This window comes from Pseudorca crassidens, chromosome 12 (assembly GCF_039906515.1).
Source record: "Pseudorca crassidens isolate mPseCra1 chromosome 12, mPseCra1.hap1, whole genome shotgun sequence".
Lineage (NCBI taxonomy): Eukaryota > Metazoa > Chordata > Mammalia > Artiodactyla > Delphinidae > Pseudorca > Pseudorca crassidens.
Genome location: NC_090307.1, coordinates 13,997,938 through 14,142,116, shown reverse-complemented (window position 1 = coordinate 14,142,116; position 144,179 = coordinate 13,997,938). Strand labels below are relative to the sequence as shown.

Genomic DNA, 144,179 nt, shown 5'->3' with positions numbered 1-144,179 from the left:
GCAGGGTGGCATGGAATCCCAGATCTGCCATTTGCTAACTGTGAGAATGTGGAGAAGTTTCTACATCTGCTTGAGTGTCATTTCCTCACCTGACAATTGGGATAATAAAAACTACCTGGGGATTTTGTAAAGGTTAAGTGTCCATTGCAGTCACTATCATATTGTGGCATTCAGGCACTCAATCAAAAAGAAAAAAAAAAAACTATTGACTATGTGCTGTATTCTAGCAACTTCCTACTGCTACAGGGCTGACAGCTGTCAGATTCTGTTACACACTTGGGATGAGTGGGAAGAAGGGTGGCCCAGAAGTGTTAAAAAATAAGGATCATTGTGGTAGAGTATATATCATCTAAATACCCATACAGAGCCACTCAGTGAGTATTCGTTCTTTCCTTTCTCATTGTCAGCTATGACTTTTTAGGGTCACAGAGTGGTGATTCATCAAAGACTCATGAGCACACAACAGCCCCATCTCAGCCTGCAATAATTCAGATCAAAATCTGGCCAGTCTCATAGAAATATTCATGAGAAGCTTCTCTAATCTATATGCTCATCACTTATTTAAATAATCTCAATGGTCTGTTAGAAGCAGTGGGGCAGTACAGCAAGGATCGGATGAGATCATGGGAGAATCCTTCTGTCAGAAGCAGGAAGACCAGCGTGGTACAGTGGGAAATGCATGGACCCTGGAAGCCAGAGACAAAGGTTCCTAATCCAGCCCAGTTGTTACTGGTGTTGTGACTATAGGCAAGTTCCTTAATTTTGCCTCAGCGTCTATCTCTGTAAAATGGGGCCATTAATGTATACTTTGCAAGGCTGCAGGGAGAATTAAATGAAATGAGGCTCATCGAGCCCCTGACCCATAAACATTTGTTTTTCTTCCTCTTGAATTCCTGTTATAATGGTATATCAGGTTTATGCCATATCATCAAAATTTAGCGTATTCCATTCATTATAATACAGGCTGACAATATGTATTCTTACTTACAGACAGTGTAGACCATTATACAGTAAGTAATTTGTCCAAAAGAAGTAATGAGATCTACAATGGTCTCAACTGCCCTTCTATGACATAAGCTTCTGAAGGGCATGGTAAATGTCTTACTTATCTTCAGATCCCCCAGAGTGTCAGACCCAGTGCTGGTCACGTAGCAGTGTTCAGTAAGTATTTGTGGAAACTGGTCAGTTTGTCTCAAAACATTAAGATGTTCCATTTTACTAACTCTACATGGCATCCCCCAAATAAATCAATATTTATAAGACACACATTCTTCAGTGGTTCCCACCGTGAGTTTTTCAGCTCTTGGGTTTCTGAAGGGATCTATGGAAGCAAGAAATTTGGGAATCATGATGTCATTTGTTCGTTCCTTTTATGCGTTCTTTTCTCCCCCATTGGGCAAGTCAGTGAGTAGAATCGCCAGATGGTATCGTGGGATCCCAGATCTGCCATTTTCTTTCTGTAGAACTGAGTGCATGCATCATCATCTCCTCCAACCTAGATTACTATCCTGCTCTTAACCAAACTTATTGAATTAAAACAAAATGGCTGGATCTATTATTCAGTGATAACTGCAGTTTCTGCTTCTGGTTGTACTCTGCCTGGCAGAACAATTTTCAAGCGTAGGTTAAAAAGGCAATGACTAGAGCTCTTTGAAGTGTTCCCTCCAACCCACCTCACAAAGGAATATTTCCTTATTCTCTCCAGCTAGCCTGGGATTCGAAATTCCCCTGCACAAAAGAGAGTCTCATCCTCTGAGGTTAAGGCATTTTCCATCTACCATCCTCTCAGTCAATGTCAACAGTCAGTCTCTTGGCTTTGAGTTTCCACAACCAAGCCATAGAGATCTTCCTTCAGGTCTTTGAAGGTACCAGGCACTTTGTGGTCTACCAGACTTTGAACTTCTTTCTCTCTACCTGGAAAACTATGTCCTGCCCATCCTAACTCCTGTCATCCCTCCCTTTTCACTTGCTAAATGACTCCTACTTCTTATCTTACAGGTCCCCTCAGCTCCAGAAATCCCTCCCTTCCTTCCTATGTGTTCTTATAGCGTGTTTCTTTCCCCATCGTAGTCAATTAACATGCAATGAAACAAGGGCTATTTATGACCATGCATGCTCCAATACACTACAAGGCTCATGTGACCAGGGACATATCTGTCTTATTAATCACTGTTTCTCCAGTGCCTGCCCCAATCCCACTTACCATCTATAGTACTCACCCCCATTCATGTTCCATTTTGAAAGGCAAACTGCAAATATTAAATGAAAACTTATTTTGTTTTTTGTATGTATTAATCACTGACATAAGTAAATGTATACCAACCTCTAATAAGTACAAATTAGGTTCCTTTGGTTATAAGTAATAGAAATTATGACTCTGGCCATGTATTGGCAGGATATCTGGTGGCTCAAATACTAGAGAACCAAGTCTAGAAATTTGGGTCTGGTGGGGATGGTGGGTCAGAGAGTTTAGATCACTATTTACAGTATTATCACAGTGCTACCTCTGTGAACAATGTCTTTTTTTCATTCTGATCAAAATTTAAATCCCAGGGTGGCTTGGGCCACTATCCCATCCCTTGGCTAGGGGAAAACTGGACAACATTAGTAACAGTCTCACCAAACTATATTAGATGGAGGAGAAATAATTTCCCACAAGGCACGTGAAGTACTATTACTAAAATATGTGCTGAATTCGAGAGTCAAAAGTATTCTTACTTCAATAAAATATGCAGTGTTACCACATCCAATCAATTAAGTTATAATCAGAAGCAAATAAATTTAACATTTTTGTTAGCCTGGATAAGATTATGATGAATAATTTTCTCAAAACAAAAATCTATTTTAACACACTTTAAATTTAGCTTTGAGAAGGAGAAACTCAATAAGATGGAAGCAGAAAACAGCTCTATTCTTCTTCCTCACTGTCTGTTTGAGCTCTTTCTGCCCGCATTCTCTTGGATGAACTCTTGGCTAGATCCCATGTCTTTGTCAGGCACCCTTTGATAAGAAAAAGTTCTCCAGCCACTTTTAGAAACAAGGACAGCCTCCATTCAGTAACTAAAACCCTCTCTTCAGTTTAACAAATAAAACTACAAACTTCATTAAAAGTTCCCGCCTCTGCAGATGAGCTTCATTTCTGCCTGGGAGTCTGCAGGGGGAAGGGGTGGCAGGGTTGACTACTTACTGGTTTCTCTGCCTTTCCCTTCTTCTCCCCTAGATGGGCAGCCTAGATTGCTGAATCCTTCAGGATTGTAGCTTGAAGGTGGGATTCAGGGGCCAGATGCTGGGGGGCCGTGGTGCTGAAGGGGCATGGGGGGGGGCGTGGTGGGGCATGGGGGGGGAGGCTGGAAAGAGCTTACTTGGCGGCTACTGTCAAGGTCTACTAACGTGTTCCGTGGGCAATTCCTTTGTTGACCCTCTCATGGGGCACCTAGTAGAAACATCCATTTGCAGCTCTCTTGACTGAAAATGTGAAGTCTCTCCTCCAGCTGTCTTCTTACGACATTCCGATCAGCTTCTGCGTCCAAAAGTGCACCTGGCAGGATGCCATTTCTCTGTGACCTATACTTAGTCTACAGTGTACCCCTGCCTTGCCACCAGCAGCTCAATCTTCTCCCAGGAGTGCCACGTTGGTGAAGGGGAAAATGCCAAAGCATGTCAACGACCACATCAAGGAAATTCTCTCGACATCTTCAACCTCAATCCTTTTCTATGCTTAAGGTCACAAGATAGGCTTATAGGAACCTCATCTGCAAGTCCAGCGTGAAGTGGTCTAGCACCCCACTTAGGAGCATGAGGGTACTTATCTCATTTTGCTCTGAGTCTTTGAAAGAGTCCCATTTCAAAACGTTGATGTGTAAAACCTAATATATTTTCCGAAAGTTGATCGTGCACCAGGCACTGCTAATCACTGGAAATCCAAACATGAATTAAGCTTCCTGCCCTCTAGAAGGCCATAAGAAACTTTTTAAGATAGGAAAAAGTATATTTTTAAAATTTATAGTAATCAAACATTCCTAGTAAGTATGATCTTGAAAAACAATTGGTCCTTTTCGATCCTTAGCTTCCTTACCTTTAAAAATAAGAGGCTGGTTCCTCAAAAGTTTAAACATAGAATCGCCGTATGATCCAGCAATTCTAATCCTAAGTATATACGTAAAAGAATGGAAAGCAGGGACTCAGATATCTGTGCACCAACATTCGTAACAGCATTTACAAGAGCCAAAAAATGGATCTTTTTTCTCTTGTAAATAATGTGTCCCTCAACAGATAAACAAAATGTGGTGGATATGCACCATGGAATATTATTTATCCATAAAAAGGAATGAAGTTCTGATGCATGCTACAAGATGGATAAACCTTGAAAACATGCTAAGTAAAATAAGTTAGGCACAGAAGGATTAAATTTCCTATGATTACACTTAATATGGTGTACCTGGAATAGTCAAGATCGTAGAGACAGAAAGTAGAATGGTAGTTACCAGGGACTGAGAGGGCCTGGAAATGGAGAGTTATTGCTTAATGGATACAGAGTTAATATATGGTATGATGAAAAGGTTCTAGAACTAGTTACTGGTGATGGCTGCAAAACATTGTAAATATACCTAATGTCACAGAATTTACACTTATAATGGTTGAAATGGTAAATTTTATGTATATTTTATCACAATAAAAAAAATGAGCTGGGCCTGAGAAACCCTCACAACTCCATTGGGTTCTAACTCTCTAATTTCTCTGAGTATGGTAATTGCTGCTATGATGAAATTATTTTTGCTTGATTAACTATAAATATTAATGTGCAAATTCTAATAGGAAAAAAAGGAAACTGTATCCACCCACCAAGTTGACCTCAGCCTTAAAGGGAAGAGTGTGAAAAGAGTCAGCTGACTGAGGCAAAATGATTCTTATTCTCAGAAACCACAGCTGGCAGGGAGCTCTTAATTTATTCATTTATTGACTGTGAAAACTATGGCTAAACATCTGAGGTGCAACTTCTCATCCAGGAAGTCCAATTATATGCTGTGAAGCAATGAATAAAGTGAAGCAATGCCTTTTGTTGGGGGGGGCGGGGACGGGGGAGACGGCGAGGAATGATAGTGAGGGAACCGAGTTTTAAATGGCTTCTGGGAAGTCAGCAGATCTTGGAGAATGAGACTCACAGACTGAAACACTAAGGATGCCACCAAACTGCCACCTCGGATCTAGGGAATGAAGTGGCTGTTTTATTTTGAAGGAAATTTTAGGAGACAGTAGAAATGAGGGCCCGGGAACCATAGCACCTGAGGTTTTTACCACCCAGATAATGTAGGCGACTAGCTCCTTGGAAGATTTATTTGACACTGAATATTTCACAAGTCTCATTTCAAAACCTAAGTGTGTTAAGGTCACGATTTTGGGAAATGTCACACCTCCCCTCCTCCGCTGAAAACAAGTTTAGAAGAGGCGGTTATTGGAAGTAAAATGGGCCACAGAGGGAGAGGAAAGTGGAAAATGCAAACTACTGACAACATTCCATACAGAGTAAGCCCTGCCCAAACGGAAAATCGTTTGCCAAATTTATAGTAAACACACCACATCAGAAATCTCTGCTTCTTGCCGGATGCTTATGCCCTAAATCACCTCTGCTAAATTGTTTTTATTCCAGCTCCCTATTGAAAGGTTAAATTCTAAGAAGAGGTTTTCTCCTAAATGAGTCATGTTAATTGGCCTGGTCTGAAAGTAAGGGGGACGCCTGCATTGATTAACAGCCTTATCTGTGGAGAGCAGCCTTTCAGGACAGCAGGCAGATTTGTCGTCTGTCTGTTTGCAGTGTCAGCTGGGTACACCTTTAATCGAGGTGTAAATTTATTTCCAATTCATCATTACACTCAGGACATAGCCCTTTGAGTCTCAGCTTTATGTATGGACCTCTAATCAAACACCCAATGGGTGGAACCCAGCTTTTGTCAAATGTCCCCACAAGGCTTTGAAAACCAAGTTCAAGTTCACTCAACAGGAAATGTTGAATCAGTGCTCCACCTACTTCTATAGGTTAAAGCTTCTACTTAGATTTTGAGTATTCCTTCTTCTTGCTAGCTCATTGATGCATTTGAAAATATTTTTTTAATAGTTTCAGAGGCAGAGTCATTATGGAACCAAGTCCAGTACACCGCCAGAAATGGGAAAGTTCCTTTAATTTTTACAGGTTTCCAAAGAAGTGGAATTAATTTGACAATGTTCACCCATGTATCTCATAAAATAATTTGTAAGACTTTGCCTTAGTAACTTCAGGCTGCTATAGCAGAATACCATAGGCTTGGTAGCTTAAACAACAGAAATTTATTTCTCACGATTCAGAAGGCTGGGAAGTCCAAGATCAAGGCAACAGCAGATTCTGTGTCTGGTGAGGGCCTGCTTCCTGGTTTGCAGATGGCCACTTCTTGCTGTGTCCTCCCTCACATGGCAGAAAGCAGAGAAAGATAACCTCTCCTATGTCTCTTCAATAAGAACACTAATCCCATTCATGAGGGCTCCATCCTCATGACCTAATAATCTCCCAAAGGCCCCACCTCCTAATACCATCACATTGGGGATTAGGGCTTCAATGGATGGACTTTGGGGGACATAAACATTTAGTCCATAGCAACCTTATTGTTTTCTCGTGACCTTTATATGGTTTGATCTCAAGCAGCTGCATGTGTAGCTCTAAATCAAGAAGATGCGAAAGGTGAAAGAGAGTTCAATTGTGCTTTCTTGTCATCTTGAGTAAACTTTTAATAAGACATCCCCCCTATTCCTCAGCCTCGCCCCCCATCCATCCCCACACAGAGGAACTATTAAGATATTTTCAGACATCCTAATGTAGATGGAATGACTTTGAATTTCATTGCTTTGTGAGAGATGAATCTATCTACGAAAATATAAAAAATACTAATCTAAACACCTTTTTTTCCCCTGCTTCCCAGCCCCACTAGTCTAAACATCTTTAGACAGCTTTTCAAGAAGCCTGGCTGACTAAATCATCCTCATAAAGCCCCTTTAGGTTATGGAATCATGGAGGTTTAGAGTTGGAGGTTGTTGCTTCAACATCTCATTCAATAGCTAAGGAAGTTGAGGTCCCAATACCTCAGCTGGGACTAAATCTACACCTTGTACATTGCCTTGCTCATAGGAAGCAACTTGGTTTGATTCAAGTGATCTGAACCCCAGTCCCAATCTCTTTCCTCCACACCCCACTGCGAATATTCATACAACCCAGGACTTGTCTCTGAAGCTATAAGGGCTTTGGAATACAAACATCCCCCAGAGAAACTTCTTGCCATAACCTAATAAGACACATAGAAATATTGTTAATTTATGCTTTAGAGTGAATTTCAGCTTCTGTTTTAGCTCACATCTCTGATTTGGCCACTCATCATTTTTATGTGCTATTTGCTTACTTTGTAGCCCATTGAGAGCCTGTTGTATAATGTGCACTGGGCATTTATGACCAATTCATAGGCATTACTATTTTAATTCATTGAAGAGGTTAATAGTTTTGTATATTTGATTTTATGGCACATATTTTGCATATCCATTATTTATTTGATAGTGCATTCTGGATCAGAGATGGAACCCCTAATTATAACGTGGTTCCCGAGGGAAAAGATAACTTGCTTTATGATAATTACTTTACGACAACAATTTCTAGAAATGAATTATGGTCTACATATAATTTGTAACATCAAGTTTATGAGTAATGGGATTAGAACCAGTGGCCTGTGTGCTATAATTTGAGAGGCAGTGTCAATAGCAGCAGGATCTTGACAATTTTCCATGGGATAACCAAGATTTTGTGATAATTTGGTGGAGGAGAGGGGATTGGTTGGAAATAAAGCATTTAAAGAAAGAGTGCATATTATTAACTAGTGTGATATAAAATTGTCTCATCCCACTAATAAAGAGCACTGAATTTGTTATTTTATAGCAGGCTATCTGTCTCCTAGGGAATACAATTATTGGTAATATTTTTAATGGGAGAAAGTAGAATGGTGTGGTTGCAGGAGCTAGAGGGAGGGGGAAGGAGGGTGTTATGGTTTAATAAGAAGAGTTTCAGTTTTGCAAGATGAAAAGAGTTCTGGACATGGATGGTGGTGACGGTTGCACAACAATGTGAATGTACTTACTGCCACTGAGCTGTATATTTAAAAATTGTTAAAATGGTAATTTTTATATTAAGTGTATTTCACTACAATTATTATTATTATTTTATTTTATTTATTTTTTATTTTTCTTTTTTGTGGTACGTGGGCCTCTCACTGTTGTGGCCTCTCCCATTGTGGAGCACAGGCTCCAGACACGCAGGCCCAGCAGCCATGGCTCATGGGCCCAGCCGCTCCACGGCATGTGGGATCTTCCCGGGCCGGGCCACGACCCCGTGTCCCCTGCACCGGCAGGCAGACTCTCAACCACTGCGCCTCCAGGGAAGCCTGTCACTACAATTATTTTTAAAGGGGGAAAAAAAAGATGATGTGACCTTAGTCCAAGGCTCTGAATCCTAACATCTCCAGTCTTCTCAGGACTTTAACTCCATTCATCATCCTGTCTCTTTCTCTCTGGGACTTTCAAGGGCTTTTTTTTTTTTCCTTCTCTCTCTCTGTCTCTCTGTCTCTCACCACTTTCCAACCAGTATTATTCAATATTATTCAAATAAGTATATTATTTGTGCACTTTGTAGAAGCTATTTTTTCATTCCCCAACCACTATCTTCAGACTTGCATCCTCTCCACTCAGTCAACAATCATCCCTTCTCCTAAAATGCAATGCATGCTTTTTAGTTCTTACCTGGCTGGACCACTGAGCAGCCATTTATCCTACCAATCTCCTCCTCTTCCTTTAAATTGTTTCCATCCCTCTTGTGTCACACCAGACTCATCTGCTACCTCAAGGTCTCACTCCCCTCCCGCCTCTTCAAGCTCCTTTGTAGCCATTCTTCCTGTATGCATAAGAGTCGGACCCCCGAACCCCAGTTCCATCCTGGGTACTTTTTTATTCTCACTTTGTACACTTTCTGAGTGATTGCATCCATGCTGGCCTTTCTCATCATATGCTGATGATGCCTAAGTCCACGTCTGCAGTAGAGATTTCACTCCAGAACTTTACACCCATAATTCCTGGCCGTCTGGACCTCTCCACTTGGATGTCCCATATACATTTCAAACTCAATGTTTTTAAATTTGAACTCATTTTGGCCCCTCTCCACCACACACATACAAATTCCTCCTCCAATATGCCATTGGTTGAAATGGCAGAATTACCATTAAATAACCCAACCAGAAAGTTCACATCATCTTTCACTTCTCTCGCTCTCTCATGTCCATTTCTCAACAGTTATAATCAGGTCCATTTCACCTATTCAGGGAAATTAGAAAATCCCCAGGTAGACTGGTGCCCCTGAGAAGAAACTTTATAATGCTCTGCCCATCTGGGAGGTCATTGATAAGTTTAATAGTGTGCCAGAAAGACATCTTTTAATGGTGGTCTGATCTGTGTATTTGGAGAAAGGATTTGAATCTTCAAATGAATTGACAATCATTGGTAATAGGTATTTCACAAGGATGTAGTAATCCCTGTGCCGAGGATGCTCTCTACAGTCTGCTTTTGAAGCATTTGAATTGTATTTGTTGTAAAAAGTGTGTATTCAGTATCGGCAAGCATGATAAGTTACTTTTAGAAGCCCTGGGAACAACAATCTCTTGCTAGATTATAAGGCATCAGTTCTAAAGCCCCAAGATCCTGACATGTAGAAAGGAGGCAGTCAGCTGACGTTTGCCAGGAAGGGCTGGTTGAGGAGTCCTTGGCTCCCCCTCTGAAGCCTGCTGGAGATTTTCAGAGCTCCTTCGAAGTTCAAACACTTGGCTCACTCACTTCCTGTGGGAAGTTGCATCATCCTACCTGTTAAGACCCTCCTTCCTACACTGCTTGGAGCGAAGAAGGCATCTAGGGGGTGATGGCAATAGAACTCATGAAAGTGAAACAACACTGTCGACTACTGAGTAATCTGTGCTGTGACTGAAACCTCTTAAAGGGTGTTGGAGATTGAATTGTTTCCCCCCAAAAGATGTGTTTCTAGGATCCATGCCTGTGAACGTAACCTGATTTGGAAATAGGTCTTCAAAGATGTCATCAAATTAAGATGAGGCCATTGCATTAGGTCCTAATCCAAGGACTGGTGTCCTGATAAGAAGAGAGAAATTTGGACACAGAGAGTCACAGGGAAGAAGGCCATGGGAAGACGGACGCAGAGATTGGAGTGATGTGTCTACAGGGAACGCCAGGGATTGCTGTCAGCCATCAGAAGCTAGAAGGGAAACAGGAAACAGATTCTTCCCTAAAACCTCAGAGGGAGTCTTGATTTCAGACTTCTAACCTCCAGAGCTGTGAGAGAATAAAGTTCTGTTGTTTTAAACCCCCAGTTTGTGGTACTTTGTAGCAGCAGGCTTAGGAAATGAAAACGCTGGGGAATCCCTGGATGGGACAGACACAGGCGCCAAAAGGGAGGCCTCCAAGACCTCCACCACAGGTGTAAATGGCAGCAGAACCAATACACAGTATGTTAAATAGCTCTCAGGTCCACCCACTTCTGTGAACTAGGCCATCATGCCCCCTTGGCTGGATTCCAGAATGGCCTCCTGACCAGTCTCCCTGCTCTATTCTTACACCAGTGCATCAGGGAAACCCTGACAGAATTGCTGCATTTATTGAGAACTGTGTCCTTGACAATGTCTGAAGAGTTCACATAGTGTGTGCAAGTGCAGGCAGAATCCTAATGAGGATCTTAATCCTCTATCATGTTAATCTTGATCACAGTCCTTTGTGATGTGTTGTACTATAAACCTCATTTGGGAGCGTGGGGACACTCCAGCCCAGGGAAGCTGAGTAATTAGCCTGAGGTCACACAGCTAGAAATTGAACTCAGGTCTAGCTGCCTCTTTATACTCTATACTGTATTGCCTGGGGGGAAACCACGGTTCAAGGCTCAAAGGAGCAAGCAGAGCCCCTAAAAAAGACAGAGCACCCACCTGGAACAGTCCTTTGAAACCGGGAAGAAGAGGCATCATCTTTTTCAGTGGAGACACTGAAATCTGAGATTTGCTTTAGGTTCCCGATGCAAGTCAGAACTTGGACCAGAAACACCAATTTCTACACTTTCTCTTCCCCCGCCAACCCCTGGCCTCCCCCCAGCCTCTCTTCACCCACCACCCCACTTCCATCCCCAGCCCCGCCCCGCCGCTTGCTGGCTCGATAACCCGCGTGTTATCAGTAACTTTCCCAAGAGTGCAGGGAGAGTTAATGTTTATAAAGTGCTCTGAAAGCCCCTGATAAAAGACGTTAAACGGTATTAACAGAACACATTCTACAGGCCCTGCGTTTCGCTCGGCTTGATTGATACGTGTCCCTCTTGCAGAAGGTGGACTCTGCTTCCGATGAACTGAGCTCATTAATTAGGATCCTGCCTGCAGTTTATTGTGAAGGATGCTTGGTTATTAACGTAATTAGGATCCTCAGCCACCACTATCTCACTGTACACATGTCAGGGGAGGGGGACTGTCTCCTTGAACCCATTGTGCTCATAGTTGCTAAATTCAAGCCCATTATCTTGTACCAACAGGCAGCTGAGACTCTAATATTATAAAAAAAGGAGATCGCTGATTTCAACCATGCTTTCCTTAGACGATTGGCATGTAAGCACAACAGTGATAAATGCATCACTTAATAGTGCTTCCCCATTTCCAGACATGAGCTCAATTCTGGACCTGTAACATCTCTCTACAGCATTTCCACTCAACATCTCATAGACATTTTAAAGCAAAATCAAGTTTCTTTACCCATTTGCGATCAAGGGACTCTTTGCATTAGCCAGAAAACTGCAGTACTTTTAAGGCAATTCCTTACAAAACTGGTCGCATGTTAGAAACCTCTAGGGAACTTTTAAAAACTCCAGGTACCCAGGCCCCAGCCTCAGAAATTCTGAATCATTTGGTCTGGGGACCACACATAAGTACATCAGTATTTGTGTGTGTGTGTGTGTGTTGTTTCTTTCTTTCTTTCAATCAATAGACTTTATTTTATTTATTTATTTTTTTGCGATACGCAGGCCTCTCACTGTTGTGGCCTCTCCCGTTGCAGAGCACAGTCTCCGGACGCGCAGGCTCAGCGGCCACCATGGCTCACGGGCCCAGCCGCTCCACGGCATGTGGGATCTTCCCGGACCGGGGCACGAACCCGTGTCCCCTGCATCGGCAGGCGGACTCTCAACCACTGCGCCACCAGGGAAGCCCTAGACTTTATTTTTTTAAGAGTAATTTTAGGTTTACAGAAAAACTGAGCAGAGTCCAGAGTCCCCATATACCCATACCCATAAACCATATAGAATGTTTTTCAATGCCAGGAGTGATGCAGATGTGCGGGCAGGGCTAAGGATTCAGTTGTAGTGCTATCATTGCCTACACAGCTGGAATTCAACAGCCTTTTAAAAACTAATTTCTGATTAAACCACAACCCAAACACTTCTGGGTTTTCTCAATACCTTTCCTTAATGTAACAGCCCAAGCTTGAGAATGTGCTTGGCATTCACGCAGATGAAAATGACTCCACTCATCACTGTGGTTTATGCTTTCAGATTGCATAACAAATGGCCTTATCAGTTATTACAGGTCTTGGAAGACTCTCTTCCTTGTTAGATTAAAAGAAATATAAAGAGATAATACAATAGAGATAACACAGTGGACAATCTAGAACTCTTTGAAAATGGTTGATGATTTGAAGAACTGAAGGAAAATTAACATATTACTTCTAAAAAGAAGTTATTTAAATATTTTAACATTAGTAGTCTTACTGGAAAGATAATTAAGTAGAGTGAAGGCAACAATCCATTTGATAGAGAATAAAAAATATGAAAAAATGTTTTACACTATCCAAAAGGCAGCTATGCACTTAATCAAGTCTTTTGGGTCCATATTCATTCATTCATCCATTCATTAAAGAAAAATTTATTGAGCACCTACTAAGTTCCAGGTTCTAGGTGCTGTGGATAAATAATGAACCAAACAGGAATAGAATTGCTGATGGCATATTAGAATATATACTCTTCCACTTGCAAAAGTATTGTTGAAAATGTCTAATTATCCAGCTGTTGGATACTTTTGGAAATGTGAAATATGTAAATTCTAAACATTATTAATATTGACATCACTATGGCCTTTAATCACACTAACATCAAGATACAAAGGAAACTCTAAATTATGAAATACGCTTGTTGAATTTTGACTTTAGAAAAAGCTACTATGCTTTGATATTGGTATGTTGTAATAATTGGATTGCTGAAGTATAAATCACAAATCATATAAAGTATAGAAAAGAAATAAATTCAAGTTCCTTCCATAAGGTTAACAGCTCATGCATGTGTTGGGTCTATTTAAGCTGATAGACATGTTTTTGAATCTTGTTAGGAGGAAATAGTATCTTTATTTATTGAAGGGGACTAGTATCTACCAGTTAGCTTATGCTGCATAACAAACTTCCCTGAAGTGAAGTAGCTTGAAACAACCACCATTTTATTTAGCTCACAATTCTGTGAGCCAGCTGGAAGTTTCTTCTTGGTTGGCTCAGCTGATCTTTGTTGGACATTCACATGTGCTGGGGTCAGCTGGGGAGAGGACCTCACTCACAAGACTGGTGGTTGGCAATCTGGTTTGTCTAGGGCCCTGCAGCTGGGATGGTGCATCTCTTCTCCATGTGGCTTCTCATCCTCCAATAGGCTAGCATGGACATCTTCACATGAAGGTCTCAGGGTTCCACAAAACATAGGGAACAAGTGCCAGTGTTAAACAACTTTTCGAGTCTGTGATTGTGTCCCATTGATCAAAACAACTCACATGTCCAAGCCCAGAGTCAGTGCGAGAGGGAATGACTCAAGGGAAGAGAAGGAAATTATTTGTGCAAACAACTACCCCAATATCCCATTACTGGGGTACAGGTTTTTAGGTGAGAATCCCCCAGAAATTGCTCTTTTATAAGAGAAGTTCCTCATTGGTCCTGAGCTCCACATACACTCAGATCTGACTGTTCCCAGTGAATGCAGTCCAGGGAAGATGGCATCTTGCTGCATCACTACCCATCATGCAGTTCTGGGACCTGGAGATGCACACTTCTTTCATCCTCTAGGCTGTCCTACGTACATTCTACCTCTGGGGGCTATGCTTTCCTATCTTAAAGTGGCCTCATAAATTTCATATATAACCCTAATCTCCATGGGGACCAAAGCCCTGCATCTTTAAGAGAAGAGAAAGATGTTTGTGATACTGTTGTGAATCTCTCTCTCCCAGGACTCAAACCCACACTATCTTCCTCTTCCTTAGGCCAAAAGTATGAGTGAATCATTGTTAGAACCAGTTGTAGGGGATTGCAGGCCTGGGACTCATGGGGCCAGGTCAAAAAAGAGGTTCAGGAAAAAGAGAACAATATACCTCCCGGGCCAACTCAGATTAGAGCTCTTCCCTCAGAGATGAGAGCAAGTGTAACAAGGTGGAAAACCAAAGAATCTCTTTTAGCATCTACATCTCTTAATTTGGAAAAGTCATTTAAAATTTTGTTTCATCTGGGCTTTGCTATTGAGTTTGAATATAATTTTCATGAGTAACTCTCTGTCCTTGGGCAGGAGGAGAATAGCCTACTCATTAGGAGGGCAGACTTCCCTGGAGTCCTGCTTCTACCAATTACTACTTATCACCTGTGTAACCTTGAACAAGTTAGTCCATGTAAGCCTCAGTTTCTCCAGCTGTATTAGATATGAATATAGGTATAGATACAGATATTTTAGAGAAAGAGAGAGAGATTTTGAGGAATTGGCTCACACCACTGTGGGAGCTGGCAAGTCTGAAATCTGTAGGACAGGCTGGCAGGCAGGATTCTGATGAGTCAATGTTGCAGTCTTGAGTCAGAGCTCCCCAGGGCAGCAGGCTGGAAACTCAAGCAAGCTTTCTATGTTGCACTCTTGAGTATAATTTCTTCTTCGAGGGTGACCTCAGTTTCTGCTCTTAAGGCTTTCAACTGATTGGATGAGGCCCACTCAAATTATGGAGAAAACCCCACTTTACTCACAGTCTACTGGTTTAAATGTCTAAAAAAGTAAATGTCTAAAAAAGAGCAATAGCTAGACTAGCGTTTGACCAAACAACTGGGCACTATGGCTTAGCCAAGTTGACACATAAAATTAACTATCACATCACCCATCAAAAGGAAGAAAAATAGTACATACACCATAGAATTGTGATGCAAAGAAGCATACAAAGCAGGGAGAACGACTCCTAGCATTAACCTTGGTCGTCACTGTCCTTGCCCATATCCTATGGATACAGTAAAGGCTGGTCATTCATGTAAGTCAGGGCTCTCTAGTTTGAGGAAGGGGTGAGCACAAGGTTTGGTGGATTTATGACAGGTTGTTTTATTCCTTACAGAACCAGAGCAGGGCCTTTGAGGTTAGTTTTCTGTGTTTATCTTTTGCTGTTGTTGTTGTTGTTTTTAATAAATTTATTTATGTATTTATTTATTTTTGGCTACGTTGGGTCTTTGTTGCTGTGTGCGGGCTTTCTCTGGTTGCGGCGAGTGGGGGCTACTCTTCGTTGTGGTGCACGGGCTTCTCATTGCGGTGGCTTCTCTTGTTGCAGAGCACGGGCTCTAGGTGCGCGGGCTTCAGTAGTTGTGGCACGCGGGCTCAGTAGTTGTGGCTTGTGGGCTCTAGAGCACAAGCTCAGTCGTTGTGGCGCACGGGCTTTGTTGCTCCATGGCATGTGGGATCTTCCTGGACCAGGGCTCGAACCCGTGTCCCCTGCACTGGCAGGCGGATTCTTAACCACTGTGCCACCAGGGAAGTCCTGGGGTTAGTTTTAAATTGATGTTTATTTTCAAAAGAAAAGGAATTTAAAAAGAGCTCTGATCCTTTAAGACTGAGCTATTGCTTTAGAGACCCATCACCTAGCAACAAGAAGGTAATACTTCTCTCCTCCAACAGGTAAACCTCTGGCTTATCTAATTGAAATTTCAGGTTTCCTGCCTCACTCCTAAAAAACTATCACTTTAAAGGGATCAAACCGTACAAGCCAAACAAAGTCAAATTTAAATGCACTACTTTTCAAATGGCAGGCTAATGAGATTTTCATTGGGAGAAGAGATTTGAAGCTTTGCAGCTCATAATTTAAGTAGCTTTGTTCCACTGGCATTTGCTGAATTTCACAAAAAGAGTCTGCAGTAAAATTCCTTTTTTGACTCCTGTCTGGCGATCAAAGATAAGTGTTAAAAGAAGAAACAAAGTATAAATTTTAAGAAAATAAAGAATTATCTAGACTTTTCACCAGGTTGAGTTATCTTTTATCCTTCCCTCCCGATCCCCTCCCCGTCCCTCCCATATTCATTGCAAATGCTATCCATTCTGCTCCTAAAATGACAGCTCCTTTCATGCTTTTCCATTCCACTGACACTGCCATTGTCAAGGCTCCTAACCCATCTTCCTGACCAGACTGTCCCAATCTCATCTAATCTTCACATAGCTGGCTGGTTTATTTTGTTTAAGACACAGCCTTTCCTCTTTCTACTTTGCTCAAAAGTTTCAATAGCTACTATTGCTTTTTTCAACAAATTCAAACTCTTTTGCCTGGCATTTAAGAACTTCTGTGATCTGACCTCAAATTCTCTTTCCAAGTTTGTTTCTATTCAGCAATTCTAGCCAAATACAAATGTCTTGTCCTCCCCAGACGTGGCCTATGCCTCTTTGACTCCACACCTGTTTATACTATACTAGAACTTCCTCAAATGCCTCTCCTTGAATCCTAGTGCAGTTGACCCTTGAATAACATGGGTTTCAACTGCATGGGTCCACTTATATCTGGATTTTTTTTCAAGTAAATGCTACAACACTACACAGTTCACAGCTGGTTGAATCCACGGATGTGGAGGAACCTCAGATACGCAAGGCTGACTATAAATTATATGCATTTTCACCCCCATGTTTTTCAAAGGTTGACTGTAAGTCATCTAGGCCTTGGTCAAATGCCACTCCCTCCAAGAAGCTTTCCTTGATTTCCCTTCTCCTAAGTAGTAGGCTCACCTTTTAGTTACAACTCTGTTGTGATATTATAACATTTAGAGAAGTCAACAGGGCACAGTGGTTAAGAGCATAACCTTGGAGGCAGAGAACTGGGTTTGAGCCCCAGCTCTGCTGCTTCCTAGCTGTGTTACCTCGGACAAATCGTTTACCTTCTCTGAGTCACACCACCTATGTTTGTCTTTTTGAAAACTGAGGTAGCCCGTGATTGTGAAAGTTGAATAAGTTAAATCATAGAAAGTGCTTAGCACAAAGCCTGGCACGTGGCTGATAGCAAACATTAACTCCTATTTTATAAAAATCACATTTAACCTTGTTTATAGTCCATATATTCTCCATCTCTTTCCTCCATTGTAAAATTTGGGGGGAGTACAATCGATATCATAATCCCACCCTGTCCCACTTCCCACAGCATCTGCCATGTACTAGAACTCAAAATATTTTTATTCAAAATCTTGGTTCTTGGGGCCTTCCCTAGGCACCCTACCCCACACGCCAGCCACACTATCTTTTCAGTGGGCCTTAATTTCCCCATGACACTAATTATCACCTGAAGTTATAGTATATACCTATTGTTTTTGTGATTTGTTAATTTTATTGTCTATCTTCCCCACAAAAATGCACTTTCAAGAGCCTCTTCTGTGTGTTTTGATTATTGCTGAATCCCAGCACCTAGACTTCTTCACCAGGACTGAGGGATGGATTTGCACGAGTCCATGATACTTTCTGCCCTTTGCGCAAGAACAGATAATTGGCCAGAAGATGAGACATGATCCATGACCACAGGTTATGGCAAAGGGATTGACCTGCCAAACGATGAAGTCCATGTCCTTTGCTACAAGAGCATGATACTTTAACCAGCTGAACTCATGAGTCATCCTTAAAGACATTCCCAAACCTATTGATTCATAATTGACACCAATCCAACCCATCCTTGGTGTTAGAAAAATCAAATGTTTTAAGGTGTAGTCTATGTACTTGAGGGTCTTACAGTCTAGTTGGGGTCCAAGCGACTGTGTCTTCTGAAGCAGAAATAAAGAGAGAATTGTGCAAAATAATTTTCTGTTTCAGAAAGTCTGGAACTTTCTGTCATGTCAGTATTACATTATAAAAGGTAACACATGATAATCCAAGAGTAGTGTGGACACAGTAAGGGGCACAGAAATGAAAAGCTGCCAAAGGAGAGACTGTGCAAAATTTTATCGAGGAGGAGAGAGAAAGGAAAACTAAGACTCAGATGTCCACAGGGCCAAGCAGAGAATGTGAGCTGAGTGACACTAGCACAGGAGAGAAATATTAATTCCACATGTCCACCTGCTGCGTGGGAGTGCGGGGCCCGGGTTACTGGACCTTCAGATTATTCAAGAAAAGGTAGAAATCCAGATATTTGTAAGAAATACCAGATTTTTAAAATATTGACAACTAAGATAAACGGGGTTGCAGGTCAAATAAAACGGTTTCTGAGGACTTCCCTGGCGGTCCGGTGCACAGGACTCGGCGATTCCGCTGCAGGGGGCATGGGTTCAATCCCTGGTCGGGGAATTATGATCCCACATGCCACACGATAAGAACAGTTTCTGGCTGACCTGGATGACTGCTGTGCGCTCTGACCCAGTCAGCGAGGCGGGCAGCTTGGGAAATTTCTTTCTTCTCCTGTCCCCCGAGCCTCTGCATTTCAAGTGACTCATTTTACTCTCTGCAGAATATATTTAGCCCTGATTAAATTGATACTAGATGTAGTGCGCTGACTTTGCATAATTCCTTAATTTTGAAGAGGACATTTAAGATACGCATTCCCCGCCCCGCCATGATTTTGCTCTGTCAACAGTAATCGTCCTGAGCCACCACACCCACCGGTCAGAGCCATGGAAGAGGGGTTGGCTGTGATTAATTAAACTCTGTTTGCTGAGAGCAAATGGCAGGCGCCCTCAATCACGCTTAGTGCCTCTTCAGCTGCCTCCAGAGGAAGCTTTTGCCCAGGATTATAAAACTGTTATGGCATTCCTCCCCATTTACTTTTTAAAAAATTAATTAATTTTATTTATTTATTTTTGGCTGTGTTGGGTCTTCATTGCTGAGCGCGGGCTTCCTCTAGTTGTGGCGAGCAGGGGCTACTCTGCGTTGCGGTGCACAGGCTTCTCATTGCGGTGGATTCTCTTGTTGCAGAGCCTGGGCTCTAGGTGCACAGGCTTCAGTAGCTGTGGCTCGCGGGCTCAGTAGTTGTGGCGTGCAGGCTCTAGAGCGCAGGCTCAGTAGTTGTGGTGCACGGGCTTAGTTGCTCCGCAGCACGTGGGATCTTCCCGGACCAGGGCTCGAACCCGTGTCCCAGGCATTGGCAGGCAGATTCTTAACCACTGCGCCACCAGGGTAGCCCCCCATTTACTTCTTATTTTATTTTTTTATTGTGGTAAAATATACACACTATTTACCACTTTAACCATTTTAAGGTGCACCGTTCAGTGGCATTTAGCACATTCGCAGTGTGGTGCAACCGTCACCAGCGTCCACTTCCGGAACCTTCTCATCATCCCAAATGGAAACCAAGTACCCATTAAACAGTAACTCCCATTCCTCCCTCCCCCTACGCCCTGGTAATCTCTATTCAACTTCCCATTCCTCCCTCCCCCTACTCCCTGGTAATCTCTATTCAACTTCCTGTCTCTATAACCCTGACTGCTCTGGGCCCCTTATGTGAGTGGAATCAGACAATATCCGTTCTTCTGTGTCTGGCCTATTACACTAAGCAAAAGGGTTTCAGATCCATCTGTGCTGTAGCAAATAGCCCATCTACTTTTTACTTTGTTCCTTTCCTCATGCTTCCTTCACCCCTTTTCATATTTTAGTGGTAAATATTTACAAAAAGGATAATGCTTTAGCATAAAAACCACCAAGGATAAAACATTCAACATTTTAATTCTCTTAAAGAGAAAGGATCCTGATTTATCCAAATCTATGGCTTTCAGACTGCCTGGATTTGAACCCTGGCACTACCATTAACTACTCATGGGGCTCCAGGAATGTTATTTGACCTTCCTGTTCCTTAGAATCCTCATCTGAAAAACCAGGATAGTAATAATTCGTACATACACTAATATCTAATGTTACATATAACATGAGTATACATGAACACAGTAGCACCCATTTATTCAGAAAACTTTTAGTAATTTAATTTTCTTGAAACATAACTAGGACTGGTTATGTATATACATCATATGTATATTCTAAATAATTTTAAAATAATCTAAATAATTTCTTTAAATAAGTCCTTGTTAGTAAATACTATTTACTAACCAGGGACTGACAGGTGAACCAGGGCTACTAGAAGTAGAGGAAGAGCCCAGGCACATCTCCCTCTGAGATAGACGGAAGGTTGGAAGCAGAGGATACAGTACACAACAAGACCACAGTGACAACTCTCAGTAAGAAAGTCAAAAGTAATACTTGGAAGGAATGAAGAAAAGGAGGGGAAAATGAACAGAGGGAGGAAGGGGAAAAAAGGAGGAAGCCAATCCATTGAATGGGGGCAGTAACCATGACATCCTTCATATTAGCCCCTGAGAGCATCAACTGTTTCACTAGCCAAGCACTGTACAAGGAGTCCAGGTGAGACAATAGATACAAGTAAGAACCCTCTCTACAGACCCCTTATACAGGCTGATCACAATCCCTAGGAAAGAGAGGTGTGTAAGCCAGTGAGTTCTACAAGAGTGATGAGCACAAGAAGAGAAGTACGTAAGATACTGGTACCACAGAGGAGGAACTGATGAACCCTCTCTCATACGGTCAGGAAACCTTCCTTGCATCTATAACATCTACACTGAAAAACTGAGTGGGAGTTTCCTAGTCAGACGAGAATGGCTGGGAGGGAGAGACAGTGTGTGGACAATTGCATTCAGGGAACATTGAAAATCCTTTAACACTGCTGGACCTTAAAAACAGACTAGAGAAGTAGGGAGGGAGAAGAATGAGGAGCCCTGTGTGTGATGCTCGGGTACCGAGACCCTGGTCTTAATGCTAAGACGGAGCCAGTGCAGGGCTTATTCAGGAGAGGGGCGTGCGCAGAGAACACACTAGCTTTAGTGAAGAGGATACAAAGCTAGTGACAGAGACAGAGCAGAAGACAGGGACTTTAGCCTTGGCTAGTGGCGATTGGAATCTCCTGAAAAGCATCTAAACTGGGGCATTGGTGGCAAGGATGTAGAAGAAAAATAAACAAACGTGGTGCTTCTTTTATCATTCTTTCTGGTCTTTATAGTCATTCACTTAACAGGTGTTTATTGAGCATTCATTAGTAACCGAAGTATTTCATTAATACTATTTATGAATAGTGACCTGTTTTTAAGCTTAATCATTTTCACAAATTTCATTATCTTGTTTGATCCTCAGGGTAAGTATGTGAGGTAGTAAATATTTTATCATCCCCATCTGACAGATGAAGAAACTGAGGTTCAAAGAAGTGAACTCATTTTTCCCAAGGCTACACAGATAGCAAGCTGCAAAGCCCCAGGGTAGACCCGAATCTTCTCACTCTGGCCCAGGTGTACCCTCCAGCCCCATCCCATGACATCATAGTCCAAAACAATTTTATTATTTGTGCATCCCCAGGAAATGAAAGTCCACTTGGCAACGGGCTATCCTTCAGGGGAATGGAAAACTTCAAAGAAGATGAAAGCTTTAGCAGTCTGTAGAATTCTCTAAGTCATTGATCTAGACACAAATGGCCCAGCAAACGGGAAGGAATGCAGAGCTCTTTCTGGTTTGCTTTTTAAATAAGCAGGGAATCTACCTACCCACACACACCTCTGGCACAGTTAATAAAGAAAATTTATGGTGTGCCTGACAAGATGCCGTCACCTCCTCCCTGTTGTAGGGGTAAACATCTGTAAAACCTCTGCATTAGATGAAAAGACTGATCAGGCCATGAAGATCTGTCTTGATCACTAAGGAAAACCAAAAAGCATTTGGTGACCCATTTAGGCTTAATTTGCTTTCAGTCTCCTCTACCATCTGCAGAGCTGGGAGGTGAGCTGTTGTTCAGCCCATTTGTACACACTGATTGTGTCTGGTGTCTCCATTCACCTGCATCCCAAACATGAGTCCCTTCAAAAAGACAGAGTCACATCTTCCACCTGCTGCTCAGGTCGTCATTTATTTGTGGCTCCCAGACCTACCTGTCAAAAAATATTTTCCATTCGGAGTCAAATCTGGCTGATTGCACCAGTGTATTTATATGAGTGGGTCTGTGTTTTATTGCTGTAAAAAGGGATTAGTCCTGCTGTAATAATATTTTCCATTTAGAGAGCACTTTGGGCTGAGAGCCCCATTCGAAGGCACGTTGTTCTGATGCTGCTTTTCTAAAACCACCCGCTTTATCCCATCAAACTTTGTGAAAATGACAAATAGCCTCCAGGCGCCCCCCCCCCCCCCAGTCAGCTGGCAGAGGAAACAGCCTTAAACAAGGTTATTTTGGCGATTTATATCCTGAACCCCCATGGGAAAGACTGCCAAAACTTTGAGTTCAGACCCAAATCAGAGTCAACTGAATTAGTGGGAAAAGCCTGGCTGGAAAAAAAGTAGCCAAGGACTGGAAAGCACCTTAGAAATCACCCAGAAGAGTGATTTCCAAGTTTATTTCTCCAGCAGAACTCCTTTTACCTGACAAAACAGACGCCTGCTGGTTACTGTGGCCATCCTTGGTCCTCCCCTGGTGGCTCCCAAGGGTCCCAGGGAACATTTTTGAAAACCTGTACCGCAGGTCAACTTCTTCATTTTACAGATAAGAAAATGGAGGTCCAGAGAGATGACATGACCTGCTCAAAGGCTGACAGCAAGTGACAGGGACAGCATGCTGTCCTAACGGCCTCCTTAGCCAAGGAGGGACTGAAAAGGAGGAACAGGGACAGCATCTTGGTTCCTCTTTGATGGTTTTGATGTCAGTGGTTTTCTCCTGAATGGGAACCTTCAGTAGAGCTTGAATCTGGGTTCTCTCTGGTTTGTTCCTTCCTGGTGCCCCGTAGTGGGGACCAGCATCTTTCTTTTTTCCCTCCTTGAACGCAGATTGAAACTACTAGAGACCCTTCAAAGGCATACAGGTTCATCCACCCCAGAGCCTTTCCATTTGTGAATCATAAAATAAATAGACCTCCAGGGACAGAGCCCAGGCCTTGTAGAAGGGTTGGGGGTGCCCTTCACTTCCGGGTCCCCAACTTTGCCCTGCACAGGGCCCCTCTCTGACTGCTCCACCTTCACCCAGGAACTTCTCTTGTTGTGTATGTCAAATAAAAAGGCAAGCAGTGTGAACCTAAAATGTCAGGATCCAAGAAAACTGGAAGACTAACCTGCTTAACCAAGCATTTCTGGAAGGGAAGGGTCCTTGTGACGAATGCTTTTAGACTGTTTGCTCACTCTCCATCCATCACCAGTTTTTGTTTGCCAATCCCAAGCAGATCATTTATACGTGCTCAGAATCCCTGGGTAATGGGCATGCTGTAAAAATAAATGGAATAAATAAATTAGTGCTTGAGCTTCTCAAATAAATCCAGTTGAATTAGACACACCTAAAGTCACTCAGTCTTGAAGAGCAAAGCGGAGACTGTAATGAAATGAGAGACAGGCTTTTTGTTTCAGAAAAAGTAAGAAGAGCAGAAAAACCTCACTCAAAAGGCATGAAAAATTTCAAGAAATAAAGGGAGTCATATTTGTACAGAGAGTTATTATTATTTTTGAGACTTTGTCTCCCAACTGCCTTTTTCCATAGCTTCAACTCACCTTATATTTCTAGAGCCCTCCACTGAGATTTGAATGCGGGTCTTTTTAAAAGTGACAGTGGGGCTTCCCTGGTGGCGCAGTGGTTGAGAGTCCGCCTGCCGATGCAGGGGACACGGGTTCGTACCCCGGTCCGGGAAGATCCCACATGCCGCGGAGCGGCTGGGCCTGTGAGCCATGGCCGCTGAGCCTGCGCGTCCGGAGCCTGTGCTCCGCAACGGGAGAGGCCACAGCAGTGAGAAGCCCACGTACCGCAAAAAAAGGAACAGTGACAGTCACTTGACAATCACTGTATGTGCCCAAAGAGAAAATAAGGTTGTTACACCTGAAAAAGTTACCCCTCAGAAAGGAGGAAGTAGCCCAAATTTTCACATCCTTATTGTCTTTCCTAATATATTTTGAATAAAAAGTTTCTACTTGGGTTAGACACATGAGCTAGAAACACACACACGTATATAACCATCCTTTGTTTTGTGGTTTTTTTTAATCTAGGTTGAATATTTGCACTTGGAATGAGAAGACCCTTCTTTCTTTTTAAATTAATTTGTTTATTTGTTATTTATTTATTTATTTTTGGCTGCGTTGGGACTTCGTTGCTGCACGCGGGTTTTCTCTAGTTGCAGCAAGCGGGGGTTACTCTTCGTTGCAGTGCACGGGCTTCTCATTGCGGTGGCTTCTTTTGTTGCGGAGCATGGGCTCTAGGCGCGTGGGCTTCAGTAGTTGTGGCTCACGGGCTCAGTAGTTGTGGCTCACAGACTCTAGAGCACAGGCTCAGTAGTTGTGGTGCACGGGCTTAGTTGCTCCACAGCATGTGGGATCTTTCCAGACAGGGCTCAAACCTGTGTCCCCTGCATTGGCAGGCGGATTCTTAACCACTGCGCCACCAGGGAAGCCCCTAACCATCCTTTGTTGAGACCCCACAATATACCAGGCACTGTTCTATGTCCAATATTTTCATTAACTGTTTTAATCCTCACAACAACCCTATAAATCATGGACTATTATTATCAGATGAGGAGACTGCTAGTTTTAGATTCTTACGGAGGTCACCTGATAGAACTGTTCTTTTAAGAGGCAAAAGAGAAAAATCACCTAGGATTTCGAATGTATTGTACAATTAAGGTAAATTACATTTAAAGTAAACATTTGACATCTATGCTTATAAAAGTTTATATATTCAAGTTGGCCTAAATTGCATTTTTCTTTTTTAGATCTTTCAACTGGGAAGATAAAGTATGACCTTGTAATTTGCATTATTTTCTACGTCGGCATATGCAGTATTAACTGAGCACGTACTTTGTTTGGAAGACTACCTTGGCAGCTGTGGGGGAAACAAGTGAGATGTATTTGGACCTTACACTCAATCCAGTCACAGTCAAGACTCACACACACACACACACACACACACACCCTCCCTTCCTCCTCCCAGAGCTGGGACAAGGGTGAGAAGAGGGAGGCTCTCAAGAGTGTCTCCTTAAACAGTCTGCCCTGGAGGTCTCACTTGCATCACCCTAATCCAGGTCTTGTCCCCTCCTTCTTAAGCACACACCATGTACTGCAATTCAATACAACAAAATAGAGCGTGTTCATGTATTCAAGCAAATGGACTATGAGGAATGTACAAGATCTATAAGTGGTCAAAGTGAGAGGGTTGGTGCAGACTTCACATTAGTGAATTCTGATTAACAAGCGAAGTTGCCAAGCCAGTCAGCCTTGAGCAGGAACATTTTGAGGAAGAGGAAATGACTTTATTGCAGGAAGACAGCTGAACAGGAACAACTCGTTAGAGTGGGTTTGATGGACAGGATGGAGGAAGCAAACTATTCCCCACAGCAATAGCAAGAATCTAAGTCCAGGAAGTGATGAGATCTGCAAAGAAGAGAGCTCCAACCACACCGCATATCCCAAAAGTGTCAGTGCACCAGAGCCTAGTGTTACTGAGTTACCTCAGCAGACAGGATGACACAGACACTCATTCATTCAGCGAATCCTTACAGACCATCGATCACTCCACTAGGCACTGGATGCAATGGCGAGTGCAAAGCACAGAGAGATCCCAGCCTACCAGGGATAGATCCCAGGCAGGCTCTACAGGGTCTCCTCTGTCAGTGGTACCAGGACCTGAATCATCATCCCTTTGTATCTCACCCGTTGGTCACTTAGGAGCCATCTCCATTATGGGATCAACTGTCATGGTATCATATTACTTGTGTTCAGGTAACCCTTACGTTAGTTAATAATGGCTCCAAAGGCCAAGAGTAGTGATGCTGGCAATTCAGATATGTCAAAGACAAGCCATAAAGTGCTTCCTTTAAATTTGCAATTTCATAAGGAAAGAAAAAAGCGTATGCTGAGGTTGCTAAGATTTACAGTAAGAATAAATCTTCTGTCCGTGAAATTGTGAAGAAGGAAAAAGAAATTCATGCTAGTTCTGTTGTCGTACCTCAAACTGCAAAAGTTACGGCCACAGTGCTTGATAAATTCTTAGTTAAGGTGGAAAAGGCATTAACTTTGTACAATAAGATATTTTGAGAGAGAGAGGGAAAGACCACATTCACATAACTTTTATTACAGTATATTGTAATTGTTCTTTTTTATTATTAGTTGCTGCTGTTAACCTCTTACTGTGCCTAATTTATAAACACAACTTTATCATATGTATGTACAGGAAAACACATGGTATATACAGGGTTCAGTATTATTCATGGTTTCAGGCATCCACTGGGGGTCTTGGAATGTATTCCTTGCAGATCATCAGGGACTGCTCTGTTACAACTATTGATTTCATTCCACGAAATTTATATTTCTATTAAAATGATGTTCTGTGAAATGGAAAAAGGTTTTCTTTTTAATTTATGTGTTTTGTATATGCTTGTAAATTCTTTTGTTTGCCTAATTCTCTATGCAGTAGTTCTCAGGGTATGGCCCTCTGCCCACTGTGGGCATACTCTCTAATCCCAAAACTTTTTCTTACCTGCCTGAATGAGATCAACTCATTAATAACTGACTACATATGTTTTGCTAAGTTCAGTATTTTTAAACTAAAATTAGTGCCTTTAAGAGCTGAGAGAGTTTATGTCTGCCTCCAATTTAGTATTTTGCTAATTTAGTGTTTTATTAACATTGCAAGGCTCCTACTGCACATGTGCATATGCAAATAGCTGAATTCCTACAGTTTGGGGGAAGGATCCGTATTCATTATCAGCACTGCCTTGAACGGTCATGTTCTTTAATTGCTGCTCTTCTTGCTTCTTAATAGCAAATTATTGTTGGTTTTGCTCATCATTATCAATTTAGTTTGTTGTGGGTTGTTTTTAACCCCACAGTATGTAGTAATGAATATTTATGAATTTTTAGGCTATAATTTTCCCAAACCTCTCTGGTCTCTATGCATTGTGTTCAAGTATGAATCATCCATACCCTTATTACTACAGCAGATGTATACATACTCCCCTCCCACCCCCCATGATTTGCTAATGTGAGAACATTTCATTGGTAACGTGGGCAGTACATGGAATTTTAGCATGTGAACTGCTCACAATATACCATCCAGGTAACTCTAATACAGGTACTGGGTTATTTTTACATTTGCGTGACATTGATTTAAAATAAAAAAACAAACGTGAGCTAATGGTTTAATTTTATTACATAATAATAAGCACTTAATGCATTTTGGAGGCCAGATTTGGATGATGTGGGGTGAGTCCTAATTGTGAATCATTTTCAACGTCAATATTCCCCAAACTGTGTTCTACCAGATGTTCATAGGTATCCTGAAAACAATGAGTTTTTTACTCAGATAAGTTGGGGAAAAGTGATGTGCATTATGTTCCCCTCTGACAGATTTGCAAGGCTCTTGAGCATATTATGATAGTTAATTTTATGTGCCAACTAGGGTAGGTCACAACAGCCAAGTATTTGATCAAACATTGGTCTGGATGCTGCTGCGAAAGTATTTTTTATATGACATTAACATTTAAATCAGTAAACTTTGAGTAAAGCAGACTGTTCTCTGTAACGTGGGTGGGCCCATTCAATCAGTTGATGATCTTAAGAGAAAAAAGACTGACCACCCCTGAGGAAGAGGGAACTCTGCCAGAAGGCAGCCTTTGGACTCAAGTTGCCGCCATCAACTCTTCCCTGGGTCTGCAGCCTGCTCTGAAGATTAGGGACTTGCCATAGCCTCTACAATTCCTTAAAATAAATCTCTCTCTAGATGGTACATACATACTTGCAGATATGTGTATATACTATGTATGATATATCTGTATATATAATCTATATGCACAGATATATGTATGTATACACTCTATGTGTGTGTATATGTATACAGAGAGAGAGAGAGATCTCATGTAGATTCATACACACTTATATGTTTGAACTGCAAGTGTTTCGACTTATACACAGATTTTTTTCAATAAATATGTACTACGGTACTACGTGATCCGGTGATCCAGGGCTGGTTAAACCCACAGATGGGAAAACTGCAGATATGGAGGGCCAACTGTAAAGTTATAGGCAGATTTTTAACCGAGTGGGGAGTCAGTGCCCCTAACCCCTGTGTTGTTCAAGGGTCTATATATATAGAGAGAATACACACACACTCACACACACACACACACACACACACACACACACTCTACTGGTTCTGTTTCCCTAGAGAACTAATACACATGTTAAAGTCTCTGAAAATTTCTACAGTTAAAAAAAACCCTGCTGGGGCTTCCCTGGGGGCACAGTGGTTGAGAGTCCGCCTGCCGATGCAGGGGACGCGGGTTCGTGCCCCAGTCCGGGAAGATCCCACATGCCGCGGAGCGGCTGGGCCCGTAAGCCGTGGCCGCTGGGCCTGCGCGTCCAGAGCCTGTGCTCCGCAACGGGAGAAGCCACAACAGTGAGAGACCCGCGTACCGCAAAACAAAAACAAAAACAAAAACAAAAAACCAACAAAAAACCAACCCCTGCTTAACCCAGTATTCTCCCAGCTTATTCAAATCATAAAACATTTTTCATATAACACCTACTAATCTCTCAAAATATAACTTGGGAAATGCTTTTCTCAACACTTATTTTAGACAGGTTGTCAGCAATATCGGGCTCTGAATCTGTTTGATTCTGAAACGAATAAGTATTGGGACATAAGATTCCGTGTCCTCTTCTTCTGCACATGGCGAAGGCAGAAGAAAATAACTGCGTGTTATGTGGGCACAAGGAGGTGAAATGTCCACTGTGGAGCCCGTTCCACACGGTGATGACAGATGAAAATATCTACCAGTGAAATGGACCCCATAGCTGTGCTTTTGTCAAATGTTCCTTTGTGGACGTTCTCGGAGACTGGGGAGTCATACTGAAATATCATCAATCACAGTGTAACACGACACAAGGCAATGCATGAATGGCAGGGGGCCTAACAGGAAAAGCCAACTCTGTCTCCATAAAAACCCTCATACCTCCTTTGTCCCTTCTTGAAAGTGTTTCCACAAATGGTCCTCACTGACCCCAATTTATCCTTCAGATCTTATCTTAGAAGACAATTCCTCCAGAAAGGGTTTTCTGACTACATCCCCTACCATGAACCTACCAGGTCAGCCCACCTGCTTCCCTGTTACAGCATGTACATTTGCACTGGACATGAACGTTATTTATTAATGCCTGTCTTTGCTACAAGGCTGTGAGGCTCACGAGGGCAGGGCCCGTTTCCATCTTGTTCGTCTCAGCAGCCCCAGTGCGTGGCGATCAGCCAGTGGGAACTCTGAGCAGAGGAACGATGGATGCAGGGGAGCTTCCTTCTCCCTAATTTCTCTCATGATTCTACCCAGACTAGCCTTTCTTTGTAGCCAAATCTGAGTACTTTTCTCTACTCTGATCTTTCTCGAAAGATCTTCACTCTTTCAACCTTAAAAAAAAACTATACCAAGAGTCTACGAAATATTCATATATATGTGTGTACACACACACAGGCATGCGTGTACACACACACAGGCATGCGTGCACACACGTACATCTATACGTCCATTTACTCCTGTGAATAATAATGATAATAAAAACAAACATTGGGGGGCTTCCCTGGTGGCGCAGTGGTTGAGAGTCCGCCTGCTGATGCAGGGGACACGGGTTCGTGCCCCGGTCCGGGAAGATCCCACATGCCGCGGAGCGGCTAGGCCCGTGAGCCATGGCCGCTGAGCCTGTGCGTCCGGAGCCTGTGCTCCGCAACGGGAGAGGCCGCAACAGTGAGAGGCCCGCGTACCGCAAAACAAACAAACAAACAAACAAACACACAAACATTGGGACTTCCCTGGTGGCACAGTGGTTAAGAATCCGCCCGCCAATGCAGGGGACACGGGTTCGAGCCCTGGTCCAGGAAGATCCCACATGCCACGGAGCAACTAAGCCCGTGCGCCGCAACTACCGAACCTGTGCTGTACAGCCCCGAGCCACAACTACTGAGCCCGCATGCCTAGAGCCCGTGCTCCACAACAAGAGAAGCCACCGCAATGAGAAGCCTGTGCACTGCAACGAAGTGTAGCCCCCGCTCGCCACAGCTAGAGAAAGCCCGTGCGCAGCAACAAAGATCCAACACGGCCAAAAATAAATAAATAAATAAATAAATAAATAAATAAATAAATTTTAAAAAATAAAAACAATCATTTATCAAGTCTAATAGTGTGAAGAGAGATGGAAATGCAGGGAGCAGTAGGTTTGGGGAATGAGAGAGACCGAACCCAATCACAGCTGTATCACTTTCTGGGTCAAGTAAAATTGTGCAAAAGTTTTCAAACTTATATAAAGAAAAGCAGAGACTCAGTCTAATTCTTGGATCAGTTCCTTCCCCCCACCCCCTCCCGGGCCACCATTTACCCCAGCCTGGTGCTAGCTACATGGTGGACACTGGACATGGGTTTCTCTTCCCAGAATTATCACTGGAAACAAGCATTAAGAAAGACAACGCACTGGCAGATAGACAGGCTTTCATCTCAGGAAATCTGGCTGGTATTTGGAGGGGTAGTATGTAAGAATTGAGGGTGAGGGTGGGGTGCAGTGGACACCGGGCCTGGCTCCACTCACTATGTGTGCATCCTGCACCATCCCCATGGGACTTTCAACTACTCACACTCAGCGCCCCCTTCGCAGGGAGGGGTCAGAACGGCAAAGAGCTTGGAGCTGACCCAGGCTCATCCTCTCCTTCCAGCCCTGCACCACAAGCAGACCACCTGTGCCATCCAGTGTCATCTGAAGAGGTTGCCAACGTGGGTTATCCCCAGGCAAGACTGGCGTGTAGGGCTCTCCCGTGATTTCCTTCTCCTTCGCCCTGGCCCCCATTAAGTCTACAGAGAAGCCTCGAGATCAGACTATACATGGGATCCAGTCCCGGCTAAGCTCCTGGAGGAGCTAAGACCTTTTAAATGCCTTAAATGCCTTCTTCCAGTCAACTCTTCCTCTAGCTGACAGAAAAGCTCTGCTCTAACAGTGAGGAATCCCTCCCTGGCCCCCCAGCATGCACACACACACACACACACACACACACACACACACACCCTCTATTTGAGATCAGGGAAATCCACACCAGAAATCCTAAAATATACTAAATAAATGTCACACTTTCAAAAATCTGGACTCCCTAAAAAAGGCCTGCTTTTTTGGTACAAGAAATGAGCACAGTAACCTCTCATGTTTAAAACTATAGGGATCATTTTTATAACTTCCCAGCGAGAGCCCCAGCACACTAATACTAGTGTTCATGCATATCCAATCATTGCTAACCCCTTAATTAGGATTAGGGCACCTGTTCCACTGAAATACAATTCGCTGATGTGATCCCAAGTTATTGAAAGGCAGAATGCTTTTATCCAAAAAGGCTGCCCCAACGCCCTCTGTTCCGCTGATAAAAACATTTGTTAAAAGATTCTTTTCCAGACGCAGAGCCAAGAGGCCGGGGTCATGGTACTAATCACTACACAGGGACCTGAGAAACTGATGACACTTGTGTGAAAATGCTGACTAGTTGGCAGCATCATTTTTCTAAGAGAAGATAGTAATTCAAACCATTGGCATATCACTCCTCTCATCCCAATAACCTTTGGACCTCTAATTTCCTCTAAGGTACTTAGAGATGGTCCACACAGCATCATTTCTAAATGGTAGAGGTTAAAGTTGGGGCCACCAGAAGCCACAAAAACCCAAATTGCAAAAGCACACTTGGACTTACCCATTACAAATGCGTTCTTTGGCTTCTCAGAGGAGCCACTTGAAGGTCGACTCCACTTAAACCCTTGGCTCAGAAGCAGCTTTATGACCCAAGTCTATTAAAATTCTTAGAGTCTCTGATGATGAAAATCCCAGCCAATTTTTTTCTCTTCATGAGGTGTGTGTGGGGGGAAAAACCAACACAAGTCTATTTGAAATCGTTTTATGAATTTTAATCATAGCAAATGTGTTTTAACAGTAGTCATAAAATCAACATTACCACATATACAAAGGACAAGACACCAGATTGGCATACAAAAATACCATATATTAAAATCGGGTTCATTGGAAAAACTCAGGACTTGCTAAGACACCACCTACAACAGAAAGAGCAAGCAAGAATGCTTTTTAAGACATTCCGATTTATAAACAGCAGCTTGATATCCCCCTAACGAAGTCGATATTTGGCAACATTTGGACACTATTTTCTACACAGTCCAGCAGCTCATTTATCTGTAGGGCTATTTGGCCCTTTAAAAGAAAAGATTCTAAAATAAATAATCCACATAATTGTAAATGAAACATGTCAAGGACTTAAGTTAACAGCCTCTGAGCAGCATTAATCTAGCCATTTGACCGGAGTACTAGTTATCAAGAGGGCCAGGGAACCCACCAGTGGAGCCATCCGAATGGCAGGGACCCTGTGCAGCAGCTGCAGGGCGTATGTTGGGAGTCTGTAACCACCCCAAGCTGAAACCAGCCTCCACACCTGCATCTGCCAAGGGAGCGAAACAGGAACACGTGGTGGAATAAAAAATATAATAAATGACCACAACCTGGATAGAAACTGAAATATTCTGAATGAGTCTTCCCAATAGTCTTAACCTACTCAAGTCAGAATACATCCACAGGCACGGGCATTGCATTCCACGGTTGGGAGGATGTCATTAGAGTTTGTCTGCAATGACTCAGCAACCCACTGCAGAGCAGGTTCTGAAATTGTCTTGTGTGCTGACGCCCAGTAGGGCCTTCTTGGACCCTCTCATCAGCTGATCATATTCCCTGTTTGTCTTCAGTTTAAACATCCTGAATTGAATTTCGTGGGCCATACTGGAATGACAAATCGTGCTTGGCTAAGTTAGTCCCAGTTGTCCTGGGTTTCTTTCTTCAGCTGGTTTCTGCCACGATTGACCTTCATCTCTTCATCTTCTGTCTACTTTGTTCAGGAGTTATCATCTCATTACAGATTTCCCTCCCTTTATGCAAGTGTTTTCTCACTCTCTGGGGATATCTTCTATCTGTTGCTATATACCAAATGCTACATCTCCACCTCTACCATACAGTGTCTACCTAAGAGCTGGGTTTTCTCTCAGCCAGGAAAATCCAACCAGGAATTTTCTGAAGCACAGGGTAAGACACAAACAATTGTGTCCTCCCACTTTTTAAACAGGGATGACCTAAATATCTCAACTTGTTCCCCTTTGAGGGGCATCTGCCTCATCTATTTCCTCCTTCTTACAGCCCATGCTCCTTCACAACCATCACATCCAACCGTCTACCTCTGGATTCTCAAAAAGCAAATGTCAAATTAAAAACTGAGCTTCCCTTTGGAAAACTGTTGTTAGAATAATCCAATTAACGTACCCCAGGGAGACCACAGAAGACTTTCACATGGGCTACTAGCCCTACATCCCATGGAGATGAATTTAGAGCAGTGTTCTAGAAGAATGGGGCAGCCATAAGAGAACATCCCCCATTAAAACAAAGAAAATCCATGCTGTTGCAGACTTCAAAAGACCCCTCAGTTCTTTGCCCCAAATATTACTGAGTGTCTCTAAAAAGATCCTAATATGAATAGTATCAAAAACCGGAGACTACAATAATAAAGTCCAGCTAATGAGATGAGTGTTTTCAAGCACCACTACATCATAAGTGAGATTGTACATAGTGGGGTACCCCAGGCAGTGAACCCTGAAAAAAAATAATTGGCCCGACTGTGCAAGGAAACTTGTGCAGAAAACTCAGAGCCATATTGCAAGAGTTCAATAGTGGTGCTCTGCCCTCGCCAACTTGAGCAGAGCCCAAACATAAGTCATTTGGAAGACAGAGATTAAATGCCCCACCCACTAATATTCTTTAATGATCAATGGCTTTCCAACAAAATGTATATGGTAGAACCCACCTCTTCATATATTTGAAAAGTCTCAAGAGCTTAGTTATATAGACACTCCCAAAGATAGCTGGGTTTGACAAAACGGGTGCAGCCTATAACACTTGTTGAGAAATTAACATCTAAATTCACCATTATATAACCCACATTGGAAAACATTTTACTTGATCTTTGTAGCTTCAGTTATAGCTAAATCGTGTGTCTACATATATATTTATATCTATATACAGTGAATCAATTGTGTCAGGAAAATCAATGGCTTGAATTTCCACTTATTTTTTTAGAAGACTTTCATGTTTAACAAACTTCAGCAACTTGTCATCACTTTTGAAATAGACTACCACTTTCAAAACAGTTGCTGAATTATCTTCACTCATTCTTTGGAGTTTCTCTTTCAGTAAGGATTACTTTGTGGGCAATGTTTTACTGAGAATGGTGGAAATGGTAAGGAACAGCTTCTCCTTCTAGGTCAAGGATGACAGATTGACTGACTGATGACACTTGTGTGAAAATGCTGACCAGTTGGCAGCATCATTTTTCTAAGAGAAGATAGTAATTCAAACCATTGGCATATCACTCCTCTCATCCCAATAACCTTTGGACCTCTAATTTCCTCATAAGTCTAAAGAAAAACTATCATTGGGCAAAAAAAATTTTAATCATTTTCAAGGATGAACTAAAGAGTCCTGCCCATTGATGAGTTCTCTATAAAAAAAAAAAAAAATCAACCCAATTCTGTTAAATTGAAGCAAATGCATTTGGTTTACAGTATTTTTGGACAATGAAAAGCAGACTAACCAATTTAGACACAGCATAGCTTTTCAAATAAAACTATGAGAACTCTATAAAACCAAATCTAGACTGGAATAAATACTGTACTATCAGGAAGAGTCTGATCTTTCTATGAAAATACATCTCAATTTGAATTTTCTACTTCCCTTTATTCACTTAAAAAGCAATTTTAGTAACTTTAATAACCTTCAAGGCTTTAAATTCCATGGGCAATTTTTTTTTAATGTAAAACAAAGTGTCTTTGTGCAAGGCTTCAAATCTTCGATTCTTTCAGTGATAACTAAAAAAACCAAACAGGACGAAAACAATGTCAAATCTCACTCTAAAAATTGTACCTATGTTTTTGTCTGGCATCTGAAAAATGATGCCCACCTATGCCCATCTCAAATACGATGACGAGCTGGCAGACTTCAAGGGCAAACAAAAACACTCCCCGTGAACACTGCAAAACATGCTTGCTCTTTTATTTCATACCTTACTAATGTAATGATGGCGTTTGGGTAAGACCCTGAAAGAGGGATTTCATTAGGCTTTTTTTTTTTTTCTGTAACATTTACTTTTTGGTCACAAGACCCTAAACACAATTTCACAGTACAGGTCATGCAAGTCAAACGTTTTAGAGCTACTGTCTAACTACTATTTTTGGACAATAGATTCACATGCAGCTAATGATCCCAGAAAAGGGGGCTTTATCGAGCACTCTTTAAGCTTCACTGATTATTCCTTGGCCCAGAGTATCTAAGTAATAACCCTGAAGAGCAATTGATGCATTTTTACTGTCATACTTGAGATCATATATTTTTTAAGCCAACTGCATGTTACTAAACCAAAAACTGTCTTCTTCGCCTTACTCTGCTTACTCCATTAATATTTTGATGCTAGATTCCATTGCACAACCCTCCAGAAGTGCACTGTCCAATATAATGGCCACCAGCCACATGTGAGGGGCATCTATTTAAATAACTTTAAATTAAATAAAATACAAAATCCAGTTCCTCACTCAGACTAATCCCATTTCAGTTGCCCAACACCCAATGTGGCTACTGTATTGGACAGCGTAAGTTATATAACATTTCCATCATCACAGAAAGTTCTATAGAACAGCGTCAATCTAGAAGATCCCAAGGTTGCACCAGCACATGGTTTTAACCTTCAAGGGACCCACTCAAGTCATGTGCAAGATTAAACTGAATTATATTCCTAAAGGAAATGCCTTATAGCTTTCTGATCATAAAGTATGACTGGAAATGAGAACCCATTTGCCTTTTCACAACTTATGCCCCAGGTCATTATACAAAAATGTTCCAAAGACAATGCTTTTTGATAGCATACTTGGCTCTACTTAGCATATTCAGCATTCTCTTGCTTATGTCAAGATCATTAATAAAGATGAAAATTCATGCTTCTTATAGTTTACTATTTACACAACACTCACTGTCCTTTATAGCTCAAGTGGGAGGGGGGAACCAATGTTTTGCAATTAAAAAAATTCAAATCACATGGTTCTCTTTAACTGTCTATACTCATCCCTAAATCAACACTCCTTTCATTTCCCGGAGAGGTAGATGCTAACTAAAGTGAATATATAAATCTACAAAGACAAAAAACTTAATAGTTGAGTTAGTAAAGGGTATTGATCCTCCCTGAAAAGGATCATAGACCAACAGAGAGATCGACAGGTCTAGGAAGCAGCAAGAGGAAACGGCAGTACAAAGTTCTGGTCCCCTTTTGCTGCAGAATGACAAACGGGCTCGCACCTCTGGGGACCCCAGCAGACTCATCTACAAAATGAAGCCACCAGAGGTTGCTTTCAGCTTTCTGTGCTTTCAGTTGTGAGTTATTTCATTGATGTGCAACTGTGAATTCTGGCTGACTGTGTCACTGGACTTGAGTCACATGGGGTAGATGAGTTGTTAGTGTCGTGGGTAAATGCCAAAGAGGCCAGAGCAATGGGATGCCAAATAACATTAAACATCATTAAGCCTATAAAAATCCTATCTGGCAGGCTGAGACATCACATAGACATGTGCACGCACACACGCGTGCACGCACAGGATTGCACACCCTGATAAGCAGGTACACAAATAAATAACTGCAGGCAGAATCCACATAAACAATTGTTCTTACATCAGTAAGACTCACACGAAAAATTCTGATTTTGGTTGTTATTGTACCTTAAATTGTAACGTCAAGAATCTATCATAGAGCCGATTAATTTTGCACTGCTTAATTGCAGCTCTAGCACAGGGTTGTTTTTAAGTAAAAGGTACATGGACATTTGTAATCTACAGCTTTGCACTAAGAAACACAGGGCACTGTATCATCACATATGTTAGTGTCTATATATAACCTACAGACCATGTAGAATTCTATCACACACTACACTCCAGGGCTGGTCATTTCATACCGGACATAAACATACGTAGACATCATTCACAAAATTAATTTGAAAATGGCATGACTTAATATTGCAAGGGTAACATCCATTTGAAATGTAGAATTCTTAATGTAACATTTCTGTGGGGTTTTTTTCCCAAGAGGAATAGAAATTAGGTCAGACATGCATCAAGGCAGCCTGGGAGAGTTTGAGAAATTGAAACTAACCCAACAGTATATTAGGTTACATAATAGAGGATAGCATTCAGCTAATGTGATACCTAAATTATTAATACCAAATAAATCCTAGATTATTTGTTGTATAATGCCCAATAGCTTACACAATGAAATGGCATTTTAACCTAATTTCTAGTTTGAGCTTTCAAATACATTTCCTAAAGGTCTAATGACAAATTGGAAAGATTTGAAAAACCCATGTTCATATTTTTATATCAAATTCTCATGTCAATGAACAGGGTTAGCTTGGGATTCTGTTCATTATATTGTCGTTTTATCTCATTAATTCCATCACTTTAATGTGCATATTTTGTGCTGCTTGAAGGTAACAGTTAGCATATAAGTAAATTAAATTATCTCAGTCTTAAGGGCTTTTTCTAGCCTTACTTTTTGGAGCCAGTCACTGCTTATTTTTCTGTCCCCTATTTTCAGGGATTCAATGGAACATAAACAGACATATTTATGAGTGGGGACCTTGGCACATACCACTTGCTTCATGAATTCCGTAAGAGAAACTAGAAGAGAACTGTAAAGCTCACAGCTATGTCTGAACGCACACATTCAGGGATAGAAATTTATCATTTAAGACCAGCAGATCTTTCTTCATGAGCATCTGTAGGCCATTACACATTTAAGAACGTCTGAGAATTTATGAAGAATTGGTCCACTTAAACTAGGAATGTGAGTTGCTAGTTCACCTTGCCATTCTTCTCAATGAAAACACATTTTGAAATACAAGAGATAGTCTCACTTATACCAACAAGAGGAAACTGGAATTCAAAATGATTTAACTCTCATGGAACAATCTCTTTCAAAAAATAATCATGGACTGTCTTAAAATGCCAGTCCAAGTTTGTTATTGTTTACCAACACTCATGGCTGTTACAATACATCAAAACTGGGAGCAAAGACAGAATCTTCTGTTACTCTCCCTTAGTGCCTTACAGAATACAGGACTTGAATACATAGAAGAGGAGCAAGTTTGGAAGTGACGTGTCTGTGACACCTCGCTGGGTGGGTACCAGTGCCCTTGAGGTGGCCATCATTTCAGACCCCGGACTCATTCATGCCCACAAAGTCTTACTCCCGGGATTCTTCTGAAAAGATTCAAAACCTGAGGTAAATCAAATTACACCCACACCCACAACCCCCCCCCCCACACAAATACACAATATTTACATTTAAAATTCTTATTTTGTGAGATGGCTTGAGAAAAATTGGCATGTAGGTTTCCTGTGGGATTAGGCATTTCTCATTATTACTCAGTTTATTGCTCCCCTGTTGGGCTTTCAGTTTAATAAACACATAGCGAGCTCTAATTACAAGGGAAGAAAAATGGAGGTACGTGACAAAACACAACACACTGGAAACACTTGTTCAAATATCTTCCTGAAAAAACAACTGTCCACTTAACTTATTTTAATTTGGGTGCCATTCAAAAAGTATAAAAGGCCTTAGCAACTAAATGAAGACTGGGTTTCATTTTTTAAAAAAGGAAAGAAACCAGCACTGCATGTCATCACTGAATTTTTACATGGATTTTCATATTTAATTCTACTTGTATACATAGCATCTTTGTTTTAATCTACCACATTTAAAGAAGATCACATTGTATGCACTTCCACAGTTTAACATCTAAGTAGAATAGGTCTACCTGGCAACATGATTTTGAGAAATCATAAATTACAGTCCATTTAATACATGATTATGAGGATGCATGCGATCGTCTTGGAAGCTGTTGCCACCAATAATCAGAGCGCTCTGCCTGGTATCTTGCTGACACCTCACATTCTGCCCTTCGTGTCTGTCTTGGGTTAATCAAGTGGCAGCCCAGAGGCCAGCACTCGGCACCCAATGATCAGCGTGGCCCCCCATCTCCTCACCGCGATCCGTCACCAACACCTGCTCAACCGCTAGTTGGCACCCACAAGAGACTTCCCCGCAGCCCTCTTCAGCCACAGGATATCACAGTGAAGCGCTTAGAAATGCAGGACATGTTGTGGAGCACGATGCCGAGAAGGAAGACCAGGACGCAGGCCACCAAGATCACAGTGCACACCCCAGACCAGGTGGAGCTTTTCACCACGCCCCGCCTGTCTGGCTCCTCCTCCACCGCCTCGGGCGGAGCCCCGCCCTGCAGAGGCTGCTGCTCTGCCGGGATGGTCACCACGGTGACGGACTTCTGCTGGCTCCCGGGCAGCAGACGGCAGCCCATGTCTCCGGGCAGCAGCGCTCGCTCCTTGGAGATGGGCAGGGGCAGCATGTAGCACCCATTGCTCGGAAGTTTGATGAAGACTGGGGTGTGCTCGGAGGCGTGCGGGATGGCGATGACGGCAAGGACGTCGGGGTCGTCCGGGAGCTGGGACACGGAGAAGCCCGGGGGCAGCTTGGTGATGCCCCGGCACCAGGGGCACCTCACGTCCTTCTGGCTCGTCCTCATCTGCTGAAGGCACACCGAGCAGCACGTGTGTTTGCAGTCCAGCAACTTGGGCCTTCGCCGGGGGCTGTAGTAATTGAAGCAGATCTGACATTCCAGCAAAGACTCTTGGGAGAGCGTCTCCATGGTGGACTGTGGGCAGGAAGGCCAAGGCCGAGGGGGAGGAGCTTGTTCTCAGAGTCCACCACTCCGCCACCTTCTTTCTTGCAGTCTCTCCAAAGCCGCCGGGGGATCGGGGAGTTCACAGGCATCTAGCATAGTCGGGCGTGTTCATTTCTGAAGGAGACAAAAAATGCCAACCAACTTAATTACTTCAAACAAGTTGAGATGGATTTATACGACTGCTCAAAAGTCTTGACACCAGGTCAAAAGGGTAAAGTTTCCCACTTGTGAGGCTGTAGGATTCCCCTAATGTCCAGTGGACAGTAATGAGTTGTCTCCGCGAATACCTTGCTTATTTCTGAAGAAATAAACATCTCTATGGGGTATACAGAGGGAGTCTGCTCTTTCTGCTTTATTGTTCTTCTGGACTGTTCTTCTAAATACACTGCAGAAATTCTCTCGTTTCCAATAAGTTTGTAGCATTTCCTAAAAGTAAATTTCTTTCCTTAGATCCTCTGACCTTCTTTTTCTGACTCTACTTATCTTCCTGTAACTATTCATTGCCAGATACGGGCAACTTTACAAATCCAGGTATTTCATGTAACTAGCTCGCTCACTTGATATGGGTTAGGACCGTTCCTCTCTCACAGGTAATTAAAATGATGCCACCAAAGAAGCACATGCAGGCATCTGTTATCTTTTCCACCAAATCACCTGAACCAAGGTAATTCTTGTCTGTTGGTTTTAAAAAGAGACAAAAACAAAATAACCCCCAAATAACAACAACAGTGAACCTTTATGCAGTAGGGGTCACAAAAATACACAGGATCACTACTACATTTCAGTCAGTTCTTTTAATTTCATTATTATTTGGGCTTGCATCAATTAACATGACCAAAAGCAAATACTGTTAATTCACTGATCATAATCGAGCATTATGGTCAGAGAAGACTGGTAAGGCAGCCTCACCAAAAAAAAAAAAAAGGAGAAGGAGAAGGAGAAGAAGGAGGAATGTTAGCCTTCTGATATTGACAGGAGGCAGAATAACTTAGTTCAACTTAACTGGAGTTTAAGGACCTCCCCCCACCCCATCCCCCCCCTTCCCCGCCAAGTGTTCTAATAAAGGCTGCCCAACTCTGCTTCCTATTGAAAGCATCCAAATTATGTGTCTCTGGGTGGAGCCATGATGACTCTGGAAAGAACTATTCAACCACTATTGTAGAAATAATTGTCAGTCCTAGAACCCCACCTACACCCAGAAGCAGGAGCTAATAACACAGAAAACCTCGTTCACATTTTTCTTAAAAAGTGAACCTTCTTTTTCTTTCCAATTTCCTTTGTGAAATTAAGAATGCACCCCCTCCCCAATGATTACGATTTGTAAAAATAAAAATTAAACATGCAGAAAAAGTTTAAAGTCAAAAATAATCACTGATAAAAATTAATGTTGACAATCAAAAGAGAAACATTTTAAAATATTTTAGCTGTAGTAAGAGCACTTAAGTTACTGAAAGTAAAAATATAGTAACATAGCATTCAAAAAGCTCATATTATTAATATAATCAACTACTCATCTATCCATTAATTCAAGAAATAGTTATGGAATAACTGAAATTTGCTAACCATAGAACTTAAATGTTCTCACCAAAAAAAAAAAAAAAAGATAAATATGTGAGAAGTTGGAAACGCTTTCACAATGTAGACATATTTCAGATTACTGCGATGTCAACTTTAAATGTCTTACAATTTAATATGCCAATTATACCTCAATAAAGCTGAAAAAGGAAATAAAAATAAAAAAGAAATATCTACTGAGTATCTGTTATGCAGAAAGCTAGCCATGGTAGGATATTAAGATGAATCAGACCCAAATACTACTCTTAAGCAATTTAAAGTTAGGCAAGAATGAACTAGTGAATATATTTTCTCTTCTATTCATTTATTCATTCAAATTCTCATTGAATATTTACCATGTGTCAAGCATTATGATATTTATTTTTTTCCCTTGTAACAAAGACCTTGTCACCACTCATAAGAAACTCCCAGACTGGAGGTACTTAAATAGTTATGTGAGTAAATAGTTATAATAGAAATACAGTGATGCATGCCTTACTGGAGCTGGAGGAATAAAGGACGGCTCAGTGAAGAATCTGGATCAGGGAGAGGATTCAGACATGTAAAATCAGGGACAGGTTATTTTCAAGTTCAGAAATCAGCATGAGCAAAGTAAAAGGGGTGAGCAAATACAGAATTATTTTTATACTCTAGCTGTGACACTGGCTAGAAGATTTTTTCTAATACAAGAGTAACTTATAGATGCCATCTCTAAGAGTTTTACAGTTTTAGCTTGTAAGTTTAGGTCTTTGATACAGATGCCTTTTAAAGAAACAGAATTCTCACAGAACTGGCAAGCACCCTCCCACAGGCCCAGCCAGGGAGAGCAGGGCCCACAGGAAGGGGAGAGGTGATCAGACCCAGGCACGGGCCACAGACCACAGACCACAGACCGTGGACAGCCTCGAGTGCCAAGGATGTGGGGCTTTCTAGTGAGCAATGGGAAAACATCAGAAAGGTTAAGAATATGAGAATGATTCATTAGGTAGCTATATTCAGGATAGACTGGAAAGACCTGCTGGGAAGCTATTATAATAGTAGACGAGAGATAATGAGTAGCTGAAGTCAATAGTGGTGATGAGAATGAAGAGCTGAAAAGTGCTGACAGGTCCTACAGGGGTCAAGTGGGATCTGGCCACATGTGACGATGAGGCTGTAAGGGGGAAGAAGTCCAAGGTCAAGTCTTGAGGGGAGGCTGGTATTATTAAGAAAAATAGGGATGGCAAAGAAAAAGATGATGAGTTCTGTTCGGGCCGTATTCCATTTGAGGGGTTAGGAAGATAAAAGAAATCAGTTATCCAGGAAGATGTTAAAGAGTCAAAAGAGGGGCTTCCCTGGTGGTGCAGTGGTTGAGAGTCCGCCTGCCGATGCAGGGGACACGGGTTCGTGACCCGGTCCGGGAAGATCCCACATGCCGCGGAGCGGCTGGGCCCATGAGCCAGGGCCGCTGAGCCTGCGCGTCTGGAGCCTGTGCTCCGCAACGGGAGAGGCCGCAACAATAAGAGGCCCGCGTACTGCAAAAAAAAAAAAAAAAAGAGTCAAAAGAAAGCTGAATATATGGATCTGATATTGCAGAGCAGGCAGAGCAGAGAGAGACCCTTAGGGAGCACTTATCCTTAAGCCTGGCTAAAAGGAAGAATAGGGGCAGACATAAGCAGAAACCCAGGAACCCCTCCCAGCACATACCCCAGATGAAAGAGTTCCAGGCAGCAAAGGGCTATGAGCGGTGGGCACTGAGAACAGACCTTGAGGTGGGGCGACCAGGAGGTCACTAGCATTTTGGGGGTGTGACTTCAGCAGGGGACCAGGGGTATGATGGAGACTGGCGGGATGCTGGAGTCCCCTGTGATGCGGAGTGATGTCAGGCGATAGGATCATAGCTTAGAGGGAAGAGCATCAAGCAACAGTTCTTTTTCTTTTCAGAGTAGAGAAATTTGAGAAACGAGGGGCAGAGCAAGCAAGTTAGGGTGCTCACAGCCAGATGGTCTGGTCTGTGCTGTTCAATACGGAGTCTGCTAGCCACAGGTCCCAGCAGAAGGTAGTGTTTGAAGCTCAGAAAGGAAAAAGTGTACGGACACTGAGGTGGGGAATGTGGAACGGAAACAGAAATCCCCAAAGTGTCAGCAATGAGGGTGGAATTCTTCTAATTTTATACCCAAGGTACTGAATTTATTTTTTCTTAGAAAATAAAAACCGAACACAGGGTTTGCTGGTGAATCTTGACCAATGTTCTTATCTATCCTCACTGTTAAAGCCCACTGACAGACAGCAGGCCATAATATTATAAATCATAGGAAGATGTGAATGTTAAATGGGGGGGGGGGGCAGAGATTGATCATAATGAACTACAGTGGCAGAAATGACAAAATTGGGGAGGGGTATACAATAGCCAAGACATGAAAGCAACCTAAATGCCCGTTGACAGGTGAATGGATAAAGAAGACGTGGTATATGGGACTTCCCTGGTGGCCCAGTGGTTAAGAATCCGCCTGCCAATGCAGGGGACACAGGTTCGAGCCCTGGTCCAGGAAGATCCCACATGCCACGGAGCAACTGAGCCCATGCACCACGACTACTGAGCCTGCGCTCTAGAGCCCACGAGCCACAACTACTGAAGCCCGCGCACCTAGAACCTGTGCTTCGCAACAAGAGAAGCCACCGCATTGAGAAGCCCGCACACCACCACGAAGAGTAGCCCCGGCTCGCAGCAACTGGAGAAAGCCCGCATGCAGCAATGAAAACCCAATACAGCCAAAAATAAATAAATAAATAAAATTTTAAAAAAAAGATGTGGTATATATATACAGTGGGATATTAGCCATAAAAAAGAATGAAATAATGCTATTTGCAGCAACATGGATGGACCTAGAGATTATCATACTAAGCGAAGTAACTCATACAGATTAAGACAAATAAAATATGATATCACTTACATGTGGAATCTAAAAAAAGGATACAAATGAACTTATTTACAAAACCGAAACAGACTCACAGACATAGAAAACAAACTTATGGTTACCAAAGGGGAAAGAGATGGGAAGGGATAAATTAGGAGTTTGGGATTAGCAGACACAAACTACTGTACAGTACTACTACTAAAATAAACAAGGAACTACTATATAGCACAGGGAACTAGACTCAAAACCTTGTAATAAAGTATAATGGAAAAGAATCTGCAAAAGAAAAAATATATATATATGTATATATATCTGAATCACTTTGATGTACACCTGAAGCTAACACAACATTGTAAATCAACTATACGTCAATTAAAAAAACATTGGGGAGGGGTACAAAAAAAAAAGCACAGATTCCTGCCATTTTATGAATTTGGAGAAAGCTGTCCTTAACAATGGCACTCAGGGCAACCACCTTCTATGTAAAGAGAGCTGGGAACAAAAAAATACTTTGTGACACCAATATAGAAACAGTGACCACCAGTTCCTTTCTTACCGTTCTCTACTTCCACATTAGTTACCTTGCTTCCATAGAAAATTGTGGAAAACAGCTCAGCAGAGTGGGAAGAATAGGGTCTTTGGCTTCAAAGAATCTTGGGTCCAATCTCTGTTTTGTCACCACCAGCGGTGCCACTGGAACAAGTCCAAAGCTTCTAGAGCCTGCTTCCTCACTGGCTAACGAGGGGTGATGGAGTTTGTGGCTGAAGGTCAAGTGTGTTCAGGCACTGCCAGGTAGTGAAGGGCTCAGGGAGCCCTGGTGCTAATCCCTCCTTCCTTCTGACTTGGACTCCACACGGTGCCGTGCCGGGTGTGGTCTACCCAGAGGCACTTCCTGACTCTCAAAGTACAGCCCTGTGCAACAGCTTGGGCGGAGAGAGGCGAGCACTCCTCTTGGCGCTGCCCCGAGACCTGCCACACCATCATTTTTCAACAAAACCAACATGCAATTTTATTCATGAATTTATGTTCCAAGTAATGTTCACTTAATTGGTGTTGAGTTCCCTTAAAATTAGATTATACAACTCAATTTTCAACTCTATCCAAGTAAGTGTAGGCCTTACAACACAGGCTGAACACAAAGGCAGAAGGGGAAAACAGTTCCTATCTTCTGTGCTCAGCCACTCAAGTCATTTTGACAGCAGGGCAGCTCTCTGATTTATACACTGATTCTGCCCATACTGAATTCCAGTTTATTTCCTGTAGCATAATTAGTAATGATGATGACTATTTAGGTAATGAGAAGAAAATTTGGGCTTCCCTGGTGGCGCAGTGGTTGAGAGTCCGCCTGCCGATGCAGGGGACTCGGGTTCGTGCCCCGGTCCGGGAAGATCCCACATGCCGCAGAGCGGCTGGGCCCGTGAGCCATGGCCGCTGAGACTGCGCGTCCGGAGTCTGTGCTCCGCAACGGGAGAGGCCGCAACAGTGAGAGGCCTGCGTACCGCAAAAAAAAAAGAAAAAAAGAAGAAAATTTATGAGGCTCTGGACCAAAGGTAATGATGAATCTTCTTTCTCCCTTTCATCATGAACTCAAAAGATATGAGTCAACTACAGAAGAAACAAGGTCCACGTAAGCTAAAAAAGAAACTCGGAGTTCCTAGTCATACACAGGATACACAAGCACACACTGGCAACTGCTTCAGAGACCTGTCTTTGGAGTTAGTTTCCTTACAGGAGCAAGACATGATGCTCAAAGTAAGTACTCAAATTCAAAAGAAAAGAGTATTTTGGTAGAACGCATAAGAACAGGTGTAAACTGAAATATATTGGAACGATTTTTAACAGTTTAGTTTGAAAGAACCTAAAGTAAAAATTAAGAAAAAAAAAACAGACTACAAAAAGAGGAATAGCAGCTAAGGGAGGACATTCTCAAACTAACTGTGGCTTATGATCTAGAATTTATGTTCAAATGTATCTTCAAAAAACAGTAGTTTCAGGAATTCCCTGGTGGTTCAGAGGTTAGGGCTCCAAGCTTCCACTGCAGGGGGCACGGGTTCAATCCCTTGTAGGGGAACTAAGATCCCCGCGTGCTGCACAGCACGCCCAAAAAAAAAAAAAGAAAGACAATATATATTACCTTAATTAAAAATTACTTTAAAATAAAAAAACAGTAGTTTCATAAATAATGTCAGTTGTACAATATACAAATTAAAGGCCTTGAATCATCACTGAACTCAATACTAATGCATATCCTGGTTTTAAAATAGTTTAAAAAACTAAGATTTGTATAAATGGAGGAAGGTGTGACTTGGAGGGAAAATGCCAAAACCAGAGAGGGGTGTGTATATTGTAATTGTTGTTTAGGGGCAATGGACATTTGTTGCTTTACAACATCGATATATTTTCATAAAATAAAATTTCTTCCTTTTTAAAAACTGTATACTTTTAAGCACTTTTATTAAAGCTGTGGGTGTGATAAAGTGCTCCCATGAATTTAGTGGGTGGTAAAAAAGCAAAGGTCTCCAACGCTGAATTTTTATAGTTCCAGTTGCTTTTAGAAGTCTGGGCACATGAGGACAGAAAAGCTGATGAAATATATCCAGTCGTCCCTTGGTATCTGCGGGGGATTGGTTCCAGGTTCCCCTCTCGAATACCAAAATCGAAGGACGCTCAAGCCCCTTATTTAAGATGGCCTAGGAGAGGCTTCCCTGGTGGCGCAGTGGTTGAGAGTCCACCTGCCGATACAGGGGACACGGGTTCGTGCCCCGGTCGGGGAAGATCCCACATGCCGCGGAGCGGCTGGGCCCATAAGCCATGGCCGCTGAGCCTGCGCGTCCGGAGCCTGTGCTCCGCAACGGGAGAGGCCACAGCAGTGGGAGGCCCGCGTACCGCAAAAAAAAAAAAAAAAAAAAAAATGGCCTAGGACAGCTGGCCCTCTGTATCCTTGGATATGAAATTCTCGAATATGAAACCCGCCGACTATAATGCAGGTAGTTTTACTCTGTTTATAGTATAGACTCTTCATACGTTCTGATTTAGATCCACGTCTGTGACATCAACTATGAAGCCTCTCCCCACTTGTGACATGAGTTGATATTAATTACATGTGGCTGACCTTGAATTATTCCATTTCATGGTCTACACAAGGATCTTAAATTCAATGGTTGTGTTGAGAAAAATCTCTAAGTCAAAGACTAAACTAGTCACTATACTGCTCTTCTTATTCTCTTAAAATAGCATGTCTTTCTGACGCAGGTCATTTACTTAATTTTTCAAGAAAATGTAAATATTTGAATTGAGATTGAAGAAATTAATTACAATTCCATTTAATCTGGCATTTCAGCTGGCAAGACCATTTAGTTATATTGGATCTTGACAAACTCTCCGATTAATGGCAAGACTAGGAATGGCTGGCAATGACAAGATGTGTGGCTGACTTTTGGTCCTCTGGTAGCAGAGAGCAACCCTTTCAGGACACAGTTGCCTACTACGTGTAAAGTCCAATTGGTATAACTACACTCTGTTTTCATGGAGAAGGCAGTGGATTCCAGGACTCTGACAAATCTCAAGTGAGAATTCTATGGGCCAAGCTTTAATAGTTGCCCTGTTTTCTCCTATGAGCATCATGGTTTGTGTATTTGAAGATGCAAAAATTCTGGAAAGTGAGAATGGTTACTTAAAAGTCTTGGGTGACCAAGGGGGACGGGGCAAAGGACGGTGACGGTGTTGGAGGCCGACTGGCCCCAGTAGCAGACGCAGGCAGGGTAGAGAGAGAGGTCATTGGTTAAATGGGCAAAGAGGAGCAGACCAGAACACCATGGTCAGCCTGAAACTTGCCACACAAAGGGCTAGCCTTGCCAGCACTGCCCAATGGGACAACCACGAGCCCGATGGACCTGCCCACAGAGTAGGGGCCATACCTCTGCACGTGCCAATATTTTCGCTGCAAAAATGCAACTAACCAAGCAGCTGAAACCGAACCACAGTTTCCAGAGATGTACTTACATAGGAGCATTTCAATTAAGTCAAGGTAGGGAAAAGATGAATGCATTTGACCTAATCACAGCTTGGTGATGAATATTTAAAATCAAAGTATATTGGAACCAAGACATTTTTAGGAATTAAAGCCAAATTTCATTATTGCCATGACTGATAAAAACCACTGGTTTTTGTTGGTTTGCTCGTTTTAATATCTATCAGATAATCATTACTATTAGGAACCAGGAGGTAAGGATTTTAGCTCTAATTCTGCCTATAAGTAGTTGGGTTACCTTAGGCAAATCACCTCTCCATGAGTTGCAGTGTCCTCACCTCCAAGAACACTGGACTAGATGATCCCCTAGAGTCCCTTCTAGTAACAATAGTTCTATGACCTAAGTAACTGCTAACCACACTCCTGGGTTTTCAACAACATGACAGAGCTGTCAGGCTGTTTGTTCTATAGTCATTACATCTGACAGATCATTTATACATATTAACTGTCCATGATCTCATGCAGGTTTACGTGAGACAGTGGGCATCTAAAATAAATGGGAAGCATCTTACATATTAGAAGTTTCTTCCTTTAGGCCTTAGTTTTTTTTTTTGTTTTTTTTTTTAGGCCTTAGGTTTAATGAATGAGTCTAAAGAGAGCTAACACCCTAAAAGAAACAGCCCACAACCTCGATTTGCAGCAACTATCAAAGGAATAAGTATTTATGTTTAATCAATAACCCTCTCAGCTCAAGCAAGATACTCCCATTATCCAAACTTGCTACTACGTGAAGGTGGTTCCAACTGTCCCTTGAGCCGAAGCCTGCATAACTGTCTGGCTCATAGAGAGGCCAAGGTTAATGCTGGAATCAATCAGACACACAGCTTCACCTTCACTTGCTCTGATCACCCAATGACGGCAAAGAGAAAAGTTGCAGATGGTCACAAAGGTAGAGAAGAGATATAAAGGACTGTCAGGGGATCCCCAGATTCCCTGGAGAGAGGAGATGATAAAAGATGCCATCAGACAGACGGGCACCGCAAAGGGGAAAAGATCAATTACCCCAACTCCTAGAATTCTGAGTAGAGCTGAAGGAACTGACAAGCCAGGCACATAAGTAAAGTAAAGGAATGGAAAACAAACAAAAATCCTAAGTCTTCCCAACGGCTGGACATCTACTAAGATAAAATATATAGTAGGAGGTAGACAAATATCTACTGGGAATCCACCAAGTGCCAAGCATTACTCAAGGCACTGGGGTCACCATGGCAACAAGAGTCTCTGCCCTCAAGGACCCTGACTTTGCAACCTGGTCTGTGGAAAGAGAAGCAAAGGCGAGGGGAAGTGTAGACAAAGCACTGACAGGGAGACTCTTCTTCAAGTGATCATATGAATTCAATCGATCATGCATAGGGCTTAGACAGAACCACTAAGCAAAAAACTGTAATTGCCTGTTAGAGCCAGAAAGGATATTAGAACCCAAGGAGTCTAAGCTGGCCCACTTCAGAGACACTGGAGAGCAAGGAGAGTCAGAGGGAAGGACACTGAAATTTCCTTTATTGATTAAGCATTCCACCTGACCCATGTCAGCATCATCCCAGACAGCAAGGTGGCTCTGAGCTCACAAGTCTCAAGAGATGCAGGAGTTGAAGATGGTATCGCAAGGCAGCGATACCTTGTGATATCTAAAGACAGCCCAATGCCAGGGAAGCACATTAAATCATCACTGGGGAGGATGTTTGAGGGCCAAGATTGTGAGTTAAGGACTGAGGGGCTGTCCGAGTAGGCAAGTGCCCTAGGGAGCAGAGGTCTCTCTCTGTGGAGGGTCCCCTTTGCCCCTGCTCTTCATGTGCAGGAGACAGAGAACCTCTGAAGGCCCCTGACAAACTTCCTATGTAAATATTTGCATTTTCATAATATGAACCGCACATGTGCATCCCCACTCCTATTTCTTACCCAACCATAAATTCCACAAATTCCAACCACTGAAACCTTAAGGCAATTTGTTTTTTAATGTTTTCCTATTATATTTCATCTACTTCAGGGACCCACAGCCTTCCTCTGTAAAGGGGCAGATGATAAATCTTTTAGGCTTTTTGGGTCATGCAGGCTCTTCCGCAAATACTCAACTCTGCCACCAAAGTGTGAAAGCAGTCAGGTCATATGTCAAGGAGCAGCAGAGGCTATGTTCCAATAAAACTGTCTTTACAGAAACAGGCCACAGATGGGATCTGGCCAATAGGACATCATTTACTGACCTCAGATCTACATCATTTCTCATCATCTCTGTCCTTAATCCCAGAAATTCAGTATATTACTCCAGAGATACCCATCCTCAAATCATCTTATTGCTCTAACATGAGTTATCTTAACTGAGTTTTCTGTCAAGCTACAGAATGCAAAATATTTTCATAGTTATCTGGGAAGACATTAGGGAATATAATGTCTTACAGATGCACTGTCGTTTTGAATGACTATTCCCAGTCAACAGGAGGAAAGAGAGTTGAGCAAAGAACATTAACAATGACAAACATTTGCTTGTCTCACCAGCAGCAAGTACCATTTGTGAGAACATACAGATAGGGTTCCAAACTTTCTTCACACTTAAACATACGGATCCACTGCTTCAACCAAATAAGCAATGATTCTAGAAGTCATTGTGACAGCACCAGACTGAAGACAAGCCTTCATCTGATGGAATGTCACAAAGACAGCATGATAATGCCTCCTGAGGGTCTGAATTTTGGATACAATTCTTGTGTTCATCTGCATAGTCATTCAGTAGCTCAACAAATTTAGATTCGGCCAGGTGAATCTCAGCCCTATACAGGAGCATCTTCTGATGGTTCACCTTTGCCAAGAAGGGACATTGGGTACATTTCCCAAACATGTGGAGCATTCCTTCAAAGTGCCAAAGAACGTGGACGATTTACAATGAGAGCTTCGTTAATTTGAGGCATCTTAAGGCTGGAAGGGCAGGAAAGTCTTGGCTCAATTTTTTTAAAACCACCTAATTGTTAAGACTCACCTACTTTCACACATAAAAAGACATTTATATATATATATTTCTTTTTTTATTAATTTTTATTGGAGTATAGTTCCTTTACAATGTTGTGTTAGTTCCTGCTGTACAGCAAAGTGAATCAGCTATATGTATACATATATCCCCTTTTGGATTTCCTTATTTCTTAAGAGTTCTTCAGGTTACCTGGAGAATATTCTATATTAAACATTTGAAAAAAGGATGGCACATTAAAAACCTGGTGGGTTTTATAGCTATCGCTTCAAATAAGCCTATTCAAAAGGCATTCATGAGATTATTTTCTTTGAGCAGAGAGTGTTCATCGCTTCAACCTCCCTCCCTACCCTCAATATCGATGATTCATTGCACGAGTTAAGCCTCAAACTGAAGCTGCAAAGAATTCCTAAAGGCATTGGTACTAAAATTAAGCCCCATGGGGAGTCAGCTGTCAATCTGCTCATTACTTCTGCTTTTTCTTCTGGCTGCAGTAACTCAATGAGGGTTGATTTTCCATTTAGGCAAGGTATGAAGAAAAGAAAAAACCTACAACCTCCCAAATTAGATATTGAACAGTGCTGCAACCAAAGGCCATCAATCATTAACTCATCTTTCCTAACCAAACAATAAATCCAAAAGATTTTTCCTCTTGCTTTCTTATATTTTTAAGTCAACTTTGAGGTAAGGTTTTTCAATAATAAAATACACATATTTTAAGGGTACAGTTCAATGAGTTTTGACAAATGTGTGCAGCTGTGTAACCGCTGTGCCAATCAACCTATTTCCACCACCAAAGTTCCCTTTTGCGCCTCATCCAGCCCATCCTTCCTACCTCCACCCCAGACCCCCGTCCCTCCCAGCCACTGCTCTGCTCTCTTTGAATTCGTTTGTGTACTTAAAACCCTACCCGTGGGGGCTTCCCTTCCCTGGTGGCGCAGTGGTTGAGAGTCTGCCTGCCGATGCAGGGGACGTGGGTTCGTGCCCCAGTCCGGGAGGATCCCACATGCCGCGGAGCAGCTGGGCCCGTGAGCCATGGCCGTTGAGCCTGCGCGTCCAGAGCCTGTGCTCCGCAACGGGAGAGGCCACAACAGTGAGAGGCCCGCGTACAGCAAAAAATAATAAAAAAAAAAAACAACCCTACCCGTGGGCTTTGACTTAGGGGAAAATAGCAATACTCCAACGCTCCTTTCAGATGTCCCAGGACCATGATTTTTGTATATAAGGTGTTTATTCAACTTCACAGAGAAAACCCTCGAGTAGCAAATACTACTACAAATGCATTCATTCAAATATATATTAAGAGGCACTGTTCTAGGTTTGAAGGATTGAAAGAGAAAAAGATGAGGCCCATCACTGCAAAGACAACCATGCTCACATAACTACAGCACAAGTGTGATTTGGGCTTAATGCAGGGAGTGGGCAGGGGATCCGGTAGAAATGGAAAAAGGAGCACCTCTATCTGTCTGGGGAAGCCAGGAAAGATTTTTTTCAGAAAAAGACGGCATTTTAACTCCAAGGTAAGGACACAGCATATGCAAAAGCACAGAGTTCTAGATGTGACAGAATGAGGGGTGGTTAGGAAGAGGGACCAGAGCCTGGAGCTGCCAGCAAGTGACTCCAGTATCTCTGTAAAAGGTGATAATAACAGCACCTACCTCATAGGTTGTTCGGACTGAAATACATTAACACACGGAGCGCACTTAGAACAGTGCCTGGCATGCCTCTTCCAGGTACGATCGCCATCTCAGGAGGCAGGAAGAAGGCTGGGTCCCAGGCAGGGTGGTGGGGTTGCAGCAGTGCTAACTAGTCAACCGATTAAGCACAGTCCTCCCCCCAGGCTCTGAGCTCAATGGAGAAGCAGATGACGAAGCAGGCGGGGGTTAAAACATGAGCTCCGCCGCATGGCTCTAAAGCAAGACTGGAGGAAAGAGCCAGGCCCCGAAGCCCAAAGGCACTTCCTCCTTCCCCTTCTGGTCCTAGTGATCAGAGCAGCTGTCCCCGCAGGCTGGAAAAGGCCAGGTCACTAGGTGGCAGCAGGTGCAGTGAGCAACACAAGACCCCAAGGAGGGTGAACAGGTCTGAGAGATGGGAGAGGGGAGGAGAGGCGGAGGAAGGGGGAAGGGTGGGGTGGGGGGAACACAGGCCAAGCGGGGCCCCATCTTCTCCTCCTTCCCACACTCAGCAAGGGGCTTAGAGGAAGGCCGAGGCCCCCTGGAGAAAAGGTGGAAGTGGGAGTTCTTATTTTGTAGGAAGAGATGAGATTCCAAGGAATGGAACAGTGGCCCCTCCCTTCCTGTTACACAGAGCCTGGATTTTATCTGGGAGGTGATAGGGCTCATGAAGACTTCACAGGAGAGAGGCATCCCAATCACAACTGCATTATCATTCTTATTTTGAACCATTTTAAAGAATATAATTCAGTGGCATTAAGTACATACATAATGTAGTGGAACCATCACCACTGTCTACTTCCAGAACTTGTTCATCATCCCAAACAGAAACTCTATAGCCATTAAACAGTAACTCCCCACCATCCCCTCCCCCGAGCCCCTGGTGGCCTCTATTCTGCATTTTGTCCCAAGGAACTACCTATCTAGGTACCTCGTGTAAGTGGAATCATATAACACTTGTCCTTTTGGGTCTGGCCTATTTCACTATGCATGTGTACCAAGGTCTGTCCATGTTAAAGCAGGTATCAGAATTTATCCCTTTTTATGGCTGAGTAATATTCCACTGTGCATTATTTTTAACAGCTCCCCTGGCAGCAGAGTGGGGATGAATTGGCAGGGGTTCAGCTGAAAGGGAAGGGTGGGCAAGGCTGGAATGAAGGCCATGAGGATGGAGGAAAAGGGAAGAGAAAATGAAGAGGACTTGGAGATAGGATGGAAGTAGAGAGAGAGGGGAGACCAAGGGAGGAATGAGGGAAAGACCCCCAGTCTCCAATTCAGACCACTAGATAGAGGTAGCATTTTTGAGGAGAGGGGCTGGATGAAAAGCAGCGAGGGGTCTGGAGGTTACAGAGATGACCCAATACTCTCTGCGTCTTGAAATTTTCTAACTACTGAAGTCCTGACTTCCATGTGAAACTCGGACAACTATTGGGAAACTAGCTTTACTGCATACTTTTATTTATATGAAGTTATATTTCACCTAGCCAATTATTAGACAACAAAAAAATAGGTATTTTCATTAATAGGCCCTCTAGAAAAAATGAAGGTGGGGGAAGAGAACTATGAATCACAAATGTTTAAGTCTGAATTAATCAGTAAGGATTAATCACAAATCGCAATCACAAATGTTTAAGTTTCTAGAGATTAAACCTTAGCAGTTTAAACCTCCCATTCTTAGCACCTCTGAAAAGCTACAGTAAAATACTTGTAAGGGGTTGTGCGGGGCCAGAGTGATTATTATTAGATCACCACATTGTCAAATAAGGACTGTCTCTGGGCCCCCAGCCATTTCTTGCCTCGTAAATTCCTTTCTCAATCAACACCGGGCTGTGATAGAATCAACGCAGGGAGATGCTAGATTCACCACCTCTCCCTTGGTTACTTATTCATCGGAGCACCTTCCTCCTCTGTATAAACAGACACATCTTTAGATGGTTCATGGCAGGCACTCCTTTATTAAAAGTGTACACTTACTCTCTTTTTATCTCAACTAAAAGAATTCAACTTTCCAAGGAGCCCCAAATTGAAATGTGAGGTTATTATGGATTATCCAAATCCTTATAACCAAGACGGTGCACGAAGCATGTAAACTGGCTGCAAGGAAAACAATTAAGCAATTTCGGATACAATGTTCCCCCTACTCTCACCAAGTACCCTCAAAGCAAAAAAACACTGTAAAAATACAAGCTCTAAGTCAGAAAAAAAAAAAGATTCATTTTATTTAAAAACATTACATGTAAATGACTTCTGTTAAAAAAAAAAAGCTTTCTTGTTTAATATGAAAGCTTAAAGGTCCCATCATCAAATAAGGAACAATTTACTTCCAAAACCATTTTTTAAATTATGTAACCTTTTCAGAATATTAATACATATTCTAAATATAGCATGTGCGTGTGGGGATATATATGTGTCATGATCTGTTAGTATATTTTTATATATAGGCCACATAAGATCCAATTCATTTTTTTTTTTGAAAATAACAGAGACGGACAATTCTTACATCTTAAACTGGTTTTGTTATATATTGAATTATTGCAATATATATTGAATTACTGCAATTTTATCTCCATCACATCAAATACATTCAATTTTAGGGGAAGTAAAATATTTAGTTTTTTAATACATTTATTTATTTTTATTTATTTTTGGCTGCGTTGGGTCTTTGTTGCTGTGCCCAGGCTTTCTCTAGTTGCGGCGAGCGGGGGCTACTCTTTGTTGCGGTGCGCAGGCTTCTCATTGTGGTGGCTTCTCTTGTTGCGGAGCATGGGCTCTAGGTGCGCGGGCTTCAGTAGTTGTGGCTCACGCGCTCAGTAGTTGTGGCCCACGGACTTAGCTGCTCTGCGGCATGTGGGATCTTCCCGGACCAGGGCTCGAACCCGTGTCCCCTGCACTGGCATGCGGATTCTTAACCACTACGCCACCAGGGAATCCCGAAGTAAAATATTTAAGTCATATTTTTAAACAATTGATAGTCAGAATATCTGAATTAATCAGTAATGACCAACACTTAAGAATAATCTCTACCAACGCCTTTCGCAATATCCTTTTTGGTTGGAATAAATTCATCCTCAAGTACTTTGGATTTGAATAAGTTGGTATTGTTATTCACAATATGTGGATATTTAATTTTTTTAAGTACACACGTATAGACATATTACCTAACTAAAACTACTTAAAATATAAAAATATGTATCTTTATAGTACAGAATACTTATTTTCCAAAGCTAGCAGTTCAGTTAAATAAAGTAATTGATAAGTCTTATTTGGTGAAAATTGCTATCCCAATTCAGTAAGGCAAATACCTTTCCCAAATAGCCATGTACTATCCTGTTAACTTAAGTCTATTTAATCTACCAATAACTTACTGAGTTTCAGCTTTCATTTCATTTGTGAAAAAAATTCTCAATAACTCATCTTTCTTAGAATAGTCATAAAATGTATCTAAAAACAGGAAGTTAATATTCTCTAAATTACCCAAACTCTATCTTTGAGTTTAAAACAGTCTGATTTAACAAGCATTCATTTTTTTAAGTATTGATAGAAAACAAATTAAAATAGAGTCAGGCCAGCAAATAAAACTCAGAGGATTTTAGAAGCCACCTCTATATGGCCCACCTGTATTAGGTCATGCCTGTTAGCAAGCATGTGTTTTCAATCACCAAATGGTAGTTTTCTATATCTCACATTACTGAGCTTTTGTCAGTCAGTTCTTATGAGTACCTTTAATAACACGGTTAATCTATATCTGCTTAATTCAAGATATTTTAGCAGAAGAAATGGTAAGCATATTTCAAATCTCTATGCCAGTTATACTATGACAGAGAGCTTCCTTGTTCCTGGTTCTATGGTTCTACTAAACTCAATGACTCTTACCAACAGAGAAAATAGCTGTTTCCTTGCTTTATGCGTATTATGACACTTTTCACAGAGACATAATAATAGTAGAAATAAAACAACAAATACAGATTTAAATGAAAATGGATGTCTCATCAGCCATTAGCCAATGTAGGTCACAGGAATCAGATTACATTGGTTTGTTGAGATAGTCGGTCTATTTCGGAAAATAATTCTCTAATGCTCTCAAGATATTGAGTAACTTAAAATGAAACAAGGTCGAATTTAACCTACATTAAAGGAGGGAAGAAGTAGCAAAGCCTTAAAGAAATTCAAATCTAAGGTGATTTACAGTGAGCCACTGGTACAGCTGCAAATTCAATTCCAGCTTCCACCAGAACTCCTGTCCTTCAAATGATTGCTTGAATTGTCGCAATTCCTCCGTTTCCCAGTCTAATTTGGAATATCAATGGAACCACAGAACCAGACTCACACACAACACAATTTCCTGAGGAAGTCATTCTACAGCTAACATCACTGAACACAAGTGCTGTCTATTAGTCTAGTCCGTTTGTTTTGCTTTAGCTGATGGGAAACATTCCGAGGGCTCTCAGGGCCAAAAGGACTATGCATTTTTAAAATGCCATCTATCCCTGAAGCTGGATTATAATAAGCAGATAAAGAGACAGGGACATTGTGAAAACAATTTGAAGAGATTTTTCTTTCTGTCCATCAAACCAGAATGGGGCAATACATCATCCAGGTGACCCTTCCCAATTATATGGCTACTTTCATAACCTGATTGCCTTTTGCATTAAAAAAAAATCAGCTTTATCCACAAGATAAAATATCAAATACACTGGGAACACCAACTCCTTTTATCTTGAATGTAGTTAGCAAAACACTAATGCAAAACTGCTCTATTCCACAAATCAGCAAGTCATTTGTGCGATCAACCAACCAATGGTTTATTTAACACCCACTATGCACCAGGCACTGGAGCAGATGATGTGGCCTGTGGTTACTTATCCAATCTTCTTTTTGTCATGCCCTGGCTTGAAGCCCACACTCTAACCACTTTGAGGCACTTACACTTCTCTAAAAGCAATGTGCCTCTCTCACCGCTAAGCCTTTTCACGCACATCATTCTCTTAGCTTGGGATGCTGTCCCTCCCATTTTTAGTATGGAAGAATTCCGTCCAAATGTCCATCACCAACTCCAAGAAGGCTCCCCTCATCCCTCTAGCTGGGTTAGATGCCACGAGTATGTTCTCTAAGGACCCCTTTCTATAATGATCATATTCTATTTACTTGTGTCTCCCCCATTGGAAAGTGAGTTCCTTAAGGGCCAAAACCTACATACACCCCATATTTGGCCAACCAAGGGGTTCAGTGGCCTCCTCTTTCCCTGCTGTCTCCTTTCCTTAGTACCTAAGCAATGACTGGCATTCAGTAAGTGCTCAATAAATGCTTGTAGAATGAATGAAAACTGGTAGAAACCAGGCCATTTTTGAAAAATTAAGGATATATGGTCACCAGTATTCGTAGGCAATTCAGAAATCATGAGCATATTAGATTCATGCATTTAACAGTATGCTTTCGTTTACCTCTTCCCAGAACAGTAAGTTCATTAAAGGAAAGAGTTACTATGTTGGTAACTAAACTTAGATATTAAACTAGTACTTCGACAAAATAATTTGAATCTATGCCTCATAAAGTCCACTGGAGGCTGAGCAAATCAGTGCCTGGGGGGTTCGGTTCCAAGGTAAATATCTGCAAAAAGCTCCCTGGGTGATTGTGATGTCAACTGAGGGTTGAGAGCCACTGATAATTCCTTATTCTAACTAAAAAGGGCTCTAAAAATCTACCCCCAAACAGGCACTCTCGAACACTGCTCTTGAGAGAACAAATCAGTAGGAGGGGAATGCGTCATTATCTAATAAAGCTACTTATGATTTTACCTTCTACCCAGTGTTTCCACTTCTAAGTATTCACTCTGAAAATACACCTCCATAAATACAAAATAACATGTTCACAGGTAATTCATTCATTTCACCATTATTTGCAATAGCAATATGCTGGAAAACAAATCATCTGAATTCCCATTCATGGAAACAAATTGATTTCTATTCCCCCAATGAGTAGCATGTGGTCGTACAAAAGAATGAGAAAGACAGCTATGAACTGTTTTAGAATGACAGCCAGGTTATACTGTCAGGTGAAAAGAAAGCAAGGTGCAAGATTAAGAAGGGGAGTAAGAATATATATTTGCTTATTTCTACAAAAATAAATTCAAAAGAATAAACCAATTAATGTAAACGGTCATCAGTAAGTGGAGGGGTGGCAACGGAGAGGAAGGATGTGCAGGTGCGGCCTCTCTCAGTATATCTTTTATACAGTTGTGACTTTTGGGTCCTGTGAACATTTTACATATCCCCCAAAATAATTAAATCAGAGAAGTAGAAAAAAAAATCAACCCTAAAATTAAATATAAACAGAAACAAGTGAACTGAACTCAGATGGACAATATAACTGCATTCATATAACTACTGGGCATAAAGACTGTACACACTTAGTGGGATACATTTTTTAATAATAATGGTATCTGCCAAGCAATCTTTTTAAAAAAATATTTATTTACTATTTATTTATTTTGGCTGCCCCGGGGTCTTAGTTGTGGCACTTGGGATCTTCACTGTGGCATGCAGGATCTACTTCCCCAACCAGGGATCGAACCCGGGCCCCCTGCACTGGGAGCGTGAAGTCTTACCCACTGCACCAGGGAAGTCCCTGACAAGCAACCTTGAACTTTACTTAGTTGGTTTATGGTTGGTATTCATGGCAGTGCCATAGTAATTCTGAAACTATTTTGTAATATATACTACATGCTAGAAGAAGCAATTATATTGATGTTGTTAGGAAACAGGATTTTCCCACTGTGGGAAAAGGGAGGTAAAAAAATACTGAAATCAGGGAAGGTAAGAGGGAATTAGTTGTGCTGAATTTAAATTGGAACCATCAAAATACAATCATGATTTAAAATAATAGATATGTATTTCTAAGTTTTGTCCACTGAAAACGTTTAGAAACAATGATAGTCCGGTAACAATGAGCATTCTTCATTCCTAGATCTTGGTTTCTAAATACTATTTCTCACTAAAAACAATCTGAAATCCTTGGGAAGTGGCTGATTCCAGGTCGGGGCAGGGAAAATACAAAGTGAGCCTGGATCGTCCTATAGTGCCATCAGGTGAGAATGATGGGGACATGTCAGAGGCCACAGAAGTCAGCTTGAAGGTGCTCAAACTGCACTGACCAAACTTGGCAACATTTGAACACGGAAAAGAATGATCGTCTGAATGTTTGTGTCTCCCTGAGATTGAAGCTCTAACCCCCAATATGATGGTGTTTGAAGGGTGGCCTTTGGGAGGTAATTAGGTTTAGATGAGGTCATAATGGTGGAGCCCTTATGATGGGATCAGTCCCTTTTAAGAGGAAGAGGCCAGAGCCCTTTCTCCACCAAGTGAGGACACAGTGAGAAAGCAGACACCAGCAAACCAGAAAGAGATCTCTCACCAGTAAGGAAACCTGCCCAACCCTTGACCTTGAACTTCCCTGCCTCCAGAACTGTGAGAAATAATTGTTTCTTGTTTACACCACCCAGTCTATGGTATTTTGTTATGGCAGCCCAAGATGACTAAGACAAAGGTAGTATTTTTTTTTTTTTTTGCGATACGCGGGCCTCTCACTGTTGTGGCCTCTCCCGTTGCGGAGCACAGGCTCCGGACGCGCAGGCTCAGTGGCCATGCCTCACGGGCCCAGCCGGGCCCAGCCGCTCCGCGGCATGTGGGATCTTCCCAGACCGAGGCACGAACCCGTGTCCCCTGCATCGGCAGGCGGACTCTCAACCACTGCGCCACCAGGGAAGCCCCAAAGGTAGTATTTTTATAAGACTTTGAATTATAAAAAGGATCTGTGACCCCACAGTGATACTCAAAGGGAAAATCATACAGGAAGAGAAAGGGGAAATTAAGAGAGGAATTGGGGAGGGGAAGTACTTTTTAAATTGACGAATGCTGGTTTATAGATGAAAAAAACGATCGATTAAACTTAAAAAACACTGTTTTGCCATCTCCAGTGTAGGAATGATTTAGGCAAAGATCATCAATAGACACTAAAATCATTGGATGAAAGCTTATTGAAAGGCAGGATATTTACGTGCCTCAAAGTACCGGCTCACAGATTGCTTACTAAACGGTAGAGGAAAGTCATCCTTACAATGTGCAGACCAGGCAGATATCACCTTAACCAAAAGTCTAATTTAGCACACCCATTATGGAACAGACTGATGTGTCATCGTCCTCCTGCAGTGACGCAGTGAAATACTGCTAAACATCGCTGTGCCAAAATGTTCATCTTGAACTTCACCATGAAGGAACAAGACATGTAGGGCTGGTACGGGCTCCTCAAAACTGTCAATTGAGTGGAAAGGCAAACAAAGGCAAGGAGGCTGCTCCAGATTATAAGAGGCTAAGGAGACATGGTAGCTAAATCCGATGCATGATCCTTTTTTTTTTTTTTTTGCAGTACGCGGGCCTCTCACTGTGTGGCCTCTCCTGTTGCAGAGCACAGGCTCCAGACACGCAGGCTCAGCGGCCACGGCTCACGGGCCCAGCCACTCCGCGGCATGTGGGATCCTCCTGGACCGGGGCACGAACCCGTGTCCCCTGCATCGGCAGGCGGACTCTAAACCACTGCGCCACCAGGGAAGCCCGATGCATGATCTTTGTTGTGATCCAGGATTGAGGTGGGGAAAAACTCTACCGTCATAAAGGACATTTTTGAGCATGGACCGTATATTAGATGACATTACTGACTTAATGGTGAATTTCTTAAGTGTGATGATGTGACTTTGCAGGAGAATGTCCTTGTTCTCCGGAGATACATGCTGGAAGTATTCCAAGGTGAAGGGTCATGATGCTGCAAACGTGATGAAACGTTAAAACTCATCTCCATTCCACCTGTTTAGTTAGTCCTTCTATTTCTAACATTATAGGTGAGAGAAAGCCTCACTACAGTTAAAGCAAGTCTCTCACACTTCTAGAAAAGCTGTCAATTGCCCTTTAAAAACTTGCATGAGGACCTACAAAAATAAAACCGCTTGACTGTTATGGGCTGAACGGTGTCTCCCCACCTCCCTACCCCACCCCCCAAGATTCCAACGTCCAAGTCCTAACCCTCAGTACCTCAGACTGTGACTGTATTTGGAGATAGGGCCTTTAAAGAGGTGATTCAGGTGAAATGAGACCATTAGGGTGGCCTGAATCTAATGTGACTATGTCCTCAGAAGAAGGGAAAATTGGGGCACAGACAGATATTTTGAAGACCAGGTGAAGACACAGGGGAAAGACGGCCAGCTACAAGCCAAGGAGAGAATCCTCCAAAGAAGCCAACCCTGTGGACGCCTTGATCTTCAACTTAGCCTCCAGAATCGTGAGAAAATCAACTTCTGTTGGTCAAACCACCCAATCGGTGCTTCTGATTATGGCAGCCTGAGCAAACTCATACACTGACTTGGTGCTTTTCTTGGTTAATTTTCTCTTCTGCCAGGCACAGTTCCTGGCTCACATTGCCCAGATGCACTCTTCTCTCCAGGACTGCTCAGAGGTGGCACACAAGGTCCTTCGATCTGGCCCCCATTAATCACACAGGCCCCATCTCCCACCCCCACCCCCTCCCCAGGCTCCAGGACACCCTCCCATTCCTGGTTTCTCACTTCTGTGCCTTTCTTTGAAGAAACACACACACTGTTCCTCCTGACTTGAAGGTGTCTCTCCACAACCCTTACAAAGTTGACGGTTCCCTCCTCCCCAGTTCCTCAGCCCTTTATCAGCCCCTATTAAGCTCCTTCCCACGATGCATTAAAACTACTTGTTCACTCACAATTCTCACCCCAAGACTCTGGTTCCTCTAGAGCAGGAAATACGTGTTCTTTATCTTTGTAAAGCGCAGCATTTAAGCACATGCTAGGCATTCGTATCTTCTGTGAATTAAGTTACCATGAAATACAAACAATCCTATACAGACAACTTCAGACTCTTTTGGCTTTTCACTTATTTGGCATGTTCAAGGGACCAGAGCATCATCACAGAAAGGACTCTGGAGATCAGCCCTGTCACCAAAGGCAGAGGAGTAATACTTAAATCCTCCCATCAGCCTGTACTTGGAGCCAGCCAGGTTTTCATTAGCGTTAACAGAAATGAATCTCAGAGAAAACTGAGATTAAGTGAAACGTAACTCAATGTGAGCTTAAAACAACCTCTCTTTCTAGAATAAACTGCTGTAACCCTTCTGAAGTCCCCAGGAAACCACCTCTCCTGCCCAACTTGGCCCCAAAGCATCTATGGATAGCCACGGAGCATCCCCAGATGGCACTGACATTCATGGCGAGGAAGAGATGGAAGAACCACCATTTACCAGGATGGCACTGGAGGGTCCAGCAAAGGACAGCACACAGACTGATGCACGTCTGCTGTTCAAAGCCCCTCTCGAGGTCCCTGCTTTCACCTCCACATCCAGATCTATCAAAGTCTTAGACCCACCCTTTTCTCAGGACTCAACTCCTTGCCTCCCATTTACTCCCCTCCTGGGGAACCCTTGGCGTTACATAGCCTTTTATAGGCTGATGCTTCTTTATCCTAAACTGACAATTTCCCGTTTGCTCCTTCGTCCTTGTCCCTACTGGAACCTGCTTTTCTGATAAAGACAACACAATGTCCCAATCCACCTTCAACCTCCTCGTCTGCAATCCGAGCTGAACTTTGCACCATCTTACACAACTTCAATAAACATGATTACCCATAGGACCTCACATTGTTGCAAAAAACAAATAACTTCCCCCCTCCCCAAACCACCTGAAAGTAAGTTGCAGACCTGAGGTTCCATTACTCCTGTATACTCAAAGTATTTCCTATTTAACTGCAGTACGACCATTAAAATCAGGAACTCAACACTGGTACACTACCACAGACTTCATTCAAATTTCACCAAATATCCTAATAATGCAAAGGGATAGAACCCAGAGTCACATGCTGTATTTACTTGTCATGTTTCTTCATTCTTCCTCAATCTGGAACCATTCCTCAGTCTTCCCTGACTTTTATAACTTGACAGTTTGAAGATTACCATAAATTATTTTGTAAAATATCCCTAAATTTGAGTTTGTCTGATGTTTTCTCACGAAGAGATTCGTTTCCTTTTTTTTTTTTTTTTTTTGGCAGGGGAGAGGGGAGATATTACAGAAACAATGTTGTAATTTCCTCCTTCTATCTTAGCAAGTGATTGTGTTACAGTAACTTGATCCCTTGTGTCTCCCAGGTTTCTCCAAGGTAAAGTTACTCTTTAATCCCTCTCTCTTTTGTATTTAACAAATACTGGGTTGGCCAAAAAGTTCGTTCGGGTTTTTCTGTAACAGCGAACAAAAAGCCGAACGAACTTTTTGGCCAACCAAATATTTTATGGAGACAGCCTGAGGCTATGTCAATCTCCTTATCAAGCTTTCACCCACTAATTTTGGCACACTTTAACATTTCTTGCCTGAATTAACCATTACATGATGATTGCCAGTGATGATATTTAATTCTACCTTTTATTCTACATTTATTAGTGGACATTCTACTGAAGACAGAACGTCCTCTTTTCCTTATTTATTTTATTCATATTAGTATGGGTTCATTGATTTTATATTACTTAATGAATTATGATCCATTACCGCTATATTTATTTTGATGCTGAAAACAACCCAGGTTTGGCTGTTGGGAGCTTCATCAACCTGGCTGCTATGTCCTTTTGACATGCCCCCACCATCCTTTGAGAACTTCCTTACTTTGTGGCACAAAAAGGTGTTTTAGGCTCATCTTATAGTTCCCCTTCCCCAGGCCCAGAATCAGATTTCTCCAAGGAGCCCATTCCTTTTAGTTGCAGAATGGTATTTAGAAACCAAGATCTGGCTTACAGATGTGCTCATGGCCATTGGATATCGCTACTCCCAGGCCCTGTAAGTGGACACAGCTAGGAAATATATGTAACCTCTGAGCTCCCCTGGAATGTCCAAAGTTTTGCTCCTATGAAGTAGAAAAGCCTCAACTTCAGTAAAATCTCCTAGAATCCTACAACTTGAACTGGTCTGTATTTTCTTCGTAAGCCACAACCCCAAGGAGCTAAGCCTACGAAGTGGGGTCCTGTCTCTCACAGCTCTCCCTCCTCTTCCAAAGCTTCGCCCTCTGGTCTGGAAGCTCCTAGTTCCATCTGATGAGTCATCCTTGGTCTCTCTCCTCGCCATATACTGTTTGCCTCTAACTTCTTGGCTTCATAGGTGAACTTTCAGAGTCCCTGGGTCCCAGGCAGCCCAAGAGCCAGGCTTACCCTGAGCACAACTCCATTCCAGCTCCCAGAACCCCAGGGACCTGTTTGTTCCAGTGTAGAACACCCCCACTGAAAATCAGCACCAAAAAGTATTTAAATCCCTAATTGTAGTCCATCTTAGCCTGCATTTATCTCTAATGGATTAAAAAATAGTTCCAGATTGTGAAGCAAAGTGATCCGTACCTTTTTGGGTTTGTGAGGATGATTATGTTTGTCCCAAGGTCAAAATATCTGTCCCAAGGTCAGACAGTCCTGCATTTCTAAGCTTTTCTTTCTCTACCTCTGACACCACAGTTTTCTAAAAGCACCATTGTTATTCCTCCCTCTACTGATCTGCACAACTTCCATCCCCAGAAGCACGTGTCCATCTAGGTAAACTTGACATGACATATAAATCGTCTGGTCCTAATACCTACTGTAGGAGCCTGATACAGGGTAAAGGATACCCACAGAATACATGAAACAGCCATTCATAGGAAAGGCGATCAGAAGTCAGCCTCAGTCCATTTTAGATGCTGTCTTCTGCCTTTTAGAAACTCCTACAGGGTTCTATACATGATGGATATTCAATAACATTGTCGGGCTAACTAGCAGTGATTTCTAGTGGGTACCCATAAAAAGTCATTACAAAGTCCTATAATTTTGGACCTTTGGGCTTTCATTTTTCCAAGGTGGGAGAGGCGTGTAATAAATATCTCCATAACCACAATGGGATATGACAATAGCTATTAAGGGACAAAGAACCAATATCCATGAAATAGTCCCTTATCCATTAATAATAGTTACAAAATGTCATATCCTATAGCTAGGCTATGCTGCAAATCTTATATTCTTTTTTTTGTTTGTTTTTGTTTGTTTGTTTTTGCGGTACGCGGGCCTCTCACTGTTGTGGCCTCTCCCGTTGCAGAGCACAGGCTCCGGACGCGCAGCCTCAGCGGCCACGGCTCACGGGCCCAGCCGCTCCGCGGCATGTGGGATCTTCCCGGACCGGGGCATGAAGCCGTGTCCCCTGAATCGGCAGGCGGACTCTAAACCACTGCGCCACCAGGGAAGCCCCCTTATATTCTTTATTTAAGCATAAATAAATAAATGAGCACGAGCTGGGTCTGACTTTTATTGGTGTAAAGTAGTGAGATCTTCGTAACCATCACTTCAAACATGAATCCGTGAATTCTGAGTCAAGTCCATCCTTTTCTAGCCTAATGATTCTCAGCAATTCTGAGAAAAACAGAAAAGCAGATTCTGAGAAAGTGATAATGGGTGCAGACCCCTCCACCTCTGAGAGGGTAGAGATGCAGAAAAATACACATAAGCACACGAACAGAATTGTGCCTATAACTTCATGGACTTTGATCACCAAAACCCCAGATGAAGAATGCCCTAGGCCATTACTTCTCAAACTTTAATGTGCCAATAAATCACCAATGAATCACCAATGCTGCTTTGAGTGGCAAAGTTCTAGAATAGAACTTAACACACTTTTTCTGTACCGGAAGAGATGGTAAACACTTTAGGTATTGTGGGTCTTACTGTATCTGTTACCACTACTCAACTCTGCCATCGGAACAGGAAGCAGCCATTTACAGTACACAAGTGGATGGATGTGCCTGTGTTCTAATAAAACTTTATTTACAGAGACAGGAGGCAGGCTGGATTTGGCCCAAGGACTACTCTGGAAGGTATCACTTCAAAGTCAGCACAAGAACTATAATAGCAAATCACAAAACTCAGCTCACTTCTGATATTTTTAAGGGCTCACATTTATTTTTACCACAAATTTTGTCATATTCACTCTGTTATTCACTTACCCAGCAATTCCCATTACTGCATTTTTTCCTACTGAACGATTTGTTATGAACAAGCCATTGTTCCATTTTTCAACCAACACAATTTAGAGCAGAATAATTCCACGTTCTAAACATTTCCTGAAAGAGCTTTTGCAGCCTAGTTTTCTGACTCTCAGCAAAGTTTTATTAATTGACAGCTGATCACACACACGATGCAAAAGCAGAACCCAATCTTTCGTGTTCCGAGCCGCCTGTGTCTCTTCTGGAGGCCGCTTTCACTTCTTTAACAAGCCTAGCAGCTGTCAGACTCAGGCCAAGAGTCACAAGGGCTTTGTTTTCCTAGAGACTTATTTTCACAAAAATTAGGACCCACAGGAGGTTCTTCTCTGGCCCATCCTTCCTTCATGGTAAAAGGTCAAATGCTTGCCTACCAAGTGCCTTCCTGGGTCAGCAAGCGTCACCCAGTCACTTTCCGTTTCCTGACTCGGTCTGGCAGTACCCATCAACCACAGCCACCTGACTGCCCAGAATGGATGTGGTATAGATCGGTTTTCCTCCCTCCTGCATTTTAAAGCTCAGGCCTGGCCACGTGCCTGCCGACCTGCTCTGTGGGAAGGATGTTAGAATGGCCCATGTGGGCTTGTACCAGGGGAATGTGGATAAACACTTCTGAGTGATTGGGAAAACTATTTTCTTTACAACTCATGCAGATACCGAAAAACCAGCTCCAGCTATAAATGATTTAAGTCCACGGTGTATTTCTAGCCATTTCCACTGGTTTCTCAGTCAAGCCTCACCAAACTAGACGTCAACTTTCTTCAGGATTGCAGCTATGGTATAAAACCCTATATGGTACTCTAGGTGTCTAAAAAGCACAGTGAAACTCTACAGAGCACAAATGTTATTTATCATTTTGTATGAGAGTCAAATTCATGAGCAAACTTCTTTTATAAAATCCCAACTAATCGGAATTTAGTTATCAGTAACAGAACACTGGAAATCATAAAACTGATAACCTACTGCCATCCTTCACATGGCAAAGGGCACCCATCACCTCGATCTGGTGCAGTAAGCCACGTTCGCTCTGGTGGGTTCCGTGAACTTGTTTCGTTGTTCGTGTATGAGAAGTATATTCGGGTCTGTAGTGTATTCATGCATAGCACGTTTTACCTAGAAGGTAAGCTTCTTTTTCTAAGTACTAGCACGAATGATCCAACAAATTATTCATCTTACATCTATCCAGTAACTCTGAGGGTTATGAGAGAAGAAGAGTAATGAAAGCACGGGTCTGTAGGCCATATGTGCTTAAAACTTGTACCTCCAACGAGGGCAATAAGATGCAGTGAAACTTGATTTCTCAAGGGAACATGCAAAATGCATTTTATCCTAGTCCTTAAAGGCTCTGATGAACTTTAGATATTCACAATGGCCTTGCAAAAAGGCATTTATTCACCTACTCACCCTAGTGACAAACAATTTATGTAGGGCAAGTAAGAAAGTGCCTATTTCATTCATTTTATTCCCTCTGTTCCTCCCAGGGACCGTAAGTGGATCTGAGGATAGAAAAATGTTGGTAACACTATAGGATATTTATGCTAGGACAGAAGCTGGGTTAAGACGATTTTCTTATTCATTTATAGACGTGACAGCTTTGGCTGTGCTCTAGAAGAAGGGAAAGGCTAGAGAGGTAAGATAAAACTCGGTTAAACAATGACGATGGCTCAGAGTGCCAAGATCTGTTGCCAAGTTCGCACACCAGCCCCACATCAGTTAGGCATACAGTGCATGCCATTCAGGCCGCCACTCAAACTGACTGGGCCATGCAGAAGCTTTTGTGCTAGAAAACATCCACCTTTCATCTAATTAGGTGCTGAAATTGGACGTTTACAGTCACAAAAGTTTCTTCCCTTACAACCGATTTTGGGAGTTTTTCTATCATCTCATCTCACATTGGTAGATACATTCATTCGTACTTTCAGACGTTGCCCAGATTAGGTGACTATCCTCTAAAGCACTCTCCACTCTTCGAGAAACTGTCTTCCCATAACAGAGGTAGCTCGGCTGACACTCCTCCCAATTAAAACCATCTCCTAATAATCATTTGCATGTGGTGGACCTGACTGTAAGCCCGCTCAAAAATTTAGCCAACACACAATTTCATGAGTCTCAGTCCAGCCATGCTGGCTCTTGTCCTTGGCTTCTTCCTAACCTTTAAAAAAAAATCCTCAAAGATTATTTTGGAAAGTGGTTACAATATCATGAAATGAAAAAGTCAAAAGGAGGGTAGAGTCAAGATGGTGGACTAGGAGGACACGGAATTCACGTCTCCGCACAACTAGGGCACCTACCAGGCACCAGTGGGGGAACACAGACACCTAAGGGGATGGGAGGAACCCACAGCGACCAGTTGTTTCAATTATACTTTTATTTTTCCTAATATATTTTTTATCTTTCTAATTTTATTTTGTTTTTTATTCTTTGATATTGTACTGCTTCCTTCCTTCTTTCTTTCTTTCCTTCCTCCTTTCCTTCTCTCTCTCTCTCTCTCTCTTTCTTTCTCTTTTTGCGGCATCACGCAGCTTGCGGGATATTGATTCCCAGGCCGGAGGTCAGGCCCAAGCACCTCACACCCCAGGGAATATTAATCAGAGTGAGGTCTCCCGGAGGTCCTCATCTCAGCACCAAGACCCAGCTCTATCCAACTGCCTGCAAACTCCAGTGCTGAACACCTCAGGCCAAACAACCAGTAAGACAGGAATACAGACCCACCCATCAAAAAAAAAGAAAGAAATGATAAAAAAAAAAAGTTACAGACAAAGGAGCAAGGTAAAAACCTACAAGACCAAATAAACGAAGAAGAAATAGGCAAACTACCTGAAAAATAATACAGAGTAATGATCCAAAATCTCAGAAACAGAATGGAGAAAAGTACAAGAAACATTTAACAAAGATCTAGAAGAACTAAAGAGCAAACAAACAGTGATGAACAACACAATAAATGAAATTAAAAATACTCTAGAAGGAATCAATAGCAGAATAACTGAGGCAGAAGAATGGATAAGTGAGCTGGAATATAAAATGGTGAAAATAACTGTCAGAGAGCAAAATAAAGAAAGAAGAATGAAAAGAATTGAGGACAGTCTCCAAGACCACTGGGGTAACATTAAACACACCAACATTCGAATTACAGGGGTCCCAGAAGAAGAAAAGAAAAAGAAAGGGTCTGAGAAAATATTTGAGAGGTTATAGTCAAAAACTTCCCTAACATGGGAAAGGAAATAGTCAATCAAGTCCAGGAAGCACAGAGAGTACCACATAGGATTAACCCAAAGAGAAACATGCTGAGACACATATTAATCAAACTATCAAAAATCAAATACAAAGAAAAAATATTAAAAGCAGCAAGGAAAAAACAACAAATAACGTACACGGGAATCCCCAGAAGGTTAACAGCTGATCTTTAAGCAGAAACTCTGCATGCCAGAAGGGAGTGGCAGGACATATTTAAAGTGATGAAGGGGAAAAACCTACAACCAAGATTACTCTACCCAGCAAGGATTTCAACAAATTAAAACCTTTACAGACAAGCAAAAGTTAAGAGAATTCAGCACCACCAAACCAGCTTTACAACAAATGCTAAACGAACTTCTCTAGGCAGGAAACAATAGAGAAGGAAAAGACCTGTAAAACAAACCCAAAACAATTAAGAAAATGGTAATAGGAACAGACATATCGATAATTACCTTAAATGTAAATGGATTAAATGCTCTAACGAAAAGACATAGACTGGCTGAATGGATACAAAAACAAGACCCGTATATATGCTGTCTACAAGAGACCCACTTCAGACCTAGGGACACAGACAGGCTGAAAGTGAGGGAATGGAAAAAGATATTCCATGTAAATAGAAATCAAAAGATAGCTGGAGTAGCAATTCTCATATCAGACAAAATAGACTTTAAAATAAAGAGTATTACAAGAAACAAAGAAGGACATTACACAATGATCAAGGGATGAAGCCAAGAAGATATAACAATTGTAAACATTTATGCACCCAACATAGGAGCACCTCAATACATAAGGCAAATGCTGACAGCCATAAAGGGGAAATCGACAGTAACACAATCATAGTAGGGGACTTTAACACCCCACTTTCACCAATGGACAGATCATCCAAAATGAAAATAAATACGGAAACACAAGTTTTAAATGATACATTAAACAAGATGGACTTAATTGATATTTATAGGACATTCCATCCAAAAACAACAGAATACACTTTCTTCTCAAGTGCTCATGGAACATTCTCCAGTATAGATCATATCTTGGGTCACAAATCAAGCCATGGTAAATTTTAGAAAATTGAACTTGTATCGAGTATCTTTTCCGACCACAATGCTATGAGACTAGATATCAATTACAGAAAAAAAATGTAAAAAATACAAACACATGGAGGCTAAAAAATACGCTACTAAATAACCAAGAGATCACTGAAGAAATCAAAGAGGAAATCAAAACATACCTAGAAACTAATGACAATGAAAACACAACCCAAAACCTATGGGATGCAGCAAAAGCAGTACTAAGAGGGAAGTTTACAGCAATACAATTCTACCTCAAGAAACAAGAAACATCTCAAATAAACAACCTAACCTTACACCTAAAGCAATTAGAGACAGAAAAACAAAAAAAAACCCCAAAGTTATCAGAAGGAAAGAAATCATAAAGATCAGATCAGAAATAAATACAAAAGAAATGAAACAATAGCAAAGATCAATAAAACTAAAAGTTGGTTCTTTGAGAAGATAAACAAAATTGATAAACCATTAGCCAGACTCATCAAGAAAAAAAGGGAGAAGACTCAAATCAACAGATTTAGAAATGCAAAGGAGAAGTAACAACTGACTCTGCAGGAATACAAAGGATCATGAGAGATTACTATAAGCGACTATATGCCAATAAAATGGACAACCTGGAAGAAATGGACAAATGCTTAGAAAAGCACAACCTTCCAAAACTGAACCAGGAAGAAATAGAAAACATAATCACACCAATCACAAGCACTGAAATTGAAACTGTGATTAAAAATCTTCCAACAAAAAAGCCCAGGACCAAATGGCTTCACAGGCAAATTCTAACATTTAGAGAAGAGCTAACACCTATCCTTCTCAAATTCTTCCAAACTATACTAGAGGGAGGAGCACTCCCAAACTCATTCTCCGAGGCCACCATCACCCTGATACCAAAACCAGACAAAGATGTCACAAAAAAAGAAAAGTATAGGCCAATATCTCTGATGAACATGGATGTAAAAATCCTCAACAAAATACTAGCAAACAGAATCCAACAGCACATTAAAAGGATCATACAACATGATCAAGTGGGGTTTATCCCAGGAGTGCAAGGATTCTTCAATATACACAAATCAATCAATGTGATTCACAATATTAACAAATTGAAGGAGGAAAACCATACGATTATTTCAATAGATGCAGGAAAACCTTTTGACAAAATTCAACACCCATTTATGATAAAAACTCTCCAGAAAGTAGGCAGAGAGGAAACCTACCTCAACATAATAAAGGCCATATATGAGAAACCCACAGCCAACATCGTTCTCAGTGGTGGAAAACTGAAACCATTTCCTCTAAGATCAGGAACAAGACCAGGTTGCCGACTCTCACCACTATTATTCAACATAGTTTTGGAAGTTTCAGGCACAGCAATCAGAGAAGAAAAAGAAATAAAAGAAATCCAAATCAGAAAAGAAGTAAGACTGTCACTGTTTGCAGATGACATGATAGTATACATAGAGAATCCTAAAGATGCTACCAGAAAACTACTAGAGCTAATCAATGAATTTGGTATAGTAGCAGGATACAAAGTTAATGCACAGAAATCTTTTGCCTTTCTATACGCTAATGATGAAAAATCTGAAAATGAATTTAAGGAAACACTCCCATTTACCACTGCAACAAAAAGAGTAAACTACCTAGGAATAAACCTACCTAAGGAGACAAAAGATCTACATGCAGAAAACTCTAAGACACTGATAAAAGAAATTAAAGATGATACAAACAGATAGAGAGATATACTATGTTCTTGGATTGGAAGAAGCAATATTGTGAAAATCACTATACTACCCAAAGCAATCTACAGATTCAATGCAATCCCTATCAAACTACCAGTGGCATTTTTCACAGAACTAGAACAAAAAATTGCACAATTTGTATGGAAACACAAAAGACCCCGAATAGCCAAAGCAATTCTGAGAAAAAATGGAGCTGGAGGAATCAGGCTCCCAGACTTCAGACTATACTACAAAGCTACAGTAATCAAGACAGTATGGTACTGGCACAAAACAGAAATATAGATCAATGGAACAGGATAGAAAGCCCAGAGATAAACCCACACACATATGGTCACCTTATCTTTGATAAAGGAGGCAAGAGTATACAATGGAGACAAGACAATAAGTAGTGCTGGGAAAACTGGACAGGTACATGTAAAAGAATGAAATTAGAACACTTCTTAACATCATACACAAAAATAAAACTCAAAATGGATTAAAGACCTAAGTGTAAGGCCAGACACTATCAAACTCTTAGAGGAAAACATAGGCAGAACACTCTGTGACATAAATCATAGCAAGATCGTTTTTGACCCACTTCCTAGAGAAATGGAAATAAAAACAAAAATAAACAAATGGGACCTAATGAAACTTAAAAGCTTTTGCACAGCAAAGGAAAGCATAAAGAAGACGAAAAGACAACCCTCAGAATGGGAGAAAATAATTGCAAATGAAGCAACTGACAAAGGATTAATCTCCAAAACATACAAGCAGCTCACGCAGCTCAATATGAAAAAAACAAACAACCCAATCCAAAAATGGGCAGAAGACCTAAATAGACATTTCTCCAAAGAAGATATACAGATTGCCAACAAACACACGAAAGGATGCTCCACATCACTAATCATTAGAGAAATGCAAATCAAAACTACAATGAGATATCACCTCACAACAGTTCGAAGGGTTATCACCAAAAGAATCTACAAACAATGCTGGAGAGGGTGTGGAGAAAAGGGAACCCTCTTGCACTGCTAGTGGGACTGTAAATTGATACAGCCACTATGGAGAACAGTATGGAGGTTCCTTAAAAAACTAAAAATAGAAGTACCATACGACCCGGCAATCCCACTACTGGGCATATACCCTGAGAAAACCATAATTCAAAAAGAGTCATGTACCACAATGTTCACTGCAGCACTATTTACAATAGCCAGGACATGGAAGCAACCTAAGTGTCCATCGACAGATGAATGGATAAAGAAGATGTGGCACATATATATATATATATATATATATATATATATATATATATACAGTGGAATATTACTCAGCCATAAAAAGAAATGAAATTGAGTTATCTGTAGTGAGGTGGATGGACCTAGAGTATGTCATACAGAGTGAAGTAAGTCAGAAAGAGAAAAATAAGTATCATATGCTAACACATATATATGAAATCTAAAAAACAAAAAGGTTCTGATGAACCTAGGGGCAGGACAGGAATAAAGACACAGACGTAGAGGATGGACTTGAGGACACGGGGAGGGGGAAGGGTAAGCTGGGATGAAGTGAGAGAGTGGCATGGACATATATACACTACCAAATGTAAAACAGATAGCTAGTGGGAAGCAGCCGCATAGCACAGGGAGATCAGCTGGGTGCTTTGTGACCACCTAGAGGGGTGGGATAGGGAGGGTGGGAGGGAGACGCAAGAGGGACAGGACATGGAAATATATGTATGCATATAGCTGATTCACTTTGTTGTACAGCAGAAACTAATACAACACTGTAAAGCAATTACACTCCAATAAAGATATTAAAAAAAAAGACCAAAGTACAAGAGTCAGTTAGTCCCAAAGAGTGGACCACTTCTCTCTATTGCAGGCTCCCTTCTCCCCCTCTACCCACTGCACGTGTGCAATCTCATCTAATCCAATCTCAGCCTGACCTCAAGCCTTGGTTGCTGCTGTTTCTGCTGCAAAGAGCCTTTTTTCTATCTCCTTGGCTGGACAACTCTTAGGCTTAGCGTTTGAGGTGGGGTGAAAGGTGGTCCCAAAACACAGATGCACACACGCAGGGCACGGCTCCTTCCTTTGCCCCCCACACTTCTCCCATGTAATCCTTACGTAACGTTGGCTGGAGTGGAAGCCCCCTGAGGTCTTGCCACCTCCCGCCAACACCGAGCACACAGCAGGTATGCACCATACGTCCCGGTAAACTCGTAGAAACATTTATGAAAGAAGCATGAGGCACAGAAATATTACTACTGCTCACTTCTTCTTCATCAGTAGGAAGCCAGACAAAACAGTGAATGAACTGATGTCCAGAAGCACTAAATTGCCAGAAGAGAGAACTCTGCTCAGACAGAGTTGAAGCCCCAGGACCTTGGAAATTCACTAATTGGAACTGGAAACTCAACTCTTGTGACCAATTAGCTTCAGGCCTTCTGCATGTCATTTACCCTCACTGATTTCAGCTTCCTCATCTGTTAAGAAGGAACAGCCATACCTATCTCCAAATACTGTTTTGAGGATTAAATGGGTTAGGAAGGTATCCAATGGCCAGCATATAATAGGTGCTCAAGAAACACTGGTATTCTTTCCCGACTCATAGTCTAACTTCAATTTGGGAGCAACAGTGACACTGCCAACAAGAAAACAGAACTTTCGGAAATAAAGACGTGGAAAGAAAAGCACAAGGAAAAGATACCAGAATGACACTGAAAAGCAAAAACATACCTAAAAGGCAGCAAAGCTTTAACACACCAGCAAATTGGGGCTTTGGTAAATGTGCGCTTTCAATCTGCATGAGGTCTGCTTTTGTGGCTGGCTTGAAACCCTCACTGCCTGATGCCATAACACGCAGCCCTGCTCTAAAAAGGTTTGGTGTTGTTATAGCCAGGCTGGTAAAACAGTGCCCGAAGTCTCTTGGCTCAGAATAAATCCCCACAAGTGTCCTGAATCTGTTAAGTATGCAAAGACGGTTTTGCATCAATGGAAAATATAGGCATTGCATATTCTGCCTTGAGGCTTACTCTGAAAATCACTACAGCCACGGTTGTAAATATTTGTTTTTCCTAAAACTCACCTCAGAGAAAGCCAGTCACCAAGGGTGATATAATTTGAAAGTAAAAACTACCATTCAAACATTGACAACAGTCACACATCTGAGATCACTCATAGACTTCTCGCAGTTAACAGGTCCAGAATGGAATTCTTGGTCCCCTCCCCCAACCACCCCCAAACCTGCCGTCCCCAAAGTCCTCCCCATCTCAGCTACTGGCAACTGCATCCTTCCAGCAGCTCAAGCCAAAACCTTCAGCAGCCTCTGGGTCACCTCTCTCTGTCACACCTCATATTCCATCTACCCCATCAGCTTCACCTTTTAAAAAAATTTAGTGCCAGGCACCCTGGCACTATCTCGGTCTGGTTCCCTGTCCCCTTCTTACCGTCGACTCTCGGTACTGCACCCAGACTGATGGAGTGACAACACAAGTCAGAGCAGGCTACGATAACCACCTTCTGTAAGCCCTACAAGAGCCACTTGTGTCACAAGAAGTAAAACCAAAGTTCTGGGCTTCCCTGGTGGCGCAGTGGTTGAGAGTCCGCCTGCCGATGCAGGGGACACGGGTTCGTGCCCCGGTCTGGGAAGATCCCACATGCCGCGGAGCGGCTGGGCCCGTGAGCCATGGCCGCTGAGCCTGCTCGTCCGGAGCCTGTGCTCTGCCACGGGAGAGGCCACGGCAGTGAGGGGCCCGCGTACCGCAAAAAAAAACAAAAAAACAAAAAAACAAAAAAAAAAACACCCCAAAGTTCTTGCAATGGCCTACAGAGCCCCGCACCATCCGACCCCATTGCATACCAGGGCCCCCTCCCCCTGCCCACCCCTGCTGCCTCTGCTCCAGGCCGGATCTTCCCTCTCCCTGGAATCTCTTCTCTCAGATATGGATGTCTTTCCTCCTCGCCTCCTTCAGGCCTGTGCTCAAATGTCAGCTGCATTTTCCTAAGGAGTATTTGAAGAGAGTTAAGGAAGGGACTGTCTGCGGGGCCGTGCAGGGTTGAGAGTCCTATCGAGACTCCCAGGGATTCGCAACAGTGGAAGACCCCACCACCTCCAGGGCTGAAGGGCAAAAGAAGGGTGCTGTCACCAGAATCAGTAAAAGTAGTCATGCAGTCTACCACGAGGAGCTGAGAGAGAAGTAGGGAAATGGGGCCCAGGGATGTGTTTCGACTTCTCTTGTCCTTCCATCTCCTGCCAGTGGCACAACCCAACCTGAAGCCAGAGGGCAAGGAAGCCAGGGTGATAGAGCCCAAGAAGGTCTGGGAAGATGGGAGAATGATCTGGAGGGATGAATGGAGAATGTCCAGCACACCCTTGTTAGCCGATGGAGATCCTAGAGTCCAGTCCAGGGAAGAGCCTGCAAGGGGAGCCTGGAGGTGGCCATGAACTTTCCTTACCTCCCCTCACCGTGAGCTGCTGATCTACTAGGACTTGGAAGCCAAGTCTTTGGAGGGGAGTCCTGCCCAGGGAGGGTCAATAGCTCATAACCTAAGAACTAAGTCCCTTGTCCAAAGTTGGTGGTCTCTAGTGCCCAACACACAAAAACTGAGATGCAACTGCTATGTGGTATAGCAGAGTTTCCATTCCTGCTACCGTGAAGTTGACCCTGAAGAATTCCCCTAGTCCCATGATTACAGTTTTGAGAGCCCTGCTCTCTCTTCCAAAGTTATTTCAAATGCAGACTAAGTGACCAATCACTGAGCAATTATAGCAAATACCCACAAAGTTCCAGGTACCATTAGCACTCACTCCTCCCAACAGCCACAAACAAAGGAAGGATTCGTTGCTGGGTTTAAGAAGTAGCTGCCCAAAGCGACCTCTGAGTAGACTCCAAAGCCTGTGCAGTGTTCTAAAATAGGAAAAGAAAAGAAGTTTTAGAATTGAATCCAAATTGAAAATTCTTAAACCTCTGATTTCAGATGATCCAAAACATAATGGATCTCTCTGTCATCCATGCAACTGAATTGCTGTAGGTTATGCAATTGTGTAAACTGACTCTCCATCGAATGAGGTGGAGAGGACCCAGCTTCTGGATTAAGTTCTATCAATGATTTACTTTATGACCTTAGGCAATCCGCAGTTTCTCAGCAGCTCAGTGTCCCTAACTCCAAGATAAATAGGATGCTTCCTCATCCAAACCTGTCAGGGACCTACTGGGGTGAATTAGCTAATATATCCTTCCTGTCTCCTTCAGAGGTTCTTCTCACCCAACCTCCTAACTGGATTTTGCCCAAGGAGATAATAAAGTAGTGTGGAAAGCACATCTGAGTCAGACTCATTTGGAAATAAAATGGTAGACCTTTCACTGATGGGACATTTGAACTTGGACAATGTATCCAACCCTGTTGTGCCTCAGTGCCCCTCCTCTGTAAAAAGTGAAAGCCAAGAAAGGACGACCTCATACAACTGCTGGGTGATAAAATGAGAGCATGCGTGCAAAGCCCTCACGACATAGTCTGGCATAGAATAACCACCCGAAAGCAAAATGCAATCATCGCAAACATTACCATCATTATCATTCTCATTACCACTTTTCATAGGCAATTCTAAGTGGGATTGGTGAAAGCACAAAATTTCTTTGAGCACTCTCTAGAATTTTTCTATGTCCTTAAAATAATTTTCTTTTTTTGTCTGTTAAAGTAGAGCTGAAAATAACACAAACGGTTATTATGATCACCACCAAACTTGATTAATAGCTCTAATCACTAACGAAACCTAAGTGGCTGAAAAGCAGGGTCGAGCTACGTAGACTTGATTAGAGCACAAGACATTCATCCTAAGAGAAATCTTGGGAAAAGAGGAGTTCATTTTGGAAAATTTTCTATGAAAAAGGTATACATTCACGACAGTAAGGGAAACCTGTTTCTGAATGGTACCCAAAAACTAAGTTAAAAAATAAACAATTTCATGAACCATAAAATACCCAAATGCTTCTTTGAGCTCAGGGATCTGGCGAAAGCTTCCTAAAGCTCCTACCTGGCATCTACACTGTAAGTACCCCCCTCCCTCAACTGTGAAATCTCCTGGTGCTCAGGGAGCTCCATCTGGACAGGGACCATGGACCCTCAAGAGCTGGCACGGCACCGGGCAAACGGAAATGCCCAATCACCATGTTTGCTCTGACACACGATTGACCGTACGGCCAATCGGATCAGAGAACCATGTCTTCTCCCCAGGGGACCACTTGGAGCATCATTCCAACGACCTTCCTCTGCCCAGGTCCCTAGGTCCATCAACTGATTCCCGTAATTACAAGAAACATCTTAGGAACTTACTCTGCTTGGTGCAGATAAACCATCTGAAGTCTTACATTTCAGATCTATCAGGAACAAACAGGTTTTACTCACCCAATCCTACCCTATCACCACTTTGTACCAACATTTTTTTTTTTTTTTGTGGTACGCGGGCCTCTCCCTGTTGTGGCCTCTCCCGTTGTGGGGCACAGGCTCCGGACGCGCAGGCTCAGCGGCCATGGCTCACGGGCCCAGCCGCTCCGCAGCATGTGGGATCCTCCCGGACCGGGGCACGAACCCGCGTCCCCTGCATCGGCAGGCGGACTCTCAACCACTGCGCCACCAGGGAAGCCCTGTACCGACATTTTAAATCAAACTTTCAAACCATTAAAGCTCTGGACAAGAGTGTCTACTTTGCATAAACATTGTATCCATGGTATAGTTCCTAAAAGTATTAGGTGTCCAATAAACATTTATTGAAGGGACAGGAGGAAGGAAAAGAGGAGAAAACACTAACCCATGCTCCTGAGCCGCCCCAAATACAAGGGTAAGGATGTAAGCCATGGTGACACACCAAGGATGGGTGCCAGGTTTTCTCCATGCCTTAGCCAATCCTTACGGCAGCCTTCTCAGGTATCTTATTTGCCCATTTTACAGATGCCAAAACTGAGGTACAGAGAGGTTAAATCGCTTCCTGAGCATCCCCCAGACAGTAAGTTTCAGAGCCAAGATCTAAACTGAGACAATGTAACACAGAGGTACACTGAAGTACCACCCTACTGTCTGGACACCCAAATTCACCTAGGGCAGCATTAAGCAGTCAAGCATTAGTGTTTCCATTTAGATGAGAAAATTAAACCCAACTGGTTAAATGACCAGTAAGAAATCACATGACTTTCACAGGTACTAGAGCCAGTGCTTCTACTTGGTCACTCAGGACCCTAGAAAATAAGGACCCCATCCGTTCTTATCATGAATAGAATGAACTTATGCTACAGGCTTTCTATCATCTTTATAAATTCATGGCAGACTGCACACTCAAAATACAATAGCAACAAGGTATAGCACCTCGTGATTTGTAAAAATAATTTTATCTGTAATACCCTCCCTGTGACATACATAAGGCAGATAATGTCACCAGCCGACAAGGCCAGGGTGCCCTCAGTGACAAGGGGCCCAGAGACGCCTGGAAGCACACGACAGCTCACAGCAGCCAGGAACACAGGGAGACAGCAATGGCAACTTTCAACTCTCTCACAGCTTCTGACTCCATGGCTCCAAAGGAAGAAATTTCAAAATGATTTTTTCCTCCTTCAGACGGGAGGCATAGGACATACAGTCCAAGTAAAACAGTATTTATCAGTTTTCAAGGGCTCGACCATTTGAGGAGAAAGCCTCAACGTCTTCCTTTTCTCCCCCCAACCGTTGCTTTTAAAAACGCTTGGGCGAGATGAGGAGAAAAGTACTTGCCGATATTGTGTTTGCCATCAGTGCACACCAATCTGTTTGCTGAACCTCTCAGGAGTGTTGGCTAATACTTTTGTATTTCCTACTGGAAACACACCACAGCTCATAAACTGATATGTTAATATCATTGAAAGATAGTGAGTCCTCGGCACAGCATTTTCCACCAAACTCAAAAGAACATCTAGCTACATCAGGCTTCAAAGAGAACCGATTTAAAATCTTGCTTAGCAAACACGGCACCTCTGCAGCGGATCTCAGCCTGGGCTGCCTGCTGCAATCACCTGCGGAGCCTTAAAAATCACCCACGTTCAGGTTCTACCTGCAGAGGTTCCAATTTAATGGTCCTGGGGTGTGGCCTAGACATTGGACTTTTCAAAGCTTTCCCAGTGACTCTAATAAACATTCAAGGTTGAGACGCACAGGTGCAGAAAGTGAGGCGCATACCCAGAAGCTCACCTGAAAAGCGACTCACGGGTGTTAAGGACCATGAACAATTTCACAATTAAGAATTATCTGATAACACGGATTTAATTTTTCAGACACAGTTTGTTCACTGCATAACTGAGAAGTCTTGATTCTTGTTCTCTGGGTCTTCCTGACCTACCTTAACCAACTTAACCTGGAAATCCAGATGAATATAAAAATTCACTTAAAAAGTACTAACGTCTATGTAGCACTTTGAGATTTGCAAATATAGACATACAAAGTCACATTTAACCATTACAAGAACTATGCGGTACGTAAGGTAAGTGTATTCGTTTCCTGTTGCTGCTGTGTGTTACAAATTATCCTAAGTTTAGTGGCTTAAACAATGAGTTATTTTTATAGTTCTTGAGGCCAGATATCCAAAATCAGTCTCCCTTGGCTGAAGTAGGGTTATGGGCATGGCTGGCTCCTTCTGGAGGCTCTCAGGGGAGAATCTGTGTCCTTGCCCTTTTCAGCTTCTAGAGACCACCTGCATTCCTAGGCTCAGGGCCCCTTTTCCTCGTATCTTCTGTCTCCCTCTTATAAGGAAGAACCCTTGTGATTACACTGGATCCACTCGGATAATCCAGGATAATCTTTCCATTTCCAGATCCTTAATCACCTCTGCAGAGTCCGTTTTGCCACATAAGGTAACATTCAACAGTTCCAGGGATTAGAACAAGGACATCTTTGGGGACCAATATTCAGCCTGTCACAGAGTAAGGCAAACGTGACCAGCATCACCACTATGCCTATTCCCTCTGCCCACCACCGTCACTTTTCAATTGAAACTGAGGCTCAAGGCTGCATGACGTAAACCAGGTTCCACGTGTGGGACGGGGCTGAATTTAAACCCGATCTCATAACTCCAAGTCCCACTCCTTTCGGCTGCTCCTGTCGCCTCCCCAGATATGGCAATGCCTGCAATATTGCTTTCTTTTCCAGGCTCTCACCATACTATTAACAAGAAGTATTTCAACTCTGCCCCAATCATTATCTGTGTTCCTCAGCCAACAGATGCCAAGTGGAAACTTCCGGTTCTATTACCCCTGCTGGTAACCCTGTCTCACGTCAGCCCCCTTCCCTATGGTCCAGTAGAAGCAGCAAGGCACTGAGGCAGCAATTCATTTTACAGACTATGATGTCACAACTACCTGAGAGATTAGTGTCACAAGAAAGTATATGGGCGAGGGGGTATGGAAATGACAGCTCTCAGTTGTTTGGTTTTTTTTTTTTTTGCGGTACGCGGGCCTCTCAGTGTTGTGGCCTCTCCCGTTGCGGAGCACAGGCTCCGGACACGCAGGCTCAGCGGCCATGGCTCACGGGCCCAGCCGCTCCGCGGCATGTGGGATCTTCCCGGACCGGGGCACGAACCTGCGTCCCCCGCATCGGCAGGTGGACTCTCAACCACTGCGCCACCAGGGAAGCCCAGCTCTCAGTTTTAAAAGAGCAAAACAATCTTAACTTGCTAAGACCTACACATACCAGTAACTGTCTCAAGAAAAATTTATAATAGGTGACATCCCCATTCTCCATGTTTGAAACAATCTATTTAGAATACATAGGAAACCGTCCTCTCAGTGATTTTCCATGGTTCCTTTCTCTCTTGCTCTCAAGTGAGGGAACTAGAGAGGGCTGACAGGGTGCTATTTAGAGCCTTAGTCTGTGGTCCCCTGGCGTGTGGTGTGTCGCAGCTGGGTAATCAGAAAGGAGTGGGCGAGGCTTCCTACACGAAGGACATTCTAATACGATGGTCACACTTCCCTTGATGCCTGGGATGTGCCATCCCCTCCTCTCACTTGAACGTCGTGGAGAAGAAAAGAACCCAGTGTTGAGTCATAGGCACTTTAACAATGGGAGAAAATAAACAAGCCAAGCAGGTAGCACTGCCAAGCTTATACCCTGCCTGTGTCTGTGTGCAACCTGAAGTGAAAATGGTAGTGAAGAAAAAAAAAAAAAATCAGTGCCGCATCAGAATGCAACTGGTATAGTATCAGCAAGTTACATGGTTTTCCTGGGCTAAGATAAGTCATTGTCTCAGTCCCCAAAACTATAAAGTAACAGCGAATAGGGCTTGTAAAGTCATGCGGAAGAATTCAAGCAACCGGAATATTATATTTTAAATAAGCTAACGTGGTGGGGAGAAGGGGGGGGCGGTGCTGGAATACCTTTTGTGGCTTGTGTTCATGCCAAATCCATGCTCTGAAGCTATAACCCTACACACTTACAACCAATATTTGGAATGATTCTAAGGACAGCAAGATTCCCAGACATCTAAGAGTCAGTTTGGAAAATGACTATTTTCCGATTTCGGAAAAATGAACCAATAAACTTTGTTAAGTTTTTCAAAAAGGGTAGCATCATAAGGGAATTCTGGTTTACCAGGAGTTAACAATAAACATGTTAATAAACTTAGGATGTTCTAATCCACGTGATACATTATTTTGGCGATATCATAGCCTCCAGATAACCTGGCTAAATTAAAAGAGGGTACACCTGCTAAGGACGCCTTACTCCATACTTTCTAGGACCACGCAATGCTTCCAGATAGTTAAAGAGCCCTGGGTCCTTGTCCTGACTCCGCCACTAACTTGCTGTATAACCTGGACCCGTCACTCAATTTCTCTGGGTCTCAGGGTTCTCATCTGTAAGGTGAGAGGGCTGGTCATGATGACTTCCAAGGGCTCCTCCAATTGCAACTCTAAAAGCTTGCAAAGACCCATTAACAAAATTTACTGACTCATCTGACATTAGATTCTGATTGAGCTGGTGAGTAAAAGGAAGATAACGAAGCTGATGTTTGAGACTGCTAACAACTAAAAGCTGGAAAGCACATGGAAGCTGGTGAGCAACATGGTGAGATACACATCGGGTTCCTCGCCTGGGAAAGCTACAAAGCCTGGGGGTCCCAAGAGTTTATTGCAAAACCCTCTGAAGGTGCTTTACTTATCTGCAGGAGGGTCCTCTTCATTCATGCTGCCTCCTGTTCAGCAGCCTCTCAAGTACCGGCTCAGAAGGGATGGGTGAGGTGGGGTGTTACCCTTGGGACTCAGATCCCACACAAATATCATGGCTCGGGATCTTCTGGCCACTGAACATAGCTTTCAAGGTCACTCTGATCCAGGGATTCATTGCCGCCGGAAACTGAGCGTCTGGGGATTTGCTACACCTCCCCCCTCCTGCCCTTACCAGCAGGGGAAGGGGGGCAAACTCTGTCCTCTTGAGGGCCCGCAAAATTAGCCACAGAAAATGAAAAGTAGATTCAAAGAGCTGTTGAGCTCTCTCAGGATTTAGTTCCCTCAACAGCTCTCTCTACAGAACAAATATGCTTAAGTGGGAAAGCCCAGGGAAAAAAAAAGTGACAGGAAAATTGAGGACTCACTATAAAACTCATCTTTAAACAGCCATAATTATCACAATAGTGTCACCTAAACATTATTTACGAACATCCTGCAGCACAATTCCCCCTCTTTGAACAGCCCTCATCTAGATATAGTGCTATTACTCAGGATAGCATTTGAAATTATTTAAGCAGTAAAACAAGGAAAAACCAGCATTTTTCAATCAAAACTCTGGAGTGAATATAATTAAAATCGATGCAGGGAAACAGGCGTAAAAGAGAGAATCTGACTTTTTACCTTTACGCTGCTAACTCCTACTTACCAGTTGTATAATTAAGTCAGTTTTCAAACACTGTTTTGTGCATTACTCGTTGGATAACCCCCAACACTGTAAGAGGAAGAGAGAGTAGAAATTCTTCTATTTTGCTGATGAGAAAACTGAGATTTAAGGATATTAAATGGTAAGCCCAAATCTGAGTCACAATCAAAACCCAAATCACCAAATTTCTTATTTCAAAGTCTCCTCCAGGACACCACACACTGTGTCCCAGTGATTTCATCTGCATGGCAAAACCAACATAATTTTTATATCAAACACTGTCATATATTTTGCCTGGGCCTTGCTTCTGAACTTTCAGGCCCTCAGAATACTCTAGTTTGAATCTTGGCAAAATGAAGCAAATTTCCAACTGCCACATAAACGGAGTTTTCTTTACGAGCAGCTGCAGGTAAGAACACGCCCCTTGCAGTCTGACGTTATTACCGTAGTTCACCTCCTAACCCACTGTTACTTCTTTTAAATGACCAGGCCTATGGTTCATGGCCGTATTCTGATCACACAAGGGCACAAAAGTAGCAAATAATCCCACAGTCCACTTCCAGGCCCCAGCCAGCAATCAGAAATGTGACTGTGGGTCTTTGTTCATTTTATTTTTGGATGATACCATACGGCAAAACACCTCTCAGCCTCATCCCTGTTAATCAATAGTCATTTAAAGTAAATTTGTCATGGAAGCGTTTAAACATCTACATTCAATAGTGTCTGCCAAAATAATGCATTTGCCCCGTGATTATAAATGACCGAATAACTAAGACAACACAGCAGCAGCAAAAACAGCTCTAGTCTGTGCTGAGGTGCTGGGTATGAGCTTAGCTTCATTTCTGGGATCCTCACTGTTACTAAATGCACGGAAATAAATGAAGCGGGGCTGAGACCCAGAGCAGGGCTGGGTAGGGGGATGCTCTGTCCCAGACATGGTCTGTCCCAACCCTCTCTTCTCATAGCTGGAATCCCTTCCATCCACCCATCCACCCCAGTTTCTACGGCCAGCCCTAACCTTAGTGGAGATGTCTGAGTAATTCTGGTACAACCCTCTGGGACCCCACCCAAGTGCCTCGACTGCTGGCTCGGCCATGACTTCCTGCCCAGGCTCCTCTACCTATACTTAAGAGTCCTTTCCTGATTCCTTAGCCCTCCGGGTCTGAAGCTCCCTGGACTCCTGGCCGCCCTTCCATCCCTCAAGCCACCTGGACCTGCTGTCCCTACAAGCATGCACCCCAGGACTGGGAGCCTGTCCTGAGATACTGCCACTTCTGGAAATAGTCTTCAGTTCTGTCTCCTTCAACCTCCTACTGCAACCCACCACCCTGAGGGGACCCCCTCCCTTCCCCAGCCCTCCTGCAGCTCCTCCGTTTTATCTGGAAGTGGACTCCACCCATGGCCCCCACCAGACAAGTCTACAGCTCTCCTCCCGGACCTGGCCAGACCCCAAGAACAAGACCGGCAGCTCCTCAATCAACCCTCTGCATTTCAGACTTTGCTCTTACTTAAATGGCTCTGTCCGAGCCTAACATCTATTTATTCATGGAGACAGAGCTCGAGAGAGGCTGTCCTCATCATCACCCTTCACTAGTTACTTGAGATCTGCCAGTGGCTTGCACATAGCCACCTATTAATTGCCTTGCAGACATCATGATGCAGCAAATTTCACTATTTTCAAACAGAGGTGAGAAACCTGAGATCCCATTTTAATAAGAAATGTGCTTAAATTCAGTTGGCAAGAGTGGGGCAAAACCAGGACTAAATGCAGCCTGACCTGGCTTCCTTCTTACTGTATGAGTCCTAATTGGGGAAGCCCTATGTTTCTCAGGCACCAGGTTATGTCAATTACCAGGTGCAGGGGGGCGGAGGAGGCACTTTTTAACCCACGTGGGGCGATCTGATGCCCCTTGGCCACAACCCTGTATTACTGGTGAGGGCTAGGGCTCCCTGGCATCCCAGTCACCTGCACGCACCATTCAGAAGCCACCATGAACTCATTCCACCTCGCAGAATGGGACAGAGTATGCACTTGCTCAAATTCCCACTTCAGTACTTCTGATAAAATCAATTGTTTCAAATGAAACTGGAAGGACTTTTGTACTTCCCACCAGTACCATCTAAGCTTCTTGGTTTCAGGCTTAGTTGACTTAAGTGAAATCAGCAACAGAGCACGAGAGGGCTGTTTTGGTGCTAATTCAAACTCTAAGTTGCTTCCAAAGTGCTGCGTAACTCTCACAGACCATGTTCCCAGGGGCTCCATGACATAGTCATTAGAGACACAGTGTCACAGCAAGCAGTTCTGGAAGGAGGCAGAAGCTGCATCCCTCTCCAGGGGGGCACATGCTGCTCTCTGAAAATGGGCTTGAAGCTGTGGCGTGAATGAGCATCAAACTATCTGATGGGGGGGGAGACAGGGATGTTACGGGTTGAATTGTGTCTCCAAAAATGGTGTGTTCAAGTCCTAATGCCCGGTACCTCAGAACGTGGCCTTACTGGGAAATAGGGTTGCTGCATATTCATCAGTTAAGGTGAGTTCACACTGGATTAGAGGGACCCTTAGTGCAACACGACTGGTGTGTTTAAGAAGAGGAGACACGTGAGGAGAGAAGGCCGTGTGATGACAGAGGCAGAGATTAATGATGCATCTACGAGCCACGGGTTGCCGGCAACACCAGAAGCTGGAAGAGGCAAAGAAAGATCGTCTCGTACAGGTTTCAGATCGAGCGTGGCCCTGCCGACGCCTCCAACGTGGACTTCCAGCCTCCAGAAATGTGAGAGAACGAGATTCTCGTTTTAAGCCGCCCAGTTTGTGCGACTCTGTCACAGGAGCCCTAGGAAATTAACACAAGGGGGAAATGAACAACTGAGGAACCACAAAAACCCTTGATTGAGAAGAGCATCAAATAGGAAAGAGAAAATACAGACGGTCCCCAGCTTAGGATGGTTCGATTTACAATTTTTCGACTTTACAGTGGTGTGAAAGTAATATGCATTCAGTAGAAATTGTATTTCGAATTTTGATCTTTTGGGGGGCTAGCAATTTTCAGTACGATCCTCTCTTGTGATGCTGGGCAGTGGCAGTGAGCACAGCTCCCCATCAGCACGTGATCCCTAGAGTAAACAACCACACACTCACAACCATTCTGTACCCAGACGATCATTCTGTTTTTCACTTTCAGTACAGTAATCAATAAGTTACATGAGACAGTCAATACAATAGGCTTTGTGTTCAATGGTTTTGCGCAGCTGTGGGCTAATGGAAGTGTTCTGAGCTCGTTTAACGTAGGCGAGGCGAACCTACGGTGTTCGGTAGGTTGGGTGTATTAAATGCATTTCTGACTTAAGACATTTTCAGCTTACGATGGGTTGACTGGGACATAACCCCATCGTAAGCCAAGAAGATCTGTACGTATTTGCGATCAGGGACATCTTTCACAGCGTGGCCGCCTGCCTGGTTGAACTGGAGGAAGATAGACAAGGCCTGGAGTCCCCAGAAGGAACCTTCCTTCCCCTAAGAAACTAGACCATCTAATTCAGGTCCTAAGTAGGGGAAGGAACGGGGTGGGGGCGGGAACAGTAGCAATTGAAGCTTTTTTCCTCCCTGTTTACATACAAAATACTCCCTCCTGCATCCTGAGCCTCGGAGTCCCTCTCTGCCTCACGTGCTTACAGAAAGGTACTAATAGGTGTCTTCATAGCCATGATCTCATGTCATCTTCACAGCCATTTTTGCTACAGGGAAGGAGGGAAAGTATTATCACCCCCATTTTACACACAAGGAAACTGAGGCTCACACGAGATCACAGATGAGATGACCATCCTGAAAAGAACCTCAGCTGACCAAAGGCCTTTTCAAAAAAGGTGGAGTGGAAGTAGGAGGTGGGGAGTAAAAAACAGTCCTTAAATCTTGTCTTAAAAAAAAAAAGATGAGTTCAACAGAAGTTCTAGAAGCCTACCACGTCCAAAACAAATCAAATCTGTTGGCCGTGAAAAGCAGTCCCTTTACCTTTTTCAGTAGTTGTTCAGGTAATATTGCTTTGGACACAATCCACTGATTCTCTGACCTTTTTTTGGGGGGGGGGGTACGCGGGCCTCTCACTGTTGTGGCCTCTCCCATTGCAGAGCACAGGCTCCGGACGCGCAGGCTCAGCGGTCATGGCTCACGGGCCCAGCCGCTCTGCGGCATGTGGGATCTTCCCGGACCGGGGCACGAACCCGTGTCCCCTGCATCGGCAGGCAGATTCTCAACCACTGCGCCACCAGGGCAGCCCTCTCTGACCGTTATTTAAAGTGTCTTTGAGGGAAAACCCCAAACACATTTTCCAGGCTTGAAAATGTAAGTATTCTGGCCTTTGGTGTTCTGTCTCATTCGGTGCTTCCAAATCTTCACGCACTCCTGTGTGTGAAGCCACAGGGACCTTTCATAGCCATCACCCCGCACAAGCTGGACCTCAGACAGTGTTTGAGAGGCTGGAACCCCACAGACTCACATCCAACAACCTCTGATGACTGAATGGACCTTTTCCCAAAGCAACACTGGATAAGGGGAAGGAAGGCAGGGACAGAGCGGGGTGGCAGGCGTCCCAGGAAAGGATAAGACTGAAAGGGTTAAGCCGCAAAACACCGGGGATGAGAGCTTGGGTGGTGAGCTCTGACTGCCATCAGCTGCCTTTTCCATATATTTTCATCTTTCCCCCCCTGGAAAACACCCGGTCACTCACTGGTCACTGAGAAGTCTTGACTTTCATACCCGCAAAGCGGCAGCCAAGATGTCAGGCACACAGACCCCAGGACCTGCCGCTCACCACTCTGGGAAATTCCCTCTGTGAAATGCCGTTCCACGTTTTTGTCAGCTTGAAGATATTAAACACCACGGAAAGAAATTTAAGGGTTTTTTTTTTGAGATTTAAATGTCTACTTATTTCAAAATGAATTAGTAGTTCTCTGAGTTTCATGTTTGATTCATTAATGATAACTACAGCTCGAGAATTTGAAAGGGAAATTGCTTCCAGGATAAAATTAAATGCGAAACTCTAAGCAGTGATTCACGGCTGTTCCTATCTAAATTACTAATCCATGTGACAACCTGGTTGGCAGCACAAAAAAGAAATACTATTTTCCCCTGTTGCCTTTATAGACTTTGCTGAATTGTTTTTGCAAATTGTCTAAACCCAAGTCCTAGATAATCCCTTGCTAGCAGCCTCCATTTCACTGTGGCATTTAGTACTTACTGTCTCTATTGCCTCAGAGAGGTTCAGAATGGACTAATACTTCTGTGCCTCAGAAAATAGTTTTCTCAACGTACAGTGCAATGGATTTCCAGGGCAACTCATTTTAAATTAAAGGCAAATATCTCCGTGATATCTGTCCACATCCCCCCAAAAGAAACCTGCATAAAACTCTAAAAATGGCGATTTTCTTTTAGTTTGCAAGGAGGGCTAGCCAGCTGAGATTCAATTACATATCTCCCTGTTGGAATGATTGGGAACTAGAGTAAACCCTGTGGTCCAAAAGACAAGATAATATAATGTTCCCAAAGTTTCATCAAGCCCAGGTTATGCTGCCTCCTAAAATTTCTCTCAGGTCTGTTCCTACAACCACTGCCTGGGTCCACACCTTAGACCAGGGTGGAGAAGCAGGCATATTCCCGACCATGTGGCCCCAACTTCCAAAGGCGCTCAGAGGACCAAGGTCCCACAGGGCACACCTCACTGGGAACCGCTGTCCAGACCACCACGAAAACCCTGCAAACCAGGTCCATCCCCATCTCCAATCTCCCCCTCACTCCCACCGCCCTGTGTACTGGTCCTAAGTGGCAATCAGGTCCCTGGAAGCCCTCAGGAGCACTACCCCATGTCAGGGCTTTAATAGGATGATGGCTTAACCCTTGGGACAATTCGGGGAAGGTGCCCTCATGGTCCCAACACTGCCGGGCAAGAGACGGCAGCAAAGACACTCAACACACTTGCCCAGGTTACACAGCAAGAACACGGCAGAGCCAGGATTCACACCCACACTTTCTGCCCAATTTCCCATGCTTTGAACCATCTGAGCAGGCCTCCCACAACTTCGAATATTCTACTTACTCCTTATGACCAAGGGAGTGGGGCCCACATGCCCACTAAGGTCTAAAGATCCTTTGGTGATTTGGTTACATTTCCAGTCTCATCCGATCCACACCCTCTTCTCCATCTTCTCCCAACTCTGGCTTTTCCAAACTATGCACGTGCTGTTCCCTCCGCCGCTCCTCCCGGGAGGGCTCCCACAACCCCCCTTTATGCCCCCGCAGTGCCACATTCATCCCCTTCGTCAACCATTCACTACTTCCTATTGACACTGGGGACACACGTGTGTCTCCCCCGAGTCTGCGACCTTCTCCAAGGCGACGGCTCTGGCTCTTCCACAACCAGCCCCTGCGTGCTCACAGCAGGGCTGCGGTGAGCCGGTCCCCAAAGCTTTGGAACTAATGAATGTGCTATGACAAATGTCTTCAAAGCAAAAGCAAAACCAAACAGCAGACTTAGGGGCTTGCCCCAGATTGACTCAGGACCCTTAAGAGTAGGGAGGAGGACATGGGAAGGGTTTATGTGCCCTTTTTAAAAGCTCTGCCTGTCGGGGCCTTTTTTTCCACCAAGCATTCAAACATGGCAACCTCGTGATGGCAAACACACCTAGCTATCTGCTCGCTAGCTCAAGGGTTTATGAAGCAAGCCTGTTTCAGATTTTAAATCGGCAAGAGATAATCTTCAGAGTGGGAACTCAAGAGTCACACGAGTCACAAAAGCGACGAGATGACAAACTGAACCCACAACTCCGACTGGTTTTTATTGTCTTTTCCTGGCAGCAGGAGGGAGAGCAAAGAGATATTTGGAAGAAGGGGATTTTGTTGTTGCTGTTGTTTTTAATTTTAAGAAGGGAGGGTACCTATTCCCTACATCTCTTCTGTGGACCCTACCACAGGGTGAACCAATGTAAACCAGGCTGGACTCCCTGTAGCACCAATCTGAACCATTCAGGCCTCTATTCCTGACCATGAACTTGGCATCAAATAAACCCAGACGCCATTGACAATGCAGCATGAAAAGCAAAAATAACAACTGTAACTCGCGGTAATCACTTAAAATATAAAATAACGTTCCTAAATCCCTTAGAATGGTTACCAATGTCCAGGGCACGCAATTTCTCCGAGGAACCCCACCGTACCGTGAAAACACACAAAATGCACATAAAGATACGACTTCAACTGATATGCTAGCTAAGACAAACAACACATTAAACCAATTTTACTCACCTTCTTAGCACTTAATGAGCCCCTGGGGGACAATCTGGATGCCCTGTGCCTCCTTCACAAACCCCCATTCGTGGTAAGGCATGAAGCTGGGCTTTCCTTTCTCTCCATTTCCCTTGCAGCCAGCACAGGCCTTCAAGTGTTGCTATCAGCTGATGACACCTATCTGCGCCATGTTCAGGGGTGCTTCTCCCAAGGAAAAGCATTTTTTACGTATTTTCCAATGTTTCTCTTTTCTTCCCAGTTTATTCAATGTCTCAAGAGCAGCCACACCTGTTCAGTGTCAGCTTGGAGACCACAGGGCGGAGGGAAGTCCAGCCTAGTCACCCTTAGCTGACTCTGCAGGGCACTCACTGCCCTGGGCATCCAGAAAGGCCGCCTCAGGTCACAAGGATAAGTATGGGCTTTAGAAGCAACTTCAAAGTCGTCCACTACATGAATGAGAAGCATACATCAATATTTTGCTGTGTAGTTCTGTGGAGAAAAGATGCAGAACAGGAAAGTGTGGGGGAAAGTCAGGACCAGGCATTGCAAAGGCAGCTTCATGAAAAGGTCAAGGACACACAGGATTCTTCACAAGTGACTTAAAAGCAAATTGATAAAGAATTGCCTGTTCTTGAGTTCCTTAGGGTTCCCACTTTAATGATTAAATACAAAAACTAAGAAGCATTCATTGCTCATAAGAATGTAGATCTTTCATAAGCATTTGAGGTTCTTAGAAAAGATTTTTAGAACATTCTAACATCTTGGTAATCTCATTTGTTCTGGGAATATCCTAAGTTCTCCACTTCTTTGTAAGTAGCACTAGCTAAAGTAACTCCAGTCTTAACCATTTCAATCACCACAAAATTCTAATTACTGAAATCCATAGAAATGGGAAATGTCTATCCTCAAATCTGAACGGCTAACAGTACAAGGAACAATGATATAAAGACAAAATAAGAAAGCAGAGGTACCTTTGGACAGGAAGCCACGACAGCAGCCGTGTAATTAGGATTCACGATAAGCATTTGTATTTTCTGATATAGACTTCCACGCTGAGCTCATTCATTCTGAATTCAACCCATGAGGGAAAAGATGGGCAAGTCTACCAACTCAAGTTAGGCATCGCCATATATGTTGCCCTATCACATCCTTCCATTTCTCCCAAACCTCCCCCTCTCTTGGAAAGAAATAATCGAAAATATAGAAATATTATTTTACTGGACCTGTATCTAACGCTAATCCCCTGCTTTTAGGATTATAAGGAGGCTGGACTTCGGGGGTGGGTAGGTGTAGAAAGCACAGCAGGAAGCCTTCAGTGGCCAAATTTCACTGCAGCCATGATGTGGCCTGTGACCTCCAAACAAGCTTTACTTATCACAGTGTCCGAGGATGGGATTTATTATTGCAAATATGCACAAGCAATGGTATTTTGAAAATCCTCACGTCATGCATCTCCTTGTCTCCCACAAAGCTTGTGTCTACTAAGTGCTCTCATCTGCTCTGGTTTCTTCCACCCAAGGAAGAAAGGGTCCCTCCCCAACCCCGGCTGACCCTTCACCCCTGGTTCTTCACAGCTGGCATGGTCCCCGAGAAAAGACTTCACATCCCTGCTGGCTCCATCGCCCCAAAGTCCCGCCCCTTATTTGTCTTGACCAAGCAGACCCCAAACCCCACTCCCTGAAGGTTCTGCTTCAGGACGTCACTCTTCTTTCTCTACCTTCTTTTAAGGATGTGGAAAGAAGAGTTCTTTTAAGGTTAACCAAGAAAGAAAAAGGGTCAAAGTCCTATCTCCCTATCAGCATGTCTGTAGACCTCACTTCTTCAGATCCAAGAAAGAGAAAAAAGTGAAGCCAAAGTAAGGGACCACCTCCATCCGAGGCAAAAAGGTCCAGTTTAAATTGAGCGCCCACTGCCTTTCCTTATCGGTGCCTCCCGCCTCACTGTGATGCTCACCTTACTCCTCCCACCACTCCCGGGGTCCCTCCCACCACACCACCGTCAAGTCTTAGCCGACCTGCCCAGATCACGTTACAGCTTGTGATCGTCTTTTTCACCTTCCCTCCATCAGACCTGCACCTGCTTCTCAGAGGGGCTAAACGAAACCTGATTCACAGGATTAGCTACTATACCCTTACAGAGGTGAATGGGTTATCCTACCCAAGGGCACTCACATTTTAGCAAAGGACTCATGGATATAAAACCCAAAAGGAACAGCAAAAAGAACGAATTTATACTGATTGTCTATGTACCAGCTCCAGCTCTCAGATACAGCATTTAACTTCTCTGGGTCTGCCTCTGATTCCTACCTCAGACTACCGTTCTGAGAATTAGTGAGGTGACATATACATAACACTGAAAACAGCACCCGGCACCCTTGCAAGGGTTCCGTGCACATCAGTTATCAGTATTAACCTTCACAGCAGTGACCCTTCGAGACAGGTACTGCTGGCCTCATCTTCAATGAGGACACGGAGTGATTTGCTCAGGATCACAAGGCTAATACATAAGTAGCAGAGGAGGAATACAGCCCTCAGCCCACTGAGTAACCAGTTCATGCTGTCTTCTCCATACCACAAGGAATGAATCTCTAATGGTAAAGCCAAGGACACTGCAGGCCAGCAGAGTGAAAGTGCATTAGCGGGTCCTGTGGTATGCTGATGGCGCCCCATCAGAAGGAAAGGCTGGACGGCTGGGGTGCGCATCGAGTGATTCCTGGAGCACGACTGGGGTTGAACAGGATGTTATGTTCTATCAGGGCTGATTCAAGGCCTACCTCTGAACTGCAGAGACCTCGGTCTATCATTTCACCTCATTTAGTCTCAGGTTTTCCCGACTATAAAATGGGAACAAATTTACTCAGGAGGTGGTAAGCTTCTGACACCGGGACGTGTTCATGGTAAAAGGTAAAACTTGTCATGAGAGAGGTTCCAGAAAAGGATCCTGCAGTCAGGAGGGCAGCAAACCTGATGTTGGTTACTCCCAACATTCAGAATGGGGAGTTCATGGAACAGGCTAGAGATGAACAATGTTTATTTAAAAAACTTAATACCAGAGCCAAAAAATATTGCTAATGACCTTGATACTATCTGGTTAAAAACTCTGAATGAACTCTGGGCAGTCTGGTTTCTGATCTCCAAAACAGGATCCATAATTAGGCCCCCTTCCTCTCTGGCTTGTCCTACATTCGAAAAGCATTGGCTATTCTACTAAAGTGGACTTCCCTCAAAATAACCTCACTATTCTCTACTTCCACGTAATTTTAGCAGCTACTCTTTGCACTATAATCTCCGGATGAATTTCTGGTATAGAAACAAAATAGCCACAATAAGATAAATTACAACTCTATTGTGACCAGAGCACAGAGTGACTGAGATTAAAACTCTAAAACTTTTAGCATTTCATTTTTAATATTATGTTCATTGAAGACGCTTATTGTCAGTATATTTTGTTTCTGATAGCAATTACTTTTTATCGGTACTTTCCAATACTGCAAAGTTTTGAAAGATCACTGTATTATAATGAACTGATGTACCAATGCTACTACTGAGTTTCCATCCTGGTTCTGCCACTTGACAGCATAATCTAGAGCAAGCTGCTAGACCTCTCCGTGCCTCAGTTTGGTCATCCAAAAAATGGGGACAAAAACCTACTTCTAAATTATTGTAAGAATTACATTGGGTGACTATGTCGAGTTTTACAAGATGCTTTGGATTTAGTGACTGCCAAGGACATATCAGCAATTTTTTTTCACTTATAAAATTGTGAGACCAATGTAAAGATATTTAATACTTAAAATTTTACCCCAAATTTTGCAATCTCCATACTTAAAAACTGGCAGGCCTTACCTCTTACAGCACTGCGGCTAACACCACCACTTGCTTTTCTTCTGCCAACGTACTAAACTCCCATTACTCAAAAGTTAGTTATGAACGTCAGCCCACCTAAAATTCTCTGAAAGCTCTTTCTCCATAACCCAGAGGAAGTGGACTTGTTTTCTGAGAAAATGCAACAGGCCAGAGCCCAGGACAGCAGATTCTAGCTGAGATTGTATTGGTAAACAAACATCAAGAAAGGAAAATTAAAGCTGCTTTACTCCCCAAAGTATTTTCCTAATCTATCTTAATAAGCATAGTTTCATTCTGTTTACTCACAACCATTTTTCATACATTACTAAATGAATTTTGTCTGATTAAGTTAATTTTAGAAACATTAAAAACTAATTTCAGGTTTCTACTTCTGTTTTTACCCATTTGGACTCTGAGTATATTTTGGTTCCTGAAAACCTAACCCAACATCTTACCTTAAAACCAAAGGCAAAACTACATGGCAATGTGCCCCGACACTATCTCCTTGCAGCCACCGCTCAACACCACAGTAAGAAAAGAATCAATCAAGATAGTCAATATGTCTTTTGAATAGTAGACAAATATAAACACAGTCAAAGGTGGTAACTAACATGACACTTCTGATTACAGATACAAGATTTAGCTGTCAAGATGCAGTGGCCCCAACGAGGAAAGGAAACTTTCTGACACTACAGCCCTTAATCAACCAGGACCACCAAGATACCATATCCAAAAAACAGTGTGGGAAATACAAAAAAGCATTAGATCTCTGCAGTCCTCAAGGAGATTAAAAACTAGTTAGAGATGTAACAGTTCACGCTAACATTTACTGGTGAAAAAAGTAATAAGCTAGGTCCCTGCAATGCAAAGATGAATAGGTGGGCTCAGCCCTGATCTGCCCTTGGCCAGCAGCTGGCTGTCCCCAGGACCTACATTAAGGTCTGCGACACATAGGAGGCAGCAAAGGCCACTTTCAGCTGTGATTATTGGGGATTCAGTGATGGGATCTGAGCAGGGAATTAAAGAAAGAGTTATGATTTGAATAGAAGGGCAGAGGAAGAGGGAGCAGGCTGGCCGGTCCCGAGCACATCTAGGGGCTGGTGAGTGAACCGGCTTAGATGAGGAGAGGGTCTTCCAACCAGGTTCCCAATATTCCAGGCAGGGTCCCATAGGGAGCACTTCTCATGCGTGGTCCGTAAAGCATTTCAAATCTAGAAGAAATCATAACCAATTTAGGAGCAACAAATAGAAATCGAGCTACACGATAATGTGAAGTCACATACCACTTTTAGTGTTCGATACGTGCAAGTCTCCTCTGTTCCAGATAATTTTTTTCTTTGTTCCTACCATTCTTTTTACCTATGTCCTTTCACAGCCAGCCCTCGAGAGGTTCTCTCTGGGTAACACAGTTCAAAACTCAGATTCATAATGACCACCTAGATGTGCATTACTCTCGAAAAAACAGCTCTGACCTCGCTACTAACTGCATTTCCAAAGTGAACTCTTGATTTCTCCCAAATCTGGTCCTACCTCCACAATTTTATATTTGTTACCACTATTCACCCAGTAGCTCAGACGTGAAAACCTGTTTACTTCTCACCTCTCATTCAATCCGTCTCCAAAATTCTAACTTTGTCTCAGAAACGCTTCTTGCTTTCATTCACCCTTTCCATTCCTGTGGCCTCCCCCCTGGAGTCCAAGTCTTCCCCACATCTTCTCTGGACCCCGACTGGCCTCCCCACCTTTGTCCTTTCCTGCCCCGATCCATACTGACTGCTGCCAGGTTAAGCTTCTGAAAGCACGGTTTCACATCCACATCCTTTCCTGCCCCTACACCATCAATGGCTTCCTGTAGAATAAATGCCAAAGTCCCCCTCCCACCCACCATTCTAATCCTTTTCCTACAAGTCCTGCTCAAATGCTCCAGGCTTCAGGCAGAAAGCATTTTTTGTTGTCCAGAAGACAAGATCCACCCTCCCTTACCACCTTGCTGCTGCAGAAATGCCACTCCAGATGTCCAGATGACTACCTACCCTTCCAGGGCACTGGCAAATGCTACTTCTTCCATGAAGCCATTCTAAACCCTCTAGCAGGAAGTCATCTTTCCCCCTCTGAACTCCAAGGCCATTTCATCCAACACCACCTGGCACTTGAGTTCCTTGTGTCCATGTGTCCTTATTCCTACAGAGGTAACCTCCTAAAGGAGCATCTCTATATAAAAATAATCAAACCAACGTGCTAAATTAGCACTTTCTTACAAGGAAGCGTTGTGTCAAGAGTTATGGAAGACACAAGGCCATCAGCTGACAGCTTAGTAAGGAATTATGCTCAATCCATGCAAAAATAAAGCAATAATATCACGAACTCTTTTTAATCATCATATACAAATGTTAGTTGAAGTCATAAAAATACAGGATATCTCAGACAAAGTGAGTCTCCTTAACAGAATGAAAAATCTGAGGCAGCATACTGCAGTGGCTTATATCATAACCTCTGGAGCCAGTCATGGCTGGGTTCTAATCCCAGCTCTGGCATTACTTATTTTGTGATCTTGGGCAAATCATTTAGCCTCTCTGTGCCTCAAGTTCTTGTAAATGGAGAAATCAAAATAGAGATTAGTAGTACCTTCCCCTTAAGACTATTGTGATAATGACGCACAATCTGTATGCAAAACACTTAGAGCCTGGCACGTAACTAGTGTCATCCATATTAGCTACTCTTATTCTTATGCAAATGTTTTATCTGGGGGAAAAAAAAAACACAGAAGGATCAGATATTTGGTAGTTAAGATGCCAGCAGGATTTTTTCTAGAAAGAGAGACTTTACCATCTTAAAATCCTGAGGCCAGATTTGTTCTATTTGCTGACAGGGAGTCTGACAGGTAAGGTAAAATTCACCGGGGGTGGCTCTTTGTACAATGGACTGAACGCTGTGCAAATGGGGCAGGCACCGAGACCACTGACTCAAACACAAAGCTTTCAGCCAACGAAGGGCTCACCCACAATCAGCCATTGTCTCCCACAAACAACCCCTCTGTTGTCGTCCAGATGAGTGCCAAATGAAACCGTTTGACTTACGAGTTGCGGACAGTGGCTCTGCGTAGACACAACCACAAATCCAATTAACTGCTGCAAAGGAAATCTTGCACTAGGCATTGAATTTGGTCTGAGAAGCAAGCTTTGGGGTTCAGCTTTTTAAGGGACACTAACCCACATCATTCAGCTGGACTAAGCATATAGGAGTCCGGTTCAAAGCCCATCACATCATATACAGCAATTTATTTGTTAATGGTGTGGGGAACAGCTGTGACTGTAGGGTATCAACATCTGTCATTTTCCCCCCAAAATATGAAAACGCATTAAACATAAATTACCACAGATATCTCAACCTGAACTTGCATTGCAGACTCATATTCATACACAGTGAAACGAGAACCGCTGGGACATTCGATGTTTTATTAACTTTTTACTAAAAGCATTTATAGCTCAGAGCTGCCTGTTATTCACAGGTCAGAATTATTAAAGTGGTGGAACAGCAAATTCACATTTATCATCCTCTTATTTCCTGATAAATTTGAGAAATTAAAAGAATTATAGCAATAAGACTGATGCTACCTACACAAGAACAAACAAATAAACAAACTCTCTCTTTTGCCGTGGTTAGAATGTCTGATTTTACTCACTGCCTGGAATACTGGGCATGGCTGCTTCAGCAAAGTCCCTTCTTTCCAAGCGTCAGGGAAGGTTAGGGAAGGTAGACTGACTGCCAAAATACATACCCCCAAATCTCACTGGCCTAACGCATGTGGTTTAATTTCTTCACGTTGCATCTCAATGCAACTTGGTAAGGAAGGCTCTGCTCCACAAGGTCATTCAGGACCAGGGGTCCTTCCACCCCGTGACTCCATCATACCCCAGGGCTTCATAGTTCTCCCCGGCACACCCCTGCAGCTGGCCAGCAGACCAGAAAGAGAGCAGATATGCAAAAGGACCCCCACTCTTAACTGCCTCTCATTTCCACACACAACCTTTCATGAGAACCAATCTCATGGCTCCAGCTAGATACAGAAAGTAGTCCAATACAGTGGTTGTCAACTGCGGGCAATTTTGACTCTCAAGAGGCAGGTGGCAATGTCTGGAGACATCTCTGATTGTTATAGCTGGGTAACTGGCATCTAGTGGGTAGAGTCCAGGGAAGCTCCTAAACGTCCCCCAGTGCACAGGACAGTCTCCCCACAAGAAAAAATTAACCAGCCCCAAATGGCAATATTGCCGAGACTTTGGTAAGCATCTAGCCAGTCTCCACAGTCGCACATACGTCAATGCTCAGATCCACCACCATTTCCCACTACCATACACTCTAATCAATCCCAACAAATCCACGTATCGATAGTCTGTTCGTTCATTTGCTTGTTCGTTCCTCCATTCATTCATCCAAGCTCCAGGCTCCTAAACAAGACAAGGTCTTACAAGTCAAAGACTTCACAGTGGAGCAGGGGAGGCAAGTATATGTAGATTATCAGACATGGGGGTAAGTGGGATTTAAAAGAACAAATGGAAGGGCAATGAATTCCGGCTGAGAGAGTTGGAGGAGAAGCCATAGGGAAAGTGGAATAGGAAAGACGTCTCGAAGGAAGCATATACTCATGGCTTTCCATCGAAATGTTGTGGGGTTTTTTTTGCAGGGCGGTGGAGAAGAAAAAGGTGGTTCCAGGAAAAGGAAACTGTACAAACAAAGGAATAACAATATGAAAGGATATGATTTATTCCCTTTTTGTTTAGGGGAAGAAATAGGAACTAGGGGAGGAGGGGTAGTAAAAAACGCTATTTGGTTCAAACATTTTTTAGCAGTGTGCTCGTGAAAGTCTTAAGCTCCCAGCCACACACACTGGCTTTCAGTCAAGTGGCCCTTTGAGAAACAATTCACACCACCAGGCTTCATAGAAATTTGTTAGCACAGGGCAAAGCCCGGGTAATAGCTGGAAATCTCACTGCAAATTTCCCAACAGGACCTGTCACAGAGTCTTTCAAACCATGCTACCTCAGAGCCAACATGAAACTGATTCAGGCAGATGGTTGCCCAAATGCATCCATCTTTGTTCCCCAAAGACAGGACCGTGCAGAAGTCAGATCTCTTCCTAAATTATGTCTCACTGAACCTGTTGGGTTAAAAAAGAAAAGCGTTTGCTTCTTCCGATCTTCTTCCAGTTGTGAATGTAGCTCCCAGGCTGTGGTTAAGAGCACAGACTGCCCGGGTTCAGATCCTGGCTCTGGCATAAATTCACTGTGTGACCTTGAAGAAGTTACCTAAGTTTCCAGGATCTCCTGCCTCCCAGATAATGTGCTTAAAGCTCTTAGCACTGAACCTGAAGCATATAATAAACACTGTCTCTATCTTTGTACCACAGCCATCTCCTCTGCCCCCCAAAATTGTCTTTTGGTTGTCATAAAATTCATTGTGGAATCTGACACAGTTGGGAAGGGAAATATCTGATGAACTTTCATGTTGTTTTGTAGAATATTACTAATAGCGACTTCAGTTTGCTTGGGCCAGATGCTATTAATTACAAACCAACATCACCATGTAAACAACGGTGGTTCTTAATTTTGAAGCTAAAATTAAAATTTTTAAAATACCATACTCCGACACAATTATTACCCCCATCATTCTCTTTACTCACGCTTCCTCCCTCAAACTGATGCCTCTCTCTCTCTCTAACTCTTATTTTCACTGTGATCTGCTTTGGGAAAACAGTGTATCTAGTTGTTAAGTACTATAGATTATATCGAACGACACTAATCACCTAGCACTAAAAAGCCTCATAAAAGGAAGAAATTTGTTTCTTTACAAGTCGGAATGTCGAAGGAGAAGTTAAAACGAGGGAAGCAGCCTCCAGAACCCGGAGAAGAGTCAGTCTGTTCCGAACTGCTTCCTCCTATGGTGAGGGGGAGACATCTAGGGTCTTAGGCTAAGTCAAGTCCCATCCACCTTTACGAAAAGTGGAAACAAAATTGCATGGCAATGCCTTTTGCAGTAAGTCAAGAACAAGGAATAAAACAAAAGTCAAGCCAACCAGAAGAACTAGGCTGAATCACGCTTAGGCTTCAAAATTGATTATCGCTGCCCTCCTAATTTACAAGGAATTCTAAATTGTCTGGACAGGGTCTCCTTCAATTTCCATTGCAGACTGGACTTGATCCCAAGAGAATGCTATTTTAAGGAGCACATTAAAGAGAAGGTTCGGCATCTGCATGGACAGATTTCAACAAGTAAGGTATAATAAGTCTGGAGTGAAGTCTGTCGTGTTCTTTTTAACTTCTTAGTAAAGACATTTTTCCTTGTACGTCAATGAACTCCTTGTAGGGAAGTACGACCGCCCTGAGATGCAATTCTCAAAAACTTTATTTATTATTTTGATATAAACTCAAGGCGTATGAACAATAAATTTTTGATAGCTCTGACTCCACTGTTGGGGAAAAAAAAAAAGTAAACTATGGACTCTGCAAAGAAACACTCTCTTTGAACTAATATTTAGTATTTTGTGTATAGAAATAAAGGCAATTTAGTAAATCAATTCTGTTTACCCGAAAGATTCCCCTTCCGTAGATAAGCTATTTACCTTCTTCTTAGGTGAAGTAAGAACCCATGAAGAAACCTGGCTTGTCAGGAACATAAAAGAATATGATTTCTCAGCGTACATAATGATGACATGGGAGTCTGATGCGCAGGGTGATGTAAATGTCTGGCAGTTGCCCTCAGGTGCTCTGTGCATGAGGTTTAGAGAACTGGCAACCAGCAAACTAATTACTGTTTCTGGCAACTTGCTGCAGGTCCTACCATCCCTGGATAAACAGTTAACACTTCTCAGGAAGAAACAGAAGACAAAAGATTACCATTTGAAGCCTCAGCTAAAGACTAGAAAAATCTGTGGCTTATCTAAGAGCCTTACAGGTTGCCATCTGTGTTCATAACGAAGGTTCAGGAGGAGGGAACGCTGGCAACTGGGAGCCCGGCTCTGGACATCTCCACCCAGCAGTATGGAGCCAGGCCTGGTCCCCTTCCCAGCCCCCATTTGGAATTAACAGACTCAGCAGGAAATCCCTCCCACACCTTTGGGAGGAAAGCACTGAGCACTGTGTACACAAGCACCCCCATCACAGCCCACACTACCGTCACGTTTACAACACGGGCACGTTCCAGAAACATCCTAGCTGCAACCAAAAGACAAGGCAACCCATCTGCTGGTGTCGTGTGGTTTCACCGAGAAGAAAAAAACACAAGTCGAGAAGGGCCTAAGCTCCTACATAAATACACTTCGGATATCAGCACAACAAGGAATCTGCTTGCAACAAGAGCAGATCTGGGTTTACACACTTTCAAATTAGGTATCAAAGGCCCAGGCTCAAATCCAGCCTGAACTGGAACCCAGCTCTCAAAGCTATTTCTGAAGATTAAATTGATTCTAGCCTTCCTTCAACAAATATTTACTGAATGTCTACTATGTACCAAGTTCCATTCAACAGCCCTACCAGGCATAGCAAATACCACTGTCTAGGGGAAACTTTTTAAAGACTCCATTAACTTCATATTTTGCATTGTACAGTCTAGTTTTTGTGCCTTTATTAAAGAGCTCTCTTCTTTAAAATAATACTAATACTAATAAAGATTCCATCCAAAAAGCAGATTCAAATATAGATTGACAGCCACACTGCCTTCTCCAGTCTTATCCTGCCCCATTCTCTCCTGCCTCCTGTCTTACGATTGGCTGTGCCTCTAACGATGTGAAATGTCTACAAAGCCTGCTTCAGGATGCGAACAACAATCATAGAACAAGGACAGGACCCCTAAGTAGGGTGACCAACCGGTCCCAGGTTTCCTGGGACTATTCTGGTTTTAAAATGGCAAGTCCCTCAACTCAGGTACCCTCTTAGGCCTGGACAAGCTGAGTCAGTGGGTCACCCTACCCCCAAGAAACCAGACCTCAGCAAAGGGAGGTACATTACTTCACTTGCCTGAGGGAAATGAGGCCCTGGGAGAAAGGCGCCTGGTGCCCTTTAAGGTAGGCCTGGGTTGCCCGTGGGCTGTCCTAGAACCTCACAGCTTCCTCCAGCTTCCTCCTGAGAAGGCCTATCCTTTTAAAATGCCACACCATTTAAGCTTTACAAAGACTTTCCAATGACAAGACTCCAATGACACGACATACTGAAGAAATCTTCACATAAATGCCGCAGGCTGGAGTTATTTGGATGTGGGTATTTCCTTGGCTAGTTTAAGAGCTCCTTCAGTTTAGACCATAACTATTGACCCCAAGATTTCCAGAATCCAGCACCAAGACTGGTGGATGGTAAATACTACATAAAATGGACGATAATAATAGTTGCCATTACGCAGGGCTTGTGATGTGTAGGACAACACACGAAGCACCTTATATAAATGATCTCACACTCACAATAACTCAGTGAGGTTGATTGACCTCCATTTTCCAGAGGAAGAAACCAAGGCTCAGTCAGACCTTATTTACTCAAGGTCATTATGACAGAGCTCATGTTTGAACCCAACCCATCTTGCTTCAAAAGTTCCATGTTTTCAACCACTCAACTGAATTAGGTTCAAGTAAGGTGAGCATATATAGTGAGGCATCAAGAACTGAGAGAGGAGAGTATCAGATACATTTCTTTTATTCTCTCCACTTTCAGTGTCGCCATTGCAAGAAAAAAAAAAAAAAAGACAGAAGAAGCCAAATCAATTATGAGTTAAGCTCGTACATTAAGCTAAGGCAAGGTAGGGATTTTAGTTAGAATTGGGTAGAACTGTGCCTGGCAAACAGTAGGCACTCAATATTTGAATAAATGTAATGAATACAATTGCATACCTAATATGAGTTTTAAGTTATTGATGCTCAGTGTTTCAAAGGCTATTTTAGCCACCACCATAGGTGAATAGATGAACTCCTACCTGAAGCTCCTGAAGGGTTAGTGTGATGGGGCAGGAATACATGGACAGGTACTTACCCCAGTTAAGGATGGCTGGCACTCTACCTGCATGGTAGAGATCTACCCTCCTGCTCTCCAACCACTTTCAGTTTCATTTAACCTGAAAGGAAGCAATCTGCAAACCTACAGAGCGACACAACTGCAAAAGAACATCACACCAAATACTTTGTTTCTGAGACATTTATCTCTCAGCTCCATTCATTACCTGTCAAACTGAGAACATTATTTTAATGTTAATATATTCCTGGTCATTTTCTCCAAGCAGCTGAACACATTTCCTCTTTCATAATAACACTATCCATAATGATCGAGCATTCCGAGGGCTAAAGAAGACTTTCTATCCTGTGAATTATTCCAAGATCAAAAGAAGTGAGGTAAACCAGATGTCCCTCCCAAAGGCATTTATGGCCAGAAGTTAATTAGGAAGGGAGGGGTGGTAGCCATTTGTGGGAAACTGTCACCCACTCATGTCAAACCCAAACAGCACCATCTGCTCCCTGAGTTTGTTGCCTGGCTTGGTGGAGTGTAGAGTTCTGATGCTGCTTACTGTATGTCCCCAGGAAGAGGGGTTTTTTGTTTGCTTTGTTATTGTTTTGGAAGAATCAGCCCAATTCAAGTTGAAAAACAGGCCACCAGTGACAATTCATTTTGTTAGAATGATGACCCTCTATGAGAATGTTCACCTCCCAACCACTGGTATGCACACTGCAGCCTGGCAACCCTAATCTGATTCAACATTTACTCATTATTGATGCAAGTAGGGGAAGCTCTTAAAAATAATTTTCTCTCTTCTTAACTTCAATTCCACAGGCCCAAAGCATGTATAATTCCTTTACCACAGTAAGTCAAAATCATTTCTGTGTTATCAATGATCGAGTATGTACGGAGCCCTTAATTTGTACAAACGTGATAGGGAATACAAAATAAGGTCAAACCTCATCCAGTCTTCATCTTTAAGGAACTTGCAAGAGAACCGAGATCCTGCTATTTTCATCTCTACATCTACCAGCCTGCAGGCCCCTTGGAAAGAACTGTACGCCTTACCCTCTCCCCCAGCTGAGCAATGACTTGTGATATGTGGTTTGATGACAAAAGACACCCTGGGACATCTTGTCAACACACCTCCTGTTACATGAACTAGCTTTAGTGGGTTTCTATTCTTTGCAATTAAACAGAAAAAGACACTTCAATCTTACGTGATAATACAGGACAATCTAATGATAAGTGCCCTTTGTAGAATGAATGTTGAGTGAAATGAGAGAGGTAATTTTGACAGAGAACTGTGGAGGCGTCGAGGATTGCTATGAGCTAAAATGATGGAGTTAAGTTTTTTAGGAGAGTTAAGAGCTGAGTCACACCTTTAATGATGGGGTATCATGAGGCACAGGAGACTGTAGGCCACAGAATATTCCAGGATTAAGAAACAGGGCCATGCAAAGCATTTTGGGGGACTAGTGGGCTAACCATCCCAGCTAATGTTGTGTTTTAAAGTCATGCAGAGCAAAAGTCAAAGTTGGACAGGAAGCTGGGGCTGGGAAAGCCAGGAATGAGAGAAATAAGGTTCTCAGCTAAGATGTGGCAGTGGGGATGGAAATCAAGGAAGATGTGGGAACTGTCACTAAAGATGCTGAGTTCACTATTTACAACAGCCAGGACACGGAAACAGCCGAAGTGTCCATCGACAGATGAACAGATAAAGAAGATGTGGCACATATATACAATGGAGTATTATTCAGCCATGAAAAGGAACGAAACTGAGTTATTTGTAGTGAGGTGGATGGACCTAGAGTCTATCATACAGAGTGAAGTAAGTCAGAAAAACAAATACCGCATACTAACACACATATATGGAATCTTAAAAAAAAAATGGTTCTGAAGAACCTACGGGCAGGACAGGAATAAAGACGCAGACGTAGAGGATGGACTTGAGGACACGGGGAGGGGGAAGGGTAAGCTGGGATGAAGTGAGAGAGTGGCATGGACATATATACACTACCAAACGTAAAACAGATAGCTAGTGGGAAGCAGCCGCATAGCACAGGGAGATCAGCTGGGTGCTTTGTGACCACCTAGAGGGGTGGGATAGGGAGGGTGGGCGGGAGATGCAAGAGGGAGGAGATATGGGGATATATGTATACATATAGCTGATTCACTTTGTTATACAGCAGAAACTAACGCACCATTGTAAAGCAATTATACTCCAATAAAGATGTTAAAAGAAAGAAAAAATTTAAAAAATAAAGATAATCAGTTAATCTGTTAATAAGCGGAACACCAACGTGAATAATAATGGCCCCTATTTCCACAGTATCTATTTCCACAGTATCTCTCAAAGCTTTTACCAAAATCTCATCAGTTCTTGTAGAACCTCAGTGAGGAGCACATTACATGTGATTATCTGGACTTATTAATGGAAAGTGAGGCAGAAAAGTTACACTTCCTTAACAGGTAGGAGTAAGATGGGGATGGGGGAGCAGAAAGAGAAAACACAAGCACAGAATACTGCGTTCGGAGACTCCATTTCCTCACGACTTCTTCTCCACCAGCAGCACATCTGCATTTGATCAATCCCTTCCCTGGGGAAGTCTGCTCCCCCAGGAAGCCTATATGATGTTACAATAATAACCTTTACCATGCAGGATGTTGCAATGAGTTTCATCCATGCAGGAATTAATAAATCAAGTGGTGAATAAGGCATCCTTTCCTACTCAGCCCCTTGACTCCCAGCAGCTCACAGGTACCACACCCACCCGCCCCCCTGCCCGCCCCCCGACACACACACACACACACACACACACACACACACACACACACAACTCCACAAGGAATGTGCTCCAAGGCCTGTGCAGCCACATCAGGTCTCCGGCAGGAAATCCCAGGCCTCGAGAGCTACCCAAAGGAAATGCAAATCACATATACACGCCTTGAGGCCTCCCTCCTGAACTCTCACAATGACAGCAAGTCAACTGGAAACAGAAAATCCTTAACCAGAAAACAAGTACTTGCTTTATCCTGGAACATACAGTGTAGCTCCCAAAGCCCTGAGGGAAGGATCGGGAAAACCAACACGTTCCTTGCTTCCGGCTTCCACGACATTGCAACCACGTCATTGCGACTGGCAGTGCCAGGAACCACGTTCCCTCCACAGGGGTCCTCTACCTAGACGGCCAACTTCACTATGAAAGTAAAACGGTAGGAACTCAGAGGCCCAACAAAATCTAGGCATGTATCTTGGAGCTTCCCAAAGACATTTCAAGACCAGTCCCTCCGGGCTTCATTTTCTCCCTCTCTCAGTCTGCGCCTCGCCCTGAATTAGTACCTGGAGGTCTTGGATGGGCTGCATCTGATCTCTCTGCCGGTTTCTCAGCTGCTCATCTCCACCTCAGAACTCCTACGGGTGCAATACTTTGTCACTCAAGGAAAGCTGGACTAGGGGGCAGCCTCTGGACTCTTAGGCCAACACTGAGGTCCTCTGGTCACTGACTCAGGAGCTAGCAGTCAGCTTACCATATCACCTGCCTACGGAGAGCTGTCTGTAAAAACGACTTCAACAAGGTGATTACTGACCCAGAAGCCACACTCTTGTTCAATTCCATACTTATGCTAAAGGTATATATCAAATCCTAGACGTCCTAATCCATGCACGCATTTATCACAACAAAGATTATTTGCGTGACCAGCACTCTGCACAGCAAAATCTCTCAACAAGCCACCAGCCGCTTAATCCACAGCCCCTCACAATGACTATGCCACAGAACCCAACTATTTTTAGGGAGGGTGCAGAAAGGGAGGCTTTAAAACTTACCACCCTCATAGCCACCATGGTTGCTGATGAAAGTTTGAATGCCCCAGAACTCTCAGGTGTTCTATTAGCCCTATGACCAGAAAATACCTCTTGTCCAAATTCCTTTTTCTAATATCAAAGCAGTAAGAGGAAGATCTAGACTACCTCACACACCCCCTGCCCCCTCTTGGTCTTATCTGCCGTATTGGCCGAAGGAGGCCACATCCTGGGTGACGCTAGGCCCACCGTTGCTTTTTCTACCCTTGGCTGCTCAAACAAACTCAGGAAGTCTTAGACAAGAGGCAGACAGCGAGGGAGAGGAAGTGTGTAAGCAATCCCTCTCTATTATATAATGCTAAGCACAGAACCTCCTAGAACCAGCCTTGGAAACATTCCTGGCCTATCACGTCAGAACAAAGAACTACTCAAAACAGGCAAAAAGAGAAAATAATTATCATTTTTTATTTGATGACCGGTGTGAGGTCATATTAGCAAATATAATAGGAACATACTAGTAAAGAACAGGTTGGAGTACGACCAGATTCTTTAAGCGACGTATCATTTGTTCATTCAATCCATACTCGTATAACACTCAATGTGCTAATAAGCTAGACCCCATAGGAACACACTAGACCACATCACTTGTGGAAGGTCATTAGTGCTACTCACCTATATCCGGTTTTCCCTTTTTCAGTACAAGAAATATCAGATTGTCGTTAAACGGGGTCATAGGACTAGTCTGGTGAAGCAACATAAGTCACTTCAGGGTCAGATCATGTCATTTTGGAGCAAGATCCCCTGGAGCTTCCTCTCCCATGCTGCAGTGATCTTGTGACCTTGATCTGCAGTGATCTTGTGACCTTGATCACACGTCAAGATCACACCCCCACCAATTTGGGTCGTTGCATGACTACGATGAGCAGGGCCCACTTGCTGACTGTGTTGGACACACAGTGTGGGAAAGAAAGAAACCGGGCCACTGAGACCCGGAGGTTATTTGTTATGGCAGAATAACCTAACCTATCTTGCTGATACATCACTGCTTAAAAAAGAGAGAGATCTGCAAACGTCCCCCTCCCATCTGTTTTCTAATTCAGAAAAGCAGAATTTATTTCAAAATTCAAGTGCAGCAGGGCCTGAATAATGCCTTGAAATGTAGAGGGTGCCAACAGGATAGACAGATCTAAACAACTCTGAGAGAATAAGGAATGAAAACAGAATAACCTCGACAATGGTGAAATCTACCCGTTCATGTGGAATTCAGCTGCGGAGTTTAAAGACTATGAAGAGAAGGTCGCCTTCTGACAACAGGTGCAGACATTGGCGAAGCAGTGAGCACCCTAATGAAAGAGGCGTTCAAGTGGAGGCGGGATGATCACAGGCTGCCTCCTCAGAAGTCCAGTACCCCCTCTTTGCTCCCCTCTCTCTAGCGCCCACTGCACCTAATTAGTCAGGTCTTCATTTCTCCATCCCCCCAGAAGCTCTAGAAGGCGGTTCGCCTTTGTGTCTCCACACTCCGCCCCAGCCTGCCCCTTGGCAGTGATCAGAGAGCCCAGTGCCTATCAGGAGCTCCATAAACATCTGCCAAATGAATTAAATGAACACTGTAGAAAGGACTCGGCTCTGGCGGCAAAAGTCGGTCTCATCACCTCTAGGGCTCCTCCAACCTAAAACTAAAACACACTACTGCCGACATCTGGGAGTGGGGAGCATCCACCTAAAAGAACAAATTAAACATCAGTACAACACTTGATTAGGATTTATTACTAGACACAATTGAAAACCACATTGAAAGCTAACTCTGTGCTACGGCTATCTTTGTTCTTGGACATGCATTTACATGTTCAGGCAGCTGTTTTCCCATGTGGAATTTTGTGGGTGAGGTATTTATTTTTTCTATTTAAAACACACACACACACACCCTTTGTTTCTATTGCATTATTACACTCCCTATTATCCCATCACGTAGCTTCCCCTCTTGCACAGCACACACCCTGCATCACTGCTGACATAAAAACCACTTGTCAAAATACCTCTACCTTAGCCCCACTACAAGGCTGATCTTTCCAAAGCACTGGTCTTTGTTTCAGCTGGGACAGGTTGATAACTCATCTACTTTTCCTGGTGATACATGAATGCTCTGAGTCGAAGAATAAATGCCAGCATCACTGATGTTTTGTTAAAAGTCACGTTTCCAAACAAAACTACCCTAGAGGGGAATGACGAATCTTTCAAGTTTTAAAATTTTATTTTTTAAGGGATTTGGGGAAAAAAATGGTGAAGGGAGAATCTGCCCCAGATACCATGCTGTTGCTATAGTGCAAGAGACAGCACACTGGCCTCTGGTCCTCAGCCGTCCCTTCTTCCTGCAAAATAAAACTTGAGTCTATGTCCATACACATCCTTCTTCCCTGCTTCTCGTGTAGGACACCATGACTCTGCGCTCTAGGAGACAACACCAACACCAGGTGTCCTGATCCATCTGAAGGGTAGGCTTTCACTGAGTTTTATCAAGATAACCCCAGACCTGGTTAGGCTGCCATCAAAACAGAACTATCCTTGGAATGAAAAGAATAATAGGCCAGAGTTTTTGGAAAAGAACCAACACCTAAAGATAAAATGCAGACTGAGGGCCTAATGGTTCATGGCTATATAAATGGAAGCTTAACTGAAGCTCCATTTTCTGCTCCCCCAACTGTCCTCCCTCCCACCTCCCAGTAACTTACTTCTGCACGTCCTTCTTGATATTTCAAACACTATTACAATAAAGCGGGGGGGGGGGGGGGGGAAGAGAGACAGTGTTTCATAAGAAGGTGAACAATTAGGACATTTGACCAATACCTTTTCAACAAATGATATCCCATCTACAGACTGAAGCCAAAATGTATTACTACAGATAAGAAAGCAGACACAAATCCAAACCCCACGTTCAGCTACAACTGCCTATGTGTGGATTATATCAAATTCCCCTCAAAGGGAACCAGGTGGAATTTATACAACCCCAAACGCAGCCTGCCCTCAATGACTTCTTCAAAAGGAAGGTTTCAAGTCTTTTGCAATTTCTTTCTTTGAATCAGGAGTTTCAGCAGCCCCTTCTGCTCCAAACAGATAGGAATGGATGGTGTGAGGCAGAAACCACCCAAATACCCCCCTGCAAACGCCCGTTGACCTGAATGACCCAGAGACACCCAGGAGGCTACCCAGATTAGCGGTGGTTACCTGAATCTGTCACCGAGTCCCTTTCACCCCCTTCTGCGTGATGACATCAAGTGGAAATGGTACGCGTTTGGGAGGCAAGAGGCTGACAAGCAGGAAGCACAACTGAGCCTGAGCTTTGTTCAGCCTGCAGTGAAATACATGCAGTAAGGGTTAGATAGGCGCAGCAGAGAAACCCAAACGACCTCCCGGGCAGAGCAGCGGTGGTGGCGTGGGTGCACTGGGGGGAGGTGGAGGAAGGCGGCGGAGGTGTGGCGGTCTGGCGGGCCGCCGAGGGGCGTAACGCTTCCTAATCGTCTCCGCGGGACAAACAACGACCTCCCCGGACTCCTCTGCAGTCTCCCACGCCCCTAAGTTATCCTCTGGTTGTAGAGCCTCCACTGGCAACGGTAATCCCTCAGAAAGAAAGAAAAACGAGAAGGCATAGCATAGCACCGTGGAACACAAGCAAAATACACTAGGTAAACCCGGTTATGTGGGAACGCGGGGCGCCCAGTCACGCGCCCAAAGAGACACACCAGCGCTGCGTTCGCGAGCATCCTTCTTTCCGTCGCCCCTGTCCGCCACCTCATCAAGTCCCGGTCACTGTTTTGCCGATTTCTCTACTCTCTCCAAAACCTTGCGGCGCCGCCCCCAGCCTAGGCGGGATTGGGGACCGCCGCCTCCGGAGCAGCGTCCCACGAGTCCAGCCTGCTTTGTGCTGCCGCTGCCCTCCCAGGAGCGAGCGCCCCGGACGCGTGGGTGCGCACAAAAGACCCCCAACATCTATCCCTCCACTAAGCCCTCTCCTCCCCGGAGGGGCCCGGGGACCGCAGAGACAACTTCCGGGGGGGCGGAAGCGCTCGACAGAGGCCCTGCCAGGGGCCCATCCCGGGGGGGCGCGCGCGGCGCGGGCACGAGACCGGCTCCCTCGGACAGGAGCTCCAGAGGGCATCCGAGGACTCGGCGGAGCCGCCGATAGCGCCGCTCCCGAGACCCAGCCGCGGGCGCAGCTCTGCCGGCGTTCGGGAGAGACGCAACTCCAGGGGCCCCCTCCCGCGCGCTCCCGGGCTGCCTCGCCGCGCCCCGGGCCCCGTTCCCCGCGACCCCTGCGGCCCCGCCACCCCGCTCTCCACAGTCCAAAAGGTGCCCCCTCTACCCGCCAGGCGGCACCTCCCCTTTCCAGCTTCCCTAGTTCCGGGCGCGGCCGCCGCGGGGGCGCAGACATCCCTTCGCGCTCCTCTCGCCGCCTGCGACCCAGGAGGAACAGAGCCGAGAAACCGAAACTCACCGACCTCTCTCCGCAGCGGGCTCCGGCGCTCCCTACAGAAGCGGCGACGGCGGCGGCGGCAGCGGCAGCAGCAGCATCGCCGGGGGGTCCCGGCGCGCCCGTCACCCGCTCGGCCAGACGCGCGCCGAGGGCTGCGGGGCGGGCGCGGGGAGCGCGGCGGCGGCGGCGCCTGCAGCCCCAGCTCCCTGCTCGGACCCTCAGGAGGCGCCCCACCTGCCCGGCCGCCCTCCGCGCTCGCAGTCGAACACCGCCGCCAGGCGCTCGGCTAGGAGCGGGAGCTTTTTGTGTCACCGCCCAGACTCGGGCACCAAAAGGGGTGGGGGCGAGAGGCCGGGCTCCGCTCCCCGCGGCACCGCCCCTCCCCGGCGGCTCCACCTCCCACGCCCCTTCCCTCCCACCTCTCCGCTGGTCCAGGACTTCAGTCTGTCAGTCCCAAATCGCAAACCACTCACGGGCTGAGGAGCCGCCCACCCTCCCCCGCGCGCTCCCTCGGCCTTGCCTCCAAGTGCCCGACCTCGGCCGGGACCTCGACGTTGTCCCCTCCACGGCGCGCGAGTGGGACCCGAGCTGGAATCAGGTGTGAAAGGAGGCCGAGCTCGGCCGGCAGGAGGGCGGGTCTGAGGTAGGGGCAGAGGCCGGCGGGGACCAGTCTGCAGCTCGGGACCTGGGGACCGAGCGAGGGGGGAGTCGAGATCGTCACATTTCCAGAAACTGCCCTGGGTCCGCGTCACCGCTGGTACTTTCTGGCTGCCCCTAAGAGTTCATGTGGTCCAGGCAGGGCGGGGTCCTGCTTTGGTGGAGGGGAGGATGCGTCCAAAGAAGCCTGAATGACACTCCACCACCTGGTTCCCTAGGATGGGGTGCAGGGAGCAGGAACAGGGAGGGGCCAGTCCTGAGGGTTACATGTCAGTGCGAATCCCCGGGACCTCGGGGCCCACCCTATTCTCCACCCTGAAACCGAACTCCTACCTTAGGGACATGCTTAGAATGTCTAGTTCCTCCGAGAAAATCTAGGCGTGGCTCTTGTGTGAACTGCAGAATAGCAGAATGGAGGAGGGAGGTCGCTGGTAGAGGATGGTGTCCATGCTCTCTGTTGCCTTTTTAAAGGATTTCTTTGCAGAACGGAAACCCAAAAGTCTGTTCTATGACTCTAGTAAAGTGAAGCCTGCCAACTTTCCTGGATCTCCAGCACCAGGGTTCAACTGAGTGGTCCCTAGTCATCCAGCAGAGCGGGCAGCCTTTCTGGGCTGCCAGAATGGAGCTGTCTTTATGTCCCTACAGTCTTGTCCACAAGAAAAGAACTCCCATTCTAACCTCTCCCAATAGCTCATGTAAATGCTTCTGCCAAGATTACGAGATGGAAGCCCCATGAACCACGCTATGTGACCTACTAAAATTCAAAGTGTACTCAAGGGACCCTTCTTGTCCCTCAGATAAAAACCTGTTAATAGTGTTCCCAAATGTGCTCAGCACATACAGAAATCAGTCACCAAGAAACATAAAGCTTGATGGGTATCAGGCTTTTCTAGGATCCCAAATAAAATGTTCACCTGGCTGACCCATGTCCTTTTGCTCCCTGAAGTTATATCCTCTATTGTACACCTGGCAGGAAGGAAAGCGATATGTCTGCTTTAAAAGCAGACATATATTCTTGGAGTAGAAAACTTCAGGAGTCTTATTTTCAGGCTCAACTTCAGGAACCAAAAAAAATTCTTTTCCTTGTTGTTGTTGTTCTTTTAATGAGAAGCTAATAAGAGTATTGAAAACTCTGATATTGACCAGGAGCTTTGAATAGGATGATGAGTTACAACACACCAAGATTTTACTAGAAAAGTTTAGCCTAGAAATATTATTATACAAGAGTGATTTTAAAGACTACATTGAGGAAGCTACTTTCAGGGATCACTAATTATTACAAAATGTTTAAAATCTTTTTCAGCTGCTTTCCAAACAATTCTTTGGGAGGATTCAAGCATTCAGCATGGTGTTGGGTAAACTCTAACACCCTTAGTCATTCATTCCCCCTGACTGGTATTTTAATTCACAACCACATCACGGGTGTTCTGCCTTCTGTCCAGTCTTGTAAAGCTGTCACACAGAGAAGGTTAATTTAGTGGGGCAGACCGGGATACGCAGCTCTTAAGATGAGTTGGGGGCCAGCGCCGGGGCAGGCAGCCACGGTTTGAGTCAGGAGAGGCACAGGCAACTACATGTCGAAAAGAACTCTTCAGTGAGACACTTCCAGGATCAAGGCAGTGAGGAGCAGGCAGTGTTGAGAAGCGCACGCTGGCAGGCAGCATGGTCAAAGCTTCAGGAAGGCATCACGCTCCAGACTGAGGCACTGTGCCCATGTGTGGGAGGGAGGGAGACGAGATCAAGGCAGCACCCCAGGTCTTGAAGAACCAGGCTTATCAGGATGGGGCCCCCGGCACTGGGGAGTAAGATAGGATCAGATAGTCCTTAGTTCCTTCAACAAATATTCCTTGAGTGTGGACTCTGTACCTGGACCGTGGCCCTAGAGTTAGGACAGAGAAGGAAACAGACCCACATCCCTACCCTCACAGAACTTTACATCCTAATGGAGGAAGCCGGGAATACACAAGATAATAAATAAGAGAAAGAAACTGTGTGCTGGGGAGGGAAAGGGAAGGAAAGAGGGGGAAATCAAGCAGGGAGGGGTGTTGTGAAGACTTTGTATTGGATGGAAGCTGAAATTTTAGTTTGGTGGCCAGGGAGGGCCCCCTGAGAAGGTGCCTTTTGAGGGGAGAGCTGAAGAGGGAGAGACTTCCTGCCATCAGACAGGACGTGTGTGAGGGGGAGGGCTCTAATATCCCCACTTCACTCCCCTGGGCTGAGTCAAGGTACTGGGACTGGGTTACAAGGTTAGTCAGACCAGTAACATTTATTGATGCATAGTCACTTGAGGTTGAATGAAAGCTGCTTAAATCCAGGCAGGGATGAGTTCTTATTCATCTTTGTACCCACAGCATCAAGCATAGGTATCCCATAAATGTTTATCGAGCTGAACCCTTAAATCTCCTAGAACACGGGGTGGGGCTGAGATAAATGTGACCCCATGATTCCCAGGACTGCCCTTCTATCGGGATGTCACTTCCACAAAACAATGTGATAATCTTTTGTTATCACTTTTCGTGACTGTGTTCTTGATCTTCGAGGGCAGAGATTATATTTCAACTTGTTCCCTGAGCACCTAAGATGCTAAGAGGGAGGGAGAGAAGGAGGAAATACAGGAGAGAGGCAGAGTCAGAGGAGAATGAGGATAGGGAAACACACAAACCCTGCCAGGTGCTTAAGACCCCTAAAGACCTTAATCCAGCCCAATAATGAGCATGAGTTTTCTGTTTAACATGTTTGAGTTTTACATATTAAAACTGCATCTTGAAACTGAACTATGGTGATAGTCGTACACTTAAAACAAGTGGATTTTATGGTACATAAATTATACCTAAATAAAGCTGTTTAAAAGCATTGAAGTAGGAGCTGCATTTAGACAGCTTTCATGTGCTGTGAATAACCCAGAGGCAGATTTAACCAAACACATTATCATCCTTCCTAATAGGTGTTTAAACCAAATAGATTTGTATGAAATAATAGGAAAAAATATATATTGGTCCACGCCCCCAGTTCCTGGCCCAGAGCTCCTAAAACCCTTGTCATTTTCTCAGTGATAAGTACACTAGAAGCATCTTTTATTCTAATATTTGGTCTTTGATGCTGGTTCCTGACATCAAGGTGATAGAAATGTCTTTTGTTCTAATGAGGTCACCCTGGGTAGGCTCCTGGATGGGGGCTGGTCACCAGAAAGACCAAGATCAGAAGCTTGGAATTTTCAGCCCCACTCCATATTCCCCCAAAGAGGGGAGAGAGGCTAGAAGTGCAATTACGGATCGATCATGTCTCTGTGATGAATCCTCCATAAAAATCCCAAAAGTACAGGGTTCAGAGAGCTTCCAGTTGGTGAGCACGTTGGGGTGCTGGAGAGGGGTGGCCTGCAGAGGGCATGGACGCTCCTCGCCCCTTCCCACATACCTCGCCCTATGCATGTCTTCCATCTGGATGTTCAGCTGTATCCTTTATTGTACCCTTTTATAATAAACTGGTAAACAGTAAGTAAACGGTGTCCCTGAGTTCTGTGAGCTGCTCTAGCAAATTAATCAAACCTACGGCGGGAATCTCTGATTTAGAGCTTACTGGTCAGAAGCACAGGGGACAATCTGGACTTCTGATTGGCGTCTGAAGTTGGGGGGTGTGCAGTCTTCTAGGACTGAATCCCTCACCTTTGGGATCTGACGTTATCTCCAGGTAACTCCAGTTCTCCAGTGTCAGATCTGAGTTAAATCATAAAGCCACCCAGCTGCCTTATGGTGTCACAGAGAATTACTTACCTTGGGGAAAAACCCCACACATTTGGTGACCGGAAGTGTCAGAAGTGAAGTATTATATGTGAAAGTAAAGGAGAAACAACCAGGAGAAAGAGTGAATTTTTCTTTCTCAATTTGCAAATTTACTTTTTCCCTTATGTGATTTTTTTGCCACCTTAAAGTACACATAGTCTTTTTAAAAGTGTAAAAAACGGTCTTCAAGTACATATAGTCTAAGATAGTTTACTGTTAGCGATTGCTAAAGATAGTGCACATTTCAAGACTGGTTTTTATTTGGGGGCCCTACGTAAACCAATCTCAACAGACTAATTATTCCAGTAAGGTGTTCTCTAAGTGAGAGAGCTACTATATTTGAAACAGTGTCTAATCTCTTACCTATTTAGAGCCAGGTACTATCTATGGACAATGCAGCCTCATCCGGAACAAAATAACTGAAGGATTCTGTAAACTCCAAAGGATTTCATAAGAACCATACCCAGATTGCTTTTCTAAAAGTGGCGATGGGTTGAACAAAGCCATCTTTTTTCTTAACCTCATCTTTAATATGTACAATACACATTCCAAAACTGTTGGTTAGAATTGTGTGGCCACAAGCAGGGATGACAGTCAACAGCTATAGGCACAGGCATCCGCCAATCAATTTGGATGATGACCATAAACAAGGTGGCCATTTTGGTGCGTCCTGGCTGAGTGTCAGCTTACAGTGTGATGCCATGGTCCTCTGGACACCCTCCTCAGCAGCAGGTATCTGCTGCTTTCTCATCACATTTGTACGGTTTGGGGTTGACTGAGACCCTCGCTCCCACCAGTAAGTTGCTAGTGTCTTTGCTATAAGCTTGGCGGAAGGAAATCATTATAAACTGAATTCTCTTCCTTGTACAATCAATATGAGACACTGTTCTCACTGACTAATGGGTTGGAGTGGCCACAGCTGATCAGCCAGGAGAGGATTGGAAAGCGTAGCTCCTTTCTTACACCCTTGTGTGTCACCTCCATCTTCTGTCCTATCCTCTCTCCCTCCACAGCACGTCCACCTTCTATCACCCGTGCCATTCCTGCTGCCTCCCCTGCCTTTCCTTTCCATCAGCTGTCAGGTTCCTGGCATCCATTGGGCTCCTCCCCTCGCTTGGCCACTACACCTGCTGCTCCGGCGGCCAGTTAGGGCAAAAGTGCAGCTTTGAGAAAAAAGGGAAAAAGAATGAGGATGTTCTATCACCATTTGTCGAGACCCAGGTCTGGATCCAAGGCCTTGTCCTATGGGTCCCCGAAGCTGGCTCCAGACTCTCCAGGATCCATTCTTCTGTACTCCGTCCCTAGCCTTCATCTTGCCCAAGTTGACCTGGCACCCCATACCTGCTCCAGGTCCAGACCTGGCTTCACCCACCCTCTTCTTCCCACTGGCTCTGTTCTCAGCCACCTCCTGCCCTAATCATTCAAACTCAAAGGAACCAAACATCTGTTTCTGTGCTGCTGGATCCAGAGGACCAAGTCAGAGCACCCCCTAGTGGTCAGGAGAAGTGGCACCCTTGACATCCCCCAGAGGTCAGACCTTCAGAGGTCAGTGAAGGATGATGCCAAATAGGACGTTCTTCACATACTTCCTACCTTCCGGCTTTAATGTGTTTCCTCTGCTGTTACTTCCCTCTCTTCCCAGTGGGTGGAGTGTGCTGGCGGGGTTCCTGGAGTAAAGGACCCCCTACCAGATCCTAAACCTTCTCCTTCACTCTCTTCTGACACCTCCTCCGCTTCACAGTGTCCACAGCAGTTTGACAAGGTCACATATTCGTCTGTTTTAAAGAGCACAGATTATTCTGCCACAGGGCGAGGGAACTACAGGATATCAATCGAGTCCAAAATCAGTAAATACCTATAATCCCTTTTTTGTCAGTGAACGGTTATTGAGCCTGTGTGCAGCTGGTGTCGCTGACCATTTTCCACTCATCCTTAAAAGAACGTTAGCAGCAGTGTGAATGTCTCCACTTTACAGATGAGGACACTGAGGCCTAGACAATTGAAGCACTTTGCCCAACTTAACATGACCAGTAAATGGTGAATGTAAACTTGACCCAGGTCTGTAGAACCCAAAGCACCTCCCATGAATCTCTGCACCAAGACTCCTCCCATCAAGCAGGATCAAGACAATCCCTTTGATTTGGTTTAAAGGCATCTGTCTCTTCCAAGCTTCCCCTGTTGTAGTTCAGGGTTAGCAAGTGGCTTCTAAGCCTCACTGTGGCTCACAATCCTGCAGGGCCCCAAGTGTCCCCCAAGATTTCAAGCAGATCCGCTCTTTCTTATCCTTACCCACACCATTTCTTTGTGCAGTTACATGACCTATGTTTATCATTGTAATCCCCAAAGATTCAGTGCTTTCAAAGTTTCCAAGGGTGTTTACATCACTGCCTCTCACCCTGACCCTCTGTCCCTTCAAAGCTCACTCAAATTTCTCCAACCAGATTCATTTTTACCTCTGTGCATGAAACCCTGTGAAGCCCTCAAGGTACAAATCCTTTCTTTGTCCCCCATTTCCTGTTAGTAGTAAATAGGCTTCATTCACCCTCCTACACCTTCCAGAGTTCCAAAGAGCAGATTCAAACAGTTGCTAATCAGAGAGGGGAAGGAATGCAGAAACAAAGGAGGAACAATCAAGAAACAATAGTGCATCGATGGGGCAGGGCCCTGGTGCCTCCTCAAGGAATATACATAACAATATCTCTGATCTCTTCGGCAGGAACTAGGCCCTCCACCCAGGTGGAGGATGGTAATTTCCAGGCTGAGCACAGGATTCCTGAAACACCACCCTGTTCCCTCCCCACCAACCAGTCAGAGCAAAGTCACACACCCTGCAGCCCTCACCCCAAATTTTGCCTATAAAAACTTCTCCCCCCAGTACCATCGGGGAGTTCAGGGTTTTTGACACAAGCCACCCGTTCTCCTTGCCCGGCCCTGCAGTAAACCTTTCTCTGCTCCACATTCAGATGTTTCGGTTTATTTGGCCTCACTCTGCATCCAGCACGTGAACTTGCGTTCAGCAACATGCACTCTTAGGACCCATTGGTTATTCATACAGCGCGCCCCACAGCACCATGCAGAATAGAGAGCCCATGCCCTGCACACAGTCAGGGCTTAATAAATGTTCAAAACGACCAAACAGGAGTTTCTTTTGTCCATTCCAGATTCCTGCTCCCTTCAACCCCTGTCAGGGGATTTTCTCTACGTTTTTACTTAACAAATCTGTTACAACCCCATTACTCCAGCTTAGCCAGAGTGGGATTTAGGGTTATTTCCAAATCCATTTAAAATAAAGAGTGGGTGTGGGTGGTGTAAGGCCAACTGGCCCGAGGCAGGGGAACACAATCAGATTCACAGGTTGCATCAGACAGAAATTCTCCGGACCACCCAGTTCCATAAACTGCCCTGGAGACATTCAGGACCACCCAGTTCCAGGAACTGACCTGGGGACTTTGAACCCAGCCCAGCCTTCCCGCCTTTCGAGGGGCGGGACTAACGGTCCCCCAGGATACCCGAAAAGACCACCAAATAAGGAATACCCTGCGCCCTCCCAGATTCACCACACCCCTTTCCCTTCTTCCCCTATAAAATCTTGCCCAACCCTCACCCAGGTGCGACTCCTCTGGCCCCTTTATCTCGGACCGGTGAACCTCGCCCGGGAGCGCTCCCTAATAAAGCTCACTTGAAACTTTCCTCTGTTTCGCGCCGCCGTTTGTTAAGATCCGACCTTACAGGTGGGGTGAAGAGTTCCGACCTGACCTGAGAATTCTCACCCTGGGCTTTTCAGGAAAATAGATCTCCATAGCAACTCTTACTGTATATTATGGGATGAAATGTGTCCCCTCAAAATTTGTACGTTGAAGTCTTAACTTCCAGTACCTCAGAATGTGACAGTGTTTGGAGTAGGGTCTTTGCAGAGGTAATCAAGTTAAAATGAGTGGAAATTACACTTTCTTATTAAAGTGGTCCCTAGGGCTTCCCTGGTGATGCAGTGGTTGAGAGTCCGCCTGCCGATGCAGGGGACACGGGCTCGTGCCCCGGTCCGGGAAGATCCCACATGTCGCGGAGCGGCTAGGCCCGTGAGCCATGGCCGCTGAGCCTGCGCGTCCGGAGCCTGTGCTCCACAACGGGAGAGGCCACAACAGTGAGAGGCCCGCGTACCGCAAAAAAAAAAAAAAAAAAAAAAAAGAAGAATGGGAAATTTAGACAAAGACATGTACAGAAGGTGATGTGAAGACACAGGGACACACCTTGATCTCAGACTTCTAGCCTCCAGAACTGTAAGACAATACATTTCTGTTGTTTAAGTCCCCCAGTTTGTGGCACTTTGTTTTGGCAGCCCTAATAAACTAATACACCCTAGGACTCCACAGCCCATGGTGGAATATCCAAGTGTCATTTATTTCCTGAGTATTTACCTGCATTAGGTAAGCTAAAGAAGATAGCCCAGGGAATTCCCAAGAAGACAGCCCAGGGAATTCCCTGGCGGTACGGTCCGGTGGTTAGGACTCCATGCTTCCACTGCCGGAGGCCCAGGTTCATTCCCTGGTCAGGGAACTAAGATCCTGCAAGCCTCCTCGCAGTGCAGCTAAAAAAAAAAAAAAAAGAAGAAGATAACCCAGCAATTGTGCATTCACACTCCTGGGAGAAGAAGAATAGTCATGACAGCTACCATTTCTGAAGCATTTAATGCGTGTATCAGTAATGAGATAATGATCAATACAATAGTGTGTATAATCACTATACTAGGTGCTTTGCAAACACTATCTTAGTTAATCCTCCCAGCCCCCCAGTTGAGGCAGACGTTGTTATCCTCAGTTGACAGTGGTAGAAATTGAGGCTCAGAGATGTTTAGGTAAGTTGCCCAGCAACCTGCTTCTCAAGGCTCGACTGTGACCTGTTGGAGGTCCGTTGTGCTCTTCTTCCATGGGGCACATGCCCCTTCTTTTGTTCCAGCGTCCACCCCAGTGCACGGGGCTTTGACCATCCTGCCTAGTCCTGTGGTCACTCTTGGCGGTGCCATTTCTCTCTCTGGTGGTTTGAGGATGAGCGTGTGATGAAATTCTGGACAGTGAGACACAGAGGAAGTCGGCTGGAAGGCTTGTAGAAAAGGGTTCTTACTATGGAGAAGTTGCACCAAGAAGAAGCAGTTCATTCTCTCCTGCTGGATGTTACTGATCTGTATATGATGTCAGGATGGGGGCAACCATCTTGTAACAATGAGGGGAGGTCCCCTGAGGAGAATACCCTAGAGGTAGAAGGAGGGTAAAGGGCCAGGTGATGACTTCACTTCATATTTCTCATTTTCTGAGGTCATAAATCCACTTACCGCTCAACCCGTTTTGTGTTGTTTTCTGCTACTGATAGCCAAAATCATACCAATATGCCACTTCTACACATATGCTTTGATTTTCCACAGTTCTTATATCGTATTATTAGAACTAATAACTTTACATTGACTGCCATGGAGTTTCAAAGGCCCAACAGAGAGAAATGGCATTCTTTTCTTATTGAGGTAAGCTATACATAACATAAAATTTCCCATTTTAACCATTTTCAAGTGTACAGTTCTGTGACATTAAGTACATTCACCTTGTTGTGCACTCATGACCAGCACCCACCTCCAGAAATTTTTCATCATCCCACACTGAGACTCTGCACTCGTTAAACAATAATGTCCCATTCTTCCACCTCCCAGCACCTGGCAACCACCATCCTACGTTCTGTTTCTATGAATTTGACTTCGGGTACCTCATGTAAATGGAATCATACAGTATGATCCCTTTGTAACTGGCTTATTTCACTTCACATAATGTCCTCAAGGTTCATCCATGTTGTAGCCTATATCAGAATTTGCTTCCTTTTTAAGGCCAAATAATATACCATTGCATGTATAGACCACATTTAATTTATCCATTCATCAAATAGACATTTGAGTTGCTTGTACCTTTTGGCTATTGTGAATAATGCTGTTATGAACATAAGTGTACAAATATCTGAGTCCTTGTTTTCAATTCTGCTGAGTACATACCCAGAAATGGCATTGCTGATTGCTGGATCATATGGTAGTTCTTTTGTTTTGTTTTAGGAACTGCCATACAGTTTTCCACAGCAGCTGCACCATTTTCCATTTGAACCAACAGTACGCAAGGGCTTCAATTTCTCCGTATGGTTGCCAACATTTGTTTCTGGTTGTTTGTTTGTTTTTACTGCCAGTCTAATGGGTGTGAAGTGATGTGTCTCATTGTAATTTTGATTTGCATTTCTCTGATAATTAGTGATGTTAAGCATCTTGTCATGTGCTTATTGATCATTTGTAGATCTTCTTCGGAGAAATGTCTATTCAAGTCTTTTGCCCATTTTTAAATTAGGTTGTTTGGTTTTTGTTTGAGTTTTAGGCATTTTTATATATTCTAGATTTTAATCCCTTATTAAATATGTGATTTGCAAATATTTTCTCCCATTCTGTGGGATGCCCTTCCACTCCACTGATAGTGCCCTTTGATACACAAGAGAGAAATAGCATTTCTTTTGGCAATTTCTCTAAATAATACGGAGAGCCTATCTGTTCTTCAAAACACCCCAAAATCTATCCCTGAATTAAGTCAGACCAGCAGAGCTAGACACCTATCTGATTCATATTGTCCCCTATTATTCATCCATTCACCCACTCAGCCTTATTCAGTACTGAGCTCCTCTCACTTGATATACCTTGAATTGTGTGCTGATACTGTGTGAGGTACATTAAAAGAACTGGCCCTGTGATAGGTGTTGCTGGGTTCTTGGTATGGATGTTGCCAGTAGTGTAAAGACTTTTGTACCGTGTCCCAGTTAGGAAGACCCGTGAGACAGATTTCCCTGTGGTCTCCTATCAGGGATATTTGTGTTTCTTCCTGAGCCACTGACCATGAATACAACCTATCATCCTCCCCTCCTCACAGTGGCTGCTGGAAAGTCTTCAAACCCCACTCATGTGCAACTTCTAGCAGGCAAATTGGACTGCTAGAAGTCCATCTTGACTTTAATGTAATAAACTCAGTCCAGCTCCGTCTTAACTTCCTAATTTTATTTTTCCTTTGCCTCAGTAAAAAGCTACTTATCTTCCTCCATTTTAGTCATCATTTATGCTGCCTTAAATTCTTTTTAAAACAAAAATAACATAAATGAATAATCAAACATTGTCACTCACTATCAGTACATCCTATATAATTTGTAGATATATGTATACGTATAGCTGATTCACTTTGCCGTACAGCAGAGACTAACACAACATTGTAAAGCAACTATGCTCCAATTAAAAAAAAAATGAAAATGTGGGTCCCCTGCCCCAAAGTTATTAAAAATTTCAAGATGGTGACAGCAGAGCATTAAGCCAAGCATAGGACCCTTCAGAGTGTGGGGCCCCGTGTGACTGTGCAGGTCACACGTCCCTGAAGCCAGCCCAGCCAACTACCGTAATTCTCAAAAAACATGGGAAATAGACACCATTTATTCTACCATTTAGTAATGACATTATGTTCGCTTATCTCTTAAAGTTTGTTCAAGAACCACTTAAGACCCAATTTGCATTGTGTACGCTGTTGCGTTGGAGAATGCAGAGGCAGAGAGGTGGGAAAATCAAAGATGTCTTTGGAGATTATATTTAACTAAAACTAATTATTCTATGAAATTATTCTCGGTTAGCTTCTCGGTTCACCGATCTCTGGTTCATATTTGCATTTCCCCACAGACCGATGCCGTCATACAATAGGGTCTCCAGCGTTTGCTGGCTGGCTGGCTGGCTGGTGGTTGGATGCAGATAGGCTGCATTTAGGAAACAGAAGAGAAGGTTAGGAAAGCACTTTGGGTTTTGATTTGAGGATGTATATATAGAGTAGTAGACTTGGTTTGGTAGGAAATGAAAAGCAGGATGGTTTTTGAGAAAGACTGTGACACGGTAAAGCTGATCTGGCTCCAGTGTAGAGGATGATGAATTGAAGGGCAGAGATAATGGAGGCAAGAAGCTCAGCTAGAGAGCCCTTACCCAGGGCCCCCCGAAGGTGATTAGGACCTGAATTGGACTGGAAGCAGTGAGAGTGTGATCATCATAACAACGGTACCTACTTCTTTACAGCTATCATGCCTTTTCACCCCACTGTTTCATTTGCTTCTTCAATAATCTTGCTAGGAACCTTTTATCACATTTTATAGAATTGCAAATTGATTCTCAGAAGGTGTGAATGATTTCCCCAGGTCAGCATAATTAAAGACCAGGTTAGCATTATCCCTCAAGGCAACGCTCTTCCTTGTCCACCGGTGGAGTTCCACCTGACTACACAGTAGAATCTCGGGATAAACTTTTAAACAATAAGCTGTCTAGGCTCCACCCCAGATATTCTGATATAATTGGCCTTGAGTGAGGCCCAAGGGAGTTTTTGAAAGCTCTCCAGGGATTCTAATTTGCAGCCAGGTTGAGAATCTCTCAGCACTAACTGGACCACTTAGGGTAGGGGGTCTGGCTGAAAATGAGAGACAAGGGGAGATAACATGGATGAGACTTGATGACTAATTGCAGAAAGATACCAATGGGATGACAAGGTTTTTAGCCTAAGGACTAAACTTCTCAGTAACCTCATCTACACTGCCCAGGATGGATACACTACACCTAGAACAGCTGCATTCAGGGTGAGAATTAAAGGAAAATGGCTGCTTTGGATGTGATCTAAAACAGTCATCTACAGAGGGTAACAAGGAAGCATATGACATGTGTATATGGGGAGAGGGGTAGCAATGTGGAGGATGCTTCCTCTGAATTGTCCCACAGGCTTCCAATCAGTGGCACTAAATTGTGTCCCTAGAGACATCCCACTAGAAAGTTTCCATCTTGGATTCTCACAATTCTGCCCAGATGAGTGGTCCAGGGAAAACAACCTGGATGGTGTCAACAGTAGCAGTGTCATCCCTTAGATTTAAGGCAGTCAGTAAAGGAGGATGGCTGGAGAGGAAGATGGATTTAGGAGTCAAAAACATTTGAGAGGCCGGTAATGTATCCAGGTGGAAAAGATCAGCAGGCAATTGGAGATGTGAGACAATCACTAAGGGTTGGTCTGGATTAGATTTTAAAGCAACCCAGGTAGAAATTGGTGTGAATGAGATCACCAAGGAACTCCATAAAGAAAGAGAAGAGGTCCAAGGACCAAACCGTGAAGAATGGCTGTCTTTAGGGGTTTGGGTGAGAAAGAGGAAGCACACAGGTGCTTTCTTTGTAGTGCTAGCCCACCTTTCCTGATTCATCTCCCACCAGTTTCTGACGTGCATCACAGAGGCAGATCACTGACACTGCCCTCTTTCCTGAACATGACTTTCACTTTTCCATCTCCTTGTTCTTTCTCCTGAAATGTTATTTCTCTTCTCCATATGCACATATATGCCCAGTTCTCTGCAAGACCCATCTCAAATGCCACACACCTCCATCGGAGGTTTTCACTGTTCTCCCACGGGGGTGTGACCGCTCCTTTCTTTAGCCTTCATTGTACCTCTTTGCGAAGCTCTAATGCACTGTTATAGTATGGACTGCTGTAACAAATTATACCCAAATTTAGCAGCTTAAAAAACTATCTATTATTGCTCCTAGTTTCTGGGGGTCAGGAATCCAGGAGCGGCTAAGTTAGGTGGTTCTGGCCCAGGATCCCTCATGTGGTTGCAAGGTGTCAGCTGGGGCTGAGATGGGCCAAGATGGTGCCCTCAAAATATTATCTCTAACACAGATAAGGCAGGAGATCCTGAGTGCATCAAAAAGGGTGGTGCGTCCCCGTAAGTAGATGGAGAAGAAACAGGAACCCCACCCTGGGTGGAAGACCTGACATATTATCAGCCAGACTTCTGGCTCTCTTCCCTGGGTCCCAACTACACCCAACTGAAGACACAAAAGTTTTCGGCAGCTTCATAGATGGCTTTCTCTCCCACCTTCGTGGAGACTGGTCCTGCTCTACACTCTTCTACTCTCGAGGCCAGAGATGCTTAAAGCTGCCAGCCTTCTCCTCCTCACTCTTATTCTCCTGGCAAAGGTGAAAGAAGGGAAGGATGTAATAAAGCCTCTACTCAGAGAAGCCATTCCTCTGTCTTTGTTTTACACCCTTCCTAACTAGTCACGGGATGACACTAGCTTCTACCAAGCCAAATCAAAGAACCCTGATGCAAACTCTGGAACTCAGACCCAACTCAAGCTCTTTGAGGTCATGGATCTCACGGATCACACCTCTACACCTACCTCACAGTGGATCCTCCATGAATGTTTAAAATTTTGATTTTTTTCTTTCTCTTTTTTAAAAATTATAGTTAATTTACAATATTGTGTTAGTTTCTGGTGTATAGCAAAGTGATTCAGTTATATATATATATATATATATATATATATATATATAGTCTTTGTTTTTTCGATTCTTTTCTATTATAGTTTATTACAAGATATTGAATATACTTCCCTGTGCTATACAGTAAATCCTTTTTGTTTATACAGGTTTGAATTTTAATAAAGTAAAGAGAGGCTTAGTAGTGAAGTACTGAAGTTAGTAAGTGTAGCTGCCACTTCCAAATACTTACCAGTGCCGGTAAGGGGCGAGCCGGGACCACTTCGAAGGAATAGCGTCATCGAGAGAAGTCTCCAAGGCTGGGAGAGACCTAAATGTGTTTGTACACTGAGAAGGAAGAAGATACTGTAGAGTTAAAAAAGAAGTCTATTTATTTGACCCATATATTTACTTAAGGTTGACCTAAAAACTGAATTTGTTTAAAAATGTAAGTTCACAAGCATTCATGGGACACACACACGCACACATGCACACATATATATACATGTACGTGTATGTATGTATACATGCACACACAGTTAAATATGTGGTTAAGAAAGAAGATAATTTCAATAAATTCCAGATAGCAAAAATTGTGTAGGTCCTAATCTCTTACAACGACAATTGAAAAAAGTAATAAAAGTTTAAACAAAAAACCCTTCATTATTTGACAACAAATACACTTCCTATTATGTTACCATAAAAATACAAACTGTTTAGAAGAAACAGAAATTAGAACCATACATATTAAAACTTAAGGTATTTAGCCAAAATTGTACCCAAAAACAAATTAAAAAGTTTAAAAAACTCTCACTGTTATTCAGGAAAGGTTGAAAAGAGAAAATATAACCATTTGAATTTGGAAGCTAGAGAAAGATCATATGATAACTAAAATGAAGGAAAGGAAGAAAATAAAAGAGGTAGAAATCCCAAAATAATAACATTAGGGACTGGTCAGCAAATTCAAGAGCTTTATATTTGAGGAAAAATAAGCATAATAGGCCATGTTTTACAAATTGAATGAAGAAACAAATAGAAATATTTAGAAATGATAAAGTAAGCAACAACTAACATGGAAGGAAATTTAAATAGATTAGCATAGACATGCATATGAAATTCTCATACCATGTTCAACTCTAGCTAAGAAATTTCAAAATCTGGCCATTTGCTGAAAAAGTGTAAATTTCCAAAACTGAAACCAGAGATAATATAATGTACTAGAGCAATAACAATAATATAAACTGAAAAAACTATTAAAGAACTACTTCCCCCCAAAAGTTCCAGAACCAAATCATTTTACTAATAGATTCTTTCAAATTCTCAAGGAATGAAAATTCACATCCTCCATGATTTGTTCCAAAGCATGTAAAAAATGGAAATTACTCCACTTGTTTTGTAATCCTTCCCTTTGCTTTTTTTTTACCCCATCTTTCACCATTTATTTATTTTATTGGTCTTTTACACTCAGTTAACCTCCTATTCTATCAAACACTGCCTCACAAAAATGGTTTAAAAAATGTTTTTGCTTCTGAGGAGCTTTTAATAGGCCGTGAAACATGTTTATAGATAAGAAGTAAACAGGAAGATGCTTTTCTCATCCTTTCCAGAATCCAAACTTTCAATAATAAATATCTACAATGTGGGCGACACCTACCCTGCTTTTTAAGAAAGGCAAATGGTTTGTGAATATTATGATGTCTTTTTGTATTTTAACTTTAATATGTAATTTGTTTGGCTTTGTTTAGTTTATTTAATGTCTTTCCTTTTTAAAATCTCTGCTGATACTCAAAAGGGAAGGCCAAAATCTTGACTTTCCAATTCTTCCACTTGCAATGACTTTATAACCATGAATGTTGTTCCTTACCAATTTTTTTCCTGAATACCAACTGCTTAATATTCTACATCAACCCTCAATAAACACGTCAGAGTTATGAGCAAGTGAAGAAAACTGCTTGACTCCAGGAAGAAGGTTGCCATCATGGTTGGCGCACTTGCTGGAAAACTGAACAATGTGGAAACCTCAGAAATAATTTCTAATTTGCAGAACTGTGCTCACCAATTTCAAGGGCAAAACTAGTGAGAAGAAAATTTTGCTACCATAGTTCTCTGTTGTGCCTCTTCCATGGGGGCTGTAAGAGGAGTATTTTCGCCAACCACCCATCCAGAAAGATTTGAATCCTTCCAAAAGGCAAGGGGCACAGATTTGCTGAAAGCATTCATAGTTAATTCAATGCAGCCAAAATCATTCATCTTTGAACTTTTCAGCACCTGGACCATGGATAGGTATTCCCTTCCCTCTGCCTCCTTTGAATTTTGTTCTTCCCATGGACCTAACTGCATTTATGTTAACACACACAAATGCACACACAACACACTTACACACGCTTTAGATGTTTGCTGGAAGGTACAGCTCAATTTTTTTTTCCTCGGGGCCGAAAACAGCAACTAGCACATAGTTTACACTTAATAAATGTTACCTGAAACTAAAGCAAATCAAATTGAATTGAATCTAGCTAAAATAGAAGTATGAAGAAAAAGCTATGGGAGCAACAGAGGAAAGCAGTTTCTAATCCCACCTGGGGGAATTAGAAAAAGTCAAAACAAAATGTGTCCTGAGGAGTTATACAAACCATGTGACAATGTAATTTAATTGTATGGAGCAAACATTTATTTAATTTTAATAATAACTGCTTACACATCTTTACACAGCACTTTAATCTCTGAAATCCTTCCAGACACTCAATAATTTAATTTTCTAGATCACATTCTTCAAAAATCATGCACGTTGATTTAATGTTCCCAACAGAGTAGTCAAATGAAAATAGAAACAAATTGAAGACAGCACAAAGTTCGGGACTCCCCTTCACATTATTCGGACCACCCACTACACAAGAGGTGGAACCTAGAGGAGACAGCTGGCCCTGATTCTGTCTCTGAGAAATGGGAACCAGTCAAGCCAATGTGGACACCAACATCACCTTCTGTGCACAAGGGAGATCGTCTAAGAATTCCTCAGATCCTCTGGGCCATACGTGCAAAGTAACAGCATCAAAGCTCAACACTGGCTATTCTTCTCAGCACGTACTTCTATAGTCATTTCTTTCTTTCCTAGTAAACTGAAGAACTCCCAAGATTTATATTAGGCTTTGAAGAACTCTCTGATCACATGCAGTGAAGTTTCTGCCCTGGAATATACCTGTGCTATGGTCTATGTATCTGTGAACAGATGTTTAATGGGGCTTTCCGTGTTGAAATATATTGTGAGGACAGCCCAATGCTGAGAAAAATCAGAGCAAAATCCCTGTCGTCCATCTGCAGCTTAAGTAAGAAAGACTAGAAATAGGAAAGAATAATTGGAGAAAGTTACTAAGTGGCAGAGGGAGAGCTTCCTCCCACTCCAGGCTGGAAGTGTGTGGCCATTGAGAGACCCCTCACAGAGGCTGGGGAGGGGGGTCTTCAAGAAGATGGTGGGAAGGCAAGGAAAGGGGAAAGAAGGGAAAGAACCAGCCCTTCCTGACTGTGTCTCTTGAGCAGAGGCGAGGCCAGAGGTGGGGAAGGAAGAAGCTTTGGATTGAATGGGAGAATGAAGTTTTGATTTAGACTAGAGCAGACATTTTAACTCTTGAAAAATGAGTCACAGCTACCCAAGTGAGATGATTCTTATCACTGAAAGCCACCCAAAAGCCATGAGACTTGTCCGTGGTGCTGTCATAGATCAGGAAACAGAGCTGACAAAGCCGTGAGGGGAAAAATAACTAATGCCATGTCCTATTTGCATCCACTAAGATCATCCCATTCAGTAAACTGGTTACATTGCCCTAAAACATCACCTCACTTGTCCTAACGTGGCCAAAATAACTATGCTGCTACACGGTCGATTCTGTTTGCTGTTGTAGTGATCCAGTTGGCTTAACCACACGGCGTTCCAGACAATTGTGCACACAGAACGCTGACTGAATGGCTGTGTGTAGATGCAGCTTTTGACTTGTTTCCCTTTTTTCTCATAATATAGCTCTCAATAAAACTAAATAATGAAATTTAGATCAAACTGTCATTAACTTGACATTACGACTTATCTGGATAATCAAAACCTGGCAGACATTCAGCATAATTGTTTTAAAACACTTTGGTTTTCCACTCAGAAACAGGCCAAGGGACTAACCTCCATGATTAATAGGGCAAAACTTAGCTGGAGAAACAAATTTCAGCCGTGCCTTCAAATGTCCCGGGTTTAAACTACCTTTTTACATGGACAAGAGGCTTAAGTGGTATATTCCAGCCCCCAGGTGATTGTGGAAATGGCCTTTTGATTTTGAATCACTGAGACGTGAGACGCCCAGGGCTCATTCAACACCTGCGAAGAAACTGGAAGGGGTTTCTTTCACTATGAACTGCTTTCATTTTCACCTGTTGGAAGGGTCAGCAACCCTGACCAAAAAAAAAGAACTAAACTGATCAGGAGATGGCTAAATAAATTAACTAATAAAATCTGAAATGCTTTGTAATCGTACCATAATGACAGAATGTACAGTAATAAAATGGCTCACAATTTGAATTTACAATCCCTACTTACTCCTTAAACCCATAGCTTTTAGAGACGAGATTATCTATTCACAAGGCTTCTGCCCAACTCATGTAACAGGATTCTATTATGGGTAAACTGGAGATAAAATGAGAGTTTTAATATGATTATAGGTCAGTGGTTTCTGAATTATTAATGTATAAAAGACCCCAGAGGCATATGCTGAATATACAGTCCGTGAAAGACAAAATTAAATAAACAAAAAGCAATTTACAAGCTGGAAAACATTTTTTAGTTCTCATGGAGCGTTATAACACATGTCCTCTAGCATCCAACTTAACCTCTGAGCTGACACCACAGAAAAGAGGAGAGTGAATTAAGTTAGCTTCATAGGCCCAGAACCTGTAAGAAAATGGTTTGTGGCAAAGCATTTCAAAATTGATAACGTGAACCACAGGAGCAGACATGATTCCTGAGGGCATGGAAGCTTCTTGGAATGAGATTCATCCTAGTGATATATTACAAAATAATGAAGATGAGATATATTTATCTATGTGTTTATTTATATTTGCTGTACCCTGCCCACTTCCAGAAGGGATTTGTAGTGAATGAGAAAATTCTGGGGAGTAGGGGACATATTTTCAGTCTGGATTGGGCAGTATTTTGAACGTATCTGCAAGACTGTCATACTAGGTATGGTACCTATGAGAGATGTTACACGTAGCTTCCCCTTTTGCGGTTCAAGGATGACCTTGGCCATGGTAACTAACTTCCTTATTTTCTTGACTCTCGGTCCTGTAGTTGCGCATTTACGCCAATTGATTTCTCACCCCGAGATGCCCATCTGAAAACATCAGTCCAGAGGAGAGAGATGGCTCTCATTATCAGTGTCACTGCACACACACCTCTCCCTGTCATGGCCTAGAAGCGTGAGAAACTCTGTCCGCACTTCTAGTTAATGGTTCAGAAACCGGAGACACAGTGCTGGTTGCGGGCAGGGGGATCAGGTTGCAAAACTTATCAGAAATGGTCCTTATAGACTCTCAGATTCTCTGATTCTCTGGCACCAACTGGGTGTCCAACAATTCAATTCCATTCTGACACTACCCAGAGTTAGCTCAGATCCCACAGATGTGAGGGTTCAGTCCCAGAAGACTCCCTTCACTTCAAAAGCAGGCGATGCCCAGGCTGCTCACGCTCCTTCTGCTTGGCTACAAATTCTGGGTTCCCATGCCCCCGCTTTCAGTTTTGATCATTTGCTAGAATGACTCACAGAACTCAGGAAAATGCTACTGTTACAGTTTATTATAAAGGATATAAATGAACAGCCAGATGAAGAGGGACACAGGACGAGGTCTGGAAGAATGCTGAGCACAGGAGCCTCTGTCCCCATGGAGCTGGGGTGCGCCACCCTCCTGGCACACTGGTGTGTTCACCAACTTGGAAGATCCCAGAACTCCCTCATTTTGAGTTCTTTTGAAGGTCTCATTACACAGGCATGATTGATTAAATCACTGGCCATTGGTGATTGGACACAAACTCAAGCCCCTCTCCCCTTCTCAGAGGTCAAGGGGTGGGGATGAAAGTTCCAACCTTTTAACCAAGACTCTCTCTTTCTGGCCAGCCCCCCGCATCCAGAAGCTATCTAGGGCCTCACCCAAAGTCACCTCATTTGCAAAAACTCAGGCTGAATGGTTGAAAGGAATCCATTATGAATAAAAAAAGATGCTCCTATCACTCCTAAACTCAGGAAATTCTAAGAGTTTTAGGAGCTCTGTGCCAAGAATCTGGGACAAAAACCACATATTTATTTCTTATCATACCACACAGGCTCTGTAGCATTAAGCTTAAAAAGGCTCTTTGAGATCCTCCAAACCAGCTCTCCTACAGTAAGAAAGTGAGGCTCATTCCCGTCTTACCTCCATGAACCCTGCAGTGCATTCAGTGGTGATTTCAGTTTTGTTCATGAACAATGCCTATAAGCCGGTTATGAATGTTAGGTGCTGCAGGGGTAGAGACCACTACCGGGAGCCAATTCCTACCACGGGCTAACATTGAACAGCACTGTCCCTGCTCTACCGCATTCAATCCTGTTAACTCGCCTACAAAGAAGGACCCATTCTGCAGATGAGGAACCTGAGGCTTCGACAAGTTAAGAAGGCCAAGGTCGCATGCTAGAAAGTTGTGGAAATGTCATTTGAACTCAGGTCTGTCTGACTCCAGGGTTCAGGTTCTTCACCACTCTGCCTCCCAGCCATACGAGAGAGCAGACTGCTGTGGAACAGATCACAGGCTCAGGACTAAAATAGCCAGCAATGATCCCAAATAATGTAAGAGTCCAATACAATATAATATAATATATATAATATATAATATAACACATGTCTTAAAAATGATGTCCCTGATAGTGAGACCCTCGCAGTGATAGCTTTGGTTCCTCTGAGTGGTACTTTCAGTTACTGGAGACATTACAGATGCAACTACAAAAAAATTTTATGTAATCAAAACAAAATTTTTAAAAAGTAAAGTTTCACTCACAATAAAACCTCATTAATTCAGATGCCGCTAATTCATAAACAGTGTTATATTAATAGGAACCGAGCTGAATTTTACCTTTGTAGACTCTTTCCTAATAAATCAAGAGATTAACCATATTGTTGTATGAAGTTTATATTCATTATTGGGTTCCAGAGCACTTTAATATTCTCAGTTAAAATTCTGCATTGCTATTTTGACTATTATCATCATTATTATTATTCTTAAGCCACATTTGCAAAACTTCATAGAAAGGCAAAATATACTTTCTAGGGTATCTAATATAGAGTGTAGATATTAGAAATATTTATGCAGCAAATATTTGCTTATTTTCCAAAATCTGCGTAATCAATTTAGCAAGTTTCTGTTGTTTAATGCATGTATACAGAAAAATCTATAATTTTCTGGTGTAGTCAACATAATACGTACAAAGAATGTGGTTCGGGTGGTTATTTCCTAGGTAATGCTATCATTCATAATAAAAGCTGCAACTTCTAAGACTCCAATAGTATTGGGGTTTAAAAGTTATTTAACAATAAATTTCTAGGGGCACCCCAAGTGTTCTTTCAGGCTATAAAATGTGTTCAGTTGCTTCATAGGAACAAAACAAATAGTCTTCTTTATGGAGTATTTGTTAGACTAAAGGATTCTTTTTTCCTCACTTCAGGTTCATGTGAGATGTGAATCTCTATGTCTATTTTTAGCCAATGAACCACATGGACCTCAATGGTCCCACTGGAAGAGTCGGGCCTCTGAAGACTTGAGATGAATATAAACACACTTTAAGTCCCCTATGTGGGCTCTCCTATCCACCCGCCCCCCCCACCTCCAATTCTGTGAGTCTTACACTAGCTTTTAACAGTGTTCAAGAATTGCCAACAGTTGTGATTGAAATGAAGTTGGACGCTATAGCAGACCCTGCTAAAATGGAGGGCAGGTTTTATAAAAATAGAAATAAAATTTAATAACAGTGGTTTAGCAATGAAAGAAGGGAATAAATAACAAATTTCTGTGGGAAGGATGCTCCCAGGACACAGAGGAGGTGAGCGCAGTGGGCGAACCCACCCTGGCTGATGCCGCAGAAGCTCACCTGTGAGGGCTGACGCCGTCCTTCCTTTAGTTGTCTCAGGACCTCATTACAGAAAAATCTCATGAATTCAGGTTCAGCAAATCTGGAATTTGAGATACTTCATGAAACCATAAAATGCTAAAGGTGAGGGATCTGAGTATGTTATCCAATCTCCTCAATTCACAGACGGTACAAATGAGAAAACAGGACAAAAGATGTTAAGTGACTCGTCCAAGGTCATACAGGAGGTTCCTGGAGAGAACCTTCCTCTTCTTGCCACCGTCCAAGATTATGTTCATGCTCACTGTTGAGGGTTAGATTGTGTCCCCCCAAAAGGTATGTTCAGGTCCTAATCCCTGGGATCTGTGAATGTGACCTTATCTGGAAATAAGGTTTTTGCAAACGCAATCAAGTTAAGATAAGGTCTCACTGGATTAGGGTGGGCCTTAGTCCAATGACTGGTATCATAAGAGGAGGGAAATTTAGGCACAGCACACAGAGAAGGGAAAGGGTGACAACAGAGGCAGATTGGAGTGATGCAGCCACAGAACACACACCAAGGATTATGAGAAACTATCAGAAGCCGAAAGAGGCAAGGAAGGATCTTCCCCTAGAGCCTTCAGGGGGAGCACAGCACTGCCGACACCTTGATCTTGGATTTCGAGCTTCCAGAACTGAGAGATAATAAATTTCTGTTGTTAGAGCTGCTCAGTTTGTGATAATTTCTTACAATAGCGCTGGGAAACTAATACAATCACACGTATGTAAAACAACATCAAAGCCCACTCTATACTAAAATGGTTTACAGTGACATAAATCCCCAGTGAAGATTCACAACCAACCTCAGCCGCACATCACGAAAAGCATGTTTATTACGCATTTATTATTTTCTTAAGTGTCATACTTTACCTCATTTAATCATCATGATAACACTATGATATATAATTTGCCCTATTTTAAAGATGAAGAAACAGAGGTTTGAAGAACTTTCAGGAATTTGAGCAGTGTCAATAAACTAGTAAATGCTGAAAGTTGGGAATCAAATCTGGACCTGGAAATGTGTACCTCGAAATCCATGCTCTTAGCACTACCTTGGACCGGCTGCATATGGCAGGTCAGCCTGTGCACTGAATGCACCGGAGTTGCGCAACGTGGCAGCCCTGCTCTGGACGATGGGAATGCAGCCACTGCAAACAAATCATCTAAGAGAAATTGCCAGACATGGCAGAGGCTAATATGCCACTAGAACATCGGATAGCGATCTGACTACACTAGTTCACCTTCCTATCAAGCATTCCTTCATACCCACTCGGCCACGTTCGTTCATTCTTTCTTACAATAAACGTACTGCATGCCTTCATATACCAGCCACTCCCTTGAGGGCCTTCGTGGCCACTCAAAGAATAGAACACTAGCTTTGCCCTGACAGAACTTATAGGGAAGTTGTGGTTGAAGTTAAAAAGACTTTAGTTCTTGCCTGAAAAGGAGTCAAAAACTTCCCTGTGGTTTCTGGACTCTAGCCCTGTAGTGAATTTAAGATTTTTTCCTCTAAGGAATAAAAGTGTAGCTCAAAAGACCAAGGGCAGTGACCACTAACTGGACCCTGTGAATTTCTTCTCATTCACCAAAAGGCTTGGTAATGAAAGCTCAGAAACAGGAGACTGAAACAGAAGAGCACATTTCCCAAGCATGTTCTTCACAGCTGGATTTTTCAGGCAAATGAGTGGTTTCAACAGGCACAAGAGGCATGGAAATCACTAAAGCAAAGACACAGGAGGCACGGAAATTCACGAAGTATGTAGAGAGCTATGAGCTTAATACAGCCAGAGCACTCTGTGTGTGTGCGTGTGGGTGTGTACGCATGCGTGTTCACCCACATCCAGGTATATGTGCACAGATGTGCACACACACGGGGTCGTAGGGCAGTGTTGGCTGACAACTCTGGAGAAGTAGATCGGAGGAGCTGAGCTCAGGTGTTCACTAAAAAGGCACACAGAACATGTCGTTTGGGAAGGAGCAGCTTAGAAGGGTGGCTGGGAAGGAACCCTCAGACATAACCAGTCCTGCATTTTAAACAGCCCCAGCCCTGCGGGATACAAGTAAGTTTTTTCTATCTTAACTGCAGTTTAAATAAAGAGGCTAGTAGAGGCTAATATCTGATGCCATTAACATTAGAGCCTTATTTTTAAACCTGATCTTTCCTCTCTTCTGCAGGCATCACTAATAACCTGACCCAAATATAGAGAAGCTTCACAACTTTCACTGCCAAAAATATACACATTTTTAAATTTTAAAAGTTCTTCTAACTGTTACAAAATTAAGATCGCTTTTATTGTGAATTTTTAATAGAAAAAGAATTTTCCCCCTATACATATCCATGTTACAAACTTCCACCGAGGGTGGAATTTTGTCCAGCCCAATGTTTACCTCTAGACTAGAGGCTGGCAGACACTTTCTATAAAGGGTCAGATAATAATATTTTAAGCTATGCAGACCCTATGATCTCTGTCATACCAACTCTAAGGTTTTAGCATGAAAAAAGCTACAGAGATTATGTAAATAAGCAAGTGTAGTTGTATTTCAATAAAACTTTATTTACAAAATGAGTCAGAAGCATATTTGGTATATGGGCCATATTTTGCTAATTCCTGCTCTAGACCAACATAACTTTCTCCCTTTACAATCAAGAAATGTTTAAACCATTTTTGTAACTGGTCAATTTTTTTTTTTCTTTTTTTTTTGGCTGCGTTGGGTCTTCATTGCTGCCCGCGGGCTTTCTCTATAGTTGTGGTGAGCGGGGGCTACTCTTCACTGTGGTGCGTGGGCTTCTCATTGCGGTGGCTTCTCTTGTTGCAGAGCACGGGCTTCAGCAGTTGTGGTTCGTGGGCTCTAGAGCTCAGGCTCAGTAGTTGTGGCGCACGGGCTTAGTTGCTCCGCAGCATGTGGGATCTCCCCGGACCGGGGCTCGAACCTGTGTGCCCTGCACTGGCAGGCGGATTCTTTCTTTTTCTTTTTAAATAAATTTATTTATTTATTTTTTGGCTGCGTTGGGTCTTCGTTGTTGCACACGGGCTTTCTCTAGTTGTGGTGAGCGGGGGCTTGTCTTGTTGCGGAGCACGGGCTCTAGGTACGCAGGCTTCAGTAGTTGTGGCTCACAGGCTCTAGAGCGCAGGCTCAGTAGTTGTGGTACATGGGCTTAGTTGCTCCACGGCATGTGGGATCTTCCCGGACCGGGGCTCGAACCCGCATCCCTGCCTTGGCAGGTGGATTCTCAACCACTGCGCCGGTAAGTCTGAGGCTTTACTTTGATATGCTTCATTAATTATCTTTTTATCTTTCCTTTCCTAGTCTCTTTCCCAAATCTTACAATAGCAATGTGTGAAACCCACCTGATCTGGCTCTTGCCCATAAAAATGCCTTCCTGACTTGGTGCCTTGTGAGCAAAACAGTCAGAAACAGCCCAGTGAGCCCCATTGACTCTGGCCAATTAGTGTTTCATCAGAGAAGTATTTCTTTTCTTTTTTTTAAAAATTAATTTATTTTATTTTTATTTTTGGCTGTGTTGGGTCTTCGTTTCTGTGCGAGGGCTTTCTCTAGTTGCAGCAAGTGGGGGCCACTCTTCATCCCAGTGCGCGGGCCTCTCACTATCGCGGCCTCTCTTTTTGTGGAGCACAGGCTCCAGACGCGCAGGCTCAGTAGTTGTGGCTCACGGGCCTAGTTGCTCCGCGGCACGTGGGATCCTCCCAGACCAGGGCTCAAACCCGTGTCCCCTGCATTGGCAGGCAGATTCTCAACCACTGCGCCACCAGGGAAGCCCAGAGAAGTATTTCTACGTAAGGCAAGGGTTCTCTATGCCCTCCAGACTGCTGTGGGGAAGTAATAAAACAGTAAGTTAAGGCTGGGTGAAGAACTCGACTTTTGTCTTTGATCCTGCTTCTCTGACAATAGCCAACAGGCTTCTTTTTGTGGTGGATTGAACTTACCTTGTTTTCTTTTTTCCCCAAACAGCTGCAGTTGCAAGTTATTGCTTGCCAGAACTTATTTTTCTCATACCTATTCAAACTTCTATGAGAGACAAAAAGCTGATGAAAAGGAAAGAACACTTTGCTGTCCTCAAATTATAGGTGACTAAAGAATTGAGTTCAGGGGCTTCCCTGGTGGCGCAGTGGTTGAGAGTCCACCTGCCGATGCAGGGGACACGGGTTCGTGTCCTGGTCTGGGAAGATCCCACATGCCGCGGAGTGGCTAGGCCCGTGAGCCATGGCCGCTGAGCCTGCGCGTCCGGAGCCTGTGCTCCGCAACGGGAGAGGCCACAACAGTGATAGGCCCGCGTACTGCAAAGAAAAAAAAAGAATTGAGTTCATATTGACCCCAGGACAGGATAAGGGATATTTTTTCCTTCACTTATGTCAGAACTAGAGAGTGAAATAGATTGCTGGTTGTGGATATAAATATATGTGCTCCATGTTCTTAAAAAACTTGTGTGCATTATCTGTAACTTCCAAGTCTGTTAGAGTGTGGCTCATCACAGTCACTGTACTGTAATCATCCTTCAAAAGCAATGCATGTTTTACTTGGTAATCAAAAGTCCCAAGGTGAGTCAGTGAGTTCATGAGTGTCTCAGCTGGTGGATTTGCACAACTGATCCTGGCCCCTCAGCTGCCCAAAAGTCCAGACACCACCATCCCAGTGCCCAGTTTGAGTCTCTTCCATCTGCTTACCTTTGTGTCCTTCTTGCCTTCTCAGTTCATACTTTAAATTGAGATTTTATAAGCCAAGCCAAATTGGTGCATTTCAAGGGTTTATTCTAATCTCTTCCATTGTTCTATAATTATGAGTTGGGTCCAAGCAATTCAGAATTGTGTGCCCATCCTGAAGTTATTCCAAATTGCTTACTTTGAGAATGAGTATTAGAAAGTCTGGCACACAGTAGGTACTCAATAAATGTTTATGGAATCCTGGTATATATACATGGCATTTTTTTTTTAATTGAGACAAAATCTTCTTTCAACAAGCAGTAGAAGCAAGATGTTCCTGGCACGTGACACACTGACTCAGGTCTCTGTGATAAGAGAGAGCACTATACAGAATTCCTGGAAGAGACACATTCTCTCAGCTTCCTTATTATCATGTCATCTCCCACTCTTAATTGATTTTCTCAAAGCTCCACAGATATAAGAATAAATATGCTGGAGCCTTAGGGTTGTTTAGTCCATGAGGACATAGAATTCAGTAATCTACCCAAGTCTTGTCACTACCTGAGCTACAAGGGCCTTTATAATACACACCTTTTTATGGACTCGAGTATTAGTATGATAGATAGACCCTAGGGGTTTTCTTTTAATAAAATGAAAGAAAAAGAAGAGGGAGAAAAAAGAGGGGGATGGGGAGAAAAGAGAGAGAGAGGGGGTCTCCCAACCCCCAAACTCAGCATATTCATATAAGCATATAAGACCAAAAGGATGCAAAGTCAAAATTAAACTTGAAAAATTCCATCCTAGGAGAGGTTGTTGTTTTTTTTTTTTTTTCATAAAATGAAACCTTCCTATCTCCTTATTCTGGTGAAAAAAAAAATGAGAAAGATTGATGAAAGCACCTTTCTTTCAAAAGTCCTCTCTGTCAGTTCAGAGCAAGGAAAATTAAAATACCAGACAAATTCATCCATCATGATAGGCCTCTTGTTCCCTTTTCATCCTTCTTTTACTTTCTAGATTACTAATTTCTCAGTCACCTTGTTTTTGTTCCCTGTCTGATGGTAAGCATATGTATAATACTTAAGAGTTGTTATATCTATAAATGTTGGTACTTTAGTACTTAATATTTGCCATATATCTAGGAGCTCAAAGAATTTCATTAATATTAATTAGGTATGTCAATCTATTTCAGAAATTAGAACACGTACGGAAATCAAGTTTTAGAAAATCAAAAGGATAACTGTTGTCTCTAGTAAAAACTTGAGAATTTCATCCAGACGCTGGGGTCCCCATCACATTTCATCATTGGCTGCATGACCAAAGGCAGAGTATCAGTCAGTATAAGTTAGGTTATGCTGTGGTAACAAACAAGCCCCAAACCTCAATGGTTTATAACAACTCAGGTTTATTTCCCACTCACACCACATATCCATCATAGGGTGGTCATGGCTTTGTGATAGAGGGAAAAGAGCACACAGAAAATAACATGCTGGCTTCTAAAGCTTTCTCCCAGAAGTGGCCCACGTCATTTCCATTCACAGTCTGCTGGCCAGAGCAAGTCCAGTGACTCTATCAGTGGGACAGGGACATATAATCCTCTCACAAGGAGAGGCAGCAAGTACTGTGAACATTATACAGTCTACCACAGTGAGAGGCCTCAGCTTTCTTACTTGTGAAAAAGTTGAGCCTAAGTTACCTCACAGATAAAGTTTATGATGTAGTAGTTCTGAATACCATTTGACAATAAAGCAGGGCAGTATTATAATTATTGTTCATACCTGCCCACCTCAAGCACCCTAAACGCAGTGGTTCCTCATAAAAGCAATGGGCAAAGTTAGGAAAGACGTCTTGTTGAGTTGTGCTTGGTCCAGTTTTTCTGGAAGACTCTTCCCAACAACAACCAATACAGTAGGCCCCACTTATCCACAGTTTTACTTTTCCTGGTTTCAGTTACCTGCAGTCAACCACGGTCCAAAAACGTTACATGGAAAATTCCAGAAATAAACAATTTGTAACTTTTAAATTGCATGCCATTCTGAGTAGCTGATGAGAGTTCTGGTTGTCCCACTCCATCCTACCCAGGACGGGAATCATCTCTTTGTCCAGTGTATTCTACCCGTTAGTCATTAGTAGCCGCCCTGAGTAGCAGATCGACTGTCTCAGTATTGCAGGGCTTGTGTTCAAGTAACCCTCATTTTACTTAATAACGTCCCCAAAGCGCAAGAGTAGTGATGCTGGCAATTCGGATATGCTAAAGAGAAGCCAAAAAGTGCTTCCTTTAAGTGAAAAGGTAAAAGTTCTCCACTTCATAAGAAAGAAAAAAAATTATACGCTGAGTTGGCTAACATCTACAGTAAGCAGGAATCCTCTATCTGTAAAATTGTGAAGAAGGAAAAAGAAACGTGCGCTAGTTTTGCTGTCACATCTAAGACTGCAAAAGTTATGGCCACAGTGCATGGTAAGTGCTTAGTTAAGGTGGAAAAGGCATTAAATCTGTACAATAAAATATTTTGAGGGAGAGAGGGAGAGACTACATTCACATTCAAATTATTGTAATAATTTTTATTGCAATATATTTTTATAATTGCTTTATTTTATTTGTTATTGTTGTTAATCTCTTATTGTGCCTAATTTACAAATTAAACTTTATAATAGGTATGTATGTATAGGAGAAAACATAGTATATATAGAGTTTCATACTATCCACAGTTTCAGGCATCCTCTGGGGGTCTTGGGAAGTATCTCCTGAGAATAAGGAGGACTACTGTATTCTTTCCAACCCAAAATTCTATGATACTCTAACACAGAAGGGGTCAACAAAGTAGGGGAATCCTATGAAAACACTCTAGCCAGGATTTTCTTTAAAAGGTATCTGCTTCTTAATTA

The 144,179-nt window shown here is 43.3% G+C and overlaps 1 protein-coding gene and 1 long non-coding RNA gene across 9 annotated transcripts; both read right to left on the bottom strand.

Moving 5' to 3' along the window:
* Positions 1-32,275: 32,275 nt before the first annotated feature.
* Positions 32,276-114,044, bottom strand: RNF152 (ring finger protein 152). Of its 8 annotated transcripts, none has more exons than XM_067698914.1 (3): positions 113,734-114,044; positions 112,467-112,590; positions 32,276-40,356 (listed from the first exon to the last, which is right to left on the bottom strand). In XM_067698914.1, exon 3 carries the CDS (start codon positions 40,204-40,206, stop codon positions 39,595-39,597), a length of 612 nt encoding a protein of 203 aa, XP_067555015.1. In that variant the 5' UTR covers positions 40,207-40,356; positions 112,467-112,590; positions 113,734-114,044; the 3' UTR covers positions 32,276-39,594. The 8 variants fall into 8 exon arrangements, 6 of the variants coding, with proteins under 6 accessions (XP_067555015.1, XP_067555017.1, XP_067555018.1 ...); XM_067698916.1 differs by having other exon boundaries at positions 113,738-114,044; XR_010932999.1 differs by lacking the exons at positions 32,276-40,356; positions 113,734-114,044 and adding exons at positions 109,689-110,964; positions 111,974-112,003 and having other exon boundaries at positions 112,467-113,718.
* On the bottom strand, positions 55,981-94,499 carry LOC137203232 (uncharacterized). Its single transcript, XR_010932997.1, has 2 exons — positions 92,644-94,499; positions 55,981-56,264 (listed from the first exon to the last, which is right to left on the bottom strand). It is a non-coding gene; the product is annotated as an uncharacterized lncRNA (long non-coding RNA).
* Positions 114,045-144,179: the final 30,135 nt, after the last annotated feature.

Excerpts from the sequence above, each read along its gene's own strand:
- RNF152 (XM_067698914.1), bottom strand. The coding sequence starts at position 40,206 with ATGGAGACGCTCTCCCAAGAGTCTTTGCTGGAATGTCAGATCTGCTTC.